This window comes from Pituophis catenifer, unplaced genomic scaffold (assembly GCF_029215685.1).
Source record: "Pituophis catenifer annectens isolate HBS135680 unplaced genomic scaffold, rPitCat1.0.hap2 SCAF_2, whole genome shotgun sequence".
Lineage (NCBI taxonomy): Eukaryota > Metazoa > Chordata > Lepidosauria > Squamata > Colubridae > Pituophis > Pituophis catenifer.
The window spans coordinates 78,124,439-78,260,168 of NW_027256882.1; the positions used below are offsets into that span (position 1 = coordinate 78,124,439).

The 135,730-nt window shown below is 38.3% G+C and overlaps 3 protein-coding genes and 1 long non-coding RNA gene across 7 annotated transcripts; 3 read left to right on the forward strand and 1 right to left on the reverse strand.

Moving 5' to 3' along the window:
* Positions 1-2,851: 2,851 nt before the first annotated feature.
* Positions 2,852-69,038, forward strand: EFCC1 (EF-hand and coiled-coil domain containing 1). The gene is made up of 9 exons (XM_070933661.1): positions 2,852-3,571; positions 8,258-8,667; positions 47,067-47,209; positions 54,181-54,316; positions 55,400-55,565; positions 62,221-62,379; positions 64,664-64,733; positions 67,846-67,909; positions 68,879-69,038. Exons 1-9 carry the CDS (start codon positions 2,852-2,854, stop codon positions 69,036-69,038), a joined length of 2,028 nt encoding a protein of 675 aa, XP_070789762.1.
* Positions 69,039-112,154: 43,116 nt separating this feature from the next.
* LOC139309561 (uncharacterized) lies at positions 112,155-118,990 on the reverse strand. Its single transcript, XR_011599869.1, has 4 exons — positions 118,913-118,990; positions 117,158-117,213; positions 114,180-114,265; positions 112,155-112,209 (listed from the first exon to the last, which is right to left on the reverse strand). It is a non-coding gene; the product is annotated as an uncharacterized lncRNA (long non-coding RNA).
* On the forward strand, positions 116,137-116,736 carry LOC139309559 (platelet glycoprotein IX-like). Its single transcript, XM_070933660.1, has one exon. The coding sequence runs from the start codon at positions 116,137-116,139 to the stop codon at positions 116,734-116,736; it is 600 nt and encodes a 199-aa protein (XP_070789761.1).
* Positions 118,991-120,843: 1,853 nt separating the features above from the next.
* On the forward strand, positions 120,844-126,075 carry LOC139312305 (platelet glycoprotein IX-like). Of its 4 annotated transcripts, none has more exons than XM_070936987.1 (2): positions 120,844-120,969; positions 123,991-126,075. In XM_070936987.1, exons 1-2 carry the CDS (start codon positions 120,929-120,931, stop codon positions 124,544-124,546), a joined length of 597 nt encoding a protein of 198 aa, XP_070793088.1. In that variant the 5' UTR covers positions 120,844-120,928; the 3' UTR covers positions 124,547-126,075. The 4 variants fall into 4 exon arrangements, with proteins under 4 accessions (XP_070793088.1, XP_070793090.1, XP_070793091.1 ...); XM_070936989.1 differs by having other exon boundaries at positions 120,859-121,130; XM_070936990.1 differs by lacking the exon at positions 120,844-120,969 and adding an exon at positions 121,969-122,230.
* Positions 126,076-135,730: the final 9,655 nt, after the last annotated feature.

Genomic DNA, 135,730 nt, shown 5'->3' on the forward strand with positions numbered 1-135,730 from the left:
ATAAAAGGGGGGATCCAAATATTATTACTGATAAATGTATTATTTATCGAGACCAAGAAAAATGTCACAAAACAGTGTATTATCTTTTAATCAGGGCAGATACTACAGAAACAAGGAACAATGTCACCTTTGTCAGAATGTAACTTTCATTATGTCCTAACATAAGCGCCTGTTGTTTTTCAATAATTTGTGAGATTTGTAACTTCTGAGAGGAAGTTTGACTATTATTATTGTTGTTCAGTGGTGGGTTGCTACCGGTTTAACACGGACCGGGCGGACCGGTAGTAGCGGCAGGAGGCTCAGCCCACCCGGTCGGATGCTTCTGCGCATGTGCAGAAGTGTTGCGCGCATGCACACCCACCCACCCACAAGCAAACCAGTGTTCGGAGATTACAGTTGGTCCAGAACACAGCCGCGCGAGCTGTCGTGGGTGCACCTAGGTACACCCACATTACACCAATTCTCCACGAGCTGCACTGGCTCCCTATTGGTCTCCAGTCACAATTCAAGGTATTGGTTATTACCTTTAAAGCCCTACATGGCTCAGGGCCAGGGTATCTTCGAGACCGCCTTCTACCGCATAACTTCCAACAACTGGTAAGATCCCACAGAGTTGGCCTCCTCCGGGTCCCATCAGCTAAACAATGCCAGCTGGCGGGCCCGCGGGGGAGGGCCTTCTCTGTGGCTGCCCCAGCTCTCTGAAACCAGTTACCTCCTGAGGTCTGGACCATCCCCACCCTATTGGCCTTCCGAAAAGCAGTGAAGACCTGGCTTTTCCGGCAGGCCTGGGGCTGTTGATCTCGCTCCTGCAATCCGGCGAGATCTGGCCATGAATGGTGTGAATGAGTTTTAATGTTTTTAATTTTTAAATGTTTTTTATAATGATTTTAAATGCATTGTGAGCTGCTCTGAGTCTTCGGAGAGGGGTGGCATACAAATTGAATTACAAAAAAAAAAAAAAACCCACAGGTTTTGAAACCCGCCCCTGCTGTTGTTGTTTTAAAAAAAACTATTTCGTTAATAGCACAGACATTTGCTGTGGATGTGATGTGCTTTTGATGAAATAACAACTAGATGAACTTCCTTGCCTAGCAAGGGACCTGCGATTCAAAAACTCCAGCATCAGTCAGTAATTGCAAGTGGCTGAGCAGATCTTGGAGAGCAGACAAAATCAGAAAGGTTAAAAAGAACTGTTTAATAAAATATGTTTCTTTTGCAATGGCACAAATTTAAAAATTAGAGCCTGCCCTTTACAAAGAAGTCAGCATATTAAAAAGCAGAGACATCACCTTGGTCCGTATAGTCAAAAGGTCTGTATAATCAAAAGTATGGTTTTCCCAGTAGTAATGTATCACTATGAGAGTTGGACCATAAGGAAGGCTGAGTGCTGAAGAACTGATGCTTCCAAATTCTGGTATTGGAGAAGACTTTTGAGAATCCCTTGGACTGCAAGGAGATCAAATCAGTCAACCCTAAAGAAATCCTTAAAGGAAATCCTGACTGTTCTTTGGAAGGACAGATACTGAAGCCGAAGCTTAACTACTTTGGCTACCTAATGTGCAGGGAGGTTGTTGGGAAAGATTGAAAGCAAAAAGAAAAGGGGACGGCAGAGGATCAGATGGTTAGATAGTGTCATCAACATAACGAACATGAATTTGGCAAATTCAGGGCCACAGTGGAGGACGGGGAGGGGATTGGCTGGCGTGCTATGGTCCATGGGGCCATGGAGGGACGGCATGACTTAGCGACTGAACTTTTACACTCTAGGCATGAATTGCAGGAACTGTGCCAGAAGGATTGAAAAATAAAAAAAACTATTCTAAGCATCCTTTGTTTCTTCATCTTAATGCCAAGCATCTTCCTTGCTTAAAAATTGTGTGTGTGATGTGAAAATTGATTTATTTTTGAATAATTTTTGTTTAGTTAGTTTTGGAAAAAGGAAATAAAAAAAGAAAACTTCTGTTAAAACATTTGAGGAAAGCAGATTTGTCTCTTTATGAACTATTGCAACTACAAACTTTTGGGCAGGTATCTATGGAGATTCTCAGTCATCCAGGTCAAGGTTGTCCCAAAGGTGCTTTTTTCAAGAGGCACACTGGACTTTCTGGTTTTTCTTTGAAGACGTTTTGCTTCTCATTCAAGAAGCTTCTTCAGCTCTGCAGGTAGATGCAGAAAAATACACCTGCCGGGGTGTGTTGTGCAACAAGTTACAGCAAAAGCAGAATTATTGGCTATGCATGGAAGCTCTTGTATTCTTATGCGATTCGTCTGATGTTCACCTAGCATTTCTTTGTAATATTGTCATTTGTATTTCTTAATTTGATTTATGTTGGTGGCTGCTACTGTTATGATCTACTGCTACTTTTGGAAATGCTTATATAAATGGAGGCAAAAGCTGACATACAATAGAAATAAGGCAAAGACTTATCTCAGTTCAGCTGAACTTCTGGAGATGGCCTCGACACAATCAATGTCTTTTCTTGAAAGTTATCCCGCCCGCCCCCCCCCCCCAATTCCTAGTCTATTTTATGGCTCCTTCCATTGAGAAACGTTACTCAAATTCCGAGTCTAAGAAAAATCCTTCCTTCAACTCATTTACACCGAAGAAATGCGACGCATGCTCACTCGCGCCTCCAGAGCCTTAGAAGAGGCACCCACCTAGCCCCTCCGCGCTTGGGGACAGGAGGCGGGGCGTCGACGGCGGGGAGGAACACGAGCAGGGGGCGTGGCTGGCTCAGGGAGCCCCGCCCACCCAGACCCGGGGAAACTCGATTCAAGCAGGGAAGAATGGTTGAAGAGAAGCGCGAGCTGTGTGGCGAGGGGGCGGCGGCGGCGGCGGGAGCGCCCGAGGATGGATCCGCCTGAGGTGTGGGACCCTTATAGCCGGCCGGCCCGCCGAACCCAGTGGCTGGTGAGCGCCTTGGCGTACCACTACGGGCTGGACCGGGGGGTAGAGAACGAGATCATCGTGCTGGCCACGGGCTTGGATCAGTACCTGCAGGAGATCTTCCACCACTTGGACTGCGAAGGCGAAGGCAAGATCCCCGGCGACGATTTCCAGACCCTCTGCCTGGTGCTGGGGCTGCAAGACGACGGCGACGGCGAGGCGGCCGCCGACCCGGAGGAATGCGCTGGCCTCTGCGAGAACCTCTCGCCCGAGCTGACTTTCCGACAGTTCCATGCCAAGCTGTGCGGCTACTTCAGCACTAAGGCCGGCTGCAAGCTGCCGGACCAGGGCGTCCCGGGGGTGAACAGGCTACCTCTGGGCAAGGAGAGCGAGCACATCGAGACCCAGATTCGCCTCCGCAGCCCGCTCCGCCGCCGGCGGGAGCAAGCTGCGGCGGGACGCAGGGCGGCGGGCAGGGGTTGCCCGCGGAGCAGCGGCGCTCGGTCGTGCTCTTCCTCGCCGCCCGGCTCGTGCTCCCGGGAATGCTACGAAGAGATCGTGGCGCTGGAGCAAGCGGAAGATCGCATCGTCAAGCTGGAAGACGAAAACGCCAGCCTGCGCGAATTGGTGGAGGACATGAGGGCGGCTTTGCAGAGCAGCGATGCCCGGTGCTTGGCGCTCCAGGTGAGCGGGCGGGGAAGTCCTGCTGCGCTGTGGAGCCCGAGGGGATGGGAAAGAGTGCGCCTTTGGAGCTGTTGAGCCTCCCTTGCCCGGATCCCGGTTACGCTGCCTGGGTGGGCGTGAAAGGCCCTAAGATGAGCCCCAAGCACGCCCGAGTGTTCTTAATTAAACGCTTTTCAGAGAGATGGCAGCGGGGTGTGATAAATCCTGAGTGACATAGATGCTCACCCAAAAGGTGCCACCCAGTCTGTTCAGGGAAAGGGCACCCAAAGACAGGAGGAAGGGAAAGTGAACAGCAGAAGGTCCTAAATGCCTTCCTGAGGCCTACCTGTCCTTAGGGGATAGTGGGGTAGCTGTCTGAGGCGGCACATTTGGGATGTGGTGAACTTACAGCAAACTAGTAGTTACTTTTTTAGTTAGCAACTCATCTGCAGCCAGGGATGGGAAAGATGCTGAAGCCAATTGAAATGTTCAGAAGGGAGGGAAACCCACACTGGCATTTCTATTTCCTTTCAGGACAACTTAAAAGAGAATGGGGTAATGTTGGGAGGCTCCAGACGCTCCCAACCAACACTCCCTTGCCAAACAAGTGGAGAAATGCACTGTGGGATGATCTATTCTGTATATAAAGCATGCGCTTTGACTTAGGTGGGTTTTCCTGAACTGCCAAAGCCAACCCTTATTATTATTACATACTAGGGAGTGAGTTTTATTGCCATGGTGGGCTATTATAAGTGAAGGGGAAAGAGTAAATTGTGACAAAGAAGCAGCCCTGGTTTTTTTTCTGACAAGTCCTATGGAGAATGCAGCTCCTCTATTGAGCTTTATAGGAAGGTCCTGTTTAGTATGTTTTGAGTAATGTGTGTATCCTATTTGACTAAGAAAATAGCAGTAATAAGTTCAAGAGTCCCTATTTCTTTCCATCCTTGAGTGTTAGCAACCATTTTTGTAACGGGAATCATTCTAAAAAGTTTGTGACTTTTCAATTTCCATTCAAACCTGGTTCTGTTTATATTGTGTTAAATTGAAAAGATTCTTCAACAAAGTCTGAACAGTGACTGAAGTCACTGACAGTTATTGGCTTTGGGGCTGATGCACAAATACTTTGCTTAGCTTTTGTCTTCTCTGAAATCTTGTTAGTCAGTGGTAAAAGGACAACATGGCACATAAACACTGTGGTCCCATATATGGTATAAATGAACATTGTGTTGTGTTGACAGCACTCTACTAGAAATTCAGAGAAGCATGTTTCAGATGAAACAGTTCATTTGGGTCTACCTGCAAAAATCTGTCTAGAATAATCTCAAGTGCCTCTTGTTGTGTTTGCAAGTTTTGCAAACAAAGTAATGAACTTGTCCAGTCAATGATAAGCACTTTTGAAGTTTTATTCTGAAGCACTCTTACATGGATTTTCTGATTTTCTGATTTTCTGATATATTTATGAATAAGTATAGTTTTGGTTCCATTGGAAAATTCATTGACTTCAATGGGCAATTCCTATCTATGACTGGATTGAAGGAAAACCCAAATAAAGTATGGAGGGCAAAGATGAAGAAGAAACATGTATTTTTCTATTGAAACAAGATACACTACATAAATTCAATAATATTAATATTTGTATTCATTTTCATTCCTGCACACCTTTTCAATAACAAAGAGATTGACACTTTTAATATAAAAAAGGTTGGGTTCCCATAGCATAGCTCATGGTGATAAATAATTTCATGGTTTTAATAAAACTTCAATCTAATGCAGAATTAAACACAGTGGGTTTAACAATTCAATGCCATTTACGTGCCCATTAATATTTAATTGCCAGTAAGGTCAGTAGTCTTTGCTCACCAACAGGTGGGTACATAAGCAGAAATCTGTTTGAAGCAGCTATCAAATGCACAGATTTATTTCACAAAAGTCTACTGAATTCAGTAAACTAGTTTGAAGCATTTTTATATGCTTATATTTTACCTTTTTGAATAAATATGTGACTTAGTAAATAAATAAAAACATCTTTTCCAATAAACCACTTTATCTACTTCTAATTTTTAATTGTTTTTTACATTCATCTGGAGATGGATATATTCCTACCAAGAGCCAAAAACATATGATATTTGCAAACATATTTTTCCCAATGTTTCTGATGGATCTTTAATGTACCTCTATTAGGGAAATTCCATCTTGTCTCTTATCTTTTCCTGTGGCTCTCCTATTCATTAGGATTGTAGCAGGATGACTCCTTTACTTCATGCCCCCCCATCTCTTCTTCATTAGACTATTCCTAGAATGTCTCATGGACCATCCAAGAGTACCCAAATAATACGCCCATCATGTTTTTGTTATAGGATCCCCCAGTCAGGTAGAACAGGAAATTAGTTTTTATTACATCCTGTCAATTTTGTAATACTGGCCAGCACGCAGGGAACTAACTTTAAATGAGCAATTGAATAAAAAAAAAAATCCATGAGTTTTAACATTTCAATAAATAAATGTTAGGAGAACAGCTGTATATACATAGCCAACCCATCAACAACCCAAATGTTAGCTAATAAATAATTTTCATTTTGGCTTGTTTTTGTGATGCAATACATTACTTTTCTTGTGTAACACTTTATTTTAGTATGCTGTTGCAGGGTGAATCTAGATTTAGCAACAGTTTTGATACATAAATAAATGAATACATCCAACTATAGTATATGCTTTGGCTGAATGATATACTCTATTCTGAAGTCACAATTTCATCTCATTTGTTTGCCTTATTGGTAACTGTTGATAGCTCTTGGTAACCAGAGCAAATTTCTGCTCTTTTTCATCCATCACCACTGATGACCCGCTATCCTAAGAGCCAAGTTTCTTTTTTCAGCTTCCTTCCTATCAAGGAGAATTTTAACCATGTACTCTTCCTCTCTGAATGTATTGCAGTGAATGCAATAGTGTGGAAGGGAATGGGATTATATCTGTTTTTCTTGCTTTACTCTACTATTTGTGGGAACACCTGCATGTATTTCACATAAGTAGGCATCGGCGACCTCTGCATGATTCTTATGCCTGCACAGGTCATATACATATTTTTTTATTACATTATAAGTTGCCCAGAAAAGGGATGCGATGGCTCAGTGGCTAAGACGCTGAGCTTGTCGATCGAAAGGTCGGCAGTTCAGCGGTTCGAATCCCTAGTGTCGCATAATGGGGTGAGTTTCCATTACTTGTCCCAGCTTCTGCTAACCTAGCAATTCAAAAGCACGTAAAAAATGCAAGTAGAAAAATAGGGACCACCTTTGGTGGGAAGGTAACAGCGTTCCATGCACCTTTGGCATTTAGCCATGCCGGCCACATGACCATGGAGACATCTTCAGACAGCGTTGGCTCTTCGGCTTTGAAATAAAGCTGAGCACCACCCCCTAGAGTCAGGAATGACTAGCACATATGTGTGAGGGGAATCTTTACCTTTACCTAAGTTGCCCAGAGTTGCTGTATTAGTGAGATGGGCAGTATAGAAATCTAATAAATAAACAATATAGGTTACTCACATTCACTCATAGTATAGGTGAAAAAACAAAACTTAGTGCATGCGTGCAGAACACAGGTATATATGTTCCCTTTCACAAATTAAACTGTGTACTTGTGGGAACAAGGACAGTGAGAGCAATCCTTTTCCTCCTCTGCCCCAAACCATAATACAGTAAGGAGTCCTTTGTCCTCCCTGCCCTAAAAGAGCCATTGACTCTTTTGACTCATTGACATTCACTCTTGGATACCCATCTGCTATCTTCATTTGCTTCCAGTTCTGGACAGTTTTAGAGAGCTTTTGGGATGTGTTGAAGTAGCTCTGTATACCCTTTATGAAATAAAACGCTGAATTTGAGTTATAGTGATGTTGGATTGAGTACTGTGCTTTTCGTGGTTTATTATGCCTTCATCATCCCTTACTGAAAGCACAATAAGACACAAGTTTTTGAAATATATTACTTTAATGAAGACAATATTGGTATAAGCAAGGTTTTGTTTGCATACCATGCACTCTTAGCTATGTGTTCTACTTGTTGATACTTTAATAACTTCTAGATCAGTCTTCTCTGGTTTGGTGATCTTCAGATGCATTAGATTTCAGCTCCCATAATTCACAGCCAGCAAGATGGTATACTTCAAGTACAGCACCAAATTAGGCAGGATTAGAATAAAAAGTACTTAATGTTTCACAATGTCTTATTTCACCAAGAGATTAAGAGTTACAAGATGACAGTTTCTCTTGATAAACTTTCATACTTATTATTGGCATATATTTTATAATGCAATTTTATGCATCTTGACTCAAAACCGAATGCACCTTTCTGTGAGGTAACTGAGTTCATGATTACAGTTTTAATACATGTTGGTGTCTCTCAGCCTTGTTTGTTTAATCTGGAACATGTTCCTAAATTTTCATTGGGAAGCGCAGTTGTGTAATCTAGGTAACCAAAATTGCAATAAACTCCATTTAAGAATATTCACAGAAGAATTCCTGTGTGAAACTTTGTAAACAAGAGTCATTTTGAGTGCTTGTGTGTTTGTTTTAAATTTAGCCATTTGATTATGATCATTCTTCAGCTATTGATACATTTATTGAAGGCAAATGTATTAATTGCATTGAGAAGAAATCTGTTTGTTTGAACAGCTCCTAATTAATATTTTCTATTTTGCTCCTGATGATTGTAGGTGGGATTGTGGAAGAGCCATGCACAGCATAAGAAAAATGGGACTTGCTTTATAGGCAGCCGGAGACAACAGGTTAACAATAGATTTCAGACTTCCAAGTGCCTTCAGAGCGTTCTAAAAGAAGTTGAATTAATCCGAACTTCTAGAGATGGACAAATTGAAGAAGCAATTAAGTTTAACCAAGAACTGGAAAAAGAACTAAGGAATTCTCATGAAGCCCTGATAGCCTTGGAAGATTGCAACCACAGCTTAAAAAGAGAGCAGGCAGAAATGAGGAAGAAAGTTGAAGAAGCAAGATGTGTTATTGTTAACAGCCTTGGAAAAGTAAAGGAGCTAGAAACTAAAGCCCATAAAGTGTCCCAACTGCAGCTCTATATCCAGCAGCTAGAATCTCAGCTACAGTATTATAGGTAAGGCTGAAAGTTTAAAAGTAAATAAATGTAACACACTGAGTGCAAATGTGGTTTTGGAACCTTTGCTGAAATGTGGGTAGAGAATTAGCTGCTACAGTACGTAGTTATTTTCTTAGTAGGGTCTCAATGCAAAGCATTACTTATCTTCTTTCTAGTTAATGCAGCAGCAAACATGATTTCCTAGTAACAGTGGAGACCACCAAAGGAAATCCCAAAAAGCCATTGACAAAAAACAGCAGATGTCAACAATCTAATTTAGCAGGCATTATTAATGGTATTGTGGCTGTGGATGTTTAGAAAGGGTAACTTGTAATCTAATGGGAGAGGCCTCTGGGTAAAAAAAAAAACACAGCTGGTAAGCATTAAGGGCATTGGTTATCCACAATGCAATTTGATTATTCTGAGCTTCAAATTAATATTCAACACTGCACTTTGAGATTCCTCTTGCTTTGATACAGCATAAATTTTCTTAAAACCATTCAAAATGTATTTCAAGTAATATTGTATGTCAGGTACTTTGTCCAAGATACAGTGGTTGTTATGCTATTTAAGGTTTACAAGCAAATGCCTTGTAAAAACATTCACTTGAGTTGTGGTGGCGCAGTGGTTAGAGTGCAGTACTGCAGGCTACTTCTGCTGATCACCGGCTGCCAGCAGTTTGGCAAATCGAATCTTACCAGGCTGAAGGTTGACTCAGCCTTCCATCCTTCCAAGGTGGGTAAATGAGGACCCAAATTGTTGGGGCCAATATGCTGACTCTGTAAACCGCTTAGAGAGGGCTGCACTATGAAGTAATATATAAGTCTAAATGCTATTGCTATTCATAGCCTTGTCCACTTTGCTGTCTGCTACTTGCACAATAATAATTATTGGGGCTTCATATATGTTCAACTTTATGACATAAATTAATCATCTGATTTGATATGTAGATTTGAGTAATGATTTCTCCATCCATAGTCAAAACAAACCCCCCCTCAAAATTGATACTGAGAAATAGGGTCACAATACTACCTTGATGGTTATATTATATTAGTCCAGCATTGCTTTCAACTTTGTCTGCTGCCCCTGGTAAAGAATTATAATGCAAAAGGCTGCAACAGGGGCCAGAAGAGGTCATACTGAAGAACACAATGATGTGATGTTGTAATGCAAGCCTTGCCTTTTCTCTAAATGCAGCACAACATGTCATGCCCATCAAAAGTGCAACACCACAATGCTGCTTTTGTCATTTTCACAAAAATAGCAAGATCCTGTGGACAGTGCTAACCAAAAGTTGCTTCCACACCTATAATTGAAAAGTAAAAGCATCTCTATAGCAGCATTTCTCAATGTTTTACAGCCTTAAGATGCTGGCTGGAGAATTCTGGGAATGAGGTCCACACATCTTAAAGTTGCCAAGTTTGAGAAAAGCTGCTCTATAGTATATAACACATGTTTGGTTAAAACATGTTATTAAAATTGGGCTGTAAAATAGATCAGTAGTTAGTATCTTTCCATTTATAGCAATTGCAACAGCAATTAGACTTATATACCGCTTTATAGTGCTTTACAGCTCTCTCTAAGCAGTTTACAGAGTCAGCATATTGGCCCCAACAATCTGGGTCCTCATTTTACCCACCTCGGAAGGATGGAAGGCTGAGTCAACATTCAGCCTGGTGAGATTCAAACTGCCAAACTGCAGTACTGCATTCTAACCACTGCGCTACCACAGTTCTTATGATCCGCAGCTCTTTATGATCTTATCTTTGTAATGAATAGATCTATTAATGTATTTTCGTTGTTTCCTTTGGGTGAAATCCATTACAATAGTCCTCATGGATTTCAAGGACATCACTATGTGAATATACAACCAATATGCTATGTTTGAAAGAGGTATTTCATTATTTATTCATTTTCTATCCATTTATGTGTTCTAGCTATGACTAGATGCTGGATGTTTAAAACTAAATTTGATGATGCATGTGTTTCTTTCATTATTGTTGGCATTGAATTCTAGCCTCTCAGTTTACCTTAAAGCAACAAGGCTAGAAGTCCATGCCAGTGGTGGGTTATTTATTTATTTATTTATTTATTTATTTATTTATTTAATTTGTCAACAAGTACAAGAAAACAAGTAACAAAATAGACATAGACATGGACACATGAAAAAAATTGGCGCAAAAAAAGGATATAAATAGGCAAAACATAGCCATAAACACATAAAATGAGTACATATAAATGGGAACAGTAGGACAGGGACGGTAGGCACGCTGGTGTGCTTATGCATGCCCCCTTAGGGATCTCTTAAGAAACATGAAAGGTCCATGATAGACAGTTTATGGTGAAAGGTATGGGGATTAGAGAGACTAACAACAGGATCAGGTAGAGTGTTCCAGACATTTACTACTCTATTACAGAAGTCATATTTCCTACAATTAAGATTAGAGTGAATTACATTGAGTTTAAATATATTGATAGCCCTTGTGTTATTATGGTTGAAATTAAAGTACTCATTTACAGGTAGAATGTTTTGGTAAATAATCTTATGAACTAAGCATAGGTCGAAACGTAGGTGACGTAGTTCGAGGCTATCTAGATCTAAAATTTCAAGCCTGGTGGTATCAGAAATTTTATTTCGAGCAGAAGATTTGAGTACTCTTCTAGTAAAATATCTCTGGATCCTCTCTAATGTATTGATGTATGAAATACAGTGCGGGTTCCAGGCAGGTGATCGGATTGGGCGAACTGGTAGCAGCGGCGGTGGGAGGCTCCACCCGGATGCTTCTGCACACACGAGCAATTATTTTATGATGAGCGAACCGATAGCGATGGGATTTGCAACCCACTACTGGTCCATGCCAGTAAAGTTTTTATCAAGAGTTAAAATATTAGAAACCAAAGCCAGGAGTATGATTAAGCAGTCAAATTGTTGGGTTTTTTAATGCTGAATCTAACAAGGAATTCACTTTCAGTTTTTTTCTAACCATGAGAACAATACTTACATTAAGTTGTAAAGAATATATTAGAATATATAACAATACTCTAAGCAATATTCTAAGCAATCACCAATATTGAAATTTCATTCAGTCCTATTCTACTGAAGCCTGAAGAATTATTGCTGTAATGTGCTATAATCTATGGCAGGTGTCGCTAACCCCTGGTCCATGGACCAGCACTGGGCCGCAGCAAGCCAGAAACCGGGCTGCACAAACAATCAAAGGCCCATCAGTGGGATGTAGGAAGCACATGAAACCACGCCCCCTCTGGTCCATGGAAAAACCTCTCTCCCCAGAACCGGTCCCTGGTGCCCAAAGGGTTGGAGGCCACTGCTGATCTATGGAAACTGATCAAAATATCATTGACATGTTATATGAATATTCTGTTTTATTTTTCCATTTTACTGCGATGCTCAAAAGTAACTATAAATACTTTTGGTAGCTTAAAATAGCCATTTCCTTTGTTAATCTATTAGTTCCTTTCCATTCATTTCATAGGGTTAAAGAATGAGTTACTTGCATTGTCAAGGTATTGTTGTCTGAAGTTGGAGAATAGTTTAAAAATAGTAAGTCAGGGTCATTTTTATTGCTATTGTAAGTGTGTGTTTTTTAAAAAAATATTTTGTGAAATACAGTTTTTTTAAAAAAACAAACAAACACTAAATGTTACTTTTTTCCTGCCATGCATTGATGCTTTTGTAATTGACGTGTTGGTTCTCCTAACTTACATCATTGATGGATTCCATTGCTGTTACTAGAACTTGATTCATATTACAATTTCAAGTGGGAATTAAGAACTGCCTTTACATCATGAGGAAGGGAGGATTTATAAGCAAATATATAGCACTCTTGCTATTTAGGAATCGGGTTTAGTCTTGGATTCTTGCCTACTAGTGTGCTTTTCCAAATTTTAATTGTGCATGAAGTTCGTCCTTTTGGGAAGGGAAGTAGGCTAATTTGATAAATAAATATGGAGCCAGGCTTGCCCAGGAAGAACTTTTCAGAATAACACCAAGGTGACAATTCACAGCTAGGAAGTAACATGTATAATATTTGTGATTAAAAGCAGTTCCTTGCAATGAGACATCACTGTTGTTTAGACAGTGGAAGACATTTGGATGGACTGAAGTGTAAAATGCAGAATATGGATCCAGTAGTTTATTCCTGTTTTAACTATAATATAAGTGCTTTTTAAGTAGAAAAGGGAGGTAAATTTGTTGATGTAAATCAGATGCAAAGTCTTTTAATTTAATAAAAGTAAGAAGTAGGGAGGGGAGATTTTTCCTTCATAAAATGTAGGACTGTGGAAGAAAGTTACAAGAAATAGAAAATGTTTCTCCCTCTATATCGTATTTCTTTGTTTATTTTATTTCTAATCTGTCCAGAAGCCAAAATTAGTCTAGAGAAAGTGGGGCCCACATATTTATTTACATTTTTTTCTCATTGTGGAAATATTCCTACAGCTCTGCTCTGAAGTAATTTCAACTTTCAATATTGGAGGATGAGGAGAGAGAAAACAGGATATACGAATAGCTTCACTTCCTATCTTTTGTGCCGCTTTAGTGAGATGCAATTTTGTTCAAGAGAAGCATTCAAGTTACCCTCACATTCTTTGTTCATGCATTTATATCTGATGCAAAGATTATAATTTCAGATATCACAAATGAAGCAGAGCAGGACATTCAAGTGGGTTTAAACTCATTTCCCAAAGTTCTAACTCTTAACAATAGTCCAACCTGAAGGGTTTTTTTGCTGTAGATCCATGTGTATGAGGTTCGCTTATAGCTGAAGATTTGTATACCTTTTTTTGTTCAGAGCGTTGTGAGGTAATCTTTTGTTCTTTAATTTGTCCATAGAGCTTAAATCTGCCTAAGCATCACAGGGATAAGATGAAAGGAAATCCAGGAATTGTTTCATCCATCTGCTAGGTCTACATAGGATGGAAGATTAGAGAATAAAGTTAAGAGAAGATATTCAGGTGATTTCAATCCATCTTTGGTATAATTAACTTTGAGCAGTTATTAATTTTTCTAAGGAATTACATTCCATAATGTTAGAATTCTGATTTTGTAATGAGGGATTCAGAACAAGTTGTTACATTTTTATTCTTGCTGTGGAGATTTTTCATTCGAAAATCCTTGTTCTCAAATTTTTTGCTACTCCTTCAGAAGTGGTGTCTTATAAACAGCTCTAATAGGATGAAATAATATCAATATGTGACCTATTAGGAAATTGGCTTGATTAGCTTAATTTCAGCCACAGAATTAAAAATTATTTCATGACATACTCATTTAGGATGCAAAACAAATGATTTAAAGAATGGGATTGTCCCTGAGGATCTCAACTTGGCCAGGTGTACCCTTAAAAGCTGGTTTCATATACCCTCGTAAAAACCTTCAAGGAAATGGGTGAGAATTCAGAACTATCAACATTAAAAACTGATTATCTCCAGTGGCTTGTAGGCTTCTTTCCTGTCATCCCAGATACACCTGATTATCCACCCCGGACTCATGCACCATAATGTACCAGTAGCATTCATTGACATCAATATGGCCCGGACCTAAGAAATGTACGTAACTGGTTTTTGTACTTGAATTATTGTCAGCTGTCCTCCAGCTTCTGTCCTGTTTACATCACATGTTCCTGGATTTTAAAGTATAAAAGAAGACCAACCCCAGAAGAAAGTAATATTATCACTTCCATAACACTGCAAAGAAAATTACATTCACCCAGATAAATGAATGCACTCTCATCTTCAGAAAGACCTTTTCTGAATTTCTTAACATGCAGTAATAATGGCAAAAGTACTTCCTAAGCAGCAGATTTCATACCAGTCAGAGCAATAAAAATCAACTCTCTAGAAGTTCCATATTCAATAATATCAGAAGCTTCAGAGGCTCATTATGACTAGATAAGTTGCTTCAAGAAATAGTATTTATTTACCACATGTGCATGCTGTTTACTGCTTATTGTAGAAGAGATGCATATTGAAGAATTAGGAATCAAATGTTTGTCAGCCACAGGTTTAAATCCTTGGACAACCTCTCCTGTGCTTTTAGTTAAGACACTTTTTCCTCCCACTGTTGAAAATCAGAAACATCTCTTCCAAGTTTACAAAATGCTTTTATGTGGTCTGAGAATCAATGGCTTCTGTCTTGGCAGCTTCAACCTTAACTTTTAAATAATGAGGCCCCAAGCCTATAAGATTTTCAGGTTAAAATCAGTAGTTTAAATTATGGCTGATGAACAGCTGGCAAACTGTACTTTAGACCAGATGGCAAGCTTGCTGCAGTATTCTGCACAAATTGCAATTTCTAGGCAATTTTCAAGAGTATGCTGTGGTAATTAAATAGGGAATGTAACAGGGTGTGGATAACTACAGCCAAATCCCACCAAATCAGAAGTGGTATACTAGTCATAATGTACCTATGCACTTCCAAAAATATACTCAGTCTATTATCAAATTTCAACCGTGTTCAAGGGTACCAAGTGGGTGGATTAGTTGTAAGTAGTGATAGAGCCAGAAGCTGGATAAAGGCATTATCACTATCAGCATCCCATTGGCTCTCTCCTTTTGCTCAATATCTATAAGGAATTACTAAAAGAGATCACAGTGATCTCAACTCCAGCTTCTGGTATAAGTCATTCATTAAAATAGTTTAAATGACATAACCAGTTATTTAAGCGAATGGACATTCTTAAAAAGAGCATAATGTAGACTGAGTATCGTGTTTTCAGCTTGCAGGGATTATTCACTATAATATGTTTAATGTAAGGACTGCTTGAAGTAAACAAAGTAAAAGCTTTTGCACAATGCCTTTCAGTTTTAAATTTATGAAAATTATGATTAGTGGCATGGTATCTTTTTGGAAGAAAGACTGCCAAACTTCGTGCTATACTCCTTTTTTATCCTTTGTTTCTTTTTTTCACAATGTATTGTAGGATGACATATTGCTTAACATTCAGTGAATTGGGGCAATTCCATGGAAACACAATATAGTATCACCCACAATTCTCAGTGTTCATTGAAGCAGACATACATTTGCACAGTCTGAGAGATTCCAGAAGCCTGTGTGGGAGCTGTTTGTCGTGCATATTGTAATTGTCACTTAGCAACGAACATTGTGATGCACAATTTATGTAGGCCGAGATACCAAGATCTGTGATCTGTGGAGTGGAAAGGGGGAGGGAGTAAAATCCCCCGCAACCCCAAAACCAAAGGTAGTCTATCACAGTATGGGTGGTAGATTTTTTACCCTAACAAAGAAACTACAAGAACTTTGTTAATGTTACATTTCAATAATAATAATAATAATAATAATAATAATAATAATAATAATAATAATAATAATAATAATACCACCATGTTATTGGTTGCATACCAGATGTATAATATCTTGGAAATGAAAGCTATTTTTTCTTATAAATTTATGGCGGGTTTTTTTGTTTAATTTAGTATTTAGGCAATTTAAAGCTGATTTTGAAATTCCATCCTACATTCTGACATGTAGTAAAGACCAGGCACATTTTTCAATTTCAGTGCATGACCTTTTCAGTGCAAGGTCTTTTTTCCCCCTTTGCATTTGAAGTATTTTATTCTCTCTCCAACATAAAAACTGGAACTAAAAGTATTGTGTATTTTGGATTTTAACATTCTTTACTAAGCAACATTTAGTAGCTCTATCTCATGTTGACCAGGTGGTAATAATACAGTTCTAAATGCTAAAAGATTTAGTCCTAAGAATATATTTCTGATAAATTCAGTGTAAAAAAAAAAAACCCTCCATATTAAAAAGTGTGAGGAGTAGAAATTAAACAGTAACACAAACACAATGCATTTTTCAACCTTGGGATATTTTCATGTGTCTGGCTTTGTGCTCTATGCAAGGAGCAAAAATACACTTCGCATGTCAACATCCTGCAAAGGAGAGGGCAACTGCAGCACTGTATTCCATGTGATCAATTTGGCATTCCTGTCAAGAATGGATGGGCTATCTCCTTGGTAATTAAATATACCAAGCATGAAATCTATTCAGTTCTCCAAAGTGATTGATCGTCAGCATTTGCTGCAGAGTGCTGCAAATACAAAGTGCTTAATAGAATATAATAAAGCTTGTATATCTCTTCTGACATTTATAGAATTCATTGGAGATTTTCAGTAATCATACATGAATATTGACATTCACTAAAATTTGATGAATGCATATTTAATGATCCAGTGCATCAGATGCTGAGAAAAACTAATTAGCTCCTGTTTCAATGTGCCACATATGTGAGTTTTCTGGATATCTCCGTTGGGGATAAAGTGCTGGCCTTTTTGCTGAATGCTGCAGAACAATTCCTAGGATCGTGTTTTATGATTGTGCTCTACAAAACTCTATACCGTTTTACATAGAATAACAATATTTCCACTAAGAGTTGTCTCTTCAAAACTGTCTTAGAAATGAAGTGTCACTAAGCACTACTTTGTAATTCCTTGAAAAGCTGTAAACCACATCTGCCATTCAGCCACAAACTGGCACAACTATTAATAATGAATAATGGAGATAGATACCCTTAGAATGATGGATGCCACTGGAAAAGCTTCCAAAGATACAGCTTCACTACATATGCATGCACATAGACAGAGATTAAGTGTCAGTGCCAAGTGTTTTATCTTGATAAAACCTGTTTTCATAATGCAATGTTTTGGGGACATTCTTGAAGTATACGTAATGCTGAGAATCTGGCATATAGGGATGGATATCTGCTTGGTTTTTATTCTCTGTACTCAACTTTATGCTGATGCCAAATGTCATTCTAATTGCTATAGTTCACCCAAAAACAATACAAGAAAGAGCAAATGAAGAATAGGCATGGCAAGACAACATTCTGCATGGCCAGTACATTAAAAAAAACAGCAGGCAAAGCAGATAACAACCAGATACAGCAATGGCTAAGAGCAGGAAATTTGAAGGAGAAGGAGACAGACTGCATAAGACTACATCTTAAGAACAAACACATACAAAATCAGAATTGAGAAGACAGCAAAAGACAGCAAGTACCACCTCTGCAAAGGAGCTGAAGAAACAATGGACAACTTAGTTAATTGCTACAAGAAGATTGCATAGACTAACTCCAAACAATGGTATGAAAAACTAGCAACAATGGTGCATTGACATATCTGCAAGAAATACCCTTTGACTGCTAGCAAGAACTGGTGAGATCACAAAATAGAAAAAGTAATAGAAAATGAAGAAATTAAAGTGCTCTGGGACTTTAGAATTCAAACAGACAAGCATCTGCCACATAACATCCCAGACTTAACAACAACAAAAAAGTCTGGATAGTGGACATGGCAGTACCAGAGGAGAACAGGAGAGGAGAGGAGGGGAGGGGAGAGGAGAGGAGAGGAGAGGAGAGGAGAGGAGAGGAGAGGAGAAGAGAAGAGAAGAGAAGAGAAGAGAAGAGAAGAGAAGAGAAGAGAAGAGAAGAGAAGAGAAGAGAAACACAGACCTGCATATAGAAATAGAACAACTGTGGTAAAAGAAAGCAATGATAGTACCAATAGTAATAGGTGCCTTGGGTGCAACTCCAAAACATTTGGAGCACTAATTGAACACCATTGGCATTGACAAAATCATCATCTATCAATTGTAAAAGGAAGCTTTACTCTGAACAGCTTATATCCTGTGATGATTCCTTTAACACCACCAAACAACATTTACCTATCTCCTGTCCTTGGGAAGGATTCTTTGTCTTTGGCCAATCTGGCAAAAGTACCTTTATTTTTACTTTCAGAAGGCTTCATGGCCTTGCCTGCTTAATCTTCTCTAACCTTTCTTAGCTAATTCTACATGGCTGTTGCTCATTCAGCTATCTCAAATGCTAACCCTGATTGACTAAGCCAATCTTGTATACCTTCTCTGAGTTTTTATGAATGTTATTTTTAACCCCTTCAAAGAGAGTCCCAGAGCCAGGGTTTGGTTTTGTGTGGTTTTGTTTTTTTAAGCTAAAAAGCTTTCAAACATTAACAGATTCCTTTTGTATATCCAATAAGTAAAGTTTGTTTGGGATTTTTTGTATGTCACTTCTACTACAGACCTTCAAGATCTTAAATTAGCTCTTTTGTATATTCAGTATCTAAATCAGTTTCCTAGTTTAATAGTTGTACATCTCCTTTAGTGAACAAATCATCCATCAGCTCCATTTGTGTGTCCATATCTTTCTCTATAACATTCTCAGTTCCATTTGTCTATCCATATTTTTCTCTATCCTTCTTGTTGCTGATCACATTTAAAATTATTTCAAAATTATTTCAAAATTGCAACTTGTTCTGTAACTCATTATGACAAGCTCTTAAATTCTTTAGGTTCTTAAGCTTTTAATTATTTTTTATTTTTTATCTTTGTTGAAGTTAAACTCACTTGTCCCAAAGGTGCTTTTTCAAGAGGCAACTGGACTTTCCAGTTTTTCTTTGAAGACGTTTCGCTTCTCATCCAAGAGGCTTCTTCAACTCTGACTGGATGGTGGGGAATGAAGCTGAAGAAGCTTCTTGGATGACAAGCAAAACATCTTCAAAGAAAAACCAGATAGTCCAGTTGCCTCTTGAAAAAGCACCTTTGGGACAACCATGACCTGGTAGACTGAGAATCTCTATAGACATTAAACTCAATTGATAAAGACTTTTCAAAGTTGTCATTCTAAAGGTCCCCAACACTTTTAGTTTTAAGGTGATTAATAGGCAATTTCCAAAAGTGATTAGAAAGTGAGCCTTGCAAACTCACAGTAAATGTCCTTTAAAAGGCTCCACTTTAGTTACAAGAAAGATAGCTAATTCCTTCATTTCCTGGTATTCAAACCCACAGAAGACCTCTGTCCTGTGATCTTCTGACATGGAGCAGCCATCTGAAGCATGTGTATGATCTCCATCCTCTTCTTAGCTGAACAACCAGACTACTCATTGGTTCTTTTTGCCACAATCATCTGCTTCACTTTCACAGAGGTGTCTTCACTTCACCGTGCCTCCCTCAGAAGTCAGTCTTTCTCTCTTTCCAACTCTTCCCTGAGTCAAGGAACAAAGACTGAAATAAAAGAAAATGAAGATTGAAACTGTCCTGCCTGTATCAGACAAAAAGATGATAGTGGGGCAGTATCTGGCGGATGTGCAGAACATTCCTATTTGTTTCTTTTATTCCATTTAGGGAAAGAATCTGGTTCATAAAAGGGTTTTTCAGGTGTCACTGAAAAAAAACAAGAGGTCTTGTAAACATCCTCCATCTTTGAAGTATAATTCCCGGTTTTATAGTAAAACTGTAGAAATACTATATAAAATCTGTGTGTGTGTGTGTGTGTGTGTGTGTGTGTGTGTGTGTGTGTGTGTGTGTGAGAGAGAGAGAGAGAGAGAGAGAGAGAGAGAGAGAGAGAGAGAGAGAGAGAGAGAGAGAGATTACTATGGATTTATGCAACATCAATAACTTTATAAAGTTTTTGGACTATACATAGTAATTAATTGGATGTGCTGTGGAGCTATTAGAAGCATGTATGTCATTTGATAATCATTACTAAGATGTAAATTCATTCATTCCAAATACATTAATGTGCTCCAAACTGTTTGCATAACTTTTAAATTTAAGTAGGGAGGTACTAATCCCATAAACCCATTTTTATTAATATTTGCTTTATTATTTTTTTCCCCTAAAATATAACTAAATGTAACTAAGAATCAGATTTATGAAGTGGAAACTTGTAAGTCCTGCCCTACATAATTCTGCCACTTAGCCTCCCTTACAGTTTAATATTAACAAGTACAGATATGACCTGTTCATCTCTGAGTGTAATTTTAATGGTTTTATGTTGAACTTTCCAGTATGTTTGTACAGTTAGCTAAGGGCATCCAAGCTGTGATTTTTCAAAATGATGAAAGATTAATAATTATAACAGGAAGAAAGAGCTAACAGGAGTGAAAAAGCAAACAAGTGATGTATCCTCTTACTCAAGAAAAGTAAAGCTTGTACCAAATCTTGCTTGAACATTTCCATACTTTTTCCCCCTCTGAATGCAGAATGGAAATATCTTTTCTAAAATATAATGGCTTTTTCAGAATGTCAGTTTTAATAGTGATCATTTTTCTTGCTTGAGATGCATTGTAATATTGAGACAATAATTGGGAGGAAGAAGAAATATATCATGCAATGGTATGTAACTCTTCCCTGAAGGTTAACCTATATGTTAAATGGATTATGCATATCAAAATATTATTAATTTTAGATCACTGGAGACCTGTAAAAGTTCAGTCCTGACTAAGAGTTTGTCTATCTTCAGGAAAAAAAACCATTTTTCCTCCTAGTGACTTGATTTGCAAGTACTTCTCCCCCTCACAGGTTGACTGACACCAAATTTTTCTTCTTTAAAACTTTCTCAGGGGAAAAGAGGAAATGGCAAACCAAATGTGTATAGAATATGGCTGTTGCTATGCTTCTGGTAAAATTCTGATGGACAAGAATTAGAATTTTTTGTATCGCTTATATCATTTTTTGTCATTTGTATTTGTAATTTTTTGTATCATTTAGTACCTGCTTGGACTTTTGCAATCCACCAATGATAGTGCTATCTCTTCCTTCCATGCTAGGAGATCATGATGAATACACAGGCCTCTGAATCTGCTTTTAATTCATGCTTGGCTGGGGAATTCTGGAGTTAAGTCCACACCTCTTAGAATTGCTAGGGTTGACAAACACTTAGCTACGATGAAGTCCTATTTAATGGTGCTTATTTTTGATGTGTATACGATCTCTTTGTCATATAAATGATAATAATAATAACTTTATTGTCATTGTACGTGTATACACAGTATACCCATACAACGAAATTCACTTAACACCCAAAGACCAGGTCCAACACACATAACAATCCCCAAACACACTCACATCCACCACAATTCCCCACCCCTAAACCACCCAAACATCCACAAGTAATGCTGTCCAAGAGCTCACTGATGGTGGCCCTTTAGTTCATTGTTGAATGCAATTATAGCTCTGGGATAAAAACTATTCAGAAAACGTGTGGTCCGAGTTTTAATTGTTCTGTATCTTCTGCCAGAAGGCAACAGTCCAAAAAGATTGTAAGCAGGATGGGAAGAATCTCTGAGAATGTTATGCAACTTTCTTAAACAGCAAGATTCGAAGGTGTCATCCAGGGCTGGTAGCTGGAGCCCGATGATATTCTGGGCAATTTAATGATTCTCTGTAGAGCTTTTTTGTCCGCTGCAGAGCTGCTCCCATACCATGCAAAATGCCGTATGTCAGGACACTCTCAATGGTGCTGCGATAGTAGGACAGAAGTAGATGCTGAGATAGATTTATCTTCCTGAGCATTCTCAGGAAGTACAGCCTCTTCTGTGCCTTCTTCACAAGCATGATAACATTCATAGTCCATGAGAGGTCCTCCGAGATATAAGAGGCATATAGATGAGTAAATAAGAATGGGAAGACCTTTTTTCAGTGTTTTTAACTGTGGTGTGCTGGAGCCAACTCATACAAGCTCGTGAGAGTTGAGAACCTATTCTACATTACTTCTAAAATACATAATTTTTCGTTCTATCAAAACTACTATAAATCCAAAGCTTCATACATTTGTATGATCAGTTCATTGGTCTCCCATATATCAAGCTACTTTAATCATACATGAACCTTCTTTCTTAAATTTATCTCAGTCTATATTTGGGACTAACTGCAGACATCCTTTTCATTGTACACTGACACACCACAACATTTATATTAGATAGATCAAAGTAAATAGTAAAGGTCAAATATTACCATTTATTGCGTACATCTTTTTTTTAGTGATATTGCAGTCTTTCGAAATTCAGGACAAGCATATGGTAAAAATAAATAAAATGGGGCAAGTTCTTCCATTCCTTAATTAAATTTCTGGCCACCTAGGATGCCTCAAGAACAAAAGGTTGCAAAGACTGTTCATATAATTAAAAGTTAATTTAACTTCACCCTGAGGGAGTGGATAGATTATATGACTTTTAAAACTGGAATGTCAAAAGAGACTGTAGTCCCATGACTGTTGTAAAAATTTCAGCAGGGTATATAGTCTCTTTTCATGTGGTCAAGTTGTGGCTATTTGCTTTGCTCCTTATCTTTGGTTTCTGATGCCATGGAATGATGCTCAATTGACATCAACCCATGTAGATTTATTGCATAATGCAAACTTGCACATTCCCAGCAGTTTGCCACATGTACTATACAATCTTTACCTGGAAAAAATATGGTGGTTTTGGTGTGAACTATCTAACATGCATAGGAAACCAGTGTAGCTAAACAATTTAAAGTGATCCCTCCTTAAGATGTGTTTAAGTTATGAGTTACAGAATTGAAACTGAACACATACTGTAAATAGGGGTGAATAGCCTCCCCCCTCCAAGTCATAAAGATTTCATGTGTCTGCAAAGGGTCTGCAAAGATCATCACTGTAGACAACCATGCTGCACAGTCAGAAATCAGTTCTTTTGTAGTATCTCAATGGAAATTGAGATATTTCTTTTATTATTATTTATTTGTTAAATGTATTTGCTATAAATTTGTTAATGTAGATGGATTTAAATAAGAATTGAACAAATTCATGGAAGTCATGTTTATTAACAACAACCATGTTTCCCCAAAAATAAGGCCCTGTCTTATATTTTTTTGAATCCTGAAATAAGCGCTTGGTCTTATTGCCATGAGCTCAAAAGCCCAATTGGGCTTATTATCAGGGGATGTCTTATTTTGGGGGATGTCTTAAAAAATCAGTGTTAGCTCCAGGTTAGGGATGACATCTTTTTAATTAACTGTAGACCAATGGTGGGGAAAAACACCTAGCTCAGTCTTTATCTTCTGTTTAATAGCCTCCTAAAAGAATTTAGTTGGCCACTATGAAAACAAAATCTTGGTCTAGGATGAATCTTGCCTGTTCTGACTAGGCTAGTCTTACATTCTTAGCTTTTTGTAAATGGAGGCTTTGTGCTGTATGTAAACAGGATCTTTGATTACGTGGAACAATATATGATTATCTATCATTATAAATTCAATTTCTTCATCTTGGCAATCACACAAAGTCCTGAGGATAGTAATTTGAAATACAATTATAGCCAGGTTGTGTTATCTGAAAAATAACCTAATCCATTATGCATATGCTGAATAAAATGATAAATGGTACTGATTGTTAATAGTTGGTATGAGAAGGAATAAATAGTTGTTCCAAGTGAAATGAGCACAGTATAATCGTAAGTCTTTAGTATTCAGCAACACAAAGAGACAACCTATCCTCAGATAGAGAAAAAGAGATTTCGATCTCCCTAGCCTAAGATATAAGATAATAATAGTCTGGGTTATTGTTATGATAGTGTAAACAGAGGAAGAGGTCTGTCTCCTCAGTTAATAACTATAGATAACTGCGTCAGTGTTATCCTGCGTCAGTGTGCCTTGACTCAATTGAAGCTGTAAGTAAGGCTCAACATTGTTTGGTCACCATGCTGTCAGCAGTCATTATTTTTTAAATTCTCGCCCACCACTGTTAAACTTTTCTAAGGATATAAATTTCTTTGCAGAGCTATATTATCCTGCAAAGAACTGTATTAATGGCAAATCTTCATGAACTTGTGAAATTGCTAACATAGATGAACCTTTAAAATTTTACACAGATAAATCTGATAATGACCAAATGGTTGAATGGTATGTTGTCCCCCCCACTCCCAGAGATTTATTTTAGCATTATCAAATATTTATTTCATACTACCTCTTCAAATACTAGATAATCATACAAGATTATTCCGCACCATTTCTCCATTAGACTTAATTTATTCTAATGTTTAATTGGGCATTTTTCTTCATCAAAATATTCTACTGTTTAGCATTGTATCTTACCTACTCATTGAAAGAAAACTGCTTCATTTTTACAAGGCATCTTTACAAACCATTTATATAAGATGGACACGAATTTCATTTTGGGTTGGGTGGATTGTTTAGTTATTATCACATTATAAACTCAAAAAAGTAGTTTTTTGGGGAAATGAAATCTCAAGCTACTGATAGAATCTGATTTCAGAAGGAAATAAATGGTTAGAAAAAAAAATCTTTCTCACAGCACAGCTGTGCATGGAAATGTGTTATTTTGTTCTTTGCTTCCTGATGCCTGTTAGCATTCTTTGTTATTTATATGTTTAGCCTTCTTTTCATTGTGGAGACTAGTCTGAACATCATGTTGCTCTGTTTAATGAAGATGAAAAGAATAACTTTTATGTAGAAGCATGTGTATTATTATTATTATACAAAAATGTAGCATTTGTAATGAGAAATATACTGGTCATATTTATACACAGTAGCACTTTGGTCTGAAAATAGTTCAGTGTTTTCAATATTCTTAATATAGTATGTACAGTATTCAATCTGGTCCAGTCACCGGGATCAGAAGTTTAGTCTTCTGAGCTTTTGTACTCATGCTGGAAACTCAGGAAACTTCTCTTTACCAGAAAGTGTGCTTTGGGCTTTACTATGTGTAGTATTTATGTGGTGCTTTGTTGGATGTGGTTCTTACATGGTTCATTGGAGTGAAGATGCCTGGCTATAAAGTCGTTGGCTGTAGTTTCAATAAGATGGTGATAAATCAGCACTCCTGTTGACTGACAAGGGGCCCGTTTCCCAGGCTTCAATCATTTCTGTGACTATCTTTGTATCTGCCCAGCCAACAATCTTAGTAGCTGTGACATTTTGAACAATTTGATTCTCTCAGCGTCATCTACTGCCCTGGTTGTTGAAAAGAGAAAATGGGAGGAAGAGAAGCCTAGATTCATACAGGTTGACCTCCACTTGCAACCATTGAATGACCATCCAACAGCACTGAAAATTGATATTCACTCTTATGATTATTGTAGTACCCCCATGGTCATGTGATGCAAATTGAGACACTTAGGAACCAGCATGTATTTACAATGGTTTCGGTTTCTTGGAGTCATGTGATCACTATTTGCAACTTTCCCAGCTTTCTTCTGACAAGCAAAGTCCAAAGGAGAAGTAGAAGCCACTAAATTGCATGATTCACTTAAGAACTGTGGCAAAAAAGGTTGTAAAATCAGGCAGATTGGTCTGCTACACACTGCTAATTGCAGGATATTTTGGAAGGAGTTTTGTCTGAGCAGAGAATATGACTTTGTTCATTGAAAAGAAATCACTTTCTCTTGTCCCTTCAGCAACAGAAGAGGTCATGTGATCAAATAGCCTGGAAGATTTTTTTCTTTGACCCTTCTGTCCTTATACTTTGGGAAGAGAGTACATGACCCAATTATTCAAGTTTCCGGAAAAATTCTAAACAATGGAAACTTAACCAACGTTATGAAGTGATTTTCATTTTTAAATAAGAAGCAGCTCCCAGTCCAAAACTTTACTGCATTTTAAAATATTTTTATAGATATTGAACTCCATTTATTTTATTTTTATTTATTTTATTATTAGATTTTTATACCGCCCCCTCTCCTGAAGGACTCGGGGCGGTGAACAGCCAGATTAAAAAACATACAATATAAACATTAAAATACATTTAAAACAAAATTAAATCCGAAATGGCTCCCCAATTTAAAACATCTTACCCATAACCCTATAATTAAAACAAATTTAAAATTTCCACATTAAAAGGGGGAAGATTTAGGCCAGGCCAGCTTGATAAAATAGAAAAGTCTTAAGCGCGCGGTGGAAGGTGCGCAGATCCGGGATCCTCCGTATCTCCGGGGGGAGCTCGTTCCAGATTGTAGGTGCCCCCACAGAGAAGGCTCTCCCCCTAGGGGCCGACAGCCGACATTGTTTGGCCGACGGCACCTGGAGGAGCCCCTCTCTATGGGAGTGTACTGGCCGGTGGGAGGCTATTGGTGGTAGCAGGCGGTCCCGTAAATAAACAGGTCCTAAGCCATGGAGCGGGGTCGACATCTGCCCCCCTGTCAACACAGACTGCGACCAGTCAGAGAGAAAGGAGGAGAACCACTGTAGTACGGTGCCTCCCACCCCCAACTCTTCCAACCGGTGCAGCATGATACCATGGTCGATGGTATCAAAAGCCGCTGAGAGATCTAATAGGACCAGGACAGAGGAACAACCTCTGTCCTGAGCCCTCCAGAGATCATCCACCAATGCGACCAATGCCGTTTCCGTGCTGTACCCAGGCCTGAAACCCGACTGGAAGGGATCTAGATACGTCGTTTCATCCAGGTACTGGGGAAACTGTCGTGCAACCACACTCTCAACAACCTTCACCACAAAGCGAAGGTTGGAGACTGGACGATAGTTAGCCAATATTGCCGGGTCCAGGGAAGGTTTCTTGAGGAGAGGTCTCACCACCGCCTCTTTCAAGGCGGCGGGAAAGACACCCTCGCCCAATGAAGCATTTATAATCCCCTGGAGCCAGCCTCGCGTCACCTCCCGGGAAGCCAGCACTAACCAGGAGGGGCACGGGTCCAACAAACATGTAGTCACATTCAGTCTACCCAGAATCCTGTCCACGTTCTCAGGGGTCACAGAATCAAACTCATCCCAGATAACATTCTCAGGACCTGCCTCCGTCATCCCCGCTGGATCTACCCAGTCAGAGTCCAGATCTTCCCGAATCTGAGTGATTTTGTCATACAGATACTGAACAAAATCCTCGGCTCTTCCCTCCAAGGGGTCCTCCCTCGCTTCCTGGTGGAGCAGGGAGCGGGTCACCCTAAACAGGGCAGCCGGGCGGTTATCTGATGATGCAATAAGAGCAGCAAGATAAGTGCATTTCGCTGCTTTTATCGCCACTAGGTAATTCTTAATATGAGATCTTACCAGTGTCCGGTCAGATTCAGTACAACTGGCCCTCCAACTACTCTCTAGGTGTCTTTTCCGGCGCTTCATCTCCCTCAGCTCCTCAGTAAACCAAGGAGCCAGGTGAGATCGGCGCCGGGTCAGAGGCCGCAAAGGCACGACTCGATCCAGAGCTCCAGCAGCCGCCCTATCCCAGGCGGCCACTAGGTCTCCAGTCGAGGCGTGAGCCAGAACCTCGGGGATTGGCCCAAGCTCCATCTGGAACCTATCAGGTTCCATCAGGCGCCTGGGGCGGTACCATCTTATCGGTTCCCTCCCTGCGGCGGGGTGCAGCGGTTCGAAGGTCAAGGCGAAGGAGAGAATGATCCGACCATGACAAGGGCTCGATGACTATGTCCCCTATCTCGAGATCACTCAGCCACTGCCCAGAGACAAAAATCAAGTCCAGTGTGTTTCCCCCCATGTGCGTAGGGCCATGAATTAGCTGGGTCAGATCCATAGCCGTCATGGAAGCCATGAACTCCCGAGCCACCTCAGATGTCTCACCCACGGACGGCAGGTTGAAATCCCCCATGACCATAAGTCTGGGGGTATCAACCGCCATCGCGGCGATAATGTTGAGTAGCTCGGGCAGGGCTGCTGCCATGTGGCAGGGAGCCAGGTACGTGATCAGCAAACCCCTCTGAACCCCATGACCCCACTTCACAAGGAGGGTCTCACAACTGGCCATCTGAGGAACAGTGGCCTCCCTCGGCCTAAGGCCTTCTCTAATAATAACAGCTACTCCCCCGCCCCTCCCCTGTGACCTCGGCTGATGGAATGCCTGGAAGCCTGGTGGGCACATTTCTACCAGAGGGACCCCTCCCTCTGGGCCCAACCAGGTGTCCGTAATACCCGCCAGGTCCGCTCCCCCTCCTGAACCAGATCACAAATGAGGGGGGCTTTATTTATTACGGACCTGGCGTTGCACAACATCAGTCGAAGGCCCAGGCCCTGAGGATCTGTACAACCTGGAGAACGAGTGGAGCCTTGGGGGCCGGAGCACGCTACTACTCGAAGACAGCGGGTGCGCGCTCCCTTAACATGATATGACCCCCTGCTCCTGCCATATCTACCCCTCCCACTCACAGTATCGATGATAGAAACACAATCTGGACAAGCTCGACCCCCCCCATTTCCTCCGGATCCCCCACCCCCTCCGCCGTGCATAGTGGCCAGGCCTGACCCTCCCCTTGGTGGGTTTTCCCCCAAACCCACAACCCTAGTTTCAATTTTACCCTCCCCCCCGGGACCCCTTAAAAGTTTACCCAATTTACTTAAAAAAAACCCTCAACCCCCTCTTCGCGGCATGCCACCTCTCTGGGTTCCAAAGCCCGTCATCGAGGTAGGCCCTCGATAACGTGGAGGGCCAGACCTGCGAGAGGGGGGAGTCTCGCAGCGCAAGAAGCTCAATGGTTGAATACATCCACAAAATGGGAAAGGGTGAAGATGGCGTCTGGCCAGGGTTCCATAAAGTCTAAAGGTCCTGAAGACAAAAGGCAGCAACAGAAGCGTGGGTAACTGGACTCCACTGTCCTCTCATGACAGTGGGAGGAGTCCCATGCCATTCTGATAAATCTAGGGGATGTTCCTCCCAGACATCCTCTCACGATGTCTGGCCAGATGGAATATGCTATGGAGAAGTTCAAAAGCTGTCCCCTTTAATAGGGATGGCAGTAGTAACCCGGACTCCCTGGGAACCCACTTCAAAGCTGTCCGTTTGTCATATAGTCCGGGGTGGATGGAATAAGCCAGTCCAGAAGGCAGAGGTAGATAATAAGCCCGGGGGCAGAGTTCGATGACACACAGAAAGACGGAAAAAGTGGCTTACGAGGCAAAAGGCAGCTGGGGTAATGACTATAATGAGGCCTACACAAGCCAAGAAGGGGGGGGAGGGTATGGCCCGAGGCAGCCCAAGGCCAGCCCTCGGCCATCCTCCAACCTCTCCCACTCCCTGGTCTTTAGTCATTTTTATCCCCAGTCTGCAGCCCCAATTCAGGGGGCCTCCAGATTCGACCAGGAAATGAGTCCATAGAGCCTGACGGGTTATGATATTCCATTATGTTTCCATGATTATAGGTGATTTTTTTTTAAAGACAGTCCTCATTTTGATATGGTGAGCTACAAAATTGGCATGCATCTACCAAAAACAGTAACAGAAAACACTTAGAAACTGGTATAATTTTAATATTTTATGGATTATGAAAGGGAATTAAGCATTAAGTAAATCCAGCTTTTTCAGAATAGATAAAAATATGTATTTAATGGAAATGGATTAGGAAAACAGAAATTCATCTCTCCCTTTTTTAAAAAAAAAAGTAATATGCAATTTTATTGTTTGCTTTTATTTCAAAAGTTATCTGAAATCCATCACTTCAAGGATATTTATTTCATATTTTCCAATCTCTATGGTTTCCCTTTCCGACTGTTGTTTTTCTTTCTTTATCTATGTTTCCTATCTTTCCTGTGTGTGTTCAATAAGGAAGCTATCTCAAAGCAGGAAAAAGATGTGTCTGAAAATCTGTGAGCTATCGAAGTTTTCTTTCATAATTTCCTTGATAGAAAGCCTACAGTTTTATGTAGTTCTTCCAATTTCAGTTTATGAATAAAGAGGCATAAAGAGGATCATATCGAGGTTTTGAATATATAAAATATGTTCAATATATAAAATAATTGGTTTAACATTGCCTGTTAATTGCAACATCAGTTTATCTCTAGTGAGTAACTTCACTAGATCTTTAGCAGATGCTTTTTCCTCAAGAGAATTGAATCTCAGTGCTCACTTTGTGTCTGAGCTCTGAAGAAAACTTAGTTGCTTTATCATTGGGTGAAACTACTTTTCACGTTACTTATCTATGCATTTCTCATGCACATTAACACAAATGTTCATTTCATTATTTGTATTAATAGTAACAGACGAGATTGACATATTTTCCCCCTGGTTGATTATTTTATTGATTATAAAATATGAATAATACATTATAGAAAGCAGATAATAACAGAATACAGTAGTATTTATAAAATAGAAACTGGTAATTGCTGCACTATGATGAGTTAGATAAATTAATTTCTAAGATGTTGATGAACATAAGATTGCTTCAGTTGTACAATGAATACTAAGTAAGCTATTGATAAAAATTTGCAAAATGCATTGAGTTATTTTATATGTAAAAGGTTTAGCTCTTTAACCTTAATACTTAATACTGTATTCTCTGCTGCATTTATTATTATTTATGATTGTTAAAGGAGAGAAAAAGAAAAAAAGATGCTGCTTGGAAAAAGCACATCTTACTTGTTTTGGATTAAGTGTCTGGCTCATTCCTAACAATAGTGGTTTGTAAATCATGTTGTGTTTGTTAGGGGTGAAGTCTGAGTCTTGCCAAGCATTAAATGATAATCTTAGCAACAGTTCTTACTTTTGGTGCTTTTTAGTTTGGAAACAAGCAACCAAGGAAGGAAGGAAGGAAGGAAGGAAGGAAGGAAGGAAGGAAGGAAGGAAGGATTGAGCTCCTCCTCCGGAGGTTGTGGATTTTACTCTAAACTTGGAGAAAGAAAGCCAAAATCCTCTGGGTTCAGGAAAATCTTCTAAGTCCTCATATGACTGCAGCTAAGAGTTCTTTTGGATCGCTCCAAAAGAGAGAGGTTCTTTCAGTGATTTTCATTCATTTTTGAATGATATAAATACTGATTCAATATATCTAGAAATTGTCAGCCAGATTTATTAGCCATGTTAATCATCAGGATTTCACAAATCAGCCACAATAGAACCAATCACCTGTACTAATGTAATTTATGTATTTATTCATTCTTCCTTTCTTCCAGTTTCTAGGCCATCTAGTTCCAAAAAATATTCCCATTATATATGAATGTTTTAATGTGAGATAGCATGTGAAAGAAAAGTTGAATTTAAATACTTTCTAGTCAGAATAGATTTTTATTGTGCATTCATGTCATACTTCTCTATGCAAAAATCAAGGTTACAATATTTAATAGATAAATGTTATCCATTAATAGCATCTAATTGGACACCAGACATCAAATTTTATACAATATGTCCAGCAGGTTGCAACATCTGATCAGTTTTTTCTGGGTTTGGAAACTACGCATTGGTTAGTGGCTGGAAAAGGGCATCAGATAATACCAGATTAGCCTAGGAATTAAACAACCTCTCCCCACGTCTTGACAAAAGACAGTGGACATGTAGATATGCGCATAAGTTCACCGGTAGACAAGTCTTAGTCCAAAGAAACTTCATATTTACATATGGATTCTACTAGACACTGGCAAAGGAGAAGTGCTTTTTCCAAGGGTCTTTTGTGCTGAAACAGCCATCCAATAAAAAGCAGGCATATTTTTAAAATCTGTTGTAAAAAGTCATATGATCAATAAATTAAGATTTTTTAAACCAGGTGATAGACTTAGCAACCACTACTTTAATTTGCATTTGAATGTCCTTGCCTAGTTCATATTCTGTGCTATGTCTACTCACTGAGTATAATATGTGACTGAAATCAAACACAGCTCTAACTAAGCACGGGGACAAAAAAAAATCCTTGACAGAAAAAAATACACCCTATAGAAGTTTATAGTTGCTCTTTTTTGCTAAATAACATAATGAAGACCAGGTGTATTTGTTCATAGGTACCATATTTTTCCATCTATAAGATGCCGCCGGATGTATAGGATACACCCCATTTTTCTTACCCAAAGTTCAAAAATCTGGTAGATACTGGCCTTTCCTCCAGTGGGCCTGGGCAACTGCTGGAGAGAGACGGGCACATTTCAGTGCCTGGGACCCAGATGCCCTCACTTCTCCCAAGCATTTCTTTGCTAACCTGAGGAGGAGCAGGAAGAAGAAAGAGGGAAAGCCAGCCGCTCTGTTGCCCGTTTCTGCATTGCAGAGCCATGCCACGGAACTTACTTCACCCACCACCGCCCAGATTCCCTCGCTTCCCCCAAGCATTTCTTTGCTAATCTTATTTCCAGGTCCATCATGTTTCTCCGCCACATTTCTCGTCGTCGTGTGCAGGGAAACAAGTTTGTGGGAGTACAAAAAAAAAGAGTTCAATCAATCAATTCCAACTTCATGAGATCTTTATGCACATTATGTAGAAGAAAGAGAAATATATAATCCTCTCATGGTGAAGACAGTGTTGGACATTTTAAGTTTTTTTCTGGGTATGAGTTCACTGACCGAGGATACATGTAATCCAGTGGTGGGTTTCAAATAATTTTACCACCAGTTCATTGAAAATGTGAGCGTGTGGGGGAGCTTCTGCGCATGTGTAGTTTCCACTCATGTGCACACGCATGTCAGGGCTCGATCGAGCAGCCTTTCGGGGCCTGCTCCCCATCTCTGCTCTCCGGGGCAGCAGCTGCTTCTCTCCGCACTGCTGGGAGAGCGTCTTGTGCAATTTAGCAGCTGTGAGCTACCACTTTCCTGTAAGTCCCATCTGGACAGCGCTGCAGCACAGAGAAGCAGCAGCCATGTTGAATGCTGTTTCTCTCAGCCGCAGTGCTTTCCAGGTGGGACTTAGAGGAAAGTGGCGGGTCACAGCTGCTAAATTGCACAAGACACTCTCCCAGCAAGAGCAGCAGTGGAGAGAAGCAGCTGCTGACCCGGAGAGCACATGGAGCGTCTCCACAAGTGACTGAGACTCAGCAAGGGACAGATGAAACAGCTGCAAGATCTCCACTGCAGCACTTTCCGGATGGGACTTCTTGCCGGTAAGAAGAATTGTCCAGTCCATTCCCAAACTGCTTTGGCCCTCCTGCGCCCATGCTGCCCACCCATGGCCTTTTGGCCTAGCGTGGCAGGCGGCAGGCCGCATAAATTGCTTTTGCCCAGGGGGCCATAGTTTGAGGCCAGAGGGGAGTGGCATGTGGACTGAGGCCTAGGGCAAGGCTGGAGTGGGGAAATGGCATGTTCCCTGACCTGGCAAAGGTGAATGGCGAGTGGGTGGAGGCTCCGGGGAAAGGCCGGAGCCAGGGAATGGCGCATTCCCCGACCTGGCTGAGGCAAGCAGAGGCTCTGGGGAAAGGCCACAGCCAGGGAATGGCATGTTCCCCGGCGAGGTGGGAGGAGGCTCTGGGGCAAGGCTGGAGCTGGGGAATGGTGGGTCCCCAGGTCCCAACCCAAGGCAAAGGGCAAGCGGGCAGCATGCTTACCTTTGGTGAGCAGAGCAGGCAAGGCACGGAGATTAGCTGGGCCGTGTACTGAAGGAGGAGGCTCTGGGGCAAGGGTGTGAACAGCCAAAAAGATAAAACACACAGATTATAAAATTTAAAACAGTATAAAAATTATTAAACAATTTGGCCCGAGACGAATTAAAACATCCCCATATTTAAAAACAGATTTAAAAATACTCATATGCCGTTTAAAAGGGAAAATTAGGCCAGGCCAGCCTGTTGGAACAAAAAGGTCTTGAGGGCGCGGCGGAAGGTGCGTAAATCCGGGATCCTCTATATCTCCGTGGGGAGCTCATTCCAGATAACAGGTGCCCCCACAGAGAAGACTCTCCCTCTGGGGGCCGCCAGCCGACACTGTTTGGCCGACAGCACCCTGAGGAGCCCCTCTCTGTGAGAGCATACTGACCGGTAAGAGGCTATTGGTGGCAGCAGGCGGTCCTGTAAGTATCCAGATTTGCTGGCATTGTTTGGTTACAATCCTTATTTATTCTTCTTCTGTTGTTTGTCCTATTCCAGTGGTTATTACATCCATTTCTATATCCTTTTGAAACCAGGAGATCCTGAGTTCAAGTGGGACCTTCGGCATTACATCAATTGGCTGATTTTGATCCAATCACTTTTTCTCAACCTGAGGAAGGAGGCAAAACCAAATCAGTTCTGAAAGACCTTGCAAAAGAAAACTACAGGGACTTTTCCTGGCAGTCTTTGAGAACTGGACACAATTCAACTAAGGGAAAAATATAATTGATAATAAATGATGCTGTGTTTGTAAGGCATATTCATTCTTGAGCAAATGAACTTTTGAGAGAGCTGCTGTTTTTAATAAAACTAAGCTAAGGACTAAAGACAGGAGGAAAATGCAATAAGAATGCTGTGTATACAAATCCATACATTAACTGCTTGGAATATCTTAAAATATATATTTGAAAAGCAATTCAAGTAGGATTGCAATATCCAGACAGTATAAACTGACAATATATGATTATGAACTATAGTAGAAAATATTTGCACAAAGGCCAGATTGTGGCCTGGAATTTATGTTAATGGTTTTCAAATTGTTCTCTGGAAGCCTCTTGGGTACCTCAGAATCTTATCTAGGTTTCTGCATTAAGATTAGAAACAGCAGATGGGGCTGCCTGAAAAACAGCTTGATTATCTCTGCTCATCTCATCCTACAATATTAGGCCCTCAGAGGAACATTTTTAGATAGACCATTGCTGAAACCAAGCAAAATTACTGGTGCTATACTGGTGATATAAACCGAGATCACGTCAATGTCCAATGCACCCTAAAGTATGCAGAGTTTCCTTGGTGAGAAAAGGAAAAGCTATTGCACAAAGTGGCCCTGGAAAGCAAAGGTGTAATAACGGTGGTGTCTTAGCAGAAGGATGAGCAGGTGCTTGGGGAAACAAAGTTTCAAATCGTATCGATATCTATGGAAAGCATACATTTTGGATGCTTTATTTTAAAGAATGGCGAGAAGAGATTCTGCATCCTCAGAATTACATAATAGAGAACTATTATATTTCTCAAGCAAATAGGAGTCCTTAAAATGTACATACTTATTTTTCTATTAGAAATAAATTCTGCATTTTCAAAACAAATAGATTTAAGACGGTTTTCTTTTTCTAAACTAATTTTCTGTCTAAATTATGGGAAATGCATGATGATAATTTCCTATGAGAATTAATTTTTTAAAAAAGAATTTCTTAGAGCTGATAAGTAGTGTTAGAGAAGAGCCAGCAATATTCTCAGCACTGGATTGCTGACCCAACTTCTCTGGAATTTATATTTATTTATTAAATTTATATACCTCTCATCTCTCTGTTGAAGCCACTCTGGGGAATTGAGAATATGCCGTCGTGTAATTAGGCTTTGCAGGCTTTGGAAATATTTGTGTAACACATTTCCTTAAGATTTCTCTCTCTCTGGTTGCTTCTACTTATCCTATTAGATCTGACAAGAAAAGCATGTTTCAGGTCCTGTCTATTTAGAAATGTCATCTTGTGGGACCCAGGAAATGTTTCTCTTCTGTCATAGCATCTACCCTCTAGAGAACATCAAATAGGATCAAAGTGACCCCTGATCCTGGTGGCTTTATGGAGAACATTGAAAACGTAGTTCTATTTCCATCCGTGGGGTTTAGAAAGTTAATGAAGCCCAGGGGACTTAATATATCATTTCAGTGTTGGCTACGGTTTCTTTTTGTTTCTTTCTTTGTTCCTTCCTTCCTTCCTTCCTTTGTGTTTTATTGGTTTTGTATTGTGATTTCTCTTTAATCTTTGAAGTTATACAAATTTAATAAAATGAAATGAAATGAAAATGAAGTTGCCATGTACAGCCCTATGCATCTAAATAATAAGTAAAAAAGTGTACAGACCCTAGCAAGATACTTTAACACAAAATGGGAAGGAAAATGATAAGAGAGTCAATAACACAGAATAATTAGTTCAAGAGGATATTCTACCAAACCTAAAATATTTACAAACAAATGTTTTCTACAAGTATTCCATTACAGATTTTATTTAAATACTTCTGTTTATGAAAGAAAATGCAGAGCAGTTTATATGTGAAGATCAATACCAAGACCATGCTTTTATGAACGCATAACTTCAGATCAACACCAGGAAAATCTGAATGTTCCATAGCAAAAAGACTGTAATTAAGATGTCCTTACTTAAATCTTTGACATTATGCATAGGTAAAAATAAAGGAATTACTTAAAACCTCTATGAAATTTTCAGTCTGTGATCATTTTTTGAAATGATGTGACTTAAATTGGATATATTGGATACCAATTTTTATTTACATTCAATAGGAAATGTTGGTACAGCATAAACTTTGGAGATAGATCAACATTTATGAACCAAATTAATTAATATCATGTAATCTCACATTTGAGGAACAAAGTAGATGCTAAACTTAATTGTCATTTGGTGCATTGGTACATTGGGCCTAAATATTCCTTTGAGCTAAATACTGATATAAAGAACTATAAGCAAAATTCATGGCCGTCATCAGCACAGTTCAGAATAAATGAAGGCTATTAGAATTAAACATGTTGTCTTGTGAGAAAAATGTGTCTTGTGAGGAAAATGTTCCTCACTGTTCAATGTTCTTCATAGGGTTTGGTTTCCAGAACTTTTTTTCATTACCAAGATGGAAACCAAACCTTATGAAGAACATTGAAAGAGATGGCTGAATGGAAAAATGATAACAGTCTTTAAATAGCCAAAGGACTCTCACATTAAAGAGAAAGTGAACTTATTTTTTATTGAATCCAGTGGTGGGAGAAAAATCATAGGATTAAAATTACATCAGTTGAACAGATGTCAGCCAGTTGAACAGACTGCTTCATGAGGTGATCTTGAAACAGAAACTGTATGGTCATTTTTAAGAAATGCTTGCAATAGATCCTTCACTGAGCAATATGACTCTAAGGTACTTTCCAACTCTATGAGTCTATGGCTCTAATTCCATATTTCCTCAAGCTAGAATTTCAGATTTCAACTTTATATTTACGGTGCTCTATAAGAAGCAGAATGAGAGACAGTTAATGGTTTAATATTTAATATTTAATATTTCTTGATGCAAGGTTACAGTACTATTAGTTGTGAAACCAACTTCATGTTGATTTAAACATCACTATTGAGGCATTTTGTAATATATACACTTTGATGTGAGTCCCAGTAGGATTTTCTTCTAAGCAGATAGCATCAAATGGCAGCCTTAGTCTCCACCTCAAATGGCCCTCTGGAGAAATCCAATCTGATTTTCAATCTGAGGTAAAATAAATTTTTTATCTATTGGGTTCCAAAAGATTTGCACAGATTTTTTTTTATTTGTATATTGATTTATGGATTAGTGCATTAGAAGTAAGATACCATTTCAAAAGTAATGTACCATGATCTATATAAAGACTTCATTTAATAGACAGACAAGGAATGAAAATATTTAGAAAGCCAAGAGGAAGAAAAAATGACTTTTTCTTTTCATGTTTATTATCTGAATCATATACTTCATACTAGACATCTTGGCTCCAATCAGACAAGCTATGTTTGGAGTTTGAATGAAACATTTTGAAATATTAGTTATGTATCTAAGAAGTTTATTTCTAAGAAGAATATACTTACGAATGACTGATTAGATTACAGAAAGCTAATGCGTACATGATTACATTATCTGGCTAATTATATTGTCCGGCCTTCAGAGTAATAACATGTTTGTTTAGATTCTAATTTTGAATCTAGTGTTTGAGATATTACTGAAAACTAATCAAGAAAGGGAGAGTTTATCCATAAGTTGTTAGGAATTGAACTTGACTTCATGGCATCCAAGAAATTAATTAAATTCATCTACAAAGTTCATTTAGTAGAACATGCAAAGCAGATGGAAAAAAATGTTCTTGTAATAAAATAGGCATACATAAATCTAAAATGCTGCACAATGCAGTTTCATAGTTCACATATACTATATGCCAACTCATTAGTGTAAACCTGAATATATAATAATATTTGTTCCAGTAGCCTAAAGAAGTATAGGCAGTCCTCACTAAGTGACTATCTTTGGGACTGGCAACTTTGTTGCTAAGTGCTGCTGTAGCTAAGTGGAAAAATCACATGACCACAATGGGTTAACAGCCTTACTTCCCCTTCAGTCATCAAGAGAAACCCTGAGATTAAGCAAAACATCATGTGACCACGAATTACGATTTTACTTCCATTTTCTCTATTAACTCTGCTTCTCACAAGACAGTTGCAAAGTATCTGAAAGGCGATCGTATGATTGCAGGACACTGCAACTCTTGTAAATACAAGGATTGGTCACAAAGCTTTTTTTTAAAAAAAACATTTTTGTAACTTCAAACATAGAGCCAAATTAGTAGAGCGGTTAAGGCATCTGGTTACAAATCAGGAGACTGAGAGTTCTAGTTCCGCCTGGATGACCTTGGGCCAGTCACTTTCTCTCAGTCCTAAGAATGGGGCAATAACAAATCACTTCTGAAAAACTCAGGAAAATTGCAGGGACTTGTCCAAGCAGCCTCTGAGAATTGGACATGAATGAACGGAAGAAAAAAAATCCTTCAAACAGCCACTAACATGGTCAATGGTTAAGTGTAGTCTATCTAATACTGTGTTTCCCCAAAAATAAGACCCTGTCTTATATTTTTTTGAACCCTGAAATAAGCGCTTGGCCTTATTGCCATGCGCTCAAAAACCCAATTGGGCTTATTATCAGGGGATGTCTTATTTTGGGGAAAACAGGGTACTATGCGCTGTCAGGGCTCCGACCGATGCCCTAATAAAAGCAGGAGCCTCAAGCCACTTCAAAACTTATTTGAGATTACATCCCACTGAAAACAGTAGTGTTAGGTATAGTGAGGTAGTAGCACACATGGCAAACTGGGCATGCTGTTTCAATGAGTACATATAGATATGCATAGGTGTGTAAAATATAATTTCACAGCCACCCACAAAATAGTATTGCAAAAGAAAAAAGAAAAGTAAAAGGAGCTGGCTTTTTTTTTTTTAAGTCCTGAAATGTTTCCCAAAGGCATCTAAAATATGCCAGATGATTGGCAGAACATATTAAACTGAATCATTAGTACCTTTATTCCCTATATATTATGGAGTTTGGAATTATGTGTGAGGGACGTGGAAAGGACAGTAATTATTCCCATCTGTTCATTGGAAATTACCTCCTTCTTCTTGAAGACTTGATGAACAACTCATGGTTGAAATGGAGGCCATGTGTCACTTCCAGAGCCCCTTTTTTGCAGTCCCTAAAACTCCTAGAAGAGAGCTTTCCCAACCGAAGAGTAGAGATTGTGAACAGTTTTGGCCCAATTTTTAGCAAGAAATAAAAGGAAAATATTTTGTTAATCTTTGGAAAGGCTGGGTGCACCCAAGAAAGCCTATTCAAAAGAAGAAAACCCCAAAGAAAAGGAAACCAGAGACGCTCATTCTCAGGAACATTCATGGGGAGATATGTCAAAAAGTCAGTATTGTGGTCATGACTATTCCTAGGTGCTTGGACTCTCCCCTGCAGTTCTTCATTATCAAAAATCATTTAGAATATATGCATGGAGTTCCTCTAGCAAAGAACGCTTGCCCCTGCATTAGGTTGATGTGCATGTCATTCCTGGCACAAATGACTTTGTGGTGTGATTATTTTTTCAGTACTGCAAAGAGAAGGGAAAGGGTTAGCTCTCTCTATCTGTCCCTGGGTTGCCTTGATTGTGTTCATGCCACTTTGTCCCATGAATATTAATTGTTTGAGGCATTAAGATCAAAAGTCCTTATGCTTCCAATCGTGAATAATTGCTACCACCATTTGCTCCGGCTAATGTGAATGATTATGCAGTATAACAATCTAGTTAAATTTACTTCATATTCTCCCACCCTTGTATCTCAATTTCTCATGGCTTAACACTTTTTTAAAAAAATGTTTTTAATAGCTTTGTTATTGTTCTTTTAATTTTGGAGCCAAACATATATATATATATATCTTTTTAAATTGGTTTTAATGTTTGTATTTATGTTTTTACTTTGGCTGTACACCGCCCTGACTCCTTCGGGAGAAGGGCGGTATATAAATTTGAAAAATAAATGAATAAATAAATAAATTTAATGTTTAGCATAAAAGGGAGCAATTGTCTTCTTCTTTTTTTTTTTAAAGAATTTGATCTTTACTGAACTTTTTCAGTAAAATACACAATCTTGCTCTTAGACTAAGATACATCTAATCAAAGCAGTACCAAAAATTGGAGATCTGATCTGTTAATCTATTATTGCCTCATCTTTTCTTTATCCTCCTCAGTCTGAATTAACTCTGAGCAAAATGGAGAAAGAGGTTTCCCAAAATAGTTCCCACCAGTGTGAAGATGTGTAAATAAGTGTTAAAGCCCCATTGGGCCTGTAACTGGTTAGGGGAGAGATTGGAAGTAAAATAAACATGTAAACAGGATATGGACAGAGAAATTCTCATACCTACAACTTTCCTTCACAGTTCTAAAATTTCTGCAGACTTCAAAAGTTGTTCTTCATCTCTTTTTCTCTATTTTGATTCCAAAGTTCTATAAAGGAAATGCCAGGGTCTAGGACAACTTGGCACAGCCAGCTTGCCACTGCTAAGTTGCCTCTGCCAACTCACTGCTGCCAAGTTATTGCAGGACTGCTGAACACGGCCAATTTGCTGCAGGGACAACTTGCCACAACTGGAGGGAGAGCTCAGCAGGAGGGCAGGTGAGCAAGCATAGTGAAGAGCAGCAGCGGCGGCTAGAGGCTTCCCTTTTTCACGCACACCGCCATTGCTGCTGCTGCACTGAGCTCTGAGCCATTTGGAGTTTGGGCCATTTGGGGCAGTGGCACTGGGCGGGTGGGCAGTGGGGAGGCAGTGGAGACCAGGCACATCCCATTTTCACACACTCCTCTCACCCAGCTCTCCCTCCAGTCAGAAGTCCCTGACCACTGTCACCGCTCTGCACAGTGCCCACCTGCTCACTCCCCTGCCTGCCGAGCTCTCTGGCTGGCCACGGCAAGTTGTCTCCATGGCGAATTGGCCATGTTCAGTTATCCTGCAATGACTTGACAGTGGTGAGTTGCAGAGGTGGCTTGATGGTGGTGAGGTGGCTGTGCGAACTGGCTATGCCGAGCTATCTCATTCTGGAGATGCCAGGCTTTGAATTATTTAAATTAGTTTTTATCCCAGTTTTTTCTATTTACAAAGCAGAGTAACTTACAAAAATTTAAACAGAGAAATAAATTAATGGAGACTATGCTTGAGTACCCAAATTTCAGAACACGTAAAGAAAACTTTATAAAAGCATTCCCCGGAACTATAGACCTCCTTGTCCTACAATATCAACATTTAAATTAGGTTCTCAAACTTTTTGCATTATAATACTATAAATGTGACCCTGAGAATGTGCACATTTGATGTACAATCAAATAAGGTTCTAAGTAAATTATTGAAATTCCAAAGTGAATTCATTCCCATTAATTTTGTATCATGTCAGAGCAGATGTCCATTGGCATTGACACTATAAGAAGCCGGCACCCATTGTAACTAAGGTTACTAGATGCATTTCCATGTCATTAAATAAAGAATCCCTTCCATTCATTTTCTAATTATTGTACTTGAGGTTTGCTATTTAACATGTAACAAATAATTAACCCTTTTCAAATCACTGAGTCCAGCAACCCTGAAAAGAAACAAATGGGCAAGAATAGAAAGGAAAGGACAAATGTCTAGAAAAAGCTGGACTTTTTGTGTTAGCAGCTGAAATATTACAAAAACATGAGCAATGAGTGCTTATGCTGGTTTTTCCATTAACTCTGAAAAACATCCTATTTTGAATGCTTCATTCTAATAGTCAGTCCCTCTCCTACTCTCTATTTGCTTTATGCTAAATGCTCCAATAAATGCTAGTTGTTGTTGTTTTTAAAAAATTAAAATTAAAATTGGAAAATCTAAGTTTATTTAAAACTGAGCTTGGCTTCTGGTTGCTTCATAGAAACATCCATATGGCTCATGAACATGGATTGTCATTGGTACCTTTTGGGATGAGGAAGATGATTATGATGGTGGTGGTGATGGTGATGGTGATGGTGATATTGACTACCGAGTCTCCAGAGAAGGGCAGCATATAAATCAAATTTAAAAAAATAAAAAATAAAATAAAAAGGACTGTTAAGGAAAACAGTAGGCAGATGTTTTACAACATTGGAGCACAATAGGAGCAGGAAGGAATTTTATAGATCAATGGGGAAGTTGAGAAAAAAATTGGGAAGGAGGCAATGTCAAACAATTTCCAGTTTCTTGTCAAGAAAACCAAAAGGACATGGGCATTGGGCATGCAATAGGTCAAGATAGACTCATGGTAATTTTAATTTTTTTTTAATGCTATGCAGTGACAGACAGTCATGAACTGTGGGGAGGGGAACTGGAGGGGGAAATGCTTCGGGAAACAAAAGTAGGTGCCGTATCTCCTCAAGACGCTCCCTCAAGGTCATCCAGCTGGAAGAAGGAGGGGACCACATATCAAACTATGCTTGGACTGACCATTAGGGAAACATCTTGCCTGAATCTGATTGGTTGCACTGGGATTGGCAATAAGAGACCATTAAGGGAGGGAAAAGTAGAACCTAGGGATTTTAGCACACAATTTTCAGTTCTGGCTTTGCCATTCTGCAATACACTTGACCACTAATTAACTATACCTTTCTCAATAAATGGAGCCAAGGATAATTTCTAAGTAGAGGTTTAAGCTGTGGCAGGTCTGACATTTATTATGGATATGTGGCAGTCATGTTATGTAGTATTTTTATAGGCCTTTGAAAAATATATAATCGATTTGTGTGCATTTATTGTTTTTATTTTTTTATTTTGTTGAGTATGTATTAGATAATATATATATATTATAAGTATAAGCATGAATTGAATACATAAAATGAATACAATTAAAGGGAACATTAGGACAGGGATCGTAGGCACGCTGGTGCTCTTATACACACCCCTTACAGACCTCTTAGGAAAGAGGTGAGGTCAACAGTAGCCAGTCTAAGGTTAAAATTTTGGGGGGGGGGTTGGGATGAAACCAGAGTCAGGCATTGACCATTCTGTTGCTGAAGTCATATTTTCTGCAATCAAGTTTGGAGCAGTTCACTTTAAGTTTGTATCTATTGTGTGCTCGTGTATTGTTGTGCTTGAAGCTGAAGTAGTCATTGACAGGTAGGACATTGTAGCAGATGATTTTATGAGCCAAAGGCGGCGTAGTTCTAAATTTTCTAAGCCCAAAATTTCAAGTCTGGTGGTATAAGGTATTTTTTGCGAGCGGAAGAGTGGAGCACTCTTCTTGCGAAATATTTCTGGACACGTTCAATTGTATTAATGTCCGACATGCAGTGTGGATTCCAGACAGATGAGCTGTATTCGAGAATTGGTCTAGCAAATGTTTTGTATGCTCTGGTTAGTAGTGTAATATTACCGGAGAAGAAGCTATGCAAGATTAAGTTTACAACCCTTAATGCCTTTTTGGCGATGTTGTTACAGTGGGCTTTGGCACTTAGATAATTTGATATAAGTACTCCAGGGTCCTTGACAGAGTGAGGGTCATCTACAAGGTCGCGTCCACTCAGCTTGTATTTTGTGTTCTGATTCTTTTTGCCAATGTGTAAGATGTGTGTGTTCAAGGTGGCATTGACTCCTGGTGAATGCCTTGCACTTTTCTTGTCAAGATTTTGAAAGTCATTTGACATTGCCTGTTGCCTAGGACTGAGAGAAACTGACAGGTCCAAGGTCAGCCAGTTGGCTTCATGCCAAAGGTAGAGGTCGAACTCACAGTCTCTCCATTTCTAGCCTCCTGCTACCAAAGTGGTCCTCACATATAATGGATCATTCTATTATCAAGGAAAACTGAAATCAATGACGTTATTTTTGTAGGAGAAGAATTGTTCTAAAAAGCAGGAAAAATGCCTGGAGTATTGTTGCTATAGAAGTCAATATATATCCTGTTGGTCTTGTCAATTTAAATATACTCACTAAGTTCAGCAACTGCATTTAATTTCCTGGTGCAACTGCCTAATTTGTCTATTTCTGATACTGTGCAGATTGAAAAGACAGGTTGAAAGTTTAGGATATTATTTATTACTGTGTGAAAAACTGAAAAGTTGAACGTATACATCTGTTCTCTATCTGTGTGTGTTTCTAGAGACAGAAAGGAGAAAAGACATAAAGAATCAGTAAAATGCAACCATATGCTGTGTAGGGGATGAAGCCACTCACTGAGCAATATTTACACTAGTGCTTATTATTTCCAACTAAAAGGAAGATATATATTGGGGGAGGGGACTTGATAGGCCACACACACACAGAAGCCACTCCAGTTTTATTACAAGAGCAAAGAATTAGCATTTTGAAAGTGGCTAGAATAAGCAGAGATGAAAGAGTGGATAAACGTATACTAAAGGAGTTTTGCATTAAAAAGGAGAGTGACAGATCTGTTCAGGTTTGGAGTTTAGGAGAAGCTGCCATCCTAGCTATGGTATTATTTAAATTCAATTCAATTACTTGCCACTTGATATATGGTCTGTCTGTCCTTTGGAAAATCAAACCAAACAGCTCAGAGTTGGAAGGGACCTTTGGAGATCTTCTAGTCCATCCTCCTGCACAAGCAGGAGACCCTGTACCGTTCTGGACAAATGGCTGTTCAATCTCTTCTTTAAAATGTCCAGTGATGGAGTAACCACAACTTCTGAAGGCAACCCATTCTACTGATCAATCGTTCTCCCTGTCAGGAAACTTCTTAGTTCTAGGTTGGACCTCTCCTTGATTAGTTTCCATCCATTGCTTTTTGTTATGCATTCAGGTGCTTTAGAAAATAGGTTGAACCCCCCTCTTTGTTCTTTCTTCTCCATGCTTTCTCCACTTGGAGATTTTGGAAGGACTACAAACAACACATGATGCAGATGTTTGAAGTAGGCATCCGTTGGCAGACATCTTTGCTAATCACCCCAAATAGTCTGAGAGAGACCCTGTGAGAGACCATTTACACATGCACTTATGTGTAAATACAGTTTTTTATCGAGTTCCACTAACTCTGCTAACTCTTTTAACTTTAAGTGATAGAAGCTGTTGCTTCAAATGAATTGTAGTTAAATGTTTTAGTGCCATTTAAAAGAGCCTTAACTAAAAAGCAATTAGTCACAGACATTATATTGTGGTCCCAATCTATCGGGTCACTTCTGCTTCTAGATTTTTCCTCAAGCTTCCTATTATCTTCCTGAGAAAAGCTTTGAAATGAATAAAGTCTGTTGTTTGACATTCTCATAGAGTCTCTCTGTGAGGGAGATGGGTGGTTTCAAAAATTCGATAAATATATAAATAATTTCTCCATGGAAACCTTGTTTCAAAGCATTGTAAGGCATATGCCCTTCCCAGGCTCCTAGGAGTGACCCTTCCTTCCTTTGCTGTCCTTGTCTTTGCTACACGCAGACATGGTGCTGATCATCCAGTCTTCTTCACTGTTTATCATAGGTTCTCTGAATGCTAATGAAAAAGGGCCAAAGTAGAGGCTTCTGTGAGAATGGCAGCGCTTGTTTTTACATTTAAAGTAGAAAGTTAAAGCACTTCATTAAAACAAAACCACTCTCCTTCCTTTACAAGGAGAGTTTCAAGACAGGAAAGCATCTCCTCTCCCTGAAATATGTTGCCCAGGGGACATCTTCTCATTTGAGGGTAATCCAGAGCTCTGTGATTTACATTGGCTGGTTTGAGTGTATGGAGAGGGTTAATGACTATTGTGAGAGCCTGAATTAGATCTCAGAAGATCATATGCAGTTTATAGAAAACTATGTATTTTACATTTGTTTTTATTTATCTATGTGTAAATAATTTACATCTTTATGTTGTTTTACAAATTATTTAAATGTAAATAACTGAAAATGTTGTTATCTCCTATGTCTCCACAGGATCAGTTTCCTTTGAGCATATTCTAGTTTCTTTCTTGGAATGCTTTTTTTTTTCTTTAAATAGAATTTTTTTAGAATCAACATTTTCCTCCTCTTATCTATGTTGAATAAATCTTGTAGGAAATGATTTATCCACAGTGGTTTAAAAATGTAGATTTCTTATCTCAGGATATAAATTTGAGATACCTTAGTAAACAGGTATCTTTGAAATTTGAAATACAAGTAAAGGATGGCTCCAGTTTGAGCTAGTTATCATTAATTGTGAATACCAATAATTAATATTTTACTTGAGTTAGAACATCTGTATATTTTTACTTATTTACTAAACATCAACATGAGATGGATTAAGAGAAAAAGGAGGAAATAGTCAAAGAATTAAATTTCAGGTTTTTGAATTGTGATCACAGATCACATACATGTAAATTTGCTGCTTAAACAATCCATAACATACTCTAGAATACCTGAGATTTTGTTGTGGTAGTATTTGTCTGGCCATGATTTGAATTAATATATTAAACTTCATTTCTAAACTGTCAGTTGGTTCACTTTCATTTTGAGTAGATAAGTAAGTCATTTAAAGGTACGGGAAGAAACTTATATTATCTGGGTGAAGGAGATATATTCATACCTTGGCAGCAAGCATGCCTATCCTTTAACTCACCCATTGAATAGACACCAGCAACCTTATTTGATAGGGCATTTTAGGAGGACAGAATTTTATTTTATTTTTAGATCTATGCAAACTATAAAATCATAGGGCTGGAAGAGATTTCTAGTCCAAGTCTTTAAATAACATTATTAATGAAAGTGAAGTCCCTTGATGGTAAGAAAAAAATAGGCCATACTTAAATCTTTAATGTTGATCTGGATTTCTTGCTATTTGGTTTATTTTGTCGGTTTGTCTTTTTTTTTTTTTCCAGATCAGAGGTCTTAAAGTGCCCAGTTCCTTCACAAAGCAACTCAGAACAGAAGAAAAATGTATCTCTGGAAGGACAAGATAGCTTATCACTTACACAGCAAGATAGACATTCACCAACTGGTGGTGCAGGAGTATTGGAAAATGGTAGGAAAGATAAAAATCTTCAACTCTTATTACAGGGCACTTTAGTGGAAAAGAAACCTCTAAACATCAAGGGTGAGGTTTCAAAGAAAACCTCAGGAGGCTAATCGGTGGTACACGTAAATGTCCACCAATCCCTCAAGAATCTTCTCAGAATATGTTTTTAATTTATTTAATTTATTTATTTATTTATTTGGTTCGATTTTATATGCCGCCCTTTTCCGGAGACTCAGGACGGCTTACAATGCGTTAAGCAATAGCCTTCATATTTTTGTATATACCTGCTTAGTAGGGCTTTTGCCCCCCCCTCCAAGCGGTGTTCTTTTTTATACAAAGTCATCTTATTGCCCCCACAAACCGGGTCCTCATTTTGCCTACCTCAAAAGGATGGAAGGCTGAGTCAACCTTGAGCCTGGTGAGATTTGAATTTGAAGTAATTGCAGGCAGCTGGTATTACTTAACAGTGCTTTAGTCTGCTGCGCCACCAAGGTCTCATCCTATTATGGAAAACTTTATTATGGAAATGGTGACATTTCTTTCTTTGAAATGATTTTATAGCATTGAACATATGGTGCCTCAGCCAATACTATAAATACAACAATGTGTTAAGACTTTCTAATAGGATGGCACTCACTGCAGGGCTAATTTTAATTCATATATTCAGATTCATTTAATCTTCCTTTTGTAGCAGAACTATAAAAATATAAAAAATAGCTTCTGGATGAATTCTTTTTTTAAAATCACAAATCAAAAAGGCACAGCAGTTTGCTTTCTTTTGCCTTCATAGAATCCAGGGGTGAAATGCTCCCGGTTCGGACTGGATCATCCAATCTGGTAGCAATGGCGGCGGGTGGTTTAGCGAACCAGTAGCAAAAATTCCTGCCCCCCCCCCCACATGCCCAGCTAAGCTGCACAATCATCAGAAGCTTTTTTTTTTACTTTTAAAAGCATTTTTTCTACAACCTCTTCGGCCGAAAAAATGCTTTTAAAAGTAAAAAAAAAAGCCTCTGATGATTGCGCGGCTCAGCTGGGATCATCAGAGGCTTTTAAAAGCATTTTTTCTGAAACCTCTTAAGGTTGTAGAAAAAATGCTTTTAAAAGTAAAAAAAAAAGCCTCTGATGATTGCGCGGCTCAGCTGGGATCATCAGAGGTTTTAAAAGCATTTTTTCTGAAACCTCTTAAGGTTGTAGAAAAAATGCTTTTAAAAGTAAAAAAAAAAAAGTTGGCCACGCCCACCCAGTTACATTAACAACCCCCCCCCAAGCCATGCCCACAGAACCAGTAGTAACAAATTTTACATTTCACCACTGATAGAATCTTCTGTAAAGGTGGATCAGCCATTGCAGGATAACAAAAAAAAAAAAGAAGAAGAAGAGCACAAGCCATCAATTGAATTTAAATGGAAAAGTGTTACCTGCGTCTCTTAAAGGGGCCAGAGTATTTTCCATTGTGTTCCTGTTTGTTCCTGCTTAAAAAATGGTCAGATTTAAGTGAGTGAGGATAATTGGTTAATACATTTGCTCTTACAGTAAACACTGCAGACTGTTTCCTGTTCCAGAAGACTTACTTCTGGAAAACTACTAGTTCAACCCCTGGAATGGCTGAACTAACACATTCTGGATGAAAAATGGAACAAATGTTCCATACCCAGAACACGATATTTTTCACACAACTAGAATAAAGCTGTTATTGAAGTCTCCTGCATAGAAATGTTCGGAATGTTTGTTAGAAGGGAATCCAGTTTATCTTCCAAGATTATGAAAAATGTACTCAGATATGTAGTCATAAAGCTGGAGTTTTTTCAAACTTATTTTAATTTGATTTTTTTTTTACTTTTTAAAATTGATTTAAATGCGTACTTCATTGATTATTTATTTATTTATAATTTATTTTACATAATTTCTGTGGTGCTTCATCGTAAGACTTTGGGCAGGTTAAAAAAGTAAAGTAGAATGGAAAAATGATAAGCAACATAGTCATAAAGACTTTGAAAATGTAATAAATATAATCAACAAAAACATATAATGATAGCAGTCTCCACTGTACATTATGGCTTAAAGCCTGATGAAAGAGCATAATTTCTTTCCAGAAGATTAATAGGGACGGGGGGAGGGGGGCTTCCTTACATTGAAGGGCAATTTATAGTTGTCTAGCCTCTTGGTTCTCTTCCCACTGAGTTTCACATGGATGGGAATCCTGCAGCATGCTTTCTAGCTCAAATGCATAGTACAGAAAGATTCAGCATGAAGAAAATGGTCCCCATAATAACTGGGAAATCTGTTAGAAGATTGTGGCCAAATACTCAATTATCCTACCATGTAACCATCTACTTGGGAAGAATTGGAACCACTGGAAAATAGTGCCTTCAGCTTCCAGACCTCACAATATTATCAAATGTTACTGATAAATCTACCTCAATCAGAAGAGATGTACTCCTCTAGTCAAGGTCTAGGTATTGATCATGTACATGAATGATCAGTGCAACTTCTGTCTTATGGTTGGCCTGAAATATGACTGGCAGAGATCTAGATGACCAGTTTCTTTTTAGACTTTCTGAGGCCCAGTTATCTACTCCAAAAAAATATTCTCCTAATAGAGAATGTTGAAGATGGAACAGAAATTATCCAGCACTGCTGGACTAAGTGCAAATTCACCCACCTGGGACACCATCTTAACTGCTCCTATTACTCTGTGCAGAGGTGAGACAGAAAATAATTTCCCAATGGCAAATTATGGATGGAAATGTCTTCCATCTTCAAATCACAAACCCACTTCTCTCAGTTGGACCAAGTATGACCTGGAATAAGCATGACTGCTACCATGGCCATGAGCTCCTGGACCACTGCTTATCCTTCCCCGGGCATGGAACCCTCAGGTAATTTTATATCCTACCATTTATAAAGATTCCCAGTCATCCAGATCATGGTTGTCCCAAATATGCTTTTTCAAAAGGCAACTGGACTTTGTTTTTCCTTGAAGATGTTTTGCTTAAATGAACTAACCTAATTATTAATTTAATTGCAAAACAATAGAATAATGACTAAGTGCATCTGTGTACTTAGGACCAGCTTTCGTTTAGTGTGAAAGACACACATTTTCCCCCATGGGCTTTTGTAACATTAAAAAAAAAAAAAGCCAGAATTGCAAAAGACCAAATTTTAGTTTTAGATGTCAGAGATTAAAATATTAGAGGTTTAAGAATACATGCTTCTAACAAACATCCAAGACGAGCATATGACAGAAGTTTCCTTTATAAGATCATGAGCAAAGATGAAAAAATAGGGTAAATACCTTTACTTCCTTATTCCTACCTGTATGCACTCCCTATAACTTCACAAGGAGCTTTGATCTTAGATCATTCACTTCTTTAAAGGCTTGTCTTTGGTTTCAGATGTGAGTGCATCTGTGTACGCCAGCACCAGCAGTGTAACTGAAAGAAGCCAGAAGCGCTATCTCTGCTGTTGCATCAAATAACCACAAAATTTAAGCTTAAGGTTTGATGTGGTTTAAACTAGGTCCAAAGCTTGTGCAAAAGCAACATTTAAAAGAGACAATGCTACACCCCCCCTCCATCCCCTATTGTTTGCTTCTTAATGCATTGCACAAATCCCACAGTGACTGTGATTCTTACAGCTGGGTAGATACAGCATCTGCTTATTAATTAATCATTTGGGACAAATGATTATGTTCAAAGGAAAGCCTTGAAGTTGAAAGCTTATACAAAGAACATGGATACATGAGGCAACTGTGCGTTTGAACTAATGTTGGGAAATAAGCATTTTACTAACAGTGGATTGTCTACTTCACTTAATTAGAGCTAACATTCCACAGACATACCCACACACACACCCGCCCCAGTTTTGTTATTGTAGAAGAGAAGGACAACTTTGTTCACAAGACATTCTTTGCTAAGCTTGTCATCTGATGGGCATTTTCTTTATTTTGGGTTTTACCACAGTGCCCTCTGCTGGAACAAATGGAAAGCATTCAACCATTGTCGCAGGATCAGAAGCAACAATATTTGTAGAGCAATATTAAAAGTCCCGCTTGCAAATTGTATTTTTTGCTACGTTGTTCACTTTCTTCTCAAATACCTAAAAGGGAGCCTACACAAAATGATATGTCTTTTGATGCAAGAGGTGATGCCTTATATGTTACCTCAGAAGGAAGACCCAACTTTTTTTTTAATAAAATACAATCTTCCACTTACAGAGAGATTCTTGATTTTACAAAGACGTTGGGAGAAAATAATTAACCAGCTTGAGCAGAAGTCTTTTAAAAAGGCTGTGTTTTATACTCCTAGTATCACATAACAGTGATTAACAGAAAAAACTGACACCTCCGCTTGCAAAATAGCTGCTTGCAACAAATGTGTGAATAATAGCTAGCAGCAGTCTTTACAAATGCAGTTTGTGAAGAAATTTGTGTCAATAAAACAGACAATTGTCTAAATTATTCAACCAGTATTTCTCTCCCTTGCAAATGTACTCTGGAAATCTGATTGAAAAGACTGCCTTAGCCTAAAGCACTTCATTTTCTCTGGCTGAGTGTTTCAAGTACATGATATTAGTGCCAAAATAAATCTTCTTTTCTCTTCCTACATGCCATAAACAGCTAGTAGAAAAACAACTTTGCCTTCTGAAAATGAGACACCCCTCCTTCAAGATCTTTCCCCATCTTCCTTGCATCCTTATATCAGTTCCTTTCCTATCTTTGCCTTTGGTTTGCCATCTCCACCACCAAAAGGTTGAAATAGCTCAACCTTTTCTTGGGGTGTGTGTGTGTTGGGGTTTGGGGTTGAGTCGCCACAGTTTTCTTTGGCAAGATTTCATAAGTGGTTCAGCATTGGCTTCTTCCTAGGGCTGAGAGGAAGTGACTGGCCTAAGGCATTGTGCCTAAGGCAGAACTAGAACTCACAGTCTCTTGGTTTCTACTATAGGCCAGAGATTCCCAATCTTGGCAACTTTAAGACAAATGGACTTCAACTCCCAGAATTTCTAGAAGTTCACATGTCTTAAAGTTACCAAGATTGGGAACTCCTGGTCTAACCTGATGCCTTAACCACTATACCAAACTGCCTCTAACTTTTCTCCTTTGCTCCACTTTATGTTGAAACTCCTAAAGGCTTTCTTCATTCCTTCCTTCAGCCCACTTTTTCCATTTAGCCTTTGCTAATCTCCAGGCTTTCCTGTAACTATGGGATTACTTCTGGTTAAGATGTTGCTCATGCAACTGTGTAAATTCAGGAACACAATTTAATAAAAGTTCCAGGTACAATTGATTTTCACTTTAATATACTACTTTCCCCCCTTTTTCTTTTTATATATGTGTACACACAAATTTGCTTAAGAGGAAAGCACAAGACAACCTTCTGTCTGCAATGGTTGGTTACACTGCTGGGGATTAGCAAGGTTTAATAAAGAAAGATACTATATATAACTCTAACAGTTGTTCTCCTTCTATTGATAAAGGTTATGCTCCTTAAGAAAGGAAACTTGACTCTTTATAGAGGACCAAACATAGATATTCTGCAAAGAATGTCTTCAAAGTTAACTCACATTTTATTTGGGGGTCATATTACCCAAATCTAAATTCTACAGCCATAGAACACAAGCAGAAATGTGGATTATAAATTACATAATTAGACATAGGGTGATATATTCCTAATTTACCTGATTATGGGGAGGATTAGCTCAAAGATTGAGTTACTAATGATCGAAGAAAAAGTCAGGCAAATATATTTCCAAAAGAAGGAGAGAAATGGTGCAAGGCATTTGATAGGATCTTCAATAAGTAAGGCTGCAGTTTATCATATGGAAATGCGCCTACTGAAAATAAAAATCACATTCACAACTAATTAACATGTTCTTGGGACTATTCTTTATTTCAATTTGTGGTAGAAAATGACATGACATATATCTCCTATATGTTCAAATGCCATGAAAAACATGCCACCTGTTGTTGATCGACATTTTCATCATATTTTGGTTCAAATTCAAGAGTCAGCTTATCCACAGTTTGACCTATATGCAAATACTGTATATACAGATATATGAGTTCTTTTTTTAAAAAATAGTGTTACTATATATCAGTGGTGAAATGTAAAATTTGTTACTACCGGTTCTGTGGGTGTGGCTTGGGGGGGGACGCAGGAATTTTTGCTACCCGTTCTCGGAACCACCCATCTCCATCGCTACCGGATCAGGTGATCCAGTGTGAACCGGGAGCATTTCACCCCTGATATATATGCTCACAGATAACTCCATCCACAGATAAACTGAACCTAATTTTGGGGGGGTGTCTATTGTAGCACCTAGAATTCTCAGCTTCTCTGCAGATATATATGGTTCTTTCTGGCTTGTTGGATCGGTGGAGGTGGCTGCGGCTGGAGGGGGAAGAAGGGATGGTTTTGTGCATGCACGCACCCCACTTCTTTCACAAATACAGCTTTATGTGCACTCTCTTATCGCTTCCATGGCCCAGCACTGGCCCAAAGGCCAGGGTTTTGGGGACCCCTGATATATGGTATATACCCGTGATGGCCCTCTCTCTGGGCATGCGTGCCATCGCCAGCTTTCTTCTGGTCTTTGCATGCGCTGGAGTGCCGGAAACCCGAGGACCACCTGGTCTTTGGGTTTCTGGTGCTCCAGCACGTGTGGAAACCAGCTGGGTCATGTGCACCGGCCACCTGGTCTTCGGGTTTCCGGTGCTTCTGTGCGTACATGTTCCAGTTTGGGCACTTGGTGCCGAAAAGCTTCACCATCACTGGTATATACTGTAAGTTAGCAGATGTCTATTTAAGATGATGAAGAAGGAGGTCCTTTTTTGTTTGGCAATGAATTACTGTAGTATTTGAATTAATTTTTCCCAAAATTGTTTTTTTTCTTAAACTGGATTAAAAAATGCTACTTGAATATGATGGTAATGGTGATTGTCTTATTTGGGGGGGGGTGTTATTGTTCTTTCTTTCCAGTGGAAGATCAGATGTTTCGTTCTGTGGAAGGCCAGGCTGCATCTGATGAAGAGGAAGAGAAATGGATAGGTGACCAGCAATCCCAAATGGCTGAAGTAAAGAAACTCTTAGCTAGATTTCCTTGTTGCAATAGCGGGTACGTCTCAATGTCTATGTGAAGTCATAGTTGCAACTTTTGTCCTTGCTATTTTTTTCTGAAAATGTTGTTGTATGACATAGCAAAAATATTACAGGTAGATCAGCTTTAGAATATGTCGTATGTTATACAAATAGTCCTTGTTCAGCCACCACTTGTTCAGCAACTGCTAAAAATTACAACACTGATGAATGGGGGAATTACTGCCATTCCTTCTAGTTGTGGCCATCACAGTATAACTGCGGTCACATGATTGTGATTTGGGTGCTTGGCAATCAGCTTGCAATCACAACAGTTGCAGCATCATGTGGTCATGCGGTCACCATTTATGATCTTCAGTGTCGTCTTCAGAAAAGCAAAATCAATGGGGAAGCTGGCTGGAGGTCACAAATGACAATCAAATGACCACAAGATACTGCAAATGCATAGGATACACTTAACAACAGTAACTGCTGTTGTAAGTCAACATGACGTCACACTTTATAACTGTGTCAATTAGCAGCAGACTTGCTGGTCCCAATTACTGTTGTTAAGAGAAAACTTACCTGTATGGAGCAGGCATATGTAAGATTTATTAGTAATTGTCCTTTTTTTATTTTTCTGCCTTTAAATCAGTGGTGAAATCCAATTTTTTTTTACTACCGGTTCTGTGGGCATGGTGTGGCTTGGTGGACGTGGCTTGGTAGGTGTGGCAGGGGAAGGATAGTGCAAAATCCCCATTCCCACCCCACTCCTGGGGGGAGGATATTGCAAAAATCTCCATTCCATCCTACTTTGGGGCCAGCCAAAGGTTGTATTTGTTGATTCTCCGAACTACTCAAAATTTCTGCTACCGGTTCTCCAGAACCTGTCAGAACCTGCTGGATTTCACCCCTGCTTCAAATCATTGTTGACTGCTGATGACTGTCCCTGCAGGTCAAGTCCCTGCAAATTCCTTGGCAAAATTCTGGAAGTGGTTTATTTATTAAACCAATTTATATAGCCGCCCATATTAGGAGGTTTTACCTCCTAATATCTTAATGTTGCATATCATTAGACTACTAGGATGGAGAAAAGCAGTGACCAGAATTTTTCTCTCTCTAGATGTGATGACACAACACTGAAGCAGCTGTGGTCATCCTTTGGCAACCCCAGTAACTGTGGCCATGAAAACTCCCTTGTGGAATTAGTCCAACAACTCTCAAAATTAAAAGAAGACTTTCAAATGGAAGGGCAGGAAGAAAAAGCTCTGGAAGCAAATATGGAAGAGGTAAATTCATTTTATATTCTGTCCTTTCAGGAGGTACATTATTTCAGACCTGCTTAAATTTGATCAAAAGACACTTTCACTGATAACCACTTGCACATTTCAGAACAAGAAGACTCAGCTGTGATAGTGTTCAGCTTTCATCCCCTGAAAGCTCAGTTCTTATGCAATTCTTTAATTGCAGTGCATAATTCCATGGACTCTTATCCCGTTCATCTATTTACTATTTCTTGGTCAACAAGCCTCTAAAAATTGTGTTCTGTTAAAGTATGGGAGCAGGGTACGTCTATATGTCATCAGATCACAATAACTAATCATCTGATATATTGAGGGATAGCATGATTTTCCATCTGACAGCGTCTATATGTGCATAGTTATCTAGCTTGGTCTTATCCCACACTAGTGTTGTGGTTCATAATGTATATTTATTGCAAATGTATATTTGTACATAAATGGAAATAAATATATATTTCATTGTAAGAGTAGTTACCGGTATGTTCCTTTCTTCCATTACAAATTCCACCTCTTCCAATTTATGGTGTTAATATTTCTAAAAATGGAAAACCAGTGTATGAATGGAATTAGCAGCTTCCCAATTGCTACTTTAGACCTTCCCTTCCTTTCTTTAATATTTTCTCTACTCTGTGCTATTATGAGGCATAGTTCATATATCCTGAGGAAATTGGAAATAATTATTTGATTTGCCAAGTGGTAGACCTTTTTACATTTCTAGAAATATCTTCTAAACATCTCTAGACCTCTGAACTTCTGAGATCTGAATAGATACACTAACTTCCTTATACATGAGTATTTCAAGTTAATTCTGCATCTAAGTGGCATGGCAGGCTTAGTTGTACATAAAACCCCAAGTCTTAGAAAGAAGTATATAAAAAGAAGCAAACTAGAAGTCATTTCAACTCCAGGCAAGTCAAGAATAATGGACACCTGAAAGAATCAATAATTGATCGAATCTTTTTCATCTCCTATGTTTTTACAAAAGCTAGAAGATGAAAAGAACCATTTGCTTTGTTTCCTTTTAAAGTGTTTTTCAATAAAGAGCTGCAGTTAGAGAACTATTTTGCAAAGAAATTTTAATGAAGGTGTCAGATAACAGATGATATATTGAAGTAATCATTAGTAAACTCTAAACCTAAGCCTAGAATTACAAAATGTTGCTTGTGGAATAGATATCTGACTTTTGCTGGAATATATTTATTCATTGGCCAAGTCATGTGCCTTATCTGTATAAGGAATTAACTGTAAGCAGTCATTTTCTAGTGTATAGATACATGAACATTGGAACAGCTTTTACAAGGATTTAGATAATCTTAATGTAGACAAGGGATTGGTTTAGACTTAATGATAATGTAGCACATTGAAAACCAGCCTGTAATGTTATTGCATACTCCAAAAGAGTTTTAAAGTTGGAAAATAGCAATCTATACATTAATTGAAGCACATTTATAGTGTTGATCAAGAAAATAATCGAGGCTGCATTCAAATCCAATGTAATAAGCTCATGGGAACATTTTGCAGAATTTCTTCACTGGTTTTATTGTTGGGGCAAAATACAGATACCCAATGAGCTTACAATCATGAGATACATGCTGAAAATCTTCTTGTTGCATTTGTTTATCTAACAAAGAAAAAAAGGACAGAAAGAAATAGAACATTCTGGAATAATATTACAGGCAACTGACACATTTCAGTCTTACTTTGGATACAGGCATATATGTTGTAAGGAAGCCACTGCTGATGATTACAAGAATGTTGTTAGCCGGGAAGACAGGAACAAGATGTTGAATTGTAGTGAAAATAATCCACCCCTGTTCATCGTTGTCTCAGGAAAGAAAAATAATGTCTAAACCAGGCTGCTGATCAGATGGTGGTAATGTTATGACTGACAAGAGCAAGCAATTATTTATGTGCCTTTTTTTTTTTTTTTGGTTACAAAAGGATTGTGGATATAGGAATTTAAATAACACATTTAATCGTTAGGGAGACTATGTCATCTTGCCATATGGCAGATTTGTCTGGAAGTTAGAAGATGACTTTATTTTAGAATATGAGAACTGAGTTAACTTTCAGCCAATGCTGTCATTTAGCCAATTCAAATATATTATACTGTAGCTCTGGATGAAATTTAGTGGCTATGTTAAAGAAATTCTGGATGGTTCCTAAACGATTGCACACTTTATTCAGATAATACTTGCTGTTCAGTTGCAAAATATTGATTCTGGTAATATTTCCTATCAATTTTCAAAGCCAATTTTAGAAATTAACAGTAGCCTTTCTTTTCAATTCTCTCTCAAGGGACTCCGGATATGGTTGGAACTGCAATAATATTGTAGTTCACTGTAACAGCGTTACTAAAAAAGCATTAAGAGTTGTAAACTGAATTTTGAGAAGCTTTTTTTTCTGGAAACATTGTATTGCTAATTAGAGCTTATAAAACTTATGCTAGACCAATTTTAGAGTATTGTTCAACTGTTTAGAATCCCCACCATATAGCTGACATCAGTACAATCGAGCGGGTCCAGAAGTACTTCATGAGAAAAGTCTTGCATTCTTCTGTACACAATAGAATTCCTTATGCTACTAGGCTCAAAATTCTTGGTTTGGATAACTTAGAACTGCATTGCTTGCGGTCAGACCTAGGTATAGTATACAAAATTATAGTAATGTTTTACCTGTAAATGACTTTTTCTGTTTTAATCACAATAATACGTGCGTGAACAACTGCTTTAAACTCAATGTAAATTGTTCTAAACTTGACTGTAAAAATATGATTTCTGTAATAGAGTTGTCAGTCTTGAATGCCCGACCTGATTCAGTTGTCTCAGCTACAAATTTTAACAGTTTCAGTCACCTTACTTCATACTTAAGTGGTCAGTAGAGGGGGCGTGCATAAGTGCACTAATGTGCCTATGGTCCCTGTCATTGTATTTTTATTCTCTTATTCTTGTTCTCATTTTCCAATTTATTCCAATAAATAAATAAATAAATTGTACAACATTTACCAAAAAGGATGAAGGAAGGACTGGAAAATGTAAAATGTATGCTTTAGGAAGTTTTGTTTTAAACTGCAGTGTAAAAAAAAAAAAGACAATGGATTAAATCTGTTTTGCTGCAAGCAATTGCAGAGGATGACACTATTGTGTGTCCTTGTGTGTCCAATTACACTTTGTCAATAAAGAATTCTATCCTATCCTATCCTATTCTATCCTATCCTATCCTATCCTATAGGATGCAGCAAGGATTCTTACTGCTTGTTTCAGAAAGCAGAATGAGGTTTAGTCTGAATTGTTAAAATGTAAGCAGGCAGTCAGATAGCAAATAAATGTTTAAGCTGGGCAATCTTCCTGCATGGCATACTATAATATTTCAGCCAATGCATCAATAGAATCTTAATCTAAAGGATGTTCTTTCTTACATTAATCCCAGTAATACAATCATATTGTATATGAATTGTAAAGGATTTGTATAGGTTGTCTAATCCAACACCGCATTCAGTGCAGGAATGGCAAAGTCATTTTGTGATATTGTCCTAGAAGGACAAATCCCCCATCTTGGTGTCATTTACAAATCTAACCAACATGCTTTCCATTCCATCTTTCAGGTCATTAATAAAGATGGCTTTGGAACAAAACAAGCTAATAGCCCAAGCGTTGCAGTAATTGTACAATGCCAACAGATGAGAATTAAAATAAGTGTATACAGCAGATTCAGTATGCCTTCATAGTCATACAACTTACGTTAGTTGTAGTCAACTTAGTGGTACTCATTCACATGATATACTACAAGCCTTGTGAGAATACCTTCACCATTTTAGTTATTTCCATGTTTAAAATTTCTCCTTAGTAAGTGAAACTGCTTAATATTACAGTGATCAGAATTCATTAGTTATAATTCAGACTAAAGTCTGTTACAGACAAAATCCGATATATTATTTAGTCAATTTATTAGTTAGCTCAGTTGCTCAATATTAGATTATAATTAGATTCTGTGCAATGTGCTGTGCTTAGAAATTTTGCATCACTTCTGCCATTACAGAAGGAGGATTAGCCATGAATAACATCCGTATTGTTCCTTAAGTAACATCTTTTAATTGCCTCAATAAGTTGTGTTCCAAATTGGAGGTATTGTGGCTTTAATCACTGGGTTCCACTAATTATTTTTCTTCTCTTTTTTTCAAATAGCAGAGTAGCATACACCACTATTTAAAAAAATAAAAATAAAATAATGTCAGGAAACTATGCATTTAGGCCCCTCCTCCCCCAGGCACAGAATCTGTCATGGGATCTCTTAAAACAGGTTATTTAAGAAGCCGCTAGTAGGCAGTACACCATTACTCTTCCTCTTGCACACTCCTTTAGAACCATCAAAAAGCAATAAGATGGACTGAACACAAAAGGGGGAAATTTGCTAACATTTGCTGAGAAGTTTGCTGAAGAGGGCATATTTACAAGCAAACATTTATAACCCAAGGAAAACTTATGATGGCTGGGATGATGAAGCTGAATATCTGGAAGGTCACAAGTTTCTTACAATAACCAGAATGATCTTAACTATGTGAAGGGATATCAGTGAATAACACATTGATTTATTAGATAATTGAGTTGAATCTCAATTTTAATTTTATTTTCAGTATTCTAATATGGTAGCAGCCTACTACATTATTCTTCTGTGTTATTCATCCTCTTGTGATTACAAACTGTAGTAAAGATGCTAGCTTGTAACTAAGGCAGTGATGGCTAACCTTTTTGCCATCGTGTGCCAAAAGCAGGGGGAGCGTGGGGGGTTGCGCACCCATGTGCCCTCACCCATAATTCAATGCCTCCCGTGCATGCACACGCAACCCCCTCCACACTCCCCCTGTTTTTGGCACACGATGGCAAAAAGGTTACTGGTGGGCCCAGTAGGCTCATTTTTCACCCTCCCCATTTTTCACCCTCCCCTTCTTGGAGCCTGGGGAGGGCGAAAATGGCCTTCCCCCCCCCCCGGAGGTCTTCTGGAGGCCAGAAACAGCCCATTTCCTGACTTCCGGTGGGCCCAGAAGGCCTGAAAACCAGCTGGCCAGCACACACATGAGCTAGGGCAATGCTCATGTGCCCACAGATATGGCTCTGTGTGCCAGCTGTGGCACGCGTGCCATAGGTTCGCCATCATGGAACTAAGGCATTAATATTTAAAATTATGATTAGGATAGCTTTGGCAAGGCATGCTGCTTTTAATCTGTTACCAATTATATTTGAATTCTGATATTCTCTAAATCAATAGAAATATACAAAAGAGGAGAGGTAAGCATTGCAATCTCTTTGATTGAAATGTTTACCGGTTTAATATGACAGTATGTCAGATGCATATAATCAGAACCATTCAGTGAATAGGTCCAAATAGATACTTTATTGCTGATCACCTATGTTACAAGAATCTTGCCAGACTATCTGCCTTCCCTTGGAAACAATAGATATAGACCTAAGACCCTAGACCCTAGACCTTTGATTCCAGATGTTTTCTTCTCCAAACTAACTACAACTTGGAATGTCTTTTTACTCTTCCCAGAGTGGGCTCCTCTCCTTCAGTCAGTGATTCCATCACACAACATTGCTCCAATTTTCCATCCTGAAGACCACCAATTTATAAATCATTTTGCCAAATGAAACTTAAGAATTGCATCTCTCTTGTGACATTAAACTATAATATTGAATGTATTTTGCATGTTGGTGACAAAGAAAAAATATTGGAATCACCAAGTAAAAATTTTCAAACAAAGAAATATTTGTCTGTATGCTTAAGGTTAACTTTGCATCAACCATATGCACTATACCTTGTAGCCAATCTTTCAGTCATAATTACTTGGGCATGAAAACAAACTGAAGCAAATATTTCCTCTTCTGCTTAATAGAATAATAGAGTTGAAAGGGCCCATTTATATATTGACTGATCCAAATCAAAGGATCCCTGACAAATGGCTTGCCAGCCACACCTTGGTCAAAATGAAAGGAAAGTCCACTTCCTCTCTGAATGATTGGTTTTATATTCAAACTGTTCTTAGTGGCAGGAAATTTTTTTTCTAACATTCAGTTGGAATCTTCTTTTCTATAACCTACATCTGTTACTCTGTGTATTGCACTTTGTTCTGGCAGAGAATAGGCCTTGGATTGTGACACATTAAATGATACATTTGAAGTAATCAAGGGGTTTTCACAGAAGTGCAGCTTGGTCTGCATTTAATAAGGTTATTCTGAAACATTCATGGTTGAAAGAGAAATATTTTATTATGGTTTCAATGAAAACTCCAGATTTATAGGGGCAATGAAGCTGTGAAATAGAATTAATGGCAGCAGGCAATTTTGTGTATATTGCTTTCCTTGGAAATTATACGTGCATGTAGAAAATATATTTGGAATCGCAGCGTTTAAAATCCCCAGCTGATCCTAACTACATCAAGTAGTCAGAAAGATATCAATAAAATAGAAAAATCACATATTTGTGCACACATCCTACTGACTGTATTTTTCACTGACACATTCCATTTAGTAAAATTCATCTGAAGACAGAATTCTGAGGCATCTTCCACAGACTCAGACAGAGAAGTCAGACTTATTTTAAAAAATTGTGCTACGCAATACTTTTTATGTCATCCGTTGTCTAGACGAAAGGTCCATTGCTAGGGGAAATACAACAGAAGGTGGAGGAATCTGAGCTGATGAAGATGGAATTCCAGATGTTGGAGACAGAGAGAGTAAGGCTGTCACTGGTGGAAGAAAAGCTCTTGGATGTTTTACAGCTGCTGCAGCAACTCCGGGATCTGGTAAGAAAAAAAAAAAAGAACAAAAACAAAAAAACAAAACAAAATAGTGGAAGAAACAACAAGATGCTGCTCCTCAGTATGGATGGACAACGTCTGTAGTTTTCTGCATGGTCTTCAATAGACAGAGGTTTTTCACACTGAGTTGCTGAAAAAAAAAAGCTAAGTTGTAGATAGCTTACTTAGAAAAGGAAAACCTGAGCATGCAGGTGAACAAACTTTCCACTAGAGATATGCAGGCTCTGTCTGCAATTTAGAGCTAGGAGAGCTTTACACTTGTCTAAGGTAGCTGTTAATATATTTCCTTTTGAGAGCCCTTGACTTTGTGTAGAATTACTGCTTTGAGCTTCGAATCCAAATCTTACTTCTGCCGTGAATTCTCTTGGTGACCTTGAGCAAATAATTCTCTCTCATATTGATCTGCAATGTGGAACACAATAAAGGTATATTTTTAATATGGGTTATTTTACTGCTACAGTTACATTATATAGGGGAAGAAAATGCTGTTTAGTGGTTAAATAAGATAAATTAGCAAAACAGAAACAGTGCAGAAGAAAAAATAGTCATAGAATTATTTCACCCACTCATGCACACACACACACATTTCATACCTGGCTTGAAATTTTGCAGTAAGAGGTGTAGCTTTTTTTCCTTTTGCTTTTTAAAAAAAAACAAAAATAACTTTGCTATTAGCATTCCTAAGGGATCGGCTTGTTCAGCTTCACAAATGCAATAGAAAATGATGGTAGTATTTTACTTTCTAGTTCCAGATTTAGTTAGTTTAATTCTAAGAGAGAAGTTTCCTAAATGTAGGAAAGGAACTAAATCTAGCCATGAGCAATTTTCATTCTAATCGATCTGTTTATAAATTTATAAACAGATCGATTAGAATGAAAATTGCTCATGGCTAAATTTAGTCTTGGACTTATGACTATTTGTAACGCAAATGCCATTTGCAACCTATGCCGACTTCCCTCAAGTAAAGTCAATGGAAAAGCCATCATGGAAGGTTGCAAGTTGCTACAGTAAGTCACATCCCCCACTTTATCTCCCAAGGAGTCCACTACAGACTACAAGATTCCAGGATCTCATTCTCTGTAGTATCCTTCACCAACCCATCTGCATTTCATGCCACCTGCTTGTGGGATGTAAACACACTCGCACCAGCATCCCCACACCCTTTGCCTGGGATCCCTGCCTCTTAACGCTCTTTGTGGTCCTGTGATTAAGACACAACTGTGACTGCCACGATTGTCATGCAGTACACAGGCATCATTTAGCGATGGCAATCCTGATCCCAATTCCTGTTGTAACCCAAGGACAGTACATAATTCTTATATGTACTAATAAATATGACCATTCAAGAAATTTTGTAAAAGAAAGTACATGATCTTCAATTGGTAGGGTATTGTTATAATTGGGGGGGGGGGTGTTTGCTTTTTTAAAAAAGAAAATATAAGTAAAGTGTGCAGGGAGATAAACTGATACATGAAAGAGGCATATATCAGTTTATATGGGAATATAAACACTCAGATTACACTTTGGTATTATATAAACCAAGATATGTGTCAGTCCTGGAGGCCATCTTTTTCTTTGGATCTTCAGGGCTGCCACACTTAGTGCTTCGTTGGGGGTATTACTTGGAACCCTGACAATATGACTGTGTGACCTAACTATATAAGTACGCTTCATATAATGACTTGCACGGCAGTCTCTAGATTATAGATCTCTGTCTGACATAGAATATTGTAATAATGATTGAGACTTTCCAGTTGAAAATGCTGGTCAAAATGTGCCCAAATTAGTAGTACTGTTCTTATTATTAGCAAGGAATGGTGATCTGTTACAGATACAATTAAAGCTGGTACCCTCCTTTACCTCTTCTCTATCTGATTAAACATCACTATGTGAAAACCTCAATCGGTGGCAGAGGTCAGTATCTCTGGGCCCATGTGGTGATCACCTCGTCATGTGAAAATTGTGACTTGAAAGAGTAAATGATAAAGAACATGAATTATGAAATGAAAGAAAGAGAGATACACTGTATGCCTGTGAAACTAAGAGAAAGGTGAAAGATATAATAGAAATGAATAAAAATAGTCTCAGTTTATGGGATGTATACAATTTCTCTTAATTGCCCATTTGTTCGTTGATCATAAAGGACATCAGAAGTAAATCCAATGGAGGTACTTGGTATGAATTTTTAGATTTTGGAAGACGATTGTTAATGTATTTTATTATTGACATATGTAGATAAAACTCCCTAATATTGTTTTATGTTTTGAAGAACATTTCTAAGCGCACCTTGGGGAAAATCTTACTGAACACTTTGGAATCCTGCTGTGACTCCCAACATGGTAAGAGAGTACAGTAACCTTTGGTACTGAACTTCACAGGTTGGCTGGCAAGACCACTGGTTATCAGGAAACTTCTCTGGATGGAGGAGAATTAGCTCCAATATATTAGATATTTTGTTGCTCAGAAATGGTTGATCAAGATAGTTAGATAGTAGATAGTTAATGATCTTAAAAATTCAGAAACAGAGACAGAAAGGGAGGGAGGGAGGGAGGGAGGGAGGGAGGGAGGGAGGAAGGAAGGAAGGAAGGAAGGAAGGAAGGAAGGAAGGAAGGAAGGAAGGAAGGAAGGAAGGAGAGATTCTTGCTGTCTGATTCAGCCTAGTTAATTAAGCTAAGAAAAGATTTCAGTGAGTACAGGCATAGACCCCCCAAAAAAGCATACACTCTTTTGAACCCAGATTATAATTCTCTGATGAGGCAAGAAAATGGGTGAGAAAAGACAACCCTACAAGACGAATGAATAGCTGGTGATATGGTGATGGTTTGGGGATAGTATATCAAAACATCTAATGCTACCGTCATCTAGATGAAGGGGTGAGCAGACATCCTGTAATTTATTTAGTTGGTAAAAGAGAAATGAAAGATAATTTAATTTTTAAAAAATTATTGCTTAAGTTTGAAAGAAGTAAAAATGTTATTGAAATTTTGAACTTGAAATAATGTTCCATAATTCTGAAATTCCCTGAACATATATGGAGGTTAACACATCATTCTGTATGTAACTAGAGACATCTAGTGCCAATTTGTACCTGATTAGTAATATAGATCTATTCCTAACTGTCCTGGTAGCCTGATCCAGCACAGAGGCTTATGCTGGCAATTTGCAACGCTAGAATAAGCTTCTTCATCCCAACTTCTTTTTCCCAGTGACTTTGTATAGGATTACAGGAAGGCAGAATGTATGCCCTCTGGCCCAGCTTTTCTTTCAAATATTTATTCAGCAACCTTAGATTCCCCCCCCTTTTTTTTTTTTGCCTCAATGAAAAGAAAGAAGAAAACAGAAGACAGTGTTGTCCTTTAGCAAAGAAAGTAGGTCGGATCTTCAATATAATAACCTTTCATCTTTATACAATACACACATTTCTTGAGTTCTCTCTTCTCCCCAGGCAGTAGTCCACTGTGCAGATCCCATTGTTTTGAGGATTTTCAGGCTCCAAAGGTTGTTTGATGGTTCTGTTCTTTAGAGTGAAGTTTGGTATGTGCTTTCTTTTGTTATCCAGTGCTCCAGATTCTTCTCGCAACTCCAAACAAAATTACATTTATTTCAGTATGAAGCAAATACACACACACACACACACACACACACACAGAGAGAGAGAGAGAGAGAGAGAGAGAGAGAGAGAGAGAGAGAGAGAGGAGGAAAAATAGGAATCTTTGATTTCACTTTGATCTTATGTACACTGCAATTCCACTGAATTTAAGGGGAGCTGCCAAAAAAAGTGCTTCATAGGGATGGAAGTAAACATCATGGCAATTTTCAGCCTAAGCGATTTATTTATTTGTAATGATGAGACAATGATTTCTACTTCTACATGTGTAGCATTCAACGACATGAGTAGTAACCTTTTCCTAAAATGAAAATGTGCTTTGAGAATGAATATAAAAGAAAATGCTAAACCATAAATTACGGACTTCCATTATTGAATGAAATGCAATTAGTTGCTGAATCTATTAGTGAGAAATACTGGCAGTCCTCGATTTACAACCATTTGTTTAGTGTCTGAACTTACAACAGCACTGAAAAAAGTGATTTACAAGTGATCTTCACTCTTATGACCATTGCAACATCCCCATGATCACATGATCAAAATTTGGATGCTTGACAACTGACATTTATTTATTTATTTATTTATTTATTTATTTATTTATTTATTTATTTATTTATTAGTTTGATTTATATGCCGCCCTTCTCCGGAGACTCAGGGCGGCTTACAATGCATTTATGATGGTTGCAGCATCCCAGAGTCGAGTGATGATCATTTGCAAAGTTCCCAACTGGCTTCCAACAAGCAATGGGGAAAGTCAGATTCGCTTAAAAACTGTGTGCTTCACTTAACAACTATGATGATTTGCTTAATGACCACAACAAAAAAAGGCTGTAAGCTTGGATGCAACTCATTTAACCAATGTATCGCTTAGCGACAGAATTTCTACAGCCAATTGTGGTTGCACCTGTAGCATTTTCTTAGGTACAGGTAATCCTCAAGTTCTGACTACAATTGAGCCCAAAATTCATGTTGTTAAGCGAGAAATTTGTTAAGTGAGTTTTGCCCCATTTTACGACTTTTCTTGCCACATTGCTAAATGAATCACTGCAGTTGTTAAATTAGTAAGACAGTTGTTAAGTGAATCTAGCTTCTCCATTGTTTCTGCTTGTCAGAAGGTTGCAAAATTGGTCACATGTTTCCAGGACACTGCAACCGTCATAAATGTGAATCAGTTGTCAAGCATCCGAATGTAAATCACGTGACCATGGAGATGCTGCAACAATCATAAGTGTGAAAAATGATCCTAAGTCACTTTTTTCAGTGCCATTGTAACTTCAAGCGGTCACTAAACAAACTGTTGTAAGTCGAGGACTACCTGTATCTGAAAAATTAAATGACTACGCTCTAGTGTTCCTTATGTTATGCTTATGTTATATGTTTATATGTGATTTAGAAATATTTGTTTTGTAGGGACTTCTCAATCCAGTATGAAAACATAGTATGTTTTGAAGGGACCGATTTGGTATGCTTATTTGCATATTAATCTCATATTTTTATATAATATATTCTATATTGATCTCATATTTTTCTAATTTGGAATTTTATTTTCTAAAATGGCAGTTACGTTTTACAATCTAGGAAAAATCATATTTATTTATAAGGAATTTTCCTGTCTGCCTTTTCATAAAAAATTATGCCAGTGAGGGAGAAAAATGCACATTCTTGATAGCATCCTTTGTAACTGTGCTTTGAACTAGAAATTGATGAAGAGATATTGCCCACAGGCCTCCCCTTTTTCGCAATTGTCTCATCTGGAGCTTAAAATGCTGTTCCGTCCATATTTGTGTGGTTTGGTTCGTCATTTGATTTTTCAGTCAGAATTACTTATGTCTCAAAATGTGTAGAAGCTGAGCTCAGAAGCAGGGCTGCCTTAACCCATTTGTACACTCCAGAAGGGCCAGTTACAAGGTAAAAGTAGTTTTTAATCAACAGCTGGAAGGGTTTTTTTAAAAAAAATGTCTTTAACATTGGATGAGTGTGCATACTTTATGCACAAGGGCTCCTTATACTCCAGTAGTTCCCTGTTCACAAGCTTTTTCCTTAAGGCTGCTTTTCTTTTCATGCATTTTTACTCACTAATGCATGAAGGCCTTCCCGAAATGTTCATAAAATGTTGCCTATTTGGCAGAACAAAAGCAGTGGCTACCATAGATTATCAATGCGGTAGAAGCCAAACTTGATTTGAGGTATGAGATTATTTTTATATCTGCATTTCAACACATTCTGCTTTACAAGGACAAATACTTCAAAACGTTTTCCATTCTCTATGCAAAGATAAATGAATCTTCATCTTAATCACCCCAATGTCTCTAAGGCAGAGCAACATGCAAGATAAAGGGGTTACTTCATTTTGGGATTTCTTTGATCTGAAGAAATATATAGAACAGTGGTTCTTAAACCCCCGTTTGATTCAATTACCTCTTCTTTGGGTCTCAAATACTATCATTACCCACTCAAAAAACACAAGAGTCTTAATAGCTGCAGTGTTAAATTGAATCTTTGGTCATAAGCAAGCAATTGCAAATCACACTTTGATTCCAGAACATATCCAAATTACTGCTCTGGATAACAATATGGGCAGCATATAAATTTAATACATAAATAAATAAAATGACCCCCCATTTAAGAATCACTGATACAGACAGGCCCTGATGCATCAGACAAAAGGTGCATTTAAATTTCTTACAACGTCTTCCTTACAAATAGATTATCACCACCTCCCATAAATAGGATACGAACAATCATATGCTCCTGTTGCCATACTCCAAAGCATGTTGCTTCTGATACATATGGTTCTACATCTTCTTCTTCTCCTTCTTCTTTGGCACACACTCATAGAGTTGCAATTGCATAATTTTGATTTTGTTAATTCAACAGGTGTTTTTTTTTTCTTTATCTTAAAGGAAAACCACCTATTGTTGAAGTTTTAGATGCTCTCTACCATGAACTGGCTGCCTGCAAACTCACCGGAAGCAAGTCTCTTGAGAAAACACCAGGACACCAGTCTTTATCAAGCTCTTTGGTTATCTCCTGTTGAGCTATAATGCCTCTATTGTTGTTGCTGTTCTTGTTTTTCCGATTATCACCATGGGTTAAAAGTTAAAATGCAAAATCATGGAGGGTTCTGCCGTCCATGTAATGGTCCAATGCAAGAGATGGAATGATAAAATAAATGGCATAAAGAGATAGGCAAATGGAACAGAAAGCCCAGAATTATTTGTAAGGATTGGCAATGGGTCTTGAATACATTTTGAAGGATGGATCTCTCATCCTTTCCTATGGGCATTAATATAATTAGATATATGATTTGAGATTTGAGAACTATGCAAGAACAACATACATCTGAAACCTGAAATTATGTTCAATATTTCCAAAGTCCCCAAAACTCTCATTTAATGTACAAATAAATTTTATCCAATATTTACTCCACATGGCATTAAATGGCATCTAAAATCTCTATTTTACCAGTATCATTCATATACTACAAGTTAGTCTGTATTTAATGACCTTAATTGGGACCTATTGTCTCTATCACTAACCAAAAATTCACATAAACAACCTGCTTATGGTTATCAAGCAAATGGTTATTGAGTGAGATATTATGTGAATGTGACTTTTGACTTCCTGCCGGCTTACCCATTGGCTATGCTTGTTAAAGCCAGCTGGAAGATAGCAAATGGCAATCACATGACTACATGTATGCTGAAATAGTTATACATTCAAGAACCAGTCATGTCAATTTTTCAGCACTGTCATAACTTCCAACAGTTGCTAAACAAATACTGTAGTTGTTAAGCAAGGAGTAGCTACCATATTTTTCAGAGTATAATACGCACCTTTTTCCCCCTCTAAAAGGGGGTAAAATTTAGGTGCGTCTTATACACCGAATGTAGCCCTGCCCACCCACTGGCCCCCACCCTTTGGCCTCTGCCTTGCAGCGGTTACCTCCTTGCAAGCAAATAGCAAGAAAAAACAGCTGCTTTCAGCTTCAGCACAGGCTAATTAGCACAAGTTGATTGGATCGGCCTCCTGACTCTCAGCTGATTTGCTCTCAGCTGTTTTGTGCAGGGCTCTGCTGCTTGCTGCAAAGAGGTAAATTGCTGGAGCAGATTTTTTTTTTCCCTTGTGCTAATCAAGCTATGCTGAAAACGAAAATGAAAGTAAAGCAGACTGCTGTTTGCTGCAACGAGACAAAATTGCTCAGAGACAGAGGGAGATTTCTTTTTCTTCTTTTCCTCACCAAAAAAGTTTTATACTCCAGTGCATCTTATACTCCGAAAAATACAGTCTATTTTATCATGTGCAAAATAATGCAATACTCTTATTACCCTGTAAAACTTTACTTTTCTGAATAGAGAAGATTAATTTGAATTTTAGATATTATTCCAATACAGTTCTTTGTCATTTCTTGAGCATTTCCGTGGTAACCCAATGCTAGGCATGAAGAAAATAAAATTAAAAAGTACCTAGAAGGATTATACATTAAAGGAGGAATAAAGCTGACCTGAAGTCTACAAGAATTACTGTAGGCTATCAGATCTGGACTGCAACTGTCACTGTTCCAAGTAATGCATCCATCGAAAGTAGAACTCCAAGGCAGGTAGATTCCTCAAAGAACAATTTATTGGATACATCATATTGGCACCAATATAGTGAAAACCGACTCTGAAAGTTCCCGCGGTTTTCACCTAATTAAAAAGTGAAAGTTCCCCCTTTCCCCCCAGTCATCATATTGTCCAATAGAGGTGCTGGTCGGCTGCTTGGTTACTCCACTCCTCTCCACAGCCACCTGTTGAAATCTCCTTGGTTCCTACAGGAAAACTTTTTGTTTTGACTACAAAACCATAGCTATCTATTTTCTCCCCCTCCCTGTCCCCTCTTCTGCCTTGTGGCAACCCTGAAACCGTAAAGATGGCCTCAATCAGGTCCGCTTTAGGGTTGACAGCAACATTTAGACAGTGGCACAAAAAAGATTACATATCTACAGTAATTGTAGCACTTTGTTTTTTAATGGAATCCTAACAACATTCCATTGGAGTTAGCTGCAAAATGGGACCAGGAAAACAAGGAACAGAGTAACAGTTTGTAATTCTTTCACACACAAAAATCTACTCTTTGTTTTGTTTTCCATTTGGACTGAGAACTACCTTAGTTATGATATGAAGGGAGAAATGCTGTTCATCTACCACAAACCATTTGCCTCCATCTCTACCAGTACCTCCTGATCTTCCATCTATCCATTCTAGCCTTTCAGCAATCTGTAAAATAGTTACACGTTGTTATCACTGCATGTACTTGGAGGAACTATGTGTGTTAAAAATAATCTGGCTGAACGATGTATGTATGGCTACTTGTAAACATAGTTTATTTGATTCTAGAATTATGCCTGCATTTTTTCACTGGAAATTTACAAATGTAGTATATCTTGGTAAGACCTTTTAACTATTATCTTCAACCCTAGTAAAATATAGATGGTTATATTAAAAGTCACCTTGATTCTTTTAAAATAATGCCAGTATAGCAAAAAAAATAATAAAAAAAATGGGGGGTAGGAGAGAAGGTAATAGGAGCCGGACAGAATCACAGGAAGTCTCTGATTACATATTTGAGGGTATATAAAGTACTTGGATTATTTAAATTCTATTCCTTCCCATTATGAATCTAAAGAGCAGCGGTGGCGCAGTGGTTAGAATGCAGTACTGCAGGCTATTTCTGCTGACTGCCGGCTGACTGCAATTTGGCAGTTCAAATCTCACCCAGCTCAATGTTGACTCAGCCTTCCATCCTTCCAAGGTGGGTAAAATGAGGACCCAGATTATTGGGGGCAATATGCTGACTCTGTAAACCGCTTAGAGAGGTCTGTAAAGCACTGTGAAACGGTATATAAATCTATGCTATTGCTATTATCTACTTTTGTAAAAGCCTGGTCTATGTCCTGGCCTAACTTTTCAGTCAGCTCAGAGCAGACACTAGCTCTAAGTCAAGTCATTCTTCTCTGTGCAGTTTAACTGATTTTTCAAGGATTCTAGATCCTTGATATTAATCAAGGTGACATCAGCTGCCTCCTGATTTTTTTAGTTCATAAGAAATCTACTTTAAAGCATTAGAATTTCTGCTGCAGAAGTTCAGGTGATTGGTGGCCATCAAATGTAGGACAGAGGCCAGTGAACCTGACGCATGCTTCCCTTGGCCTGTTAAATAGTCAGAATTTATGAAAATGGCTTATCTCCAAAACAGATGACAGATGACTCAATTGACCATTTATAACTGAATGTTTGAGTATCTCAGTATGAAACTGAGTATTGATCTGATTTGAAGATCATGCTGCCCCATGTCTTAACCATGATACTAACTTGGCTGAGTTTGGTCGATGTACTGTGCTTAGACAACTTTCAGCGGCTGAATCACACAACTCAACCAGGGGTGAAATCTACTGACCTTCCTTACTGGTTCAGAAGTGCATCCATGCGTGCATCACATGCATGCGCAGACCCTCTGTGCATGCGTAAAACCTGCGCATGCGCAGAGGGTAAAAAACACATTACTTCCTGGTTAAAACCAGGAAGTAATGACATCCAGGCGGGTGGGCAGAGCCTTGCGCCGCTATCGCTACCAGTTCTCCAAACCACCAGCCACAATCGCTACCGGATCACCTGATCTGGTCCGAACCGGGAGCATTTCACTCCTGAACTCAACCCAACATTATAGTTTAGCACTCCTTGACTTTTCCCCCCTCTTCCAGGTACCCCTGGCAATCATTGGATAACGATGTGACTTATAAGACATGTTTCAGGTATATAGTTTCCATCTCCATTTTCTCTTCTTTATTTTTATTCTGTATGTTTTAACCATCTTCCTTCATGACTTGTTTCTGGAAATTCCATTGTGTGCCACAATTTATAAGCTTTCAGACAGACTAATAAAGTTATTCTCTCAATATGGGTTTCAATGTTTTTTCTCATGGCCAACATAAGAATTATTTAGCTGTGCACTATCCATCGATTTATATCTTAAGGCAAGATATTCCAAACCACTGTTTGGTTAAAACAGTGTTGCAGCCTTAAGTATGCTTAAGGGACTGAGTTTCTTTAAAATATTGGAATAAATTATTTCAGGATAGCTAGGTCTTCATATGTGTATTCATGTGTTTATTGTAACATTATTTGATTTGATAGGCTCAGAGGGAAAATACTAGAGCTGATTTTTTTTTTAATTTTCAAAAAACCTTTATTAAAATTTAAAATACTAAAATACAAATACATCTGTAACAAAAATACGTCCATGATAGTTGTACAATTCAACGTTGTTCTAACAGTACACAAATCTTAACTCTATTCATATATTCTCAGATATTCCTAGAGCTGTTCTAGACATTGTGCATCCGTTCCACCTTCTCAATGGATTTTTTCTTAGTATGAAAAAAGGGGAATGCATTAGAAAAACATGGTAGATGTCAATGTCTGGACCACCCATAGAATTTTATGAATGAGAAAAACTTGATTTGCACAGTGAAAAGCCTTCTCTGGAAGCATTTTGGATATGTCTGTTACTTTGTTTTGCTCTCAGCTCATGGTTTAAAATGCAAATGCTGATTTGCAGTGGGAGAATGCAGTACCCATTAGCTTGGCAACATGTTTCTTGTTTGCTTGTTGCACTGTGCGGGAAATTGGGAAATTGTTCTTAGATCTGCTGGCAAATGGACTCTTGAATTATCACACTAAGCCACAGATTATGTGGCCATATTTGTCCAACGACCCTGGCAGAATGAGCTGGTTCTTTGGAGTCAACACTGATCCTTATGCTCCATCAGGGACAAAAAGGAATGGTGATTTTTCAGTATGTTTCCGGCAATTGCAGAAAAAGATTAGGGAGCCTGTTTTTTAAAAAAAAAATAATAATGAAAAAATAAATCTGCAGTAGTATGATACCAAGTCAGGCAGCTTATTCATCCACCTTTCCCTTCCCATTTGCTAATCCCTGTGTTTGTGGATGTGTGTGGGGAGGGAGGGAGGGAGAGAGAGAGAGAGAGAGAGAGAGGATAGAAAGATTCATTTTGTCTATCCTGCTGCATCCAATCTCTGACCTAAACTATCTAGTATGTTTGCAGATATAGAGCTGGAATTCTCATATTAGTAATTCTGGGAGGTTCCAATCTCTATGCATGTGAAAAGACAATATTCATTACCCCCATAAGACTGCCCAAATGATTACTGCTCATATTTTTGTAGCAGGAAACATTTGTCTTTTGCTCAGGACCAGAAAACGATGATTAGAGTATTAAGAGTATGGTCTCTTTTTTATTGACAGATCACTAATCATTTTTATACTGACTAGAATTTGTCTTTAGTGGTAGCAGGGCCTAGCAGAATGAATCTAAACGGGTATAATAATAATAATAATAATAATTTTATTTCTATACCGCGGTGTACAGCCTATTTAAAAACACAAAAACACGACAACAATTTAAAATTTAAAATCATTAAATAATTAGGCTCCAATTAAAATCCCAGAAATTTAAAATACCCCAATTTAAAACGTTATGTTAATAGCCCTGCCTGGCGGAACAACAGGGTCTTCAGAGCGCAGCGAAACACCCGGAGGTCGGAAATCTTTCGTATTTCGGGGGGCAGTTCATTCCACAGGGCTGGGGCTCCCACAGAGAAGGCCCTCCCCCGGGTGTCGCCAGCCGACATAACTTGGCTGATGGCACCCGGAGGAGACCCTCTCTGTGGGAGCGGACTGGTCGGTGGGAGGCTATTGGTGGCAGAAGTCGGTCTCGAAGGTACCCGGGTCCTATGCCATGGAGCGCTTTAAAGGTGGTAACCAACACCTTGAATCGCACCCGGAAGACCACTGGGAGCCAGTGCAGCTCGCGCAGGAGGGGTGTCACGTGGGCGCAACGGGTTGCACCCATAACCACCCGCGCGGCCGCATTCTGGACCAGTTGGAGCCTCCGAGTGCTCTTCAAGGGGAGCCCCATGTAGAGAGCATTACAATAGTCCAACCGGGAGGTGACAAGGGCGTGAGTGACCGTGCGCAAGGCGTCCCGATCCAGAAAGGGCTGCAACTGGCGAATCAGGCGAACCTGATAAAAGGCCCCCCTGGCCACGGCCGTCATGTGCTCTTCTAAAGACAGCCGTGCGTCCAGGAGGACACCCAGATTGCGAGCCCTCTCTGTGGGGGGCAAAGATTCACCCCCAATAGTCAGCGATGGCACCTGCTGACTATATCGGGGCGCCGGAAGCCACAGCCACTCGGTCTTGGAGGGGTTGAGTCTGAGCCTGTTCCTCCCCATCCAGGCCCGCACGGCCTCCAGGCAGCGGGACATCATATCAAGGGCATCGTTGGGGTGGTCTGGGGTGGAGATGTACAGCTGAGTATCGTCAGCGTACAGATGACACTTCACCCCAAAACCACGGATGATCTCACCCAGCGGCTTCACATAAATGTTGAACAGGAGAGGCGAGAGGACCGACCCTTGCGGCACTCCCCATGCGAGATGCCTCGAGGTCGACCTCTGTCCCCCTGCCAACACAAACTGCGAGCGGTCGGAGAGGAAGGAGGAGAACCACCGCAAAACGGTGCCCCCTATTCCTAACCCCCTCAACCGCTGCAGCATGATACCATGGTCGATGGTATCAAAAGCCGCCGAGAGGTCTAATAGGACTAGGACAGAGGAGCAGCCCCTGTCCCGAGCCCTCCAGAGATCATCCACCAACGCGACCAATGCCGTTTCAGTGCTGTACCCCTGCCTGAAGCCCGACTGGTACGGGTCTAGATAGATAGCTTCATCCAGGTGCCGGGGAAGTTGTCGTGCCACCACGCTCTCAACAACCTTCGCCAAAAACCGTATGTTTTTGTGACTTCAAAACAATGATTTTGTTAAGGATTCAGTCTGAGGCAGGGAAATGATCCAGACAGTGGACAGAATGGCTTCTGAAGATCTAAAGAAAACAGCTGAGACCACTGGTTGTTCAGGAAACTCAGGACAACGAAACAGCTGGGTTGGCAGCTAGCGCAATGGTGGAGGAAGTATTAAGATAACGACTAGCACAGGCTAGAATCTACAGAATAACAAGAGTTTGAAGGTAACTTGGAGATCTTCTAGTCCAACCTCCTGCTCAGGCAGGAAACCTATACCATTTCAGACAAATGGCTGTCCAATCTCTTCTTAAAAACTTTCAGTGCATTGACTTCCAGACTTTCAGTGCATTGACTTTCTGGAGGCAAGTTGTTCCACCGATCAAAGTCTACTGCATGCACAACTTTGAGGAGAGCAAATAAAATGCATTTGCTACTATAATTGCAGCTGAAAATAAGTTGATGCCCTCTTCTTTGTGAAAGTCCCTCAAATACTGGAATCCTGCTATCATGTCCCCCTTAGTCCTAGCCAAACCTAATTCCTGCAACCGTTCTTCATGTGAACCTGCACAGTTCTCTTTGGTTAGGCTACATTGTTTATGTCTTGATATGCTCTTTAAAAGTATTTTTCTAAATGCATTCCATAAGATGAAAATTTCACAAAATCTTCATTAGTAGTTTTAGTTTTGACACTGCTTGCTCAAATGAGAGAAAAACAGTACTGGCTCCTATTGTAACATACTTTTTATAATGACATGCTGTGAGGAAAATGGGCCACTTAGGGAGTTTCTGATTGCCTCTTCTCCCCCCCTCCCCCCACATCTAATAAACCTGTGTGGTCCCTCATCCTGTTGGTCTCCAGGAGGAAGACAGAGGAGCTCTTAGAAAAGTTGGTAACAGCAGCAGAGCCCAAAAATAACAATGTAATACCAGCTGCTTGTTCCTTTCTACCTTTTTAGGCTCTCTGGAGTGGTTCCCGTGGCCTCTCTGAGGAGAAAGATAGTCACACTTCATGGTGCTTCTTCACTTCCCTGCTGGACAACTGGTTTTAGCACTTAGACTTATATAAAGCTTCATACTGCTTTACAGCCCTCTCTATGCGGTTTACAGAGTCAGCTATTGTCCCCAATATCTGGGTCCTCATTTTACCGACCTCGGAAGGATGGAAGACTGAATCAACCTTGAGCCTGGTGAGATTCGAACTGCCAAACTGCTGGTAGCCAGCAGTCAGCAGAAGTAGCCTGCAGTACTGCATTCTTACCACTGCACCACCACGGCTCACAGTTTCAATGATTAGTACTGCCTGATTTTTTTTTTATCAAGTCTAGTGAAAAACATTGTCCTCTCTTCTACTTTCAAAATAAGAAAAATAGGACAAAAAGTTGACGTACATATCACAAGCCAACTGATGTAGTCCCCATACTTCCCAAGGTGATTCTAGAGATCAAATGTCAAGATGGTTACATAAGATCCCAGCCACTCAGTGCATACTCTTGATAGCTTATTTAGTTCTTGTCACTATAAAGAAAGTTGGAGTAGAATGAATAATGGGTTTCCAAAAAGGAAATGCTTTTTCACACAAGAAAGTCACACCACATTAATTAAATAGATTGGATATATATCTTGATCTGTGCCTTTTAGCAATGTCACTTCAAAAAGAAATTGACTTAAACAAGATTGATAAGGTGATGCAAAAATTCAAATTGGTTTCCTACAAAAGAAGAGATGTTTGCACTTAGTATATTATTAAGAAAGTGTCCAGTTCGATTGAGCTGAAGCAGCATGACTACTTCGTATATCTCTTCACTGAATTGAATTGCTTCTCCAAACTTTTAGAAAAAGCAGATAGTAGCTGATTTGGCAATATATGGTATGTGGAGGGGAAAAAATGGATGGAAAAATGTAAGGCCTAATACATTATTAAAGTGAAGCCAACACAATTCTGGATGAGCAGTAATGATAAAGCAGCACCAAATCTACAGATTTGATAACAGAATAGTAATAATAAGAAACTTTAATTACAGAAAAACATCTAGTCTGACCAAAACTAAATATTCAAGGTCTATATATCTATAGCCCTATATGGAAAAAGATATACCAGATGTTTGTACTGGCTTTAGGAAGGGCCGAGAAACACAAGACATTATTGCTGATGCACTCTGAGCATTGAGAAAACCAAAGAATACCAAAAAGAAGTCAGTATGTGTTTCATTGATTATAGAAGTGCCTTTGATCTTGTCAATCATGTCAAGCTATGGAATGTACTCAGAAAAATGGGAATCCCAGAACATCTCATTTCCCCATGCTACGCTGATGACCCTACTCATATAGTTAAAAATGCAAAGAATCTGCAAGGCCTGGTATTAAAAGTCAACCACAACAATGAAAAAATGAACTAAAATTAAATATAAAGAAGACCAAACTAATGTCAACAGGCTGAACAAGTAGCCTTAAAAAAGACAATGAAGATATCGAAGTGGTGCTAGCCACTTCAATCAACCATCAGTAATAAAAGACAAGCAGTCAAGAAATATGCTGCAAACTAGCATTCAGTGGATCAGCCATGAATGTGTTGGAAAAGATATTCAAATACCATGCCATGTCTATATCTGCTTAGGCAGGAAATCCTACACCACTTCAGACAAATGGTTATCCAGCATCTTCTTTAAAACTTCCAGTGTTGGAATATTGAAAGGATTGATCTGATTTGAGGCTAGAGCTGATGATTTCTGAACAATCCTTTCTCTCGCTCTCCACCAAGTTACTCTTCTTGAACAAACAACAAAATGTGCCCTTCTTTTTCTATTCTATAGCAGCAAGTTCCAGTTTAATGTTTAAGCTGCATATTGGAAGTAGAGCTTTTTATACCATTTTGAAACTTATACTAAGCAAATTAGACATCTATGTCCTGTTGTGTTTCAGGCTATGAAGGAGCATAGCCTTACTCTTATATATGTTAATGAGTTGTTTTAGCAGAAGCCTCTATAGCAGTGATGGCTAACCTTTTTGCCATCACATGCCAGGAAGGGGGGGAGGTTCGCGCACACGTGTGCCACACCCATAATTCTATGTGCCCCGCCCTGCACATGTGCACCCAACCCCCCCTCCCCCCTTGCTCCTGGCCCGTTTTTCTTTGTCACCTGGCTCCAGATCCTCTCTATGCATCTGGGGAGGGTGAAAACAGCCTTCCCCACCTACCCCCAGGCCCTCTGGAGGCAGAAAACAACCTGTTTCCTTACTTCTGGTGGGCCCAAAAGGCCTGAAAATCAGGTGGCCGGCATGCACATGCACGCCAGAGCTGACCTGGCATGCCCACTGATATGGCTACGTGTGCCACCTGTGGCACGCGTGCCATAGGTTCGCCATCACGGCTCTATAGGCTTGTTGTAGGCTTATCCTCATTAATTGCTTTCCACTGAGTTTCAATCATTCTTATATGTTCTATTACTTCTTGCTTCATAATTTTCTCCACATTGCCTGTCTGATTTTCTCTTGCTTTAAAAAAACAACAACTGTTGATGATGATATTATGTAAAGATTGTGGGGATGAGGTATTGAGAGTACCAAAAACTTACAAGTTGCCTGATAGAAAGAAAGAAAAAAATTCTTTTTTCTGCTTTTCTTATTTGCGCAGTTACTTCAGTGGCCATTGCTAAAAGGTGTGGGAATTGCAGTGGTGGGTTTCAAAAAGTTTTACTACCAGTTCTGTGGGTGTGGCTTGGTGGGCATGGCTTGGTGGGTGTGGCATGGTTTGGTGGGCTTGGTTTGGTGGGCATGGTAGGGGAAGGATACTGTAAAATATCATTCCCACCCCACTCCAGGGGAAGGTTACTGCAAAATCCCCATTCCCTCCCCAATCCAGGGGAAGGTTACTGCAAAATCCCCATTCCCTCCCAATCAGATGGGATTTGGGAGGCAGAGAATAGATGGGGGCGGGGCCAGTCAGAATTTTTATTACCGGTTCTCCGAACTACTCAAAATTTCCACTACCGGTTCTCCAGAACTGGTCAGAACCTGCTGAAACCCACCTCTGGAATAGAGTGGCAGAGCTACACCGTTGGCGCTCTGCTCCTCTGCAAACGCATGAATTACCATGCTGGAGAATTTAGGCACTCAAAGTCAACCTGCTGCCTCTCTTGCCAGCTTGTGTTGCTGCAAAATGTGTGCAGATAAGAGACATTCTCATCATGAATGTCATTTCGTGCATAATCTGCATTTCTAACATTGATTTAAAAGATACTGTGATGATTGTCACAGTGAAGGGCATCTCAGTTGTATTTTACTAGCCACTCCTAGTATGAGATACATCAATAAACTAAAGGGCATTTCCTGCACTAATAGAGCAAAATGTAATTGCAGGCCTATTGATTTGAATCCAGGCTTAGGTGTATTTGGTATCAACCTATTGAAATTAACAGGACTTAAGTTAGAAATTTAAACTATTTAAACATTTTTCCTTCATCGTTTAAATAACATCAATTCATCTTCCATAAGGCTCCATTACACAGAATCTTTGACCATATACATTCTGATTTCGGCACTGGAGGGTGGGTGGAGAGAATCATTTTACAATAATAGTACATTACACAGAATTTCTCAGCAAATCCTTATGACATTAAAATTCCTAGCATGTGTATGCATGACAAATCATATTACTACCCACACGGTTTTCCCTAAGAAGACTAATTTCATGGACATTTCATGCCTATCCTTTCACATTTTGCATCAGCATAGTTGCTGGATAAGCCATCAATAATTTCATTCAATGCTAAAGCATTACAATTGGAGTTTTTACATTTAATTGAACATCATATTTCTTTCTACGGTATTTGACTTTACTAAGATGACTTTTCTACTTTTTTTGCTTCTTGTTGGGGTTATTTTTGCTCTTTATCCATCTCTAACTTACAGTATCTTTCTGTATTTTGAAATGTGATTTCTTCTGAAAGAAATGTCAAAAAAGATGGATGGAAGGCAGGAAGGTAGGCCTTCCTACCTGCCTATCTGCAGGTAGGCAGGAAAGAAGGAAAGAAGGAAGGAACTGGGGCTCTGGTAGAACTATGAAAGAAGAGGTGAAGTTCAATTGCAATGCTTTTCAGATAGACTTGGATGATTTTAATAATGAATTCCAGCCTGCTGTGCTTCTCAGCAGCTTCAGTACCACTAATTAGAATATCATTCTGAAAAGGCTCTTAAGCAGAGGTGTAAATTTCTTCACTGGCTTCATTGCTGTGGATGTCCATTTAAAAAAAGGTACTGGAGGGGTTTTATTGTTTGGTTCTGTACTAATCAACCAAAGGTGAACAGTCTATGCAAAACTGCTGGATGAGGTGGTTGAGGAAGCCATGCTAATTTGAAAAATACCTTTGTGATATTTTTCAGTGGCATTTTCATGTTTTGAAAATTAAGGTTCCAAACATTAACATGAATCCCTCATCGCAGCAGAAAGCTAGCAGTGTTAAAAGCAATATAATCTGAACAGCAGTTTTCCATTAGAAAAGGAGTGAAATAGTCAAAGAACCCTGGAGCAAATTCCTGCTATCATAGCAGACATTTAAACATAACCAGCCAAGTTAGAAATCAAATTCACAGCGTGTTCCATTTATGTCCTGCTAGCATGAAGAAAAGCTGTCTTTTTGTCTTAAGAAGTTTGCAGGGGAATAGGCAAGCTGTCAGGCAGCAGAGACAAATTACTATTTAAATGGCCAGCAAAACAGGAGATACATTTGTGATAGCTATTTAATTTTCAATATTTTTTTGTAGCAGCCCAAGAGATCAACAAACTTCACACATTTTAAATTAGCAGGATTTTAATTTCATATTGTACAAGCTGTTTTACGAATTCATACTTTTAAATTCAGAAGGGAAATAATCTCATTTGAAAAGATGACATTTTACATTAAGATTAAAGAGAGCCACTTATTAAATGAAACAGTTTTGGGAAGGGGAAAAAGAACCTGTCACCCTCGATGCACTGATCAAAGTGAGATCAAAGTTCAACCATATATAACAAATTGCGGTATAACCCAGCAGTGCTCCTGTAAAATGGACTTGATCTATGGGCATGCTTAAAGCACTAGTCTTGAATTTCTACTGGATAACAGTTATCCTGGATCAGTATGGCAATTCATCCACCATAGAGGCATTCATTGTGTAAAGAGGGACAAAGGCAAAACCTATCACTTTTGATTGATATGGTGGTCAATATGTGGCGGCCACAAGAAGTGACAGTAAGAATTGAAAATGGTTATGGTTATCCTGTGCTTAATGACATTGTATCTCCCATCAGCTGAACAGTTACATAATATTTGTATCAAACAAAAGAATATGAGTGCAGGATCTTGATAGTCCTTATGTATTAGAAAACCCAGCAACTCTCAACCACATATGTCCTAACTAGTCTGATTACTACATACAGTTTATTGGCACTTAACAAGTCTTTCAGATTTTTGGATATATTATTTGGTGTACTTTTTAGTGCAGTGCAGAAGCTACAAATAGAGCAAATTATATATTGCCCAGTAACACAGTTAATGTTAAAAGTGCACTTGTTTCTTATTTTTAAAAGTTGGGGAAACTTCCCTGGTCACTTCTCTTCATGGTGCTTAGTATGTTGGCATTGAATGCCAACTTGATTGTTCCATTTATTACCTACTGAATAATTGTCCCTTAAAATCTGTGTGTGTGATTTTTGTTGTTGCTTGTGTTTGGTTTGATTTCCTGTAAAATCTTTGAAACCAATTGTAGCAGTCGCAGAACAATCCACCAGTGTAACATAAAACAAAAAATAACTCATCAGCACTTCAAAAGAGAAAGGAGTTTCAAAGCTTTCTCTTATAAATTGTAAATTTTATTTTGTGAAAATTTTATTAAGGGGGAAAATTATTGTGTAATTTATTGAGTTCATGACTTTTTTAAAAAAAAATAAAAGTCTGAATTGAAAAAAAAAAGAATTGAAAAAGTTCTTGGAAATGGCAACTTTTTTTGGATCATGACTGCTTGGATATTCCATTTGAAGTGCCACTTTTAATCTTAAGCCCTAAATGTTTTGACACTGGGCATTCTAAAGAACGTTCACTCCAAATCAGTCTTTCTGTGCCTTCAAATGAATTTTGGAATCTTAAGATTTGGGTTTCCCATCATCTTGGGTAGCCTCTGGACAATCCTTCCCTGAAAAGAGATTAGCTTTGCCTGTTAAAGATTCTTCCAGGATTTGCTGTTTTAGCTCTCGTTCTCTTCTTCTTGCTCTCCCTCTTTTAATGTTTGTTACTACCTCTCCTGCGAAAGCATGGAGTTAAATGTGGAATAAAATACTTAAACAGACAATGATAAAGAAAGAAATGGTATATATATGTCAGGGATGCAAAGCTGATGTTGATAGATTGCATTGCTTGTAAAGTATCAACATTACATTACCCTTCCATTAGATTAAAGCATAACTCTATCCACAAGACAAATACCGGTAAATCAATACAGTTAATCATTTCTAAAAACTCTACTAAGGTCCACTGAAGTTTTCTTGCTTAGAAGGAATGGCTGTTGACAATTGAAAAACAGGCATTCAATTCATTTTCTATGGTGGACATCAATTCTCTTACTTAGGAGAAATGTGCAGCTGGTGTTTCAACGTCTTTTCCAGCCACGTGACATCTCTGCAGTTATAATCTTATGACCCTTTTGCTCTGAAGACTTACAAGAATCCAGACTTTCTGAAAGCTGATTGCATTTATGCAAGTGCCAATGTACACAAGGGTTCTTCCAAAAGCCAAGAATAATTTCTTTGGGGCAATTTCAGAAGCTGCTTTATGCCCTTACATCACTTTTGTGCACACAGAGCTCTCCTTGACATTACAAAAAAGGAAGGTGACAGCACTTGTCAAGAATATCAAATCTGGCCTTTCTACAGAGATGTAGGCTGGAGTTACTGTGAATATTCTTCGTTTCACTGGTGAAAGAATCTTTCTGTCATATGTCCTGAAAACATCCTCAGGCAGGAATCACTACATCCAGTAAGAAAGTAATTAAATAAATAGCTGGCCAGTGTTGTACAGGATTTTATTTAAAATCTATTTATACATTTTGGGAAAATAGGGTCCCTTTTACTAGATGATGAGATGGAGACTTTGAAACAACTTCTCTTCCTTTAGGTAGGATTTCAAGTATTCTCTGTGGTCACAACTTCTCTTAATTGTGATTGTAGAGGCACCAAAAAGTGGCTTTGATATGTGTCAGATATGTTTTGCTTCTGTTATTTCAATTCTTGTCATGTAAGTCTCTGCAGGCAAGTTGCCAGTATATTAAATTGGACTCCAAAGTGGACCATTTCAACAGAGTATTTATTTCTAAAAACTTATGAAAAATGTGTAGGAATGAAGAGATGGTTGAAACCTGTGGATGTTCACAGACAAGAAACTGGACAAAAACCAAGTAAACACTGAGCAACTAGTGACTATTAGTAGTCACTCCAAATCTCCTGTTTGTTCCACAGTTATAAAGAAGGTATTTATATTCTAAGCACAATAACTATTGTGAAAATATTTAGTAACACTGTATTAATATTATTATTCTTATCTTTCCTATTATTTATCTCCTTTTCTACTTATGACTATAACTTTGTTGCTTGTATCTTTATGATTTATATTGTTTTATTTAGTTTCCTAGTATGTTTTATGTTAATTCTATCATTAAGTGCTGTATCTTATGATTTATGATGAATGTATTTTTATGATGACTTTGATCATGATTTATCACTTACAGCTTTTATGTACAATGAGACTTTATGCACCAAAGACAAATTCCTTTTATGTCCAATCACCCATGGCCAATAAAGAATTCTATAGTGCAGTTCTGTTTGTCATGAGGTTAATGAGCAAGTTAATTTTGGAGAAAGTCATCTATATGATACCTCCAGCATAGATCCTGATCTGATCTTTCTGATTAGAAACCAGGGTAATCTATAGAACTTTAATTCAGAGAGCCTTTATTTTATCAAGACTGAGTTTTAAGATTTTTGGTCTTTACCAGTCCCATCAACACCTCCAGGCATTGGTTCAGCCCCGCAAATTGAAATGTAGAGTAGTCATACGTAAAGGAGTCCACTGAGATAATTAAATTTGATTGCGCAAGATTTGAGCATTTGAGCATCTATTCAGAAAGCATCAAATAATTTTTTAAAAATATTTCACATTCAATTGACTATCCTAAGAGATTGCCTAATGATATTCTGGTAACTTCTTAACTTTGTGAATATAAATCTATTTTTTTTCCTACAATGTATGATTCAACAATATATTTGGGACAGAAGAGTACAGTGAAATGTTAGACAGAGGCTCTATACCAGGGGTGTCAAACTTGATTTCATTCAGGACCATAACAGGGTTGTGTTTGACCTTGGGGAGCCGGAGTGGGGGTGGCCAGCTCAACATCATTTGTGTCAGGGATGCCTGTGTTGGTCCGAGATTTTTGCCAGTGAAAACGAACTCCCAAGCTCCATTTTTGGCTGTGGTGGCCTCCTGCCACCCTCCACCAGCGAAAATGGAGTTCCTGAGCTCCATTTTCACTGGCAGAGGCATCACAGATTGGTCCTTCACTGTTTCCAGAGGGGCCCCGCAGGCCAGATCTAAATACCCTGTGGGCTGCATCCAACCCACAGGCCTTGAGTTGACACCCCTGCTCTATATGAGCAAAAAAAAAAAAAAACCCAAAATATTGGAACTGTTGTTGAGACTGTTGTCTTGTTTTGTTTTGTTTTGTTTTGTTTTGTCCTCTTTTCTTTCCTGATATTTTCTCTTTTTTTTTCTTTTTTCTTTTTGAAGCCAACTTAAATTATGCTCCATTGTTGTCATCTTCAAGAAAAGATTGGAAAGCCTTTTGTCTGGGATGGAAGATCTCCCGCCTTGGGATGGGAATTGGACCAGAAGACCTCCAAGGTCCCTTTTCTGCTTTATGATTCTATGAACAAACAGTGCTGACTGAGTCATGTTTGCATCATAAAATCAGAGTAGAAGAGACCAGTCAGCTGAATCTTAAATATTTATTTATTTATTTATTTATTTATTATTCATATTTCTATGCCGCCCACTCTCCGAGGACTCTGGGCAGCTTACACCAAAGACTAAATAGCATATTGCCTTCAACAATCTGGGTCCTCATTTTACCCATCTCGGAAGGATGGAAGGCTGAGTCAACCTTGAGCCGGTGAGATTTGATCCGCTGATCTGCTGAACTAGCAGTCAGCTGAAGTAGCTGCAGTACTGCACTCTAACCACTGCGCCACCTTGGCTCTTAGACAACAAGAGGAACCACAATAGCAGCCATAAGAGTTTATCACGTGGCTTCTTTTTCTTTCTTCCTTTTCCCCCCCTCCTCTGTCAGCTTTAGAATAATTAATGATTTGGGGCACTTGACATCATTGTTTAATTGAAATCTAAACCAAAACAGCTGCAGTTACATAAGGTAGACATTCATCTTCTCAAAAATGTCACAGTTTACAACTGCAGAACAAGTAGCAGCCTCGACCATTGCATGTTTGTAATTTATAAAATGCCATAAGACTTACTGCATATACTCTCAGATAAGTTTTAGGCACCAAAATACACCTCCAAATTTCTTTAAAGTATCCATATATACTCCTGGGTAACCCCATCTGCAGATAAGCCAATCTTCCATTTTTTTAATCAAAATTACCATGAAAAGTGTGACATGCATGGACAATTATGAAATGTATGTATGTATGTATGTATGTATGTATGTATGTATGTATGTATGTATGTGTTTAGCGTATGGCAGCTAATTTTGTAAACGAAAGCATACAAAGCTGTTGAGGGTCAGCTTATTTACAGTGGCTTTATGGTATTTTGGTTAAAAGTTCAAGGGTTGGCTTATCCAAGGATGGGCTTATATGCAACTATATATAGTAGTTTAACAATAATTTCTTTTAGTTCTAATAACTAGAATACATGAACTTTCTTAAATATTTTGGGTTAAGTGCAATTTGCATTGAGGAAGGACCATGCGGGGGGCGGGGGGGGAGAGAGGTACCTGTATTTGATACTGTATAGAAGGAATAAGCTTTCAGCTTGGTTGTTATGAAATATTTGCTAGTTTATTAGAGTAATAAATGAGATGTTACAAACAATTAGTATTTTTGCATCATGAAAATTAAATCTATTAAAGAGCAATAATAATATTAATTTAACTAAAATATGAGCATATTTTTTCTTCTGTTGAGTTTGATTCTAGGAGATAGCTCAGACAAATATCTGCAGTTTTTTGGGCAAGGTTTTTCAAAAGTGGTTTGCCATTCTTTCCTTCCTAGAACTGAAAGTGACTAGTCCAAGGTCACCTATCTGGCTCCATGCCCAAAGCGAGACTAGACCTCATGGTCTCTCAGTTTCTAGACTGATGCCTTAACCACTACCCCAAACTAACTCTCATGAGAATATAGTTTTAGAAAAATGTTAAACTCCCTTCATGATCCACCTTCCTTTGTAACCAAACTCCTGTGATTGTACAGATTCTGGTTTTCAGTTCTGATTTGTCCCTGCTCGCCATTCTGGGTAAGGTTGAAGGGAACTTCAGTCCAGCAACAATCATAGTTTTATTTATTTGTATTTATTATGCAATTTACTATATACCAATTTGCTTCTTGTACATGCTTTATTTTCTGTCATGATTTATGAGATGACAACTTTCTATTCCAGCTTTTTAACTTGAGTTACATATGCCAGAAAGAAAATTCAAAATCTTCTTCATCAAGGGAGTCTTACACTCTTTTTACTAATTACCTCACTGCACAAGTGATCTAAAGGGAGCACTACAGACACAGGGAGGGGGGAGGGGAAACAGAATGATTGATTCTTCCACACAAAAGGAATCCCCTAGAATCCTATGCTGCTTTTCTGTATTATGTTTTATGGATGTGTAGAAAAGATTGCTGTTGCATATAATACAATGCATATAGTTTAAATGTATTCAGTGCAATCAATTGTTCTGGCAATTACTCTATGTGTGCAAAAAAAATTTACTACTTAAATATTCTGTTTATCACTTTCCTTAAAGTTTTCATTCAAAGTTTTTTTATTTTGGACAATATTTGGTAATATATGACTTTGAAAGAGAAAGCGAGACCCTTTGTAACCAAGTGACTTCCTGGATATGTTGATGAAGTTTTTTGAAGATTTATATGGAAGTGGTTTGCCATTGTCTTCTTCCAGATTTGTCGGATTTTGAGAGATTTCTGGTAGTTTCCCATTTAAATAGAAAATAGTCTGACCTTGCTTAGCCTTTGAGATCTTTCTGAGTCTATTGAATGCTATCACTTAGCAAGACTCCATATTTGAAGGAAGGATAATTAGCCGAAGACTTTCTGCTTTTCTCAAGGTTTTTGCCAGGGTTGGACCAATAGGCAGTGGCTGCTCTTCGTTCCCACTGAGGACATTTTCCTAAGTCCACCTGCGGCAATTCGAAATTAATTGTGATTTTAAAAGAAATACATCTCTTACCTTAATCTCTGCATCAAATAAATGTTTATGTAGACCTTTGGGCCTCTAGCTTGTCCTTTCGCTATAAATTGAATTTAGTTGGTTAATAATTGTTATCATAAATGTATATCTGTCACCTTAATTGAATTTTTCAAAATTAATGGGAAAGTTAATGTGAATCATGTTGTTATTTCTCACTCAGAAATCTGAAGTGGGCACAGTTGGCTCATCGAAGTTGCCCTTGAAAAGCACCTCTTTTCCCTTCAGTTGATCAGCAGGTATTACAATTGCTCGTGAAGGGCTCAATAAAAGGGGCAAACTTTCCTCCCAGCTAGGAAGCATCTGGCTGAAATAGAGTTGTATTACTGTTTCTCAATGGCGCTAAAACCCCAGATCATTGCTTCTACCACTTAATTCAAGGTGGGCTGAAGTAACTTCTGTGATTCATGGATCCCTCTCTTCCACTAACATATTTCCCCATATCACTGAAGCTCATTCATTTCAAGGACTGGAGCTCAAATGTTATATTTCCCAGATGCCTGTAGGAGATTTTTTTTTTTCTGCTCAGCATGTCTTTCACTATGCAATCATCCTTCCAAAAGGATTTTCCATGCTTCAATTAAGTCCCACAGGGAGGTATTATGAGAAAACTCTTCCCCCTGGGCTTTTCAGAGTAGAAAGTGTGGTCAAGCAAGGATCTTTCTAAGAATGGAAAGGCATGTCTTAAAGCAGGAAGCAACCGGCAAGGGCAGCCCAACTGAAAAATAGTATCAAGAGAAATTCAAAAATAAACATCAAGGATCCAGTAAATAAGGGTCCAGAAAAAAGTTATCTCTTTTTCACCAGGAAAGAAATTTTGTGAAATTATAAAGTCAATTTCAACTCAGCCTTAGTTTCAAATAATTACATACACACACACATATCCTCATTAAATATGCTAAAAATGCTTCTCTGTAATGTAATACTAAATCAAGAGATGGTTTTAAGCACAGTGTTGTGCCTAAATGTTACTCTAAGTAAGTATCAAGTTACTATCTATATTTATAGAAAATGAAGGCTAATCTAGTTAGCTCTGAGGCTTATCTTTCTATAAAAGGGGCACCATTTATATTAATAAACACTATCTGCAAAAAAAAAAACCATTCAATTTCTTAATTTTGTTAAAATACCTGGATCCTTAGAAGTAAACAGTTACCATTTCACCAGAATTGCTGAAATTAACCTTCTCTTTATTACCCAGGACAACTAAAATATGCTAAACCTGAGCCTTGCTGATTCCATTTTGTCTTGCAAAAGGACATTGGAAGAAATGTTTATATCTAGCATTCTACTGGCAAATGTGACCAGCAATGAATATTTTAATTTAATTCCATCTCTACACTGAAACTGTTTTCCATCATAAAGGTAACATAAAGGGAAAAAATGGCTGGACTAGATTTGAGCTAATGTCAATAGCATGTAACATTTGTTTTGTTGCCACATTGTCAAGGTTGTCCTGCAATCTTTCTATCAGCTCTTCTACAACCCACCTCTCAAATATATGGACTTATCCTACCCCCAAATATTTGGACTTTGGTTGTCCCAAATATTTGCTAAAACTAGGGTCTGCAGGAATGATTTCATTTTGTCATTATTATTTTTTTGCCAAGGTGATTTTATATATAATTAATTAATTTAATTAATTCAATTTATATGCTGCCCCGCTCCGAAGACTCAGGGCAGCTATATATATCCTATTTCTGACCCTATATAGTTATTTCAGAAAATAAGTTAAAAGATACATCAAGGCAAGGCAGAAGGATTTTTTCTCCCCAGAACTTTTTACAGAGATATGACCCAAATGCAGAAGATAAACAGCTTATTAAAAGTACAAGGTGGGAATTCTGAAGGCAGCTTATTGTGCAGAGATGTTTGAATTTTGCACTGAAATGTGACTCGGGAGAGCATGGTTCAGTCCAACTTTTTAAAGGAACAAATCTTCCATTATTATAATAGTGATAATAATAAAATAATACATAATAGGAATAAGAATAAGCTATGAATCTGCATCAACAAAAATTCATAATTACATTACAAAGCATGTACCTTTGAAACCTCATTTTCATTTAGTTTTATACTTGTACTCCCCAGGCACTGCAGTAAATTTCAGAAAATGAGCAAAGCCAATGCAAAGTAGTAGGCATTTGCTACAATAAGCAAGAACTTGAGACCTAGGAATCTGGCTGGCCAGGGCTAAAATTGGCAATACATAGGAAAAAAACTTCAGGTATAAAAACAAGGGGAAAAAAAGATGTTAATTGATCACAAGATAAGAGCTTCATCAGATAAAGTTGGTCCTGGAAAGAATTGGGGATCTCCTGAAGGAAAGGGAAGAGTCACCTTGAACAGGTAAGGGATAAAACGAAATTTAAGAATTCAGAAAATATATAAAACAGTTGAAGTTTAAGGATGTAAGAACACAGAACAATGGCCTTTGTTTTACACTGTGGTAAGGCAGGATCTCCATGTTACCCTTGACTCCCAAATCAGTCCATTCCTGAATAGAATAAATGAGCTTTTATGCCCATACTGTCACTTGGCTGCACTGACTAAGTGTTCCACTAGAAACTGGAAACTATCAGCAATTCAATCAAGACCATAAGAAATCTACGCAGGATGTAGAAATCTTTTACACACACAATACCAGACCCATCACCCAAGGTCAACCTCCAGAGCCCATTTAAATAAACATTTATTTCAGGATACTAGAAACCCCACCTATTAATAAACAAAAAATTCTTTCTGTGGTGTGACTACCACTTTTAGCTGCACTGTTGATTAAGCAGTAACCCAGTTGATATGGTAAATAAGTGGAAAAACCCTACAAGTTCAACCAGTGAGCATTCCTAGCTTATTGCCTAGAGATATCCTAAATGGGACTCTGAATCTGTCTGTATACTACTAAAACTCTTCTTCCCTTTAACTGAGCAAAATGGTGCATCACAAGGCAAAACATTTAGAACAAGATACCTCAAAAGAATGTATCCAAGTTCTAGGATCCAGAATTGAAATTTGGCAAATTTTCTAAAACATTTTATGACATGAAATTACCATAAAACTGTTTATGAAATCATATAAATTTTATGAAACATTTTCTGTTCTGATGTTTGACTATGCTATATAGTTCAACTTGGGCTATTTTCAAGGTAGATATATGTCTTAATGTATCCCAACTTTTCAAGTGAAGGCAGTGTTTTAGAAGCTCTATCACTGTTGAAAGCACTGATGAGCCTGGTAAGAAAATGTCTCTGAAAGGATGACCCAGTGGGTCACAGGTTTTCTAGTATGAGATAAATTCATTGAGCCTTCTGTTTCCCAATCCCTGCTAAACTGTGTTCATCCAGCATATAGATCAGGGGTGAAATCCAGCAGGTTCTGACAGGTTCTGGAGAACTGGTAGTGGAAATTTTGAGTAGTTCAGAGAACCAGCAAATACCACTTCTGGCTGGACCCAGATTGCAGTGGGAATGGAGATTTTGCAGTATCCTTCCCCTGCCACACCCACCAAGCCACACCCACAGAACAAGTAGGGAAAAAAATTGGATTTCACCCCTGATATAGATAACTGGTGGCAGGGTCTCCAGAGCTATTGTTTATTGTCCCTTTAGTTCTAGGGGTGGTCAGATTTACAAGCGGATAGCTCATTTTGTGGGCTGTTGCTGACAGAATACCACCGATAGTAATTTTCACCTGCAGCGCTATCCATAATCATAATTGAGGTCTCTGAACTGGACATGTTTGTCACCTCATTCTAACCCCAATCAGCTAATGGATTTATGGGTCAGGACCGCTGTATATAATACTCAAATTTATGATTTAATAAAAGCAGAGCTTCCCAGAAGCTAACCTAACTATTTTAATGAGCGAAAACAGGCAGTTAAGTGAAGTGTCCATCATGTCCTTTTTTAAAAAAAAGGGAAGGAAAGCTTAACTTTTTTAACTTTCATTTCATATTGCTGTAAATCAGAAACCTACATTGACTGCATAAACATCTGAGACAGACACACAGAGAGAAAATATACCCCAGAAAACTGCAGAGAAGCCATCTGAGATGTGATAATGGATGCTGTTACAACTAGACTTGCAGCAGACACAATGCTATCCCAAGTGTTAAACTAATTCTGATTTATTTCATTTCCTTCCAAAGGAGGTAGTGTTGACAGAAAGGGATAAAGTGGTCTCCTTCCATTCCAAGCATTTCTTTTTGAGAGCTCATTGCTCTCAAAATCTCAGCGTTATCAACACCAGTATGACTACTATTGTAAATAAACTCCAAATCAGAAAGTCAGTTTCCCTGAGATTTTAGCCAGCTCGGTGAAAGCAGAAGCACATTTCCACAGAATTATACATGAATCAGAAAATCAATTTGAGAAAAATCTACTTCATTGTTAGGATACACTATTAGCACTGCTGTAGAAAAATATAAGCTGCCCTTGAGTTACAGTGGCAGTTGTTTTGGGGATTGCCATCACTAAACAATGTGGTTGTAAAGCATGACATCACGTGATTGCGTCGCTTAACGATGACTATCCAGGCAGTTCTGGTTGTTGTTGCAGGGATTTGCAAGAAGGGATGCAAATCATTAAGTGAGAGGCAGAAGGAGCCCCAGATCAGGAGTATGGGGGGGCTGCATGGGGGGGGGAGGAAAAGCCCTGGGAAGTCCAGTGCAGGCTATGCACAGCTTGCAGCGTTGTAGCGCAATGCAATTTGTGATTTGCCAGCAAATTTGGAAAACTCAACAATGGCCACAGGATTGGAAAAGGTCAGTTTACATTCCAATTCCAAAGAAAGGCAATGTCAAAGAATGTTCAAACTATCACACCGTTGCACTCATTTCACATGCTAGTAAGGTTATGCTTAAAATCCTACAAGCTAAGCTCCAGAAGTATGTGGATCTAGAACTACCAGAAGTACAGGCAGGATTTCGAAGAGGCAGAGGAACTAGAGATCACATTACTAACATATGCTGGATCATGGAGACAGCTAGGGAGTTCCAGAAAAAATCTGCTTCTGCTTCATTGACTATGCTAAAGCCTTTGATTGTGTGGATCACAAAAAATTGTAGCAAGTTCTTAAAGAGATGGGACTACCAGACCATCTTATTTGTCTCTCGAGAAACCTAAATGCGGCTCAAGAAGCAACAGTGAGAACTGGATACAGAACCACTGATTGGTTCAAAATTGGGAAAAGAGTCCAGCAAGGCTGTATACTGTTGCCCTGCCCATTTAACTTATATGCAGAGCACAACATGAGAAAGGTGGGGCTAGATGACTCAAAAGTTAGAATTAAGATTGCTGGGAGAAATATCAACAACCTCAGATATGCAGATGATACCACTCTAATGGCAGAAAGTGAAGAGGAACTAAAGAGCCTCTTGATGCAGGTGAAGAAGGAGAGTGCAAAAGTTGGCCTGAAACTCAACATTACGAAAACTAAGATCATGGCATCCAGCCCTCTCAATTCCTGGCAAATAGATGGGGAAGAAATGGAGGTAATGACATATTTTATTTTCCTGGGCTCCAAGATCACCGCAGATGGAGACTGCAGCCAATAAATTAAAAGACGCTTGATTCTGGGGAGGAAAGCTATGGCAAATCTAGACAGCATACTAAAAAGCAGAGACATCACCCTGCCAACAAAAGTGCATATAGTCAAGGCTATGGCTTTCCCCGTTGCAATTTAAAACTGTGAAAGTTGGACCATAAGAAAGGCTGAGCGCCAAAGAATTGAGGCCTTTGAACTATGGTTCTGGAAAAGACTCCTGCGAGTTCTTTGGACTCTAAAGCAATCAAACCGGTCAGTCCTAGAGGAGATAAATCCTGACTGCTCTTTAGAAGGCCAGATCCTGAAGATGAAACTCAAATATTTTGGCCCCCTAATGAGAAGGATGGACTCACTGGAGAAGAGCCTAATGTTGGGAAAGATTGAGGGCAAAGGAAGAAGGGGACAACAGAGAATGAGGTGGCTGGATTGAGTCACTGAAGCAGTAGGCGTGACCTTAAATGGACCCCAGATGATGGTAGAGGACAGAAAGGCCTGGAGGAACGTTATCCATGGGTCGCAATGGTTCGGACATGACTTCATAACTAACAACAAAAACTAGCCCAATGCAAGTTCAGGCAGTCTGGGAAAAGAGAATGTGGGGTACATGCACGCATGTGTGTGAGCACGAGGAGGCTGGGGAAAGAGGGCCCTGGTGTGTGCTAACAAAGAAAGGCTGGGGGAGGGGAGAGCCACCCAAGCAACTTGTGACCTTCCCTCAGCTTCCTCATTGACTTTGCTTGTGAGAGGCCATCAGAGAAGGACAACAGTGATACATGTCCATGGCATATTGCAACTGGTCATAAGTGCAAGCTGGTTGTCAAATACCCAAATTTTGTTCACACAACCATGGGGCACTGCAATGGCTGGAACTTCAAGGACCACCATAAGTTGAACAGTAACTGAATGAATGGCCATAACTTAAATACTATTGGTAACCACAATTTTAGAGTCCCCAAGGATATGGCGTAGAAGGCAAACTGCAACTGTAATACCAGACTGCCTAGTGAGCATAGCAAACAATTATTCTTTTCAGATTGAGATGTATAATTACTTCTGAAAGGAAATCTCATTGGATGTGATGAATTTGACATCTAAGAAATTATGTACAGTATAGGATTGCATTGATAAGCTTCTGAAGAACTTCTGGGCAATTAATTAATGTTGCAGGATCATCCCATTTTATTGATTTGCCATGAGCTCAGAAACATTAGTCTAAATCAAAGTCTTAATTAACTAATACCAGTTTTTCTTAATGAGGTAAGAAGACTTCATTTTTTGATTTATTACCGTCATCAACATCTATTTTTTTCATCTTTGCAACATAATCCCAGTAAAATATGAAAAAAATAAAACAATTAATTGATTGAAGTTTCCCATCCTCCTGCAAGAAAATATATTGAGTCAATTAAGATATATTTCTTGGGAGACAATTCCTAATCTTTCATATGAATCAAACCTAACAGTTCATATAATTGGTACTTTTTGTTTTTTGAATATAATATTTAAGAATTTAAATATTAAGAATTAAGAATTTTAATTGCAATAGTAAAAACTAAAATAAACTAAACTTAGAGAAAGAGAATAGAATGGGGAACAAAGGAATAAAAAGTGCAGCAGAAAAGAAAAAATAAAATTAGGAAAAATATAACAACAATAACAACAACAATAACAACAACAATATTAATAATATTAATAATAATAATAAAGAATAATAATAAAGAAATATATAAACAAGTGACATCCATCCTTAATCACATGTATAAGCATGTTTAATAACTATTTACCCAATGTAAGGTTAATAACAGATATCTCTTCATTCTATAGCGAATCATTTATCAATCTAAAATCATTAAACATCAAATTTTCAATTCTGGTGGCAACAAAGAAATCCATGAAGGGTTACTAGAACTTTGCAAAAGCATGTCCTATTTAAACTTTGATCAAATAAATCAACTTTATATTCCTCCCTTTTATTTCTACTGTAATAGACTTAATTTTTAATTCAATCAAACATTGTCATAGAATTTTGTCTCATTCTTATTTATACCATCACAAAAATTGCTTCAAGGCTTTAACAAGTCATTTTTGTAGATCCAATAAGAAAACCTTTTGGCTTATCTCAAAAGTGCTTTGAGGTGCTTTGAGGGGCAACTGGACTTTCTGGTTTTTCTTTGAAGATGTTTCGCTTCTCATCCAAGAAACTTCTTCAGTGAAGAAGCTTCATTGAAAAAGTACCTTTGGGACAACCATGACCTGGATGACTGAGAATCTCCATAGATATTTTGGCTTATCATTTCACTCTTGGTATTTCATTTGTATTTCCTTTTTAGTTTTTAAAACTTCAGCCAGTTTCTTTTGTATATCCAGTAAAGCATCCATTAGTGCAGGGATGGGTTCTAAAAATTTTTACTACCGGTTCTGTGGGTGTGGCTTATTTTGTGGGCATGGCTTAATGGTCATGTGACAATTTTTTAGGATTTAGCAGAGGTACTGGTCTGTTAATTGCTTGCAGAGTTGTATCAGTGTATTCATTTGTTTTTGGAGGCACTGGTCTACCCATTTATTTTTGCAGGCACCGGTCTACTCATTTGTTTTTGGAGGAACCGGTCTACCACCACACTGCCTTTTAACACTGATCTGTTGTAGTCCTGATCAGTTGTAGTCAGTTAAGTCCTTCGGGAGTAGGGCGGTATACAAATCAAATAAAAAGTAAAGTAAAGTAGGGCGGCCCTTTGAAGCCCCACTGCAAGAGTTTAAACAGTTTTTTTTCCTTCTAGTCAATCAGCTGGGACTCAGGAGGCAGCAATAGATTGGGGATGGGGCCAAATAAAAGGTAAGAATAACGCGGGGGGGCGGAGGGAGGCAGAACCGGTTTGGTGATGTCATATCATCACCGCTACCGGCTCAGGGGAACCCGGCCAAACTGGGAAGAACCCACCATTGCATTAGTGCCCTAAAAATCTGCAGAAGGGCCAATTGGGGCAAGTGATGAAATGTGTACTATGACATCAAGATACAAATACAAAAGAATGGAACTTGGATTATGTGTCATGATACATGTAAAGGTATTTACAGAATCTGATTATTTCATCCAAAAGACAAGATGAGTATCACAGGTGGAAAGAGCTGAAGAAGCTTCTTGGATGAGAAGCGAAAGGTCTTCAAAGAAAAACCAAAAAGTCCGGTTGCCTCTTGAAAAAGCACCTTTGGGACAAGTGGAAATGCAAACTCATTCTTTTGTACATGAATGCGACATCAGTTAACACAACACAACACTCATTTCATCATTTGTCCCATTCTGCAGACATTGCTGGACATGTTTTCTAAATTTTAATTTTTGTAAATTTAGTGTTATCATGGTTAGGAATGAACTCCTGTATACTTATTGAAGGAATCACCAGAAGTTGAACTGGAATTGGGAGTTTTTTACCTAAATTGAAGAAAAATAAAACTCCATTCATCATTACAATTTGTAATAATGGTCTGGAAAAAATCCTTCTGTTTAAATCAAAATAAAACAAGGATAGCTAGTCAATTAGCTTTTGTTAAGGGAAAATGACATTCATAACCCTTTGGATATAAAAACAAAATCAAATGGCTTTTAAAAATGACCTGGCTCATCGCCAAAACCTTCTAGAGTTCTGAGGTCACAAACCATAGCTTTTTTGATTCTCACTCTTTTATATCAGCCATAAATCCATTCCTAATTGCTGTGGAGGACAAGAAACTGTCAGGACAATGCCACACAATTCTTCAATTTATAACTCATCAGGCAGAAATGTCAGCAATGTTTGGTGCTGGGGCAAAGCCTCTATTTGTGCCAGCATTTTTTTCTTTTTTATGTACAAAATCAACAACAATCTGTCCAAGTGCTGCCTAATCTCACCACATCTATAATGTTCTATAATCCAATCATTAGTACCATTCAGTCAGTGGTAAAATGAACTGATATAACCTTTGGGCCCCTTATTTTCTCATTCTCAAAACATAAAATGGACTCAGATATAATTGAAGCAACAATCCAAATCTTAGTGGGTTTCATATAATGTTTATTTTCAAAATAATTCTATTTGATTAAAAAGGGTATTTCTCTCACGTATACATACGATTGGAGCAAATTTGCAGGATTTCAAAAAAAAACAAGTTTTGATATAATTATCTGATGGGGAAAGCAATTTGGAGGAAAAGTTACGAAAGTAGGATAATATCTCTGTGTACTGTACAGCAGGTGATGTTTATGTATTACAAGGACCTTAGGAGATTTTACAGGCCTTTAGGTCAGGAGTCTACAACCCCTGGGCCGTGGCCCACTAGTGGGCTGTGGCCTATTTGAAATTGGGCTGCGTGAGTGGCTGGCTAGAGTGCACATGTGCACACAGCTCAACCTGTGTGAGCAGTGGGCAAGCGGGCATTCAGTGTGTGAGTGCCAGTCCGCTGCTCACACAAGTTGAGCTGCAGGCATACATGCTGGCCTGCCATTCACGCATGGATTGTGTGCACAAGTGTGCTGGCCCACTGCTCATGTGGCCCAGTTCCCCTCTCTTCCCCTACCAGCTGGGCTGCCAAGCCGCAAAGGTTCAAGACTGCTGCTTTAGGTAGATCAAATAAGGAAAGCAATTCCGTATACAGGCTAAAACGACTTTTATTGACAATGGTTATAATGACAGAATCTTCCAAATCTGATTGGACCGTATCTTCTTGTCCTTCTTATAGTTCCATTCTTATAGAATTAGAGAACTATCTGTCTGGACTGCTTCTGGATGTTCTGGGTTTAAACAGGTTCCCTTTGTTTAAACAACTCCATCTGCATATTTCCATCGAGATCATGTTTCTTTATAGCTCCAGAGAGTAATTCAAGAACCAGTCCAACCAGGAAATGGATTGCCTCAAGTAGCTGGCTTGGATGAATGGAAAGGAAGTATCAGTTCAATATCAGTGGTGTGAATCAAGAACCCTGGATAGGATACCTTAAAATAGGTTGTCACCTTCCCTTTCTGGGGAATAAAGTGCTAGCCCATAATCCATGAGACACTAAACATAATCACCCAGCATGGTTTGCTTTTGCATATAGAAATTGATGGGTACAGCTATAGCTCCATCCTATTTTGGACTATTCTTACACTTTGCCATTCACCCAGAGTAGCTCCTGTAACAGACTGTCCAAAGCAGAAGCTTTCATTATTATAAACAGAAGAACACTAACACTGATATCCCCTAAAATCTCCTGAAGATGTTACCTAGCCTGGTAATGAAACGTTCAGAAACCAACCCACAAACTCTGAGAACGAATCTTCACCCTCAGCTTTCATTATTATAGAGGGGAAAGAAGCCATTACCTTATTTGAGAAAAAGTAAAGGTTGAAATTTGGAATCCCATTGGGATAATTGGTGTGTTATTTCCTTTACTTGGAAGAATATACAGTTGGTGAAGTGGTTGTGACTGTGCTTATGAACTTACTTTAGCTTTCCTTAGTTTATAGACCTGTGGAGGTTCTTAAATGTGAGAATTGGTCACAAAGTTACCCTTTCATCATTCTTGTAAGTGAAAATGGTTGCTAAACAAGGATTAGCTATATGTTTATTTAGACAATTTTGATCTATCCCAAATATGTAGAAGCTGCCGGATGCATATTAGCCTAAGGGAGAGAGAAGAGAATATAAGAATACATGCAATGATTACAGCTTTCAGCTTTATTTGAGAGCACAAAATGGAGAATATGGTTTGTTTTAAGGTCAGAACAAAACAGCCCACTCAGAACATTCTTTTGAATCCTTTCAAGTTTATATGACTTGAGGGTGAAGGTTCGTTCTCCGAGCTTGTGGGTTTTTGTTATCGGGCTAGGTAACTTCTTCAGCGAAGTTTAGGGGATGTCAGTGTCAATCCTTCTGTTCATAAGGGCTTCAGGTGTGGGTGTGTCAAGTGAGGTTCTTTTGATGGGTCAGGTTTGAGTCATCAGTGAGTCTTGTGAGGGGTCTTGTGATAAGGAGATTACATCAGGTCAGGGTCATGGGAGGGGAACTGCTGGTTACGTGGGTTGGTTGAAGGTCAGTGCTGTCTCTGGTTGGAAGTTGATTTGGATTCTCAGGGGTTTGTAGGCTGGTTGTAGGTCAGTGTGTCTGTTGATGGAATTGCTTGTGGAATGCCAGTCTTTGATGAGCTCACGAGTATGGTGGATGATAGCGTGGCCAAAGATTTTTGTGTTGCTCCAATCAAATTGCTGCTTCCTTGTTCTCAGGGCCTTAAAAGTAAGTTTCACTGAAATTGATTTGCCTGGTCTTAGATCTAAAAATTTTGTTGTAGGAATGATTTTTAAAACATTTCTGATAGAAACAATGAAAACACACTATTCTCAGCAGCATAAAATATGAAATGAACAGATAACAGAAGTATCTATTTCTGTAAATAACCCAACTGAGTTAGTCATTAGATCTAGAGAAAAGAAAATCATTTTAACATGCCTTTCAGTTGGTACATCTCCTTTATAAATTTTCTCACTGTTTTGAGATTATCTTGTTGAATCTATCTACATCTATCTATCTATCTATCTATCTATCTATCTATCTATCTATCTATCTATCTATCTATCCATCCATCATCTCTCTCTCTCTTTCTCTCTCTTTCTCTCTCTCTCATCTTTCTTTCTTTCTATCTATCTATCTATCTTTCTATCTTTCTCAAGGAATACCTCATTTCATATTTCTGTCAGAACCAACAGCAAGCTTTTTAAAAACTCTCCCTGCCAGGTACAAGGTTAGAAAAAGAACTTTGCTGCTCTTTTCTGATATTTTTTTATTCTCAACAGGAATAAATGCTGGCTGTAAAAAAAAAAATAGAGATGCTTCTTGTAATTTTTCTATTGTATGACGGATGTTAACATTAGAAGAAGATGCAAGAGCAGCAATAAAAGGATGTAAGAATATGTAGAATAGGTACTGTATCTATACCAAAGCTTAATAAACAAGCTAAACCAGACTTATTTCAGTAGTTTCAGTAGTTTTTACATTTACATCTCAACACCTATTAACGAATGCTAATTGCACCCATAAACACACCCTTTTACATTATCTATTTGCACAAAAAGGCACAACAGAGCACAATGTGACCTATCATTTAAAAAAATTTCCTCGGGGCTTAGGGTTTTTTTTTTTTTTTTAATTTGATTTATATGCCGCCCTTCTCCGGATGGGAGTTTACAATGCGTTAAGTGTTAAGCAGTTACCCCTGCAAATGCGTTTTTGTTCCCACAGAGGCAATTTCCAAAACTATCCATTTACTCTGCACAAACCTGAGACTACCCATCTCTTGTGCTGCACACACCATCCCAAGTCCTTTTTTTTTTTTACCCTTTTCACACAATCCTTTTCTATTGCATGATCTTTGACAGGGCAAGACGGGGCAAGATGGAGGGGGGAGGGGTTTGAGACAATCAAAAAGCTTTAGAAAGTCCAAATATTATCCTAATCAAAGAAAGGACAGTAATAACATACAGAATGACTATATCCTTTACTTGATTTGTATGCCAAATACACCATTTTTTCCAGCTTCATAGGAGAAGTTCAAGAGGCCAAAATTGATAAGTTTTCTTTTTTAAAAAAAACCAGACATGTCACAACAAGAATACTTTATTTACTACAACTGAAGGAGAGTTAATCTACTTCCTGGGTGCCATAATCATGAAATTGCTTGGCCCCTACTGAAGGTTATGCTTTTAAATGTTTTAATTGTCTATATGCAATAGTCCTTTCTAGACTATTATTTCTAATTCCTAAACAAGAAAGAGAAGCATTCAAAGGTTCATTAAAAAAAAAAAAGCAAAATCACCACACACTTACTTTCCAGAACATTCTTTTTATCTCAGCAAATGAACTGTAAGGACTGCTCCACCACACAATTAAGATAGCAAGTAAAAAAAAATCCAGCTTCATAAACAGTAGACACTCAGGATTGGTTATGTAAAGGGCTGTACTAAACAACTATTATCGATAAGAAGGAAAATAGGATCTGCCATCCATTCAGCACAAACCATCAATGCTTCTCAGTAGGAGACTGACTGCCAAAAACTTTCAGCTGCAGAAACACACAACGGGAGCACTAAAATTATTGATTTCTTTCCTCAAGATTATTGACTACAACCCAAGAGCTGTAAAACAGAATCTAATTATCTCCATAAGAGGCACCAAGATGAAAAAAAGGTCAAATGCTATTATAGGGGAACTGGGGGAGGGGGTGGGAGGTGGAGCAAAATTATGTCCTTAAAGTCAGATTTAGGGAACACATCCTTGACTGTGGACTCTTCAAGGGTGAATTATTCTACAGAAATTATCATTCATCCTATCTGAAAGTTGATCTGCACTATCATTCTGTGAACAAAGAGAATTTTTTTTAAAAAAAAATCTTTGCCTGAATTTGGATGGTAGCCGTCTATTTTCCAGAGTATACAGAGATAAAAAGATGTTAAGGCACCAAACTAGAAATAGGGAGATCATAAATTCTAATCTCACTTTAGGCATGAAAAACTAGTTGGGTACTTTGGGGCAGTCACTCTTTCTCTCAGCCCAACCCTACCTCACAGGGTTGTTGTTATAGAGAAAATAGGAAGAGAAAAGGAGTATTAGGTATTTGCCATCTTAAGTAATTTATAAAAATAATAAATGCAGGGTATAAACAAATAAAAATAAAGAGATACTAAAATGAATGGTGTCATAAACCATTTTTTCTGTAGCCACTCCTGTAATATCAGAGTTGAATGTTATTTTGCTTTTTCACAACAAGATGCACAAGAAGGCAGTGACTTAAAATGTGTTTTTTTTTCACAAAAATAAAAATTATGTTGCTGGTTCCCTCATTTATCCATAATGAAGTGTTATTCTGGATGGTTCCTTGAGCTTCTCCACCCCAAATAATCTTGAGTCATCTCCATGCTGCTGACCCACAGATACCTATTTTAAAATGAACACACTCCTTCAGAGAAGATGGATGGAGTCACAGTAGTGATGAATGCACGGTTGGGAGAACAGGGTTAGGAGAAACTGTCATGGAGGAGATCTATCTATGTGGTCACTAGGAGTCGAAAACAACCTGATGGCACTTAATCAAACCATGAATCTGTCTCAGAGAAGAGCAGAAAGGAAGCAGAAAGTAGTGGGACTAATATTGTGAGGAAGCAATTCCATGTATTATTTCTATGGATGTAGCATTTCTCCCACCTGTATTTTGTTCTCCACTCCACTTCTATTAAATTTTAAAACAACAACTGTTGCTACATACCCATAAGATAATATAGTACCTTGTATTATAATTCAATGTAATATAGGTCCTGGATAATTGTGTGGGTTTTTTTTTAACAAGAAAAAAGAAACAAACAAAATAGGTGGGTTAAGACAGGGATGCAAAACATTATGTTCTGTATCTATTTTCATCACTCAGAACTCTGTGGACTTCCAGTCCAGATCAGAAAATCTAGGGTTTTTATTCTTCTTTCAAACTGATGCATCTGAAGGCATTATTTCAATTTGGAAAAAAACTTGAAACTTACATGTCAGCAAGTCAGGATGGTATAGGGTATGGCGTAAAATAGTGAGATTCAACTTTCAATTGCTTCTTTGGTAGCTAAATTTTGTTGCCATGCAACAAAATTTCTTTGGTTTTTTTCCCCAATTATGCCTAATTGTTTTTCTTTCAAAGTTTTCAGTGTTGCAATGTGGTCTGTGTTCAAGGAAATCCATGTAAATAACACCATCTGTGTTCTAAGGTCATGAATTTTCCTGCTGAAGTCTGGTGGGGAGGGTGTCCCCTCATAGATGAAGCTTTGTCATGATATTGCATGGATTGATGCTTCATTTCTTGGTCATAATAATAAGCCCATTTTTCATTAGCTATCACAATGCTGTGAATAGCATTACCTTACCTTCATTCTCATGGAGTGACAATAAATGATGGCAGATGTCAAGCTTTTTTCTTCATTGGCAGACTGATAGGAACCTGTTTTGCAGAAATCGTTTAATATTGAAGAACTTTAATAACGTGATCCACATGTTCCTGTGAAATACTACGCTTGACTGCAATGTTCTTTTTGAATGATTTGCCAATTGTCCTTAATCAGCTCACCTATTTTTCTCATGGAAAACCCATTGATTGTACCAATTGTTTTACTTCATTTATCTATAAAAAATATAAAGGCAGAATAAAAAAAATTAAATTGGTACTTCCCAGTTCATCATCTTTACAATTTTTGGCCCAGCAATGCACAAGTGAGAACAGTTCTCACTTCAACACAGTCATTGCTGTAAACACCTGCATTTGGTAGATCAATTGGAGGAAGTACCCAGGCAATTAAAAAGTCAATAAATAACAGCACATTATTTAATGTGCACTGATGACTATTCATTGCAGGCTTTCATTTCACAAACAATACCATCCCAATCTTTTCTCAAGCAACTTCCCATTCACTAAACTAAAAAAACAGATGTCAAACAATATATCAAAGATATCTACCCAAATTTCCTACTATGACAAAGTAAAGTCTTGAAGAACGTGATGCTGATTTGCTGCTTAAATCAGACAATAAAAGCTTTATAAATATAGAATTAGAGTCTATATTTTATGTCTTAATGTCAGAGTATGAATATTCCTAGACTGGAATAGGTAACAGGTCAGCCAATGAATAGGCATAGCAACTAAGTCAGCCATTGAGGACTGTTTGGAAACTGAAACATAGTATTTGTTTGTATGGGACAGTTTGGAGTCTGGAGTCGTGGCTTAGACTTGCTGAACTGTATATAAGAGTTGGTTTGGCCTCTGTAATGGAAGCCTCTGTACAATATATTAGCCTCTGTATCTCTCTACTCTGTAATGACTTTCTTCTATGAATATTGCTTCTGTGTACCTGATTTGTATGCTGAATTCTGCTGTCTGGTATTGTATATAAAGAAGTTTCTTATGTAGTTGAATCCTGCAGAATTATTTGATTGTGTCTAATTGTGTGTGCTGCAACAAACTCTGGCACTTAATGTTATGGGAACTAAACTGGTTCTGAAATTCCATTCCATTTCCATTTATTAAAACAAAGGCAATCTTAAAATTGGTCTTCTGTATCTCACCTATTCTAAATCCAAGCCTCACTAAACCCTAGATCCTGTTATGGCACATGTGAGAGATCAATAATAATTTAATAAGTATATATTTTCTTTCAATGGATGACAATACCTCTTGGTTGTCAACCCTTTTGTAAAAGCATTAGAAGCAATGTCACAATTTGAAACAGAAGTAAAACCACCATATTATATAAATTATAATACTAGGTTATAGAAAAGTGCTTTAATATCAGAGTAGGAAGATAGATGCATTGAACTATAAATAGCTAAGAGAAATGAAGGATAACCCAATGTGATTGAATGCCACACAATAGTTTGTGTTCTGGAAGACTGGTTTACATAGGCTTGTTCTCAGTGAACAGATTCATGTATCTCATCTGGAGGTTTAGTTTTAATCCAAATAGCCTAAATTCGAGCTACCGAAGAACAGCAGGATTTCAATCACTTCATCATTTGTATGCATGAATCACTTTACAAGAGAATGCAAGCAGAGCTCCCACAACTGACGGGATAATCAATTCCCAGAAGAAAACAGTCCATTGGAAGAAACCTTTGAGAATGCAAGAAAAGTGGAACATTTATTAGAGTCTGCTACATTTTAGCTTTTCCATAAAAATGTGGGGAAATTCTGCAAAGGGTCACATTCTGTCAACTTAATATCAAACTAAGTGTGCTATGTAAATGTTAGAATGTACTTTAACATGAATGTACCTTGAGCACATCTGGTCAGGCAAGGATAACACTCCACCCAGAACATTTTTAAAGGAGGAATGTGGAAACTATTGATCCAGGCTCCACACTTGAGAGGATCCTTCTGAAAGTTACTTTGTATTTGAAATGACCAAATGGATCTTCCTTTTTTTTTAATTCAAGGCAAAACTAATCAGTTACAATATAATAGCAAGAGTTTTTGCAGAATTACCAATCTTATTATGCACTCCCAATTACTGGAATATTGGCTTCAAAAGCAAACACATGGAGAAAAGATAGATAAAGACTGGGTTATGTGTGTGTTTTTTTCTTATGTTCAGTTGTGTCCAATTGAATACAATTGTGTTCAATGTGTTTCTCAGAGATTGCCAGGACAAATCCCTACAGTTTTCTTGATAAGGATTTTCAGAAATGGTTTGCCATTGTTTCCTTCCTAGATCACCCAGCTGATTTTGTACTTAAGGTAGAACGGAAACTCAGGTTTCTAGCCTGATGTCTTAATCACTGCACAAAACCAGCTTACTTTATACAACTATAGATCAGTGGTGGGTTTCAAAAAATTTTACTACCAGTTCTGTGGGTGTGGCTTGGTGGGCATGTCAGGGAAAGGATACTGCAAAAGCCCCATTTCGTCCCAATCAGCTGGTACTTGTGAGGCAGAGAATAGATGGGGGTGGGACCAGTCAGAATTTTTACTACCAGTTCTCCAAACTACTCACAATTTCCACTACCAGTTCTTCAGAACTGGTCAGAACCTGCTGAAACCCACCTCTGCTATAAATATAGGTAGATAGATGTAGATGTAGATTGCAGCAAGAAGCATGTGTTGAGGGGGCTGGGGTTGGCAGTATTCAAAAGAAACTCTGCCCCAAGGTTCCCAAGGTCTTAAAAAGTCTTGACTATACTGTATCAACTCATTGAAAAATGAAGGAACACTTTACTCTGAATCATAGGCTAGCATAGTGGGATGAAATATAAAGTCATATATAAATGAGTATGATAAACATTAAAAAAAATGAAAAGATAAAGTTGTTTATTTCAGATGATGTTTTTACAATGAACTATTCTGCTCTCAGAATCAAAACATCACAGATTGGAGCTATCCACATGTCTCTCCTCTTTCTTCCTTGATCCTTCCTTATTTCCCAGTGTCACTTTCTGCTCTCTGGTATAGCCAAAAGCAATCCTGTTACTTACTAAATCTTAAGAGTCCACTGTCCAACCCTTCTCAACATATCCAAACTAGTACTCAAGTATAACTTTTGTTTACACAATCAAGTAGGTAAGCATTACTCTGCCCCTACTGCAAATATTGAGATATACACTGAAGACCAGATGATGACTGCAGAGGAGAAGTGAATTCAGGCTTTGAGGTAAAACTGCTCAGTGTTTTCAGCTGCACCATATTAATGTTCCCCCTTCCCAGGGGGATAAACTATGGAGCTGATAGAGAATGCATCCCCTCCCTTTCCATGCCAGTGATTGAGGCTGAGTTTCTGCCACAGCAGCTTTCTCCTTCTCCTTCAATTCAGTTCAATTGCATGTTGTTTAGTTCGCCATCAAGGAAAGCTCTTGAACAGCTTTTCCATGAGTCTTCTTCATGCCTCACAAAATCTACTCCTGAGCTGCTGCAGCTACTTCCCCTCTCTGTTCCCATAACCTGTAGTTACTTCCTTTTCCCCCCTTTCCCCCCCTTTTCTTCCCATTCTCCCCTCCAGCCTCCTCAGGCAGGCTCTCTTTTCACAGCTGTTGATGACCTAATAAACTCTGATAGGCTTATCTCCTGGTAAGTCATCATAGCTTGCTTGTTAGTGTGATGGATGGCATATACATTTAATAAATAAAATAAATATCTCAAAAAGGGAAAATCGATTACTATTTTTAGCTGGGGTTTTTGAAGTGCTATTTTCATAGCCAATACAAACTAGCAATAGTGTTGCAGGGCCCAGTAAACAGATCTGCAGGAAGTGGCATCTCTACAGCAGATTTACCCAATCAATAGGACTTGGGCAGTTCCCAGCCTCTAGCCAAATCATCTTCAAACTATGGTGCCCTTGATTGTCCATATGGGAGGCCTTGGGTTGGGATGAGAAAGAAAGCACTATGGTTATATCACAACACCTAAAGCTGCCTGAGAAGTAGGCTGGTAACAAGATGGAGAATCATGAGAATGTATCCTCCAAAAATGTTAGTTGGGTAACTTCATTCTGTGGCAAGCAGGATGATAGGACAAGCCCTAAGAATAAAATAGCAATGGCAAAAGAAAATTTATTTTATTTACTGGACAGGTAAAAAATGATAATAGTCTACTTTTCAGCCTAAATCTCTTTTCCAGTGGATTTTAAATTTGTGTTGACTGTTTAGCTGCAAACTATGGATGTTAAGGGAGATGCATCAGAATTTTCAGCACTATTTCAATTGTTTGTGGAACTGACCATATATCAACCTTGCTGTCCTCTATCCTTTTCTTAGCCAAGGCAGAATGCTGAAATATTTTTTCCTTATTTGACCCCAAATTGAAACCACAACTTGTTCAGAATTCTAGAAGTGATATTTGAACACATTTGTTGGTCATTAGATGGGTGAGTAGGGCTTTAACACAATTAATGCCCATTTTTTTCCAGTTTATATATCACTTCTATAATTTCTATCTATGATAAAATTATTCATTATGTTTTGTCATATTCACAGTTCTCCATGCATCAAACAGACAGAAAGATCTTCAACAATAACAATGCAAGTAATACATTTACTGCTGTAATGCTAATTAATCATACCAATTGCAATATTTTCCTATCAAGGACATATAATAGACCTTTGCTAAATTATTAATGTTAGAATTAATTTTATTCCAAGATATTTCTTTCATTTTTATGCATCAAGTCAACTGAACCAATACGTGCAATGATTAATTCTCTCTTCTCCTCCCTTTAAGTATGAAGCCAGTTCAAGAAGTGAATGATCTGGGATGCTGTGGAATTCATTCAGATGTGTCCTGCATTTAATGAAGTAGCTAATTCCCCATATCTTCCAACTGCCCATGTTATAATAATGCTATATAAGGCACTGGTGAAATCCAAATTTTTTTACTACCGGTTCTGTGGGCATGGCTTGGTGGGCGTGATGTGACTTGGTGGGTGTGGCAGGTGAACAATACTGCAAAATCTCCATTCCCACCCCACTCCAGGGGAAGGATACTGCAAAATCTCCATTCCCTCCCCACTCCAGGGGAAGAATACTGCAAAATCCCCATTCCTTCCCCACTCCTAGGGGAAGGATATTGCAAAATCCCCATTCCCTCCCCACTCTAGGGCCAGCCAGAGGTGGTATTTGCCAGTTTTCCTAACTACTCAAAATTTCCGCTGCCAGTTCTCCAGAACCTGTCAGAACCTGCTGGATTTTTTTTTTTAATTTGATTTATATGCCACCCTTCTCCGGAGACTCAGGGCGGCTTACAATGCGCTATGCAATAGCCTTCATTCTTTTGTATATTTATACAAAGTCAGCTTATTGCCCCCACAACTGGGTCCTCAATTTACCTACCTTAGAAAGGATGGAAGGCTGAGTCAACCTTGAGCCTTGGTGAGATTTGAACCTGCAGTAATTGCAGGCAGCTGGTCTTAATAACAGGGTGCTTTAGACCATGTACTACCAAGGCTCTTGGATTTCACCTCTGATATAAGGTTCATAGAGAGTCTCAGCAGGTGATAGCATCTGAATAGCCTTATCTGGAATGGAAAGCTAAGGAGGGTTGGACCAGGTTAGTACTTGGATGGGAGAGATTTTTAGGACTGACAGCTAGATTGGGAGGGCTAACATCTTGTAAGTGGTCTACAATCTTAATATTTGCTAATGGTCTCCTATCCAAGTACTAACCAGATCCCACCTTGCTTTGTTTTTTGAGACCAGCCAAGGATGGCTATGTTTTGGGAAAGAGAAATGGATGAGAAATAGATTGGGGGTGTGCTTCATTTTGGATCCAAACTCAAAAAGGTGCTTTGGGGTATGCATGGGTGCATGCACCATATCTGTCAGTCACTTCTTTAGAAAATTAAGACTTTCCTAGGCTTATAGAGTAGTCATGCATGCCTAGGAAAATTAAAGAGATGCTGACTGGATACCCACATCTACAGAAAAGCACCCTTTTGATTTAGATCTAAAATGCTATATTTCCCAAGATGCCATTTTATTCGCTGTACTGATAGGATTCCTCTTTCTTCATTCCAGAGGAACCACCAGTGGCTGTAGAAGAGAATAACTGAACTTCAGCTGAGTGCTGGGTTTCTCTGGGCCAATAGTGACACCTATTATTCTAACAAAAGAGTCTTAGCAAAGTAAAATAACTTAATGCTACTCCAGAAGAAATTCAGCTTTTTTGTCTTTTGGGGTGGGGGGTGAACTTGAATATATGTCAACAGAATTGCCTGAGTGATGCTGAGAAAAAAAAAACCAAACAGGTTTCAGTTCTAAAATGCAACATGTTAAGGGAGAAACAAGCATAAGTCACATATAATAAATTAAACAAATAAAAAAGTAGCAACAATGAGTGGCAGCTTGGAAAAGAAAATCAGAAGTAGGGAAGAAAATTGGCTTGGAAAGCCTGTTTCTCAATATATTGAAATCAATGGAATAACCAACCAATTCATAAAGTAGGAGAATGGATAATAATCAACAAATTTCTTACTTATTAAATGCCCAGCCAATTTTAATCTGGGGGGTATGCCTACTCATAGTGGAAGCAAACAGATATTTCTCAGATCAGGGGCACCTATAATTAAAGTAACACACATAAAAACACAGGTGGGGTTTCCATTGTGTAGTTGCCATTGGACTTTTTTGAACCTCTCCCCAAGGATGCTCCACCTCAGCTGATTGTTCTTACATTTTTGGAGTCTCCAGAGAACAGACTAGTTTGAAGCTAGGAATGCTTTGATGGCAATAATATAGAGTAAAATAAAGTGAAGAGGAGGAACTTGGACTTTATTTAGAAATCCGTTGTATGAATATTCTCCAAATCAGAACATCTTTCCTTCTCCTCACACAGTCTGATGAGGTGGACAGGAAATACAGAAGGTGAGGGGTTTTTGGGGGGGAGAGGGTAAGTGAGCTGAACTGACTGACTGAATCTTTGCTGGCTGATTCCAGCGCTGCATTCATTAAGAGTCTCTTGAGCAACAGATTGTGGCAACAGAACTGACAAGCTGACAGGGTGTTAATTTTAATGGGAACCATTTCTATTTCCACATGAAGATCATTTTGAAAAGGGTTGAAAAGGTTTATTCTCCTGCTTGTAGCTATTTTTCAAGCAGCTCTTAAATGTTAAGAAACAAATGTGTACTATAAATCATCTTATAAGGAAAGATTACCAATTAATCTTTAGAGTTCTAAGGAATAGACTTAGATACCCTTAAGGCCAGTTTTTCAAAGTAAATAATAATTAAACAGAGTCTCAAAACAGGTGGTGGAGCATGACATAATTTTAATGCCGAGATTTCTTTTGACTCCTCATTTTTCTTTTGAGACAATCATTTATCATCATTTTTAAGAGGCAGGGAGACCAAGTTACAAGCATACAAAATTGTGATTAATTTAAAGTTGTGTCAGATATTATAAACTTCTGAATAGACTTTGTGGGATGAAGAATCATGGTTACTTGAGGATGATGTGTATAAAAATCTGAGGGAGAGAAGAGCTGGTCTGCAAGTTCCAAAATTTTCTATAATAATCATAAAGCATGAATACTTGGTGGCTGTTTACACTTATCTTGTTTTTCCAGCGAAAGCCACTGGGCCGAAATGTCACTCCTGCAATTCCCAATTCTCTCTGAAGCAGCATTCTATTGAGTGAGACCAGTGGTTCATGTGACCAAGAGGAGCCTTGGTAGTACAGTGGTCTAAAGCACCCTGTTATTAAGACCAGCTGCCTGTAATTACTGCAGGTTTGAATCTCACCAGGCTCAAGGTTGACTCAGCCTTCCATCCTTTCTAAGGTAGGTTAAATGAGGACCAGTTTGTGGGGGCAATAAGCTGACTTTGTATAAATATACAAAAGGATGAAGGCTATTGCTTAGCACATTGTAAGCCGCCCTGAGTCTCCGGAGAAGGGCAGCATATAAATCAATTTTTTTAAAAAAAAGTTTGTGTCTATCCCTGCAGCAGCCTCAATGTCTCTTGTTATTAGACCGACCAGCATACATAAACCATGGATATGGGTAGAATACTTTAGTGGTGAGAAGTGCATAGAGCAAGGATAAGAGAGAAAGATGTGCATCCTTAAAGGAAGCTCTCCCCCCTCCCACCACTGCAGGAAACACCCATCCTGCATCTGAATGGCCCTTGAGTTCAGGAGATAATGATGGAGACTTGCCTTCTGTGGGGAGCCCTTATTAAACTCATTTCCTTCCTGAATTCAAAAACCACTTACTGCATTTGCTCCATTGGTGCCAGTTAAGAAGGTTCAGTGAGAAGAATATAGCCTCTATTTAAACAAAAAACAAAAAAAAGGTAAGAAATAGGATTCAATTCTCTTTTTAGCTTGCACCTTTCTCTTTCTCTTCCTTTTTTTGCACCTTTTCTCTTCTTCTTTTACCTTGCTTATTTTTCATGTTAAACTGCTGAAGATAATCTGCAGCAGATCCATCTTTAAACAGCTAAAACCTGATTTCATGTCATAGTTTCTTATTGAATAAACACACTCACAAAAACAAATAACCTTTTCCCTATTGTAAATACTGTTCTTATTAATGGACCACCATGCATAAAAAGCAAGATGACCCAGACAGCCAGTGGAAAGTGCTGACCAAAGCAGCCTCTGGGTAGAATTCCCAGCCAGCGCGCCATCTCCATGCATCCACAAGAGCCAAGCTGGGGACAAAGCTAGTCGCAATGTAAACAAGGATGGTGGAGATCTGAGTTGAAACTCCATTCACGCATGAAGTCATCCAGTCTTTTCCACTTCACAAAGCTAATGCAACTACATTATCTTGCCTGATCCTTTTTGCTGCTCTTTCTTCCTCACCAATTCTGTTTTCTCCTTTTCTCACATCTTTTTGCTCCTCTGGTCTCCTTACGCCAGTGTCTCACTGGGAAGACCAAGGGAAGCTGAGCAATGCATGTACACAATCATTTTAAAAGACATGAAACTCCTTCCAAACTCCCGTGAGGAATGGAAACTTGCATGCTATTCATCATGCTGCCTTCTTGTAGCCCTTGTCTATATTCCCAAAAGTTGTTTGTAGTTTTTTTTTTTTTTTTTTAATTTGATTTATATGCCGCCCTTCTCCGGAGACTCAGGGCGGCTTACAATGTGCTCAGCAATAGCCTTCATCCTTTTGTATATTTATACAAAGTCAGCTTATTGCCCCCACAAACTGGGTCCTCATTTCACCTACCTTAGAAAGGATGGAAGGCTGAGTCAACCTTGAGCCTTGGCGAGATTCGAACCCTGCAGTAATTGCAGGCAGCTGGTCTTAATAAGCTTAATAACAGGGTGCCTTAAACCCCTGTACTGTAATGGCTCAGCCCTTCCCTAGATAGGCAAATGGAAGCCCCTGTCCCCTGAAAATTACTGAAGCCCTCCTGCTTATTCCCATTAATTCAACATCTCTTTGAATTTCAGTTAAATGTCTGTGAGGCAACTGACAGGAATGGCATCTCAAGTCTAAATATTTTACAAATGAAATTTGGTTTACCATCACATTAACTGTTTAAAATTAGCAGGTTATGTGGGTTATATTCCAAATAAGAAAGTGACTGACCTCAAGAGACTTTACTTCTAAATAAATGTGCCGAGGACTGCATTGGAAGTGCTGAGTAATCATGCAATGCAGAGACACGGCTTTATATTCAGCTCTAATCATTTTAATAAATAGTACTTCATACTAAGATAAGGATTAAATATTCCCTTTGGGGAATCATTCATTTTACCCTGACTGATAAATGCATTCTGAGCACCGTCTCTCTGTACTTTAAAAAGTTCTAAAGATTCTTAGGGACAATTTATATAATAAAATTCAACGTAGTAATAGGGTGTTATTGTACTTTGAATAAAACCTAAAAACCCTTGGTGGATTATTCTAGGCTTCATTAAAAGAAACAGTCTATCAAAATCTTTTTCTTCTTCTTCTCTACTTTGCACTGGTGAGATCAGTGGCACACCTAGCACATTTGACATATAGAATGGAACATTTTTAACCCACCCTTCATAATCGGTAAAGTTGTTAAGGTATTAGACTAGAAATCAGTAAACTGTGAGTTCTAGGCACAAGCCTACCTGTGTGATCTTGGGTCAGTCATTTCTCTCAGCCCTAAGACAAAGGAACTGACTCAAGCCACTTCCATTCTGCCTATCATGGATTCTCTATTTCTAGAAGATTTTAAGAAGAGGCTGGTTAAACTCTTGCGAATACTTTAACTGGTTTTCTTGCATACTGAAGGAGGTTGGATTACCTTAATCTTGTGGTCTCTTCCAACTCCACAGTTCTGTGATTTTATGAATGATAAAGCTAATCAGAGTCACATGTTGAGCTGGGCAGCTAAAGAAATAAAAAAAAATAAAAAAATAAAGTTAATGCACATCCAACATATATGAGAATAACTATCTGATGGGCTTTTATTTGTGCTGCCTTAGTAAAGTTGGTCATCCACATAGCATTACAACTATTCAAAGACCCATTTAAAATATCAGATTACTGTCTATGTTAGGTAGGGTGTCATTTCTTAAGAAAAAGAACACATACATAAGAAGTGTGGAACTCAAAGCCTCAAATGCCTATGCGCCATTGGCTTATTTAGCACTTTATCTCAATTGAATGCATGCATTGACTCCATTGAAAAGCAAAGCTTTTATGATATCATCAGATTATGAAAGATGCATCGATGTTTGCTGTATAATGCATCACCAACAATGCAAGCTGTAGTATTCCGAAAATGAGCAGCTGAATGAGCCATCAAAGACAAAACAGAAAAAGAAGAGGGAGGGAGGGAGGGAGGGAGAGAGAGCTTAATTTTTTTTAAAAAAAGAGGTTAATTTTTTAATGGTGTGATCCTGTGTGTGAATATAGGAATTTACTGCCTGGCATAAAAGTCCTCATTATCACATAGCAGTGGTGCTTCCTTGGAGAAAGAGAGAGCCACACTAATGTAGAGGGTGATCTGTATCAATTCTGAAAACTACTAAACAACTACTATGACAGATTATCACCTAAAGCAGTATTTCATAGCCACAGCAACTTGAAGATATGTGAACCTGATTTCTGGGAATTAAAGTCCACACATCTTAAAGTTGCAGAGGTTGGGAAACATTGGCCTGAATGAAGAGGTTAAAACATTGTAGGCAAAAGGGGCCTTATGACTCTCCAGAACCTCTTTAGCCCCCCCCCGCCCCCCCCTCAAATGGATGGATAGTCATATTCAGTTTTTAGACAGTTTGAGAGTTGACTAAATTTGAATAGACCAGCCTTTCTCAATTATTTTGCCCTGGTGGAAACCTTGAAATAATGTTCAGGTGCCAGGGAATCTTGCCTAAAAACAACAAATTGTATGCAAACTCCACAACACAACTCATTTCTAATCTACACAATTCACATTTTACAATGTGTACGAAAACAGCAAACGTGAGTTGTAATGCATGAACATTCCTACCACTGTGAATGCTAGCATTAGGTGGCATGCAAAGTTTTCTTTTTCAATCACAATTTCTCAAAGAACCCCAACTGAGAAAGGCTAGAATTGGAACATGGGGTTAATGTATTCAAAGGCCAAATATTATTGTTGAAATAAAAAAGCATCAGCATCAGTGGTGGTATTCAGCCGGTTCTATCCGGTTTGGGAGAACCAGTAGCAGCAGCGGCAGGAGGCTCCGCCCACCAGCCCAGACGTAATCACATCCTGTTTTTAACAATCTGTGCATGCGCGGAAGGCCCTGCGCATGCGTGGAGGTGGCACGTGCGCTCACATTTGCGAACCGGTAGTGAAGGTAAATGAATACCACCCCTGATCAGCATCCAAAAAAATATGAATATTTATGCCTGTTGAGCAGGCTAATTGAGGTGTAAAGAGAAATCTAAACTAAGATGGAAGAAGGGAAGAGGGATCATCTAAGAGATATGGCCAGTGTGGAATCCATATTTGTTCTCTAGTCACTGTCTTATCATGACATTTTGGTGATCAAATTTCTTCCCATGTAGAAGACTTGGGAAGTTTAACTAAGAATATAAAATGGCTTTAACAAGGATTGCCTTCTGGGTCCAAATTTAACCACACAGTTTGGGCAGCGCCATTGATGTTCTTGGATATAACTCCCATCTTCTAATTGAATAGAACAGAGATGAGCTCACACATATTACATTGTGTATTTTTTTTTTTTTGTTCCACAGCTACAAGCAACAGAGCTACAATAATCTCAATGATCAAAGGGCTAATCATGTTGTGGTTCTTAAACACAACCCAAGCTTGGATCTGCATGCTCTGTCCTTGCAAGACTCTTGATTCCTGGGGTTGGGAAGCAAACTGCAATTTGATGGAACTCAAGGAGATGCCCCTCCTGAACTCCAGCATCAAAATTCTTCATCTGCAAAACAACAACTTGACCACTGTTCCTCTTGGTGCTTTAGATAGCTTGACCAACTTGGAGGAAATTAATTTTTCCAACAACCCTTGGCACTGTGACTGCTCTATTTTATATCTCAAGGAGTGGCTGGCAGACTTCAATAAAAGTTCTCTTGCAAAGGCTACCTGTAAAACTCCAGCTTCTCTAAATATGAAAGCCTTGAGCCAGCTGAAAGGGAATGAACTGGAGGGATGTAGGAAATCCCTGCCAATCAGTTGCCGTGATTTTTTTGGGAGGGACTTTGGTCTGATTATTTTGGCAATCATTGTCTTAATTTTAGCAGCATGTGTTTTGCAACGTTCAAAACAGTTGGTTTTCCAAGCCAGCAGAAAGAAGCATTCTTCTGAAGTCCCACTGCTAGGGTTCCATGACCTGGAAAATCAGAAGTCCAAATGAAATGCTGCAGTGGGCAATAAAATGTTGTAAGGATAAAACCAACCATGTAATGTTGTATTTTTCTGAACTGAAAGTATCTATAGTCACAACTAAAGGCCTCTTTTGGTAAAGATATCACACTTTCTCACACACACACATTTCTATGTGTGTATGTCAATAATCACAATATCATTGATATTAAGCCAGTAATTCTGATAGATGTATAAATTTTTTTTGCTTTGTAATTGTACTATACTTATTAATGCTCCGATATGGATAATTGAAATGTGTTTTCATGCATCACAGGTTCTGTTGCTATGGCACTCAGTCATTCAGCCATATAATCATTCACAAAGAGAATAAATAATCCTGATCTTATGCAAACGTTGTTCACTGTGGTAGTAAAGCATATTCTTATATATTAGAAAATGGAGTTACTCACATATTCACCGAATACCAGGACAGAGAATTTAGTGCTTTCATCTTTTACAATTCCATCTGAAAAAAAAATAATTTGAATTAGGAAGTTATATTCTATAAATTATGGTTTTGCTAGTAAAAATATTTTATGGACAGAATATTTAGGATTGGAAAATAGTTTATTTTTGCAGCATTGCAATCCCTATCCATTTAGAAATTGGAAGTTACCAATCCATTTACTGAAGGGATTATTAATTTTTTTAAAATATGGACACTTAATTATTCAGCAATTTGATGAGTGAGTTTGGTGGCTATGTCACAAATTCATCCATATTTCCTTCACAGGGTTCTACTTGGGCTTTTTGCCAAGCTCTGCTTCAGATGATTCTTTTAATGTGAAATTGCACTACCAATATACTCTACCATCTACAGTTATTGGGGTGGGTGGAGGTTTACAATGGTTTCCATTTATGATCTTTCTGTATTTTCCCATTATTTATTTCCCAATATGTATTTATTATTTATCTTCTTGCTTGCTCTAAGAAGAATTAAGGGAGGAAAAATGGACAAATTGCACAGTTTTTGTATTGCTAGTGAATGTTGAGAGTTTCTAGATTAGAATATGGAAGTATCCAAGGACTTCAATTTGCTTCAAACAACTTTAGTCTTGAATGTACAGTATAGGCTGAGTAGTCCTAGTCCATAACTGGTGTGACAGAATAATACACCATCCTGCCTCTTATTATTTAACAAGCACTATATCACTGAAAATTGTGTTGGATTTATTGATTTAAATGAAGCAGACTTATAGTTCACAGTCCACCAATTCTAGTAAAGAGTTCCACAACACACATTTCCAGGTTTTTCTTTATTTTATTCCACAAATATACTTCACATTATTAAAGTGTTCTCAGTTATGCTTAGAAGACACCTGTCCTTGTGATCTATATTCTATATGGATGATATCATGTCTGAATTTAAGGGTTTTTCATCAAAAATAATTTTTTTTATGCTAGAGAGAGCATGCCAGAAACAAATACATTTGCATGAAATTACAATTATCTAACTAGCATTGGATCGAAATTTAATCATTGTAACATATTACAAATATGTTATCATATTTGTAATATGATTTATCATACAAATATCCAGTTAGTCTGGATATAAATTCAGTTAGTCTTGACCGTAAATTTAAATGAAACTGCTCTAAGCATGGCAGACCCCGGATTTATCAAGGATTATCATTATCTCCTTGAAGTCTAAGCCTTTTTACAAATGATAAAATGTTTTACTTAATTTATTTCATCAACCTGGACTTAATACTTCCACTTTTCTCATGGGTTATATGAGATATAAATCATGCACTATATCAGTCCTTTCCAGCATGGTTCTCTACTGGTAAGAGGAACGACAATTGCCAGAATTCCCAAGCAACACATCACTGTTGGAAATTTTAGCTGGTTGCTCAGGGAAGTATAGTCCCAACATATTTATAGAATTCCCAGTGGGGAAAATTTATTATCCTACTGTATTACAGAAAGGGACTGGCTTCGCAAATATCAGAGATCTACCCTCTCAGCAACCATTGCAAGCCTTACTAATGATGAAGAATGGTAATACCATGCCTGACTCTGCAACAAACCATAATTTTATTAAACTTGTATGTTAGCTGACTTCTAACAACCCTATGTAGCTCACAAAAGTAAAAGAAATTACAATCAAATCTATAAAACATAAAGATAAAGCAAGGAAAGCACGACAAAGTGAAGAGTCTTACTCTTTCTTGCCATAGGCCTGGGTAAAAAGCCAGGTGCTGATGTTCTCCTAAACAACAGCAGCAGAGTGGAAGTCTATCCAGATCTTGGACAGAACTTTGTCTCAAAGGCCAGGTGCTGCCTACAGAGAAGGCATCCTTCAGGAGTCCCAATAGTTTAATCAAAGGAGCACAGAGCATGCCAACCCTGCCAGATCCAATTGGCTGCAGCAGATACAGAGGCAGGCAGTCCCTCAAGTAACCAAAGTCTATGCCATGTAGAACTTTATAGGTAATCAGCATCTTGAATCACACCAGAAAGGAAACCAGCAACCAGTGTAGCTCGTGAAATAGAGGTGCTACATGGTCATATGGAACCATGCTTATGACTTATGTAAAGCTTCTGGTCAGTGGTGAAATCCAATTTTTTTTTACTACTGGTTCTGTGGGCATGGCTTGGTGGGTGTGGTGTCGCTTGGTGGGCGTGGCAGCGGAAGGATACTGCAAAATCTCCATTCCCACCGTACTCCAGGGGAAGGATACTGCAAAATCCCCATTCCCTCCCCACTCCTGGTGGAAGGAAATTGAAAAATCTCCATTCCCACCCCACTCTGGAGTCACCCAGAGGTGGTATTTGCCGGTTCTCAGAATTTCGGCTACCAGTTCTCCAGAACCTGTCAGAACCTACTGGACTGTTGCACCAGTCAAGACACAATGCAACTAGGATATAAGTGGCTGTCTGAAGGGCTTCCTGACCTAGGAAAAGTTGGCATACCAGGTAAGAACTAAGCCAATTAGTCAAGGAAGCCTCAATCCAGAAATCCACAACGAAAGGGTAACCATTGCCCTTGAACTCTTGTGCTCAGCAGCTGTGTTTCAAGCCAGTATTATGTCACTCATATTAATCAATTGATACCATGGGAAGGACAAGTAGACAGCCAACATTTTTAGTTTTTGGATGATTTTTTTTTTTTTTAATAATGGGAGGTCAACATTATCCAAATTCATCAAAAGAAATGAACAAGCGATAAGAGAACCAATAACTGGCTGTTGCACAAAGAAAATTGGTCTGGATTGGGGATTTTCTCTATTGGAAACCCCAGGGTTGGAAACCCCTAAGTCTTCAAAACCACAAGCGATCTCTTTTGCTTTATAGAATACTGTTCTTTGCTGAAAATATTACAGTTTGTTATTTTATGATAACTGCCTGAAAAACCCCTAAGCAATGGAAACAAATCCTTCACTAATGATGTGCAAAGAAATGTAACTGCATTGTAAGCTTTGCATCATTTATAAATTAATGAGTTGCAGCTCCATTATGCTTGTGGTGTTTAAATTCCTTCATTATTCCTGTTTAATGCAATATATATGATAATCGGTTTTTGTGCGAAGGTAAACCTAGATCATTTTATTTCATGTAAAATTAACATGAAAATATTTTCTGCTCTAGAAAGTTCATTAGGAATATGAGAGTTTCATGTAGCAGGCAAAATGGAAAGAAAACCCACACACATATCCTACCATTCTATGCTTTAAGTTGGAGAAATGTCTATAAACATATGCAACATCTGAAATAAAGTCCTTGATTCTTGTTAATTGAATTCACATCGACGTAGACATGTATCAATTTTCACTGTCCATATTAAAAAAAAAAGCTTATTTATTTTAAAGATATTTTTGGAAATCAGAACTGAAGTTACTTATAGCAGAGAATGTAAAAATGTTGCTCTGGGAAACATAAACTTTAGAGGTCTTGGAGAATTGTTGAAGGAGTGCAGCTTTTCTAATAAGCAGAACTCTCCTTATCAGAAGGAACCAGGGTGTTGTTATCAGGAGAATTCTTCCAGAGACAGAATGAGTTAAGCTGCAATGGCGGATGAGGGAGTATCACAAGCTTATCTTTCCCGGCCACTTCTTTCATAAGCTTCGGGACACTTCCTACATAGCCAATCAAATGGATTTCCATAGGGCGTGCTGCTGCTTACAGTTCTCATTGTAACAACCCACAGAAAGATGGAATAACTATGCCATCCACTGAAAATGGATCATGTGCAAAAAGTTTCCCAGAGAACTTTGGAAAGGTGATGTGGTCTGTGAATCAGCTCTATCTTTTCCTATATTGAAAAATGCACAGGGTTGAAAGCTGATTTTCAGATGCTGAAAATCAATGTAAATATTTACAAACAAAATTAAGAGAATGCAAAGGTGTACGGAAGACGTTCTCATATGTCTTTGGCTTGAGGTAAGTTCTTTTTCTGGTATCAAAGGTGTTTATTATGTCTTTTTATACTTCTAAAAAGAAAAAAAGAAAAAAAAACTGCAAAAAAAAACCCCCCACAATGGTAATAAAAATAAATTATTGTTTTTGTTGGCCGTACAGCCAGATGTTTAGACTGGATTTGGCATTTTTATCCATCAATCAAATGTTTCCCACGGCATAGGCAGATATTGTTTGATAGGGTTAAAAGTATCATTGCAGGATGTAAGCTATTCAAGTAAAGCTGCCTTTTGCAATTGATTGATGGTGATTTCGTCAATGCCAAAGATGTTCAAGTAATGCTCCTGCTGTTTTGAGCCCAAGGTGCCTATTACTATTGGTACTATCTTTGCTTTCTTTTGCCATAGTCATTCTATTCTATTTGCAAGTCTCTGTATTTTGGGATTTGCACTAACTAACTAACAAAGTTAGTTCAGGTTATTGCTGATTATCCAGGGGGGAACTTGAGGATTTCTAGAAATGGAAACCCCAATCCCTAAAATAAAACCACAGAGGGAAGGAACCCCAAAAGAACTAAGCATACGCAGGACTACAGAACATTTAAGTGAAAGCTAAATGGAGAAATAGAAAAGCAGATTCACATGTGAAACATCTGAATTTGGCAGGTCCTTACTTAAATACAGAGGACCTACTTTTTAAAATGAAAATAGATTTTAAAAAATAAACATTTAATATTTTCAGGGCATATATAAATGATATAAAAGAGTAATTTTACATGAATGGCTTTAATTGCTTTAAATACTTGCTTTTACCCTATGATGCATAATTAAGTTTTTTGAACGGGTTGTTTGAAAAATTGCATGCCTCACATTTTGCTGCTTACTATCTGAGAGAGGCATTTTGCCTTGTTTTGAGAATGCAGCCGAATTTGCTGCTACATGCAAAACAGCAGCAGCTGCAAAGGGGGAAGGGCCAAAATAGGGCCCCCATCTCTCCCCTGTCTTCACTTAGCTCATAGAGGTATATTCAGCTATTGCTTTAAAGTTCCTTGAATTCTACACATTTCTCTCCAGACGCAAGGCCCACAAAGTTATTTGCTTTACCACTGGGAACTGGTAGTAAGGGTAAGTAGAACCAACCCTGGCGGGAAAGCTAGTTAGGTGTTTTTTATATAGGTTGGGTCTACATTGTTTTCTTTCCAACTAGCTTGGAAATGAGCAACGTCTGAGATAACAGCTTCAGATTATTTTCTGCTCTGCATTCAGCTCCACCTATCTGTTCCTTTACTAAGCAGATGATTCCACTGACCTACATTTTCAGCCTTTCAAAAAGAGTGCCACCAGCACGCAGGTAGTCCTCGACTTACAACAGTTCATTTAGTGACCAAAGTTATAACAGCACTGGAAAAGTGACTTATGACCATTTTTCACACGACCATAGCAGCATCCCCACCATGGTTATGTGATCCAAATTCAGATGCTTGAGAACTGGTTCCTATTTAAGGTGGTTGCAGTGACTCGGGTTCATGTGATTTCCCCTTTTACGACCTTCTGGGAAGCAAAGTCAATGGGGAAGTCAGATTCACTTAACACCTGTGTGACTAACTTAACAACTACAACCATTCACTTAACAATTGTGGCAAAAAAGGTCATAAAATGGGGCAAAACTCATTTAACAAATGTCTCACTTAGCAATTTTGGGCTCAACTGTGGTCATAAGTCAAGGACTACCTGTAAATAGGGGCAGGATATGCAGAACTGGCTGCTTTTGTGATATTCCTATCCTTCCTCCACTGAGATAATAAATGTCCACTTACTTTATTCTTACAATAATTCTATAACGCAGAAAGGATTCTGATAATGCCTTTCTCATGATTACCCAATAAATTCCTGGTGATCACAGATGTGAATTAAATTTAATAATCTGTCCATTCCTCCTCCTTTGACAGATCACTCTTTTATGACTGTTCAAGTGAAATCTAGTAAGTCAGTGTTATACTATGTATCACAACTCTTTAAATTTTGCATAGGCATAGCAGTTTCCTCAAGTTTTGGATTTTTTTTTATTCCGTAAAAAATATGTGATCCTCCACTTCAAAACCTACTAGAATCCATTTTCCCATAATATGAAAACAACATCCCCTAGGGCTGAATATGTTTAATTTATTCTGTAAAAAATGTTGCATTCTGAGCATCCTAATGCATTTCTCTGTAAGTAGGTTGTTTCCACAATTCCATTTAGGAACTGAAAAGATTCAGACCTGAACTTGAGAACTGAGAAAAACATTTCTATGCATAAGCCTTCGTAAATATCAGTGCTTACCTTTGAAGGAAAACATGCTTCATGTGCTTCACAGATGATCTAACACAATGAGAAATAAATTGTTTGTATGAAAATTAACTTTCCCTTCCTGCTGGCTGCTTATAAAATTATTGATTTCTTATCGAAAGGGGCAGTCAGGAGAAGATTCAACTTAGATGTAGACTATCATATATTGCAAAACCTAAATTCATTCTACGTCTGATATGAAAATATTTTTAACTATAATATTAAAGAAAACCTCAACTCCAAGGGGGATCTTTTATAAGCAGCACAAAATATTAAATCACCCATTCAAATATATGATGAGCATGAGATATTAATTTACATCAGGGGTGTCCAAACACCTATGGACTTCAATTCCGAGAATTCCCCAGCCAGCCATGTTGGATGAAGATTTCTGGGAGTTGAAATGCACAAGTCTTAAAGTTGCCAAGGTTGGATACCCCTGAGTTATTTCAACATATTTTACACGTTTATTGTGGAGAATGTTGAGCAAAACTAAATGTTCATAAACTTACACTAGTTTATTTCTTTATACGGTTATCCTCATTTAAATTTTCAGGATGATGCCATGTCAAGGCTTATTGATTCTTCTGTTTCTTGAAGCTACCTTTGCAAGCCACTGTCCACACCACTGTACATGCTCTCCACCAGGAAACAGTCCACTAAAACTGAACTGTAGCTTCATGGGAATGATGGTGCTTCCACTTTTGCCAAGTCAAATACAAGAGTTGTATCTCCAAGGCAACAAGCTAGCCACGATACCTGCAGGAGCATTTGACCATCTTCAGGTGTTGAAGATCATCAATCTATCTAGGAATCCATGGCATTGTGACTGTGGGATTTTGTATCTGAAAAACTGGTTGGAAGACCAAGAGGGAAGCTTAGCTTCTAAAGATGTTAGGTGTTTTTCTCCTCCTGCACTTCGCAAAAAAATGATATCTGAGCTCAAGAGGAACGAACTGCAGTTGTGCTTCACTTCCCGTATACTTTGTTCAGATTTCTTGTTCAATGATGCATTCATTTTCTTTTTTAGTCTTATTATTTTTATTATCAACTGTTTCTTGATAACAAAAAGGACTAAGTTTAAAGTGGATGTTTATGACAAGAATTTATGACCAGCCCCCCCCCCCCCCCCGCCGCCGCAGACCCAGGAAAAGCTCCTGCTATTTCTGATCAACTGAAAAGAAGAACAGGAAAAAGAGTACCAAGCCATTCATCATTGCTTGTGACTACTGTGCATTAGGTTGCAGAACAAAGAGAAAGGTCAAACAAATTATTTCTGTTTATCATTAAAAGTGAAATGGTCAACTGAAAAGCATGACTATTTAGATTATTCATTTTAAAGAACAGAAACTCATTAAGAATATCTACATGGAACAAAAACTATAATTTGCAGCTTCTAAGGTAAAACTTAAACCAAAGAATTAGTGTCTCATTTTAAACATACTTTTGATTTTCATAACATGTTGGAAATCATCTGATGAAAGCACCACCCATATTTTTGTACTATAATTCAAGTCAAAGATCAGGTGGCAAATTATGGCCTTTGATTAATAAATCAGTATACTGAATTATTTAGCATCTGTTGACCTGGATTCTGTCCTGGTTGTGGTCATTTTCATTTAATCCATAAACAGTTTTTGGCAGATGGAGTTCAGGTGCTCCAGATGCTGATTAGTATATACCACAATGAGAAATTCTTTAAAGACTTTCTAGTATATGTGGTATATGTGGAGCTCTGCTTGTACGTGTATCTGTCTATGTTTGCTGCTGTTTTTGTTGTTATTAATATATCTATCAACAACACAAAAAGCAGTTAGCAACAGATATGATTTCTTGGCAAGATTGCATGGGAAAACTTATTATCAAATTCAAAGAAATGTGTTTACAATAATTGTCTTTTTCTGAATTCAATTCAAGATAATTGTACTGACCTCAAAGCCTATAGTTTGAGAAAATACTCTCCATATTTAACACTTTGTACCAACCTACCTATAGATTATGTGTCTTCCAGATCACCCACAGAAAAATGTTTGCAGTCAGGGGAAGAACATTTTAGGATTGTGCACCCTATTTCTTTTCCAGTAATACTCATTTGCTGTTTATCTCGCAATACATGGAAATATTTCATGAATATCTTTGTATTATTCTGGATTTTTAAAAATGTGCAAAGTCATGTCTACTGATGCTTATTGTTCTCTAATATTTCTGCAACAACTGATAGTTTTAAACTGTTTTTAACCATCTGAAGGAGGAGGCAAGGGCAAATCGCTTGTTACCAAGAAAATTGTGGGGATTTATACAGGCACTTGCCAGGAGTCAACACCACTTGAAGGCAAATGCACACAAAAAAGAAGAATTTAAGTTAACTTTTATCAACCTGGTATTTCCACATTACTTGGACTACTCCCATCACCATGACCAAAATAACTGTGGATGATGAGAACTGTAGCTCTAAATGAATAGAATATTTTTGCAGTTTAGAAGAAACCATACGTTCAAGAAGCCTGCAAAACATACAAATAGAAATTGCAATAGTAACAATGATTTTCACCAACAAAACCAGTGAAAATAATCTAATAAATTATTTTTTTGGATAACAAGAATTTTACCATAATGACTATTAAAAATACGATGCTCTTCATATCAGGGAGTGTTTTTCTGAATGTGTCACACAATACTCTTCTTCTCATCAAATATCAGTACTGACAAATTAGAAGACGGTATCAATAAGCATCACTCTGTAGATGATACTTTAGAAGGTTTGTCTAAGAATGGGATTCACACTCAGCAAAATAACAAAATTCAAACCCAAAGTTTCAGATTAAAAGGGTTTGAATCAGGGGTAGGTTCTACTTACCTTTACTACCGGTTTGCAACAGGATTGTGTGCACACATGCACATGCGCAGATCTCCTATGACAACATCCAGGGCGGTGGGTATAGCCTCCCGCCGGTTTTACTACCGGTTCTTGCAAACCGGTCTGAACCAGGGGAAACCCACTACTGGTTTGAATCCTAATGAGAATCAATCAAATACTGCCTCATAAATCATGATAAAAGCTTATCTATCTACATGAATTGGCATACAATTCATGGGATTTACAAAGTAGACTGGTGAAAGCATTTGAACTGAATTGTTTCTGGCCTTCTAGGATAAGTCTGGCAAATTTTTCCCCCAAAGGTTTTCGTCTGCTTTCAGCAAACAAGCATTTCAGTATAAATAGACAGAACTATTTGACGACCTATCTTTCTGTATACTTTTAGCTGCACGCTTTTAACATAATTGGTCAAATGTAGCTTTCATGTATCAGACACATTTCATAAATACACATTTAAGTCTTTCTTTGATTCTCCCACTGAAATCAGTGGAATTCAGCTACTTGATTTTACTTGGGATGGGCTCCTCCTCTTAAAAATAAAAATGACTTATTCTGATCTCAGAAGCACAAACATATATACTATTTCATGTAAAAGGGATCTAGATGCAAGCTGTACTACAAACTGGAGTGAATATCCCTGTTTTGTGTAAAAAGAAGGAATAAAGCTTCAGTGGAGCCTGGCAAAAATATTTCAGAAAAAAAGAGAATGCCAAAAGTTCGGCTGCTGCCAGTGCTTTTTTTTCTGCCCGCGTTATTTATGTACCTGGAGCAGCTGCAAACCATGAGGCACTTTATTCCACTTCACGCTTTCTCCTTGATCTCTAGAAAGAATTAGACAAGCCCTTTGCAATTTTCACAGTCACAGTTCTTAAGTTTGTGAGATAGAGCTCCCTAAGAGAATACAGGCAGATGATAAAGGACACATCACCAGAGGCCTTGGCACGAGACAGAAAGAGAAAAGAGGTTCTTTAGAAGAGACGTGGTGGGAAAAGGAATTAGAAATCAGAACCACTGCAGGAACAAATGAAACATATATTCTCTTAATGCAAACAAGCGTTTTAAAATTATACCTTTTTAGTTGGATGCCAATAGTTCGATTATAATTGCCACAGAATGCCTTGGGTATGTAAAAGGAGTTACATCTGTGGAATTGTTTGTGAATAGCAACATGGATACTGTGCACTCAGTAACTATTATTCAACATATTAGCTTGTGGTACCACAAGTTTAATGCACCTATTGAGATGATGGATGCCTAAGTGCCAGTACTGACATATAGTTCAGCTGCAGCTCCACCATCAACATGTGGAGCCATTCTAAAACATGCATGAGTCCAGAAGTAAAGATTATTTAAGGTTCTCTATTCAGAAAAGGATCCTTTTGCATATGCATGGCTCCATTTTAGGCTGGTGTCAATTACAGGTGAGCCAAGGAGTGCAATGAATGCTTGTCTGTTACTATCTCGAGAAGGGCTAACCCAAATGTCCTTGATAGATAGACTATGATGTACAGGTAGTCCTCGACTTACAAAGCAATAGAGCCTACAAAACATGGTTGTAAGTTGTGACGGTCATATAGCAGGTCATCATATGACTCACCTAATTTATAACTTTTTGTGGCAGTTGTTAACACAACAGTCATAAAGCAAACTCCACAGCCATTTGGTGAATGCCATGTGGATTTTAGGAGCAGGGTTGGATGCTCAGGCAAAATTGTATCTATTATCTGCCTAAACTTTTGCCAAACTATCATTTATGATCCGGCTGGATAGTAATAAATAGTCTAACCTCTGCCATAAAAATCTACCCTCTCCTCTGTAGGAAAGATGGATGACAATGATGATGATACATTTGCTAAGACACAGTACAAACAACCAAGTAAAAAAAACACTCCATGCATATATGTACATATTTATTTGGTTTACAGAGCCCTTATTTTGGTCAAAAGCTCAAAGTAGCATACCCAGCACCCCCCTCCTCCTATTTTCCACACAACAGCCCTATGAGATAAGTTGGGATGAGAAAGGAGAGGGTTTTTTGTTCTGCTGACATGTATCAGATATGGGGTTATGGTTATGGTTAAGGTTAGAGCTCACAAATCTCTAACTGCCTGTATCTGTGCAAAGCTTTGCAACATTTATTCCCCTGCTTCAAATACTATTTGACTCTCCATAACTCATGATGATATGCTAGTTCAAAGGTTTTCCTATCTGGATGAACACCATAGATTTTTCTCTATATATGTCAACCCCCCACTAGGAAGATCATCCCTGAAATCAATTCCATAAAAATGCAAGTCACATGTACTAAATGGCTACAATAACAGAATATTGCAATTCTAACTGTGATCCTCCTCCTTAGGGGTGGGTTCTACTTACCTTTACTACCATTTCAGAATGGGATCGCACAAGCACCTTGCTTCTGCACATGTGCAGAAGCTTCTGCGCATGCGCAGATCACCAATGATGACATCCAGGGTGGTGTGCGGGGCCTCCTGCTGGTTTTACTACCGGTTCTAGCGAACTGGTCCAAACCGGGGGCAACCCACCACTGCTCCTCCTGCTCCTAATTCAGTGAATTAGGGAGGCCTCTATCTGGACTATTTCTGAATGTTATCTGGCTGTTGTCAATTTAAAAAATGTTTCAGCCCCTTTTGCCTAGGGGCTGCCTGTAAATATGCCAGTTCCTGCATATCTCCATCAAGATCATAGCCTTACTCTCTACTATATAGGACCTTAAAACTTCAGTTCAGTAGATCCAAATTCTACGCTGTAGTAGAAAGTGTCTGACAGGAAAACATTCATTCTACCATTACATTTAAATGCTGGGGGTTAAAAGGCTCACCTGAGTACTCAAACACCCATTCCAGACATGTCTTCCTTTTCTTCTCCCTCTCTCCCTCCCTCCCTTCCTCTTTCTCATCTGGGGAAATCATGATAGCTTAGGGGGAAAAAATCCCATACAATGGTCATGGTACAATAAAATAATGAGCAATCATTCAACAGAATATAGAGACAATAATTATAGATGACCAAAAAAGAAAATCAATCCCCAAATGTTCTCCAGAAGAGCTACAACTTAATCAAATTATAGAAGGCAATCAGAAAGACATCAGGCTAGTTCCGGAGAAGATTTTTCCATATCTTAATCGAGAAACAACTGTTTCTTACCTCAGTTTTCTTTACCTCATGAAGATGGGGTATCATCAGCAGTTTCTCCTAGGAGAATTGTCAATTCACATATAGATTGGGTGAAACCTGGCTTAATAGCAGTAACTGTGAGAGGGATCTTGGAGTCTTAATGGACAATAAATTAAATATGAGCCAGCAGTGTGCAGCGGCAGCCAAAAAAGCCAATGCAATCCTAAATTGCGTTAACAGAGGGATTCAATCAAGATCAAGTGAGGTACTAAAACACTCTATAAAGCCTTAGTAAGACCACACCTAGAATACTGCATCCAGTTTTGGTCACCACACTATAAAAAAGATGTTGATACTCTAGAAAGAATGCAGAGAAGAACAACAAGGGTGGTTAGGGGACTGGAGGCTAAAACATATGAAGAATGGTTGCAGGAACTGGATATGGCTAGTCTAGTGAAGAGAAGGACCAGGGGAGACATGATAGCAGTGTTCCAATATTTGAAGAGCTGTGACAGAGAGGAGGGGATCAACCTATTTTTCAAAGCACTGAAGGCCAGACAAGGAATAATGGATGAAAACTGATCAAGGAGAAATTCAGCCTAGAAATAAGGAGAAATTTTCTGACAGTGAGAACAATCAAGCCATGGAATAGCTTGCCTTCAAAAGTTGTGGGTGCTTAATCACTGTAAGATTTAAGAAGAGCCTGGAGAGCCATCTGTCAGAAATGGTATAGGGTCTCCTGCTTGAGCAAGGGGTTGGACTGGATGACCTACAAGGTCCCTTGCAACTCTGTTATTCTAGTCTATTCTAAAATTCTGCTTAGAGAAAGCAGTTCTGCTGGTATCTAGGTGCAAAGGCATATATGGTTTTATAGTTTAAAAACAGCATTTTGGATTGCACTGGGAATGTATTGGCACTCAATGCAGGGTCTACAGATATAATAAGTCTACTAATTGGCCAGACTACTGCATTTATTGATGATCAATATGCCCATAGACAACTCTGGAAATTTCAGGACATGTCTTCTAATGGAATTATTGCAAAGTAACACAATATTTTGATAACTTCTAATTATGTTTTTAGAATCTAGAAGAAAATTTAGATTATATGTAAATTTTAAAAATTGAAAATGTAGGTATGCTTCAGAATTTAGCTGCCATTACCTCACTTTTGTTCCTTAAAAGAGGCTTTGCTTACACAGAACAGACTTTAGGGCTAGCATTTGGTCGAAGGGATAAGAAGTAAGATGCTGATAGGAGACCCAGTTGCTGAACATTTGGAAAGTCATGGGGAGAGAATATCTTTACTACAGGACCAGACGTTGGTTGGAACAGTGATAAAATATGAAGCAGCCTCTCCTGCCTGAATAACAGTTCCCAGTTGGAGAAGATGGGACAATAGCTTTCTCTCCGCTACACAGCTCTAAAGTAGACTATCAAATTTTAACCAACTCTTTCAGTCTTTTGCTCTGTGAATGGGACACCTGCATTATATGACTGTGAACAAGAAAACCTAAGTACCATTTGCTTCAAAATACTAGAGTGAAATGGTTTCATTTAAGAATCCATATCAGACAGTCATATATTTCCAATAGAAAAGAATATATGCAGTTCAGAGCTGAAACTATGGATGAGTCCTTGATGGGCTCTGTGCCTGGTGTTTGCTTGCAGATGTTTCATTACTCAACTAGGTAATAATGGGATGGGGAGGTTCCTATTTATAGACAGTAGCTTGGCCTGCTAGTGTTGGTAAGGGTGGTGGTTTTCTCCTTGGTAGTTCCTTAATTAGGGTATTGTTTTCTGCTTGATTGTTTGCCTGGTGTTAATATTTTACACACAATTACACCAGTAGTGGGTTCCACTTACCTTCGCTACCGGTTCGGAATTGTGAGCGTGCGTGTCCCTTCTTTTTTTTTTTTTTGAAAAAAAAATATTTTTTAAACAAATATTTAAAAAAAACAAATAAAAAACCATCTTCAATTACAAATACAAACAGTGTGTCGGTTGGTTACAAGTCTTTTGTGTGTCTTCATCTTATTCATGTGTATCCATACATTTATTATCCTGATTAATCATATATTTAACTATGGCTGCTTCTTCCCTTGTTTCATACCAGATATTCTAAAATTAAGTTAATTTATATTATACCATTCATATCATCCTCTTAAATCGCTCCAATAATAGTACATCTTTATATTATATTTTATATAATTCTACATTACTTGTATTAAAAAGATCATATTTTATGAGTCCGTTGGAGATAGGGCGGCATATAAGCCTAATAAAATAAGCCTAATAAAATAAAAATAAATAAATAAATATTTCATTTCCATATTTTTTTATCTAACCATTGATAAAATAAGTCCCATATGTTATAATATTGTTTATCTTCTTGTTCTTTCATTTCAAATGTCAATTTACTCATTTCAGCACATTCCATTATTTTCTTAATAACTTCTTCTTGTGTTGGGATTTTCTCATTTTTCCAATTTTTAGCAAATACAATTCTAGCCGCTATTAGTACATTCACAATCAAATATCTCAATTCAAGACTGTCCGTGATAACATCTGGGCGGGTGGCCACCACCTCTACCGGTTTGCCCGAACCAGGGCAAGCCAGTAGAAACCCACCACACTCCATTCAAAGAAGACAATAAGAAAAAGTTAAGCAGGAAATAAAAAAATCCAGAAGCCAACACCCAGATAGGCAAAGATGATCTCTTAGGACATATTAAGAAACTTGCTCTGTCTTTCAAACATAGCTGCTGATCTTAATCACAATATTTAGGCCTGCTGCTTAGGAACTGGCTGTTCTCAGAGCACTCCTGAATGAGTGGAAATGAAAGCGCATCTTTTCTGAAAAAGAAAGGTCCTTGTTACTTTTATTTTTATTTTAAAGACTGCAAAAGATTAGAAACCACAGGAATCATAGTATCATGCAAGTTGCTGAAACCATGGATACAAGGGAACAGATGATGAGTTAGAATACCCAAATGTTACGTATAAGATTATGCTCAGTGGGATCTCATTACTGAAAGAATACAAAGGGGTTTGGAGATGTGAAAAACATTGAGATTGTAATGTGTCCCCTACACAGCAAGATGTGTCAGCCCCGAATAACCTATGGTTACAAGATCTTGTCCCCTGGCAATTCTGCAGACTAGCAAGAATATTAAACTGCCATATGAAATTGAAAGCACCAAATGTGGATAAATGTGAGTGGATAATGTGCCTAAACACATTGCATATAATATACACTCTGAAAAAAATATATAGAAATTTTAAGTTTAGTCTAACAAAGAGAAATAGATGGATCAGTCATTTAGCTAATATAGGGCTAGGTTTACATATCACATTAAACCAAATGGTTTTTGACTTTAATTGAATATCAAGATCTGTAAATTATAGCTTATCATTATTTTATGCCAAGCCCAGCCAGTTATATGAATTAAATCAGGAATAAACCAAATTGCAAAGTAAATCATGGCATAGCGTAACGTCAAGAACAAAGTAAGATCATATTAAAGTCAGGCTTTGGCAGTATAAAATGCATACCAAAAATCAGATTGAAATAAGCAAAGCCTTGAGACAACAGTAAAAGATCAAGACAGTTTTATGGCAACAGGCATCTGGCAAAATAATGATACGGTTTATGTGAATCACAAAGTCTTTAGATAACACCTTTGAATGTAAAATGGGTAACACTGGCAGTGCAGGACAATGTGGTGGTGGGGGGGAATGTGTATAGTAATAGACAATGATTGGAATGACAAAAGTGATTGAAAACCATTGCTTTCTATAGTTATTAGTGCTTTCCAGGGCTAACGAATTACAGCTGTTCAAAGACAGGTTTCCCCCACTGCAGTATCAGTGTAACAAAATATCACTAGAACCCTGGTGGCACAGTGAATAAAATATAGTATTGAAGGCTAACCCTGCCCACAGCCTGGAGTTTGATCTTGAGGGCTCGAGGTTGACTCAGCCTTCCATCTTTCCGAGGTTGGTAAAATGAGGACTCAGATTGCTGGTGGCAATATGCTGACTCTATAAACCTCTCAGAGTGCTTAAAGCACTACAGAGAAGTGCTATTGTTATTTCTATTATCATGGTATCTGCAAAGGCTAAGTCAGGGCTACCATATCTGGACTGCAAAAATGGATAATAATGGTATATCAAAAAGAAAACAGGGGGAAAAAACTAATTGTGGATTTTTTTTTCAAACTAGCTATGAAAAGAAATACTAGTACCGACTTCAAGTTAACATCAAGTTATTTATGAAAAAGTTTTCAGAAGAGGTTATCCTGGAAAGATTTGCTTCTGTTTGGAAAAGTGCTTCCACCCTAATAAAATTTTCAGGACTGCTGATTTACACATAGTGAAATGAATCCTCCCGCACTTGTCCCACAAAAGCATGAGGATAAAGAAGAAGAATATACTAATACAATATGTATCCACTCAGAAATAATCAGTACAATTTAAATAAAAATACAACACGTCTGGGGAACTGGGAAAGGACGGACCAGCTGTGCTTGCTAAGTCTGGTGTCTAGTGTCAGTAATCAGCTTCCACATTCCGCTTGTCCTTTTTATAGAGTCCTTTGTTGTTACTTATTATTAAATAAGCATTATTAAATAAGCATACGTACCTTAAGTTGCTACTGAAAGTAATTTAACCAGGTAGCAGCAATCTCTGCTGAAGAAGTGTTAGCTGGATCATTTATTTTATTTTTCAAAATAGAAAGACAAAGAGGTATAGAATTGAAAAGTATGAAAACTACCTTCCAGATCTGACCTAAAAAAAATCCGGAGTTTTTCAGGCCTATGTGAAACATTCTTAATTAACACTAGTGTTCAGCAAAGGTTTTAATGTTTAGATTCATTGCAGCAGTCTTTTCTGCTGAAAATATCAAAAGCATATTTTGAAATAAACCTTTGTACTGAACATTGTTAAAAATAAACAGATTCATTTCTTTTTATAATTAAATTAGCATTTAACAGATTGTACTCAATCCAATCCTGCCTTGAGTTGCAACAATCTGTAAAGATTTCAGTATAGTCTCTCTTAAAATGTATGTATGTATGCATGCCTCTCCCTTTTGCTTAAGATTCTGACAAAATAATTATGTATTATATATTATGAATTTGGTCAATTGTCACAGGAACAGGATGGCACAGAAAAGCACAGCCAGGTTCAAAGCACTGAAAAGACAGCAGCATAGATATTGTTTGGGCAACTACTTGCAGGCTCCTGATATCAGAGCAATGGAACAGGCAGCTTTTCAAGGCGGGATCTATATCAGTGAATGCCACATGATTCAAAAGCCACATGGCATAATTAGAGCCTAAATGCCGAGGGAAGGCCATCTGTTTTGTGCAATATAAAGTTATTCACAAAACTTGCCAAATCATATATCATTAGCTAAACCACACATGCACAGATCACCAAAAAGCTCCTTACCAAACAATGATGCTATGGTAATGGTAATCACTGCAAAATCTGTTCCAGATATTTTTGTAGAGCAAGCTAGGCAGCAACCTGCACCTTATCACTATTTTTCTCAGTGCTCCCTGAATCAACATGTCCTGAAATCTGTCTTAATTAGCTCTGTATTGTGCCAACTTGACAAATAACACAGAATGCTAAGTAGCCAGGACTACTTAATGCTCACAGGCAAACTGCACACACGCCTAGCATCAAAATTCATTTGTTAGACATCCTGAATGATGTTTAAGACTCCCCACGACCAGTTGAGGCAGAAATGAAATAAACATAAAGACAACAGAAGAATAAAAGAAAAAAAAGATCTAAGACTTCAACTAAACTAAATAATCAGTCTATTCAAATTTAACACAGAGACACCTCGAGACACAGATGCACTATTTGCATGCGCGTGTATACACACACACACACACACACATCCCAGTGATGTAGTGGACATTAGATTTCATGCAAAAAAAAAATGCTTACAAGTATGCACTGCCTACCCATTCTTAAACTGAATGTGTCTTTATCAGGAGTGAGCAGGGCTGAAGTGGCATGGCTGGTGTATGTGTGTGTGTGTGTGTCTGTTTTAAAAAAATCACAGATCAAACATTTGTACTTTTATAGACCTGCATAAGCAATGTGAGATACAGAAAATTAATATTTTTTTTAAAAAACTAAACAATATTAAAACAAACATTACATAAAATTTTAAAACAAAAATAGGAGTGTATGTGTAAACAAGTCTAAAAAATCTATAGGGAGGGATAAAAACATTAGATAATTGCAAAAAAATAATA

Coding starts and splice junctions, on each gene's coding strand:
- EFCC1 (XM_070933661.1), top strand. CDS start 2,852: ATGGATCCGCCTGAGGTGTGGGACCCTTATAGCCGGCCGGCCCGCCGA. Junction 55,566..62,220: donor TGGAAGCAAATATGGAAGAG/GTAAATTCATTT, acceptor TCCGTTGTCTAG/ACGAAAGGTCCATTGCTAGG. Junction 62,380..64,663: donor TGCAGCAACTCCGGGATCTG/GTAAGAAAAAAA, acceptor TATGTTTTGAAG/AACATTTCTAAGCGCACCTT.
- LOC139309559 (XM_070933660.1), top strand. CDS start 116,137: ATGATCAAAGGGCTAATCATGTTGTGGTTCTTAAACACAACCCAAGCT.
- LOC139312305 (XM_070936987.1), top strand. CDS start 120,929: ATGGATCATGTGCAAAAAGTTTCCCAGAGAACTTTGGAAAG. Junction 120,970..123,990: donor TCCCAGAGAACTTTGGAAAG/GTGATGTGGTCT, acceptor TTAAATTTTCAG/GATGATGCCATGTCAAGGCT.